Source organism: Clarias gariepinus, chromosome 13, assembly GCF_024256425.1.
Source record: "Clarias gariepinus isolate MV-2021 ecotype Netherlands chromosome 13, CGAR_prim_01v2, whole genome shotgun sequence".
NCBI classification, from domain to species: Eukaryota; Metazoa; Chordata; class Actinopteri; order Siluriformes; family Clariidae; genus Clarias; species Clarias gariepinus.
The window spans coordinates 21,927,290-22,048,959 of record NC_071112.1 but is presented as its reverse complement, the minus strand read 5'-3'; the positions used below and the strand labels follow the sequence as shown (position 1 = coordinate 22,048,959).

General features: G+C 37.8%; 3 protein-coding genes across 13 annotated transcripts; 2 read left to right on the top strand and 1 right to left on the bottom strand.

Annotated features, from left to right (window-relative positions):
• Window positions 1-19,660: 19,660 nt before the first annotated feature.
• Window positions 19,661-67,344, top strand: eml1 (EMAP like 1). Of its 3 annotated transcripts, none has more exons than XM_053509534.1 (23): window positions 19,661-20,099; window positions 35,661-35,843; window positions 37,976-38,105; window positions 44,759-44,893; window positions 45,057-45,085; window positions 47,560-47,586; window positions 50,013-50,142; window positions 51,414-51,563; window positions 54,241-54,310; window positions 59,778-59,888; window positions 59,987-60,082; window positions 60,291-60,425; window positions 60,524-60,623; window positions 60,981-61,132; window positions 61,254-61,379; window positions 62,758-62,889; window positions 63,071-63,138; window positions 63,436-63,524; window positions 63,666-63,763; window positions 65,099-65,186; window positions 65,300-65,395; window positions 65,588-65,718; window positions 65,835-67,344. In XM_053509534.1, the coding sequence occupies exons 1-23, from the start codon at window positions 20,024-20,026 to the stop codon at window positions 65,958-65,960; spliced, it is 2,478 nt and encodes an 825-aa protein (XP_053365509.1). In that variant the 5' UTR covers window positions 19,661-20,023; the 3' UTR covers window positions 65,961-67,344. The 3 variants fall into 3 exon arrangements, with proteins under 3 accessions (XP_053365509.1, XP_053365508.1, XP_053365510.1); XM_053509533.1 differs by lacking the exon at window positions 47,560-47,586 and adding an exon at window positions 40,390-40,440; XM_053509535.1 differs by lacking the exon at window positions 47,560-47,586.
• A 2,892-nt stretch (window positions 67,345-70,236) lies between these two features.
• Window positions 70,237-113,012, top strand: evla (Enah/Vasp-like a). 9 transcript variants are annotated; one of them, XM_053510447.1, is made up of 14 exons: window positions 70,237-70,888; window positions 91,196-91,364; window positions 98,241-98,418; window positions 103,170-103,239; window positions 103,930-103,991; window positions 104,448-105,161; window positions 107,632-107,849; window positions 110,191-110,309; window positions 110,407-110,443; window positions 110,547-110,583; window positions 111,273-111,333; window positions 111,772-111,832; window positions 111,953-112,010; window positions 112,105-113,012. In XM_053510447.1, exons 1-14 carry the CDS (start codon window positions 70,884-70,886, stop codon window positions 112,140-112,142), a joined length of 1,827 nt encoding a protein of 608 aa, XP_053366422.1. In that variant the 5' UTR covers window positions 70,237-70,883; the 3' UTR covers window positions 112,143-113,012. The 9 variants fall into 9 exon arrangements, with proteins under 9 accessions (XP_053366422.1, XP_053366423.1, XP_053366421.1 ...); XM_053510448.1 differs by lacking the exon at window positions 70,237-70,888 and adding an exon at window positions 76,531-76,636; XM_053510446.1 differs by lacking the exon at window positions 70,237-70,888 and adding an exon at window positions 89,648-89,741 and having other exon boundaries at window positions 103,173-103,239.
• A 2,484-nt stretch (window positions 113,013-115,496) lies between these two features.
• degs2 (delta(4)-desaturase, sphingolipid 2) lies at window positions 115,497-121,404 on the bottom strand. The gene is made up of 3 exons (XM_053510116.1): window positions 121,154-121,404; window positions 117,261-118,003; window positions 115,497-116,064 (listed from the first exon to the last, which is right to left on the bottom strand). The coding sequence occupies exons 1-3, from the start codon at window positions 121,233-121,235 to the stop codon at window positions 115,921-115,923; spliced, it is 969 nt and encodes a 322-aa protein (XP_053366091.1). The 5' UTR covers window positions 121,236-121,404; the 3' UTR covers window positions 115,497-115,920.
• Window positions 121,405-121,670: the final 266 nt, after the last annotated feature.

Below are 121,670 nucleotides of genomic sequence, written 5' to 3'. Positions count from 1 at the left end.
TTCTTGTTTGGAGTTCTTTTCTCATGGAGAGGCACGGAAAACAAAAGCGCATTAAGAACAATTAAGGTAAATCTGCCGTTAGCACAAGAATGGTTCAGCCATCTGGCTCTCCATTCAGGAGGGCTATTTTAGATATGCACAGATAAGCAGGGTTGCTCCATGCTGCTGCCCAGGACTAATGTCGAGCTCATTGCTCCCCTCCCCACCCCCTGCTTTCCCTGTCCTGGGGTTTAATGAGCTCTGATAAGATTTCTCGACATTATCTCGAATTATTCAACACATTGAAACTAAGGACTTGAATAGTCAGGAGTGATGAAACTCACCTGAGGGCAAGGATTGCCCATCTGCCCATCTGTCATACCACCCCAAAACAATATTTAAAAATAGATATAAATGTGTCCTGGTAGGCGTTGTTAACATTAAAAAAAAAAGGCACAAAAAGCTACGGTTTTAAAATAGTATGTTATTTAAGGCCTTACCTATAGTACTGTAAGTTATTCTTGGCTTAATGCTTAAAAAGATAACAAAGATCTATTCCAGATTCTGCAGGCTTGATGATATTACAGTATCATGCTATTCATATTAGAGAACGCCTTATAGAAAAAGGACACACAGTACTGTGCAAACTTCTTGAGCCATTCGTCATTCCGTCACATTTAATTAAATTATGTAGATTAAAGAAATGGAAAAAAAAATATTTTCCAGCGAGAGGCTGCAAAGTTATTAGATTTTAGATTAAAGATAAAAAATGGGTTGTTTATGTAACAGCCTCAGCAGCAACCTCATTTCCCCTCTTGTCTGTTCTGACCACTCAGTTGAATTCATTCTTTCTTTGCATATCCCAGTGTAACTGAGGCCAGAGCACAGGGTCAGCCTGATAAATGTTGGCTTGTTTACTCCCTAATTAAACTATTTCATAAGGACATTTCATATTATATATATATATATATATATATATATATATATATATATATATTATAGCTAATCTTTCCCATTACATTCTGACAATAGTGTACAAATGAAGAAGACCGAAGTGGAAATAAAAAAAAGCTTAACCTTGTTAGATGGATGAAAAATAAAACAAATTCTTAAAAAAAAAAGTCTAGGCTATTTAAAAAAAAGACGTTCCTTTCTCTTTTGTGCCTTTGTGGGTCACAGTAAGCTTCTGTTCCTCTGGGTTATACCTTCAGTTTGGGACTGGTGAATAGGATTGTTATTGCACCCCACTCCACTTTCCACTCCATGTCTTTAGTTTCATGTTTCAGTTTCCATGATTTTATTCACAATCTCCATCTGGAAATGATACACAAAAACAAGCCAGTGCTGTCGGCTTGGGATTGTGTCAGGGGGTATTAATGCCTTTACATACTACAGGTTCAAGCTGTGCTTGGGTGCCCAATAAGTTATAGAATGATATGGAGCGCAAAAAAATAGGGTCTTTGTTTCTCAGTCTCAGTGCTACTTTAAACCATTTAGATATTCATAAATGCATGTTTATGCATCCAAAGGTCAGAGAATAACGATTACATTTCATAGATACGTCCCCGGCTGCCTGGTGCTTGATGCTGAGTGGGTTCATGTGCTTTAAATGACCCTGAAAAAATTCACATTAGTCCAAGAATCTTAAATGTTCCTCTAGAACATGAGAACATGGTCTCAGATCTGCATTTTCCTTTTTAAACAACCCTCTCTCCTTTCTTCCTCCTTCTCCTTAAACATTCAAGGTGCATTCAGCATTGAATACGATTTCCTTTTTCTCGATTTAAACTTACTACTACTACTTACTTATTAAGCAAAGAATTGCCTAGATTCTTTGAAGAAGAGTATGAATATTCAGAAATAGATTCGAGAAGAATTCATTCTGCTCTGCTTTCTGATGGGTCACAGGGGGCTTTTGTTCCTTTGGATTTACCCATGATCTGGGTACTAAGGTGACGGTGAATGGAATTGTTATTGCACCCCACTCAGTACCCTCTATTTTGTTTCTTTAGCTTCCAGTTTCACTCGAAGTGTTTCCATCATTTTCATTTCTGACCACCATCTGGAAATGATATGGAGGCAAATACAAGCCAGTGCTGTCAGCTTGGGAACACGTCAAGGGGCATTACTGCCTCTGGACACTGTTGTTTTAAGCTGCACTTGGGGCCCCAAATCTAAAGAACTTATAGTTCCTAAAGAGCAAACAGTGGAGTTCTCTGTCTCACTACTGGCTTGAGCATTTTAGATAATTACAGTCTATCCTGCAAGATGTGTTTCACTGCTAAAGCTTCTTTGCTCACACACATACTCCTCAATTTTAGAGCGCAATCATAGCATGTGCTGACAGCTGTGTTCATGATATGTGCCTCCAGGAGTTCTGAACTTTCCGCTGGTAGCCTTCTTCATGTTAAACCTAAGGATTAGTGTGTTTTAAGAGTCCTGCCCCCCCTAAACACACATGAGAGTTTACTCTCAGATCAGCTTTTTGCATTTAAAGGTAACTCTTGCTTTTCTTTGCCCCCTCCTCCTCTTTAAACAATCCAGGCTCATTCATCACAGTGTGTTCCCCAGGACTTCATTCCATTGCCGTGGCCTGACACACAGTTTCTGTAAATCATCTTCTGTCTGGATGGCCGTTCTGCTGCCTGAGGGCCGGGCAGGCAAGGTTTGGGTTCAGAGACGGAGAGATGGGGGGGAAGGGCAGAGAGAACTACATTCTTGCCAAAAAGCTCTCCAAGCCTTTTGTTTCTGAAGATCTGTTAACCTCATGACTGGTTAAAAGTGAGTTTAATGTTGACTATCCTGCAACTGTGAGCTCTCTCTCTCTCTCTCTCTCTCTCTCTTTACATCAACTACTCGTCAGTTTTATTGGTGCGTTTTGTTTTGCTTTGTTCAAATTTAGTTATATACAACTGGGTGTTTAAGAAATTGAATATATATATATACATATATAAAACAAAAGTTTTAGAACACTTTCTAACTCCATGATGGTTCCTGATTTTTATTTCTTTCTACATTGTAAAGGAATGCTGAAGGCGTCCAAAAAATGCATTAATCCCCTTTAGACAGTTGATGGTGAGATGTTTCTGCTACTTATGCTCTGTAAAGACTTCATAACGCCTCTAATCTGAGGTGCTGTTAATTGGTCATTTTTCAGGCTAATAACTCTAAATGAACTTCTCGTCTGCGACAGAGGTAGGTTTTGGTCTCTCCCTCCTGGGATGGCCTTCATGAGAGCCAGTTTCATTATGGTGCTTCTTGCAAGAACTATTACAGAAAGGCTGACCTCTGTGTCTTAAAATAACAACTAACTGTTGTTTTTGTTGTTGTTATGTAATTACCTAATCCCATATGTGTTAATTTATAGTTTTGAAATCCCCAGTATTGTTGTAGAATGTAGAAAATAAATCACTAAACAAAAACAAAGAAATTTGCAAGTGTTCTAAAACTTTTGAACGGTAGTGTATATATATATATATATATATATATATATATATATATATATACACTACCGTTCAAAAGTTTTTACCCATATATATATATATATATGGGTAACAATGGTAGAATCATCCTGCAACATAATATAATTGAAAAAAAAGTATATATATGTATATATGCATTTTTTTTTTATATATTTTGTTGCAGGCTGATTCTACCATTGTTTAAATTCAGTAATTCTTTAATTATCCTATAATGACAAAGTGAAAACAGCATTTAAATATAAACGAATGAGTACTTAGGTACATGCGATATTTCAGGCATTTCCACAATTGTGTTTTCACTTTGCCACGATGGTATTGAGTGTAGTTTAATAAGAAAAAAAATCACATTTAAACAGTTTTAGTATCAGCCTGCTACATACAGTAATAAAATCGAATCAATAAAGGGGATCTGAATACTTTCCAAATGCACTGTATGTATATAATCGTCATCCCACATTCCAACATCAGATGTATGCTTAAAGTCTTTCCCCTTTCTCTTTCACTGTATATGTGCATCGACATGACTAAGAACCGACACCTACACGTGTATTCAATGTAACAAATAATCGCTGAGGAACAGTCTGAACATGGAGGTGTCAAAAGTTAGAAGTGAAGCAGCTCAGACATGGAGCAGTTTCAGCATCAGAGCCGCTGCAAAACATGACATCTCAGCTGTAGCATGGGTGTGAGGCTTCAAAAGGCAATATAAAAGTTTTAGACTTGATGCTTTCTACTACCGGATGCAGTGTGGTTGCTTTCGTGACTGAGGAAACCTAACAAAAATGTAAAGCTCCGGTGAGAAGTGGAGCTTTGGATCCTTTGTAAAAGAAAACCATCCAGAAGAAGAAGATGATGATGTTACAATATAGCAATATGATAGCTGTGTGTGTATTTCTTTACTGAAATAGGGAAATCTATGTTTGGCATCTGGATAAACCGAGACCTGGCATTGTATACGTGTGCTGTGAAATTGCCAAAGTTAACACAGAAATTTGACAGACGCCAAGTTTAAAGTCTATGAAGTAATTAGCAAATTGCCTCAATGGCCATAAAACAGTTAAGGAATCATTGGGGAGGCTGTTAAATTTAGCACCATTAAGACTTCATTACCCTTGATCACTAGAACAGGGCTGGCAATTGCTCTTAAGAATACCAATTAAATGCCAATCATAGATTTAACATGCTGTTACTACTGTGTGCATTAATGATTCATAGTCGAATGTCCAAATTAGATAGTGCTGAAAATTTTAAGTATCCTTGTTCAAATTCAAAATTATGCTTTCTAGTTTAATTTCAGACAGGGTAGAATTTTTTTTTTCTTTAGCTGTAGAGATTGAAACATTAAATGGTAAAAGTAGGTGCACTATTTGTGGTTAAGTGTAGTATTTTTTTCTTTTTTGTGATCTCCTAATGAAAACAGCCTAGCCTGGGAGTGGGGTTACTGCGGGGTTGAAAGAGGTTACGTTTAGAGAAAGCATGTCCTCTGTAAACTTTGCTGCAAACAGGATCAAAGTGGGCTATGGAGGTAGGGGTCCCAGAGGGTCGGAGGTGTTCATGCTGAGCCCGGGAGAAAGCTAAGCTCACGTGATTGACAGAGGTCTAAAAATCACTCAATGCCAAACTCGCACATGGCCAAATTGATTACTCAGGAAAAGTAATCAGTATACAAGCTGGGATTACTAAACAACCAAATAAACACAGGCTGCTACGACCTGATGACCAGGCCTAATGTTTCTTTCTTTCTTTCTTTTTTTTTTTTAATTTACTGCCTGGGAACCAGACAGATATGACCACCGAAATAGCAAGGCTCGTAAGAGACCGAACACCTCTGCATTCCAATCGATCCTAAGTGTGGCAATCACTGCACACAGCAGAAGAAGTAGTCTTGGCTGCACAGCAAATAAATATGAAACTGTTACATTTATTGATAAATCAATAAAAGAATGTAAAAGAAAGCAGAACATTAAATGCAGACGGAGATCTGCACAATGTATCAAAAGAATTGTTACCAGATGTGCTTGAGGCCTAAAGGATTACGCTACGCAATATAAGCAGCCTGCAGTGAGCAAGACCGAATACTTATAGCAACGTTATTTGTTCTCCATTTAGATGCTGCTTGGGTTTAGATGAATTTTAACAAATGCAATAGATTTCTTAAGAGTGAATAATGTCATATATCAGAGAGACTTATGAGCCTGGTAGTGCAGGCTCATTATATTACCCAATCAGAGAACCTATGTAGTGGTTTAGTGTAAGGATTTGTATAGTAAGTATTTTTGCTTGGGAGTTTCCACAGGGTACTTTGTTTTTCTCCCACAGTTCAAATACATACAGTATTGCAGACTATAGCCTGGCTGGTGTTGCGTAATCGCTTACTGTGCATGATGTAATGGGATGTGATAACCCAACGCAGGACAAGTAGTATAGACAAAACATGGATAGATTTTTGGATGAATCGTTAATGTAGTTTTTATATGTCTTCTCTTAAACTGTTGTAATGAAAACATATATACAATCATATAATAACCAAGATGTGTTCAATTTACTGTGACTTTTCACTCTTGTTCTATACCATATGTTAAACCTAACAATTAGAAAAAGGCTTATGCTCCATACACTTGTTAGTCATACATTCCTAAAATACGTTTATGAAATACACATAAAAATGCACACAGTTTTATGAACCTGTTACTAAAAAATGTATTAATCCATGTTGTATTTTTAAATCAATTGGTTTATATGTTCTTCAAATTCAGATCTCTGAAGGTGTGATGTGGTTTTGGCACCAGGATATTAGCAGATCCTTTAAGTGCTGTATGTTGCAAGTTAGAGCCACAATGGATCAGATATGTTTTTCTAGCACATCCCATGGACGCTTGATCAAATTAAGATCCTGGGTAATTTGAAAGCCAGATCAACAATGATGAACTGCCTGCTAAGCCACATACACATGGAGCTGTGATGCACTGTGTGTTTTGATACCTATCTGTCATGACCAGCATTATATTAAAACATTAACACATTCACATTGATTATCAATTACAGTATGTACTCATAAACTGCTGACAGGATCATGGATACCCAAAGCTCATCTGTGCCTGTGGCGCTTGAAGGCTCGCCAGCCTGATTCCGGTCTGCTTCCGCAGAAAAGCCAATGCAGCAGCACAAATTGCTGAAAAAGGTCAACGCTGCCTATAATTGAAAGGGACCAAAACACCCAGTGGTACTGGGACCCAGTAGGCCAAGAGCCTGAGGCCACTGACCCACCCACTGGACAGTCTGATCCAAGGAGGCCCCACCCAGTCCACAGCGCCCAAAGGATCTGTTGAGATTATCATGGTGCCAGACACTACAGCACACCCCAGAGGTCTTGTGAAATGTATCCCCAGGGAGCCGGAGCTGCCCATGTGGCACAAAGGGAACATATGCAATACTAAACAAAACCAATGTTATGTTGTGGCTGTACAACACAAACCTTGTCTCACTCTGGTGAAGCAGGTTTCATTAAGAATGTCTGGAAAATTTGTTTTCAGGAAGAAGTTTTCCAACAGCGCCATCTCGTGGCTATTCATCAAATCAGATAAACAACTGGGTTTTCTGGGTCCTGCATCTATTATTATTATTATTATTATTATTATTATTATTATTATTATTATTATTATATGATCAGATATGATCCTCCAAATAAATCATGAGGAATGTAAAACTATGTTGTACAAACCCATACCAGCACTTCCCTTCTATGGGATGTATGGTTGATTCCTCAACAGAAATCATACCCCAAACAGGAATATCAGACCAGCTTTTTAAGTCTTCAGGAATACTTTTCTGCTGGTGAATAATCTCCAAAAACCAGTCACTCTGTTGTAGCTTCACAGAACACTGAGTGCTCTAATGGGTATTAAAATAGGAGCGATTGCACTCATACTCTGGCACAGTGCCTACCTGGTGTAAAGGCCCAGTCAGATTAAATGGACTGAGTAAGGGAAAGGGAGGGGTGTAAACATATTTATCGTCCAATAGCAGAACGTCCACCAATGCTGGCTGTGCATTCTTAGCATCCCGTGGTCATCGCCCGACTGAAGAGGGCAGGAGCAGTGTTGATGGTGTCCACAGTCTGTGTGTGCTCTTTGTGTGCTTTGCTGCAGGTATCAGTATCTTGCCTGGGAGACTTGCTAATCAACAACCTGCCTGTGAGAAATTTCCATTACTGTTCGTGATGTCAGACTGCGAAGGACTTGCAATGGGTGAGTTTGAAGTGTCAGAGTAACTTTGGGCTTTGTTTTTTTTGTTTTTTTCACTTTGCCTTTTGGATGCTGTCCATGGGGTCAGCTCATCCTGCAAAAATTCTCTCCCTCAGATTCTCAGCTCAGATGTTTCTGCCTTATATGACTAGTTTTATTTACTGGTCAATATCATAGAACCAGGACATATTTTATAGGTCTACAATTTGTATGTGTGGTTCACATTGAAGTTCGAGAGATGTATACAGTAATTAGCTCTGGGCATGTATTGAATGTCTGGGCATTTCAATTAGTCACTAAAGGCTACATTTGGTGTATCAGCTATACGCTCTGGTGTCATGGGTGTCTATTGACTTCATGCTTATAGGTTCAATAAGCACTCATCCAGCAGACAAATTTTGCTTTTGCTTTGTAGGTCAGTGCAGATCTTTTGCTAATAAATATTTTACCTGCTAATGTGCTGCAGTTGGGTAGTGACCCAAGCAACTTCAGTAGAAATCCAATATCAAGAATACATGCAGAGAAAAATCAGCATCCAAAGATTTTTTGTAAAGGAATGCATATTGTAATAATAATAATAATAATAATAATTATTATTATTATTATTATTATTACTACTACAGGAAGTATTATGTGTGGTGGATATTAACTGTCTGTAGTTTCACTCATGCCTGACATGAGTTTCTGTTTTGGCTTGTTGTGCCTGAATGCACTCATATGATCATCTAAGGGCATCTTTGTCTTCGTCACGGGTTTTACCCTATCTGTTTAAGTTTCATAGCCAGAGACTTTATGTTTTGAAAATACAGTGCAATCAACTATCAAAGTCCATTTTGCATCATTGCTGTATGAGTGAGTGAGCCATGAAAGGAAGTATTCATTTTTGCTGGCACAAAGCATCTGATTGACTTCATTTATATAACGTTTTAGTGGAACGCATGTAAAAAAATAGTTTTGTGCTGGCTTATGCTTCCTGCAAGAAAAGCATGGCTATTAAGTTTTTTGCTTAGGCTTAGTTTATGCAGTTTGTAATCCACAGCCTGTGTATTGCAGAGGTACATGATGTGGCCATGTTTCTGAAGTCTTAGTTAATACTCTGAATAAAGTCTTTGTTTAATAAAGTGCTGTTTAAACATAATAAATAACATAACAAGAAAACTATTATGTCAAAATTATACTATACTATTATGATAATATCTGAGTATCTTATATAGAAATACAGGTTTTAGAAGAAAAACTCAAGGAGTATTAAGATCTTTGCAGCACCTTTCTCAACAAAAGTTTGAAGGAGACAAATTAAGACAAAACTTAACTGTTTAAGATATAATCATGATATTTATTATTATTAATATTATTGTTATTATTATTATTAGATTAGATTCAACTTTATTGTTGCTGCACATGTTTCGTACAAGGCAATAAAATACAGTTATTATTGTTGTTGTTCTTGTTGTTATTTTAATACCTGCTCCAAAATATTGGAGTTAACTTATTTAGGATGAAGGCGGCCCGTTGGCTTAGTGGTTAGTTTGGCGTAGTAGCACTGTTGCCTTGTACCTTCAGGGTCCGGCTGGAGTTTGCATGTTCTCCCTGTGCTTGATGGGTTTCCTCCATGCACTCCGGTTTCCTCCCACAGTCCAAAGACATGCTGATTAGGCCTACCGGTGTTCCCAAATTGCCCATAGTATGTGAATGAGGATGTGAGTGTGTGTATTTGGGAGTTTGCCCTGTGATGGATTGGCAGCCCATCCAGGGTGTACCATGCCTCGTACCTTAAGTCTCCAGAGTCTCGTTAGCCATCACAATCACGTCGGACAAAACAAGACTGACCTATTGATTTGTGAAAACAAAAATAATGTCAAGCAGAAACAGAGCAGCCTCTACATTGTTTTCCATGCATGCATTTTTTTTTTTTAAACTCTGAGGTTTTGCCGCTGTTTAAGCACCTTATAATTTTCCTCACTAGGCTTTTTCTTTGGCCTTCTTCAAAATGCGTGGAGTCCAGTATATTAAAATATTCCACATTTATCATTGCTCCTGCATCTATTGCCCCTTCTCTCCTGCATCTATTGCCCCGTCTCTCCTACATCCATCAGGCCTTCTCACCTGCTTCCCCCTGTCATGTGCCTGAGGATGAATGCCCCATGTTGCTGACTGGATAGAATAGTGTTTCGTGGCAGAGCTTGCGCCACTTTTGTTTGCTTACTGTTTACAGTATCAGGGCTGGATATGAACACACAGAATGAACAGGAGGGGATCATATGCAGATATTTGAGAATTTTGACAAACATGCATTGGGTTTGAATCCCTTGCTCCCCCTTTTAAATTTTCCATTAAATGCATTTGGAAGGATGTATCTTTTATGAACCACTGGGTGTCGCTGTTTAGCTATATTATTAGAGAAAGTAGGGCTACAGATTCTGTAAATGGAAGAACTCAGGACTGTTTTACCCCATAAAACTTGGACAGAAATAACTTTATTAAGATATAGCATGTATGTTTCCTTCAATTGTAATTTCAATTGTCTAATTGTAGTAGTAGTAGTAGTGGTACTAATACAGTCGGATAATTTAAATTGCCCTATTATATATAATCTAATGATTTAAAATCTATTATTTTTAAATTGTAATATATATATATATATATATATATATATATATATATATATATATATATATTGGTTAGCACTGTGGCCTCGCACCTCCAGGGTCAAGGACTTTATTCCCTAAATAGGATAATACAGTAGCTATAGAGAATGAGTGATAAAGTAGTAGTCATAATACCACCAATAATAATAGGCACCTCTAGGGTCAAAGGTTCAATTCCCGCCTTCCTCTGTGTGCATGGAGTTTGCTCTTCATGCTTGTTGGTGTCCTCTGGGTATTCTGGCTTCCACCCAAAGTCCAAAGACATGCAGATTAGGTTAATTGGTGGTCCCAAATTGCCCACAGTGTGTGTGTGTGTCCTGCAGGGACTGGCCCCTGTCCAGGGTGTATACTGCCTCGTGCTTTAAGTCTCCTGGGAAAGGCTCCAGGCTTCCTGTGATCCTGTACAGGATAAGTGGCATAGAAAATGAATGATTAAATAGATAATAATAATAATAACAATAAAACAAAGCCCTTATGATAAGTATCATATTTGACTATATAACTTCTTGCATTATCTATTTTTTAAAAAGCTTTTTTTCCCCCAAAGTTTTTAAAGCTGGCCGGCAATAATCATCTTCTGTACTGCTCTCTTGTGTTCCATTTCCTTCATCTTTATTTTTTGGCTGGGTGACTCCTCCTTCTCTACTATCCTCCCTGGAAATATAAATGAGATATATTTTCCCCATGATAAGACATGACAGCTCTACATTTGTAGCAAGCAGCTACCAGCATTCATTTATTTCAGCCAAAAAGGATCATGCTTTAGTGATGTACTGGGCCACCCTGAAACATATCAGCCAGAATATTGTAAAACCCTAAAAATCTGTCAAGATACAGAACAATTTAAAGGTAAATATATGCTTAATTATATTAGATTTAATATATCAAATTTGATTTGGGTAGTCAAATATAATCAGTGCCTTCATGTAATTCATTACCTGTCAAGACAGTAGTATGAACGCTGATTTACAGTCTCCAGATGTCATCTCTCCTGAGATTTTAGCTGCAATTTGATTGGAAGTGGAAGTCACAGACTTCCTCTTCCTTGCCGATAAGAAGTTGATCTCTAAACTGAGTTGCTATAAAAGGCATGTTGCATAGAAGGTGGTCTACGGACAGACAGACAGACAGACAGAGTTCCTGTCTGAGACTGGTAATGTGACTTGAGTGCCAGATTTGAAGTGATATGTCTACCACCCTGTGAGGAGAATCAGCCTATTTATATTTCTCATTAAGAGATTAATACTGTATAAGAATAGGATCAAGAGCATGTCCGCAAGACCTAATACATTTAAAGATGAATAGATTGCAGAAGTACTGTAAATAAAATCATAGGAGGTCTTTACCATTAAAACAATACAATCATAATTTAATTCATGACAGTCTGTTTGGATGTTTCAGATAGTAAAGAAGTTTGCTAGTGTAACCTTGTATATACAGTAAGTAAGTACAAACCAGAACTTCAAATAAATGTCATGGAGAATTATTATGGAACTGGGATAAAGGAGAAGTTTGAAAAGTTGCCTGGAGGTTTGGGTAGGTTCTGCTTTGTCCGAGACAGCCAGCCCACCCACCGACGTGTCTTGGGCTAGGAATTTTTGTTACAAATAGAAAAAAGAAGATATGGTTATTTATAGCAAAATAAATAGGAAGAAGGTGGAGCTTCACATAGAATTTCAACCAAACTTGATTTATTTATATAATTTCCTTTTACTGTATCTGTGTGTATATGTTTCTATGCAGGAAATGGGAAGAGTGACTTTATATTAACACAGTGGTCAAATCCAGATGTAATGTCACAGCAAAAACAAAGCTGAAATATTGAAATACTAATATGCAGAACAGAGATCTGGAGAATGATAGTGTGCAATGAAGTTCTGATGAATTAATTGCAAAATTGTTCTGTCTTTATCAGATTTCTGTCTTTAATTACATGAGCCAGGGTTTGTGGTGCTTTGTATGTGCATGATACTTTGTCCAGCTGGCGTTAGAATAATAAGTAACATCATGAGTAATTTGCTTTTAAATTCAACCCTGTCCCTCATACAGCTTTATATTGTAAAAGTGATTTATGTGAGTGAAATGTCTTGGACAGCTCATATAATTGAGCTTTTTGTTATTGTTATGACAAAGCATGGAAATTGTGTCATAACTGGCTTAGCTTGAAGAAGTTGCTATGAGCTTACTAGAGCTTATCCAGACTGTAATGACATCAACATGTAAGTATGGATGAAGAGCAAGAGAGAGGACAGAGAGTGCATTATGATGAGGTAGTGAACAGTCTATGTCTGCATTTAGCACACTGAAGCTTCTTGGGAACAACAGATGTTACAGTGGTGAAACTACACAGGCTTTGGGGAAAAAATCTAATGGATATGTTGTGAGTGTGTATGTGTGTCTCCCAACAGCTGGATGAGAGAAGATGGTAATGTAGATGGTAGTATAGGGAAATACTGTGCATGTGGGACTTGGAGTTTCCTGTTGTGGTATATACTGTAATATAATTTATACATATATATATATATATATATATATATATATATATATATATATATATATATATATATATATAAACAGTATATAATATAATATAATATAATATAATATAATATTCCAGAACATAAGGTGTGTCCATACCTTTGACCGGTTGCATGTATATACAGTAGCTGTTATCTCTTTCACCATGCACCTTCACCAACCATTTAAATGGTCATTTATTTCATCTGTGACGTTGAAGGTTCAACACCATTTTTTCAGACTTTAATAAAGCATTCTTGTATGGTTCTTAAGACAGCTTCAGTACTTTTTTAGTAGATTTTAGCTATCTTATTTACTGTAGCTATCTAATTTGCTTTGTGCTGACCTTTCTGAAACTGTGACATTTGTTGGGCTAGGCATTGTATAATAAATGAAAATGATTAGTTTTGATGTTTGCCACATAATAAGGTTCAGCATCTGTGATTATCAGTGGTCATGAGGAAGTTTGCTTTTTCCAGATGGTCAGAGAGCTGTTATTAACTGTCTGTTTTGAATTGCCCCTCTAGAGGTTTCCAAAGGAAAAATAGAGAAAAACAATGGAATAGTTCAACATTTCAAGCTGTGCATAGTATTTATTGAATCTGCATACACCAGATATGCGTCCACAAATATCAAGATCATACATCATACTACCTGATGAAAAAAAAACTTTGATCTTTTATTTCAAATGAAGGACATCACTTATTTTGAGGCTATATTTGTATATGAAATAGCAAGTGTATACAATTAGACATAAACAATATGATTTATATACATTGATTATTTAGTGATTATTTAGTATAAGTGTCTAGGCTGTGACACATTATAAATGAAGATGTGACTGGCAGGCTGTCTATATTAAACTTTTTTTTAATTAGCTTAGTGGTTAGCACTGTCACCTTGCACCTCCAGGTTCTGAGTTTGATTCCCAGTCAGGTTCGATTCCCACCACTTTGTGCATTAAGTTTGCATGTTCTCCCCATGCTTGGTGGGTTTCCTCCAGGTTCTCCGGTTTTCTCTCACCGACCAAAAACATGCAGATTAGGCTAATTGGCATTCCACAAAATTGCATGTGTGTGCCCTGAGATGGATTGTCACTGCGTCCAGGGTATACACCACCTCGTGCTGTAAGTTTCCTGGGATAGGCTCCAGGCCCAGGCCCACACGATCCTGTATACAGAATAAAGTGGTGATGCAATACTCTGATGTCATAAAATTTTTAGTCAACTGTTTCTCTTGATCCTTGTCTTCAAAACTTAACTTAACTAAGGTCTAAAATAAAGCATCAATCTAAGACACGCTTTTGTACTGCAGAACCAAATACCTTGCTTTTTATACATATCTGAGGAGATCAAGGCAATGGATAAAATGCTTCAAACAGCTTGAGTCTTTCTTTAGAATTAAAATGTGCACCATTAAGGTCTTTTCAGCTTTCATTTTCAGGTTAGCTGCCTCATCTCTTGTTATGTAAATTAGAAATTGTAAGCAGACTTTGAAAAAAGAAAAAAAAAAAAGCTTTGTGATCCACCCAAACACTGTATGCTTGGATGCTTGGGGTTTTATATTCTCCTTGTGGAACTGACTATAAAGGAACACTGTGAAAGAATATTTCATGAGTTTTTCATGCACAGCTGCTGTTGCTAGGTAGAGAAGTGTTCACACTAAACATGCCTGGCTTAGATTGACTAAATACATTATTATATACATTATATTATTATTATTATTATTATTATTATTATTATTATTATTATTATTATTATTTTAATTATTATTAATAATAATAATAATAATAATAACAACAACAACAACAATACATCTGGTTTCCTTCTTTCACACTTCATGCAAAGCATTATTGAACACTATTTTGGAATCTGCTCTGAATAAGGCATTAGCACATGATTAGCACACTCCATATGTGCAATGTTCCACTCCACCTCACCTCCTCCCCCCCTCACACTCACAAACACACAAAGATGCTTGCACCCCATCCACACCTGAATGTTATTATGTGAAGCAATGGCTCTATGTAATTCTCATTAGTTTTCCTCAGTAGGAAGCAGCAGAGCAAAGAACTCTACAGCTGGAGTCCCACTCTAAACCACAGACAGTGTCATGGTCTGCTGCCCCTTGATTATCCTCATAACCTCTTGACATTCATTCTAACGCACCAGGAAATCCATTGCTGAAAACTGTTTATGGAGAATCATAATCATGCACAGGTCTTTTAGCTGATATCAAGTAGTATAGTGAGTGTGTTGTGAATACAGGTGAGCTCCGGTATTATAGAATTCACAATAAAAAAAATACAACCAGCGGTTGGTTTAATCGATGTAGGATTAATCATACATCATTTTTTATTAGTATGGTCCTTACTATTAGAGCAGTAAATGTTGCTATATAGCTTAACTAGCATCAGCAGCCCTGCTGTCTTTAAGAGACAGCCCTTATTGACTCCTAAATGTATGTCTTTGCTTGTGTATATACTGTAGGAGGGCATGGATGCCTAGTCTCTCACAGCCTCTCTCCCCCTTTTCTCTTTTCATTTCTTCCTCCCTCTCCTGTTCCAGAGCAGGAGGGGACACACCGCTCTCTAATCTCTAATCACCAATAAGCCCTGCCTCCCTTCTGAGCACTCCAAGGCTTGATTATCATGCAGACAACTAAGGCACTAAAAATTAAAAGCCCTAACACGTGATTCTCAGTCATACAATAGGTGAGAAATTAGAAGACACAAAAAAGTAGGAACAATATGCATCATATGTTACCATGAGGTTTACAAATAAAATATATATTATCAATTTATAGATTTATAGAACACTTTTATAGATAGATAGATAGATAGATAGATAGATAGATAGATAGATAGATAGATAGAAACTTTATTAATCATAAAAGAAATTCCAGAATTAAACATAATAATACATTTAGAACGCTATATTATTCTCAAAGGGATCTGGATGTTCAGTGGTGGGTTTCTTACCTGCTATGAAAAAGCCCCGGGTTCAGTTCCCACCAAATGCCCAAACCCCAGCCACTGAATGCAGTGCCAGTCCCAAGCCCTGATAAAATGGGAGGGTTGCGTCAGGAAGGGCATCCGGCGTAAAACTTGCATGCAGATCAGATGACAGAAGCAGCTGAAAGACTAACAACAACAACTTTGTATTTCCCAGAAGGAAATTCATAGATTACAAAACAGATTACAACAGCAATCCAAAAAGTAGAGTGTGCACATATTTTGAAAACAATTAAAAGAAAACAGGAATGGACCTATACATAATATTATAATATACATTATATTAAATACTATAATTTATATATGTACTATTTCTTATATATTCAATATCTCCATTGGGAAATAATGAAGCATATGCATTAACTTCCTCTGAAACTCTTAGATTATATATAGATAGATATTAACAATGGTAATAGTTAAGCTTCAATATTAATATCATGACTTGCAGTATTAATGAAGAGCATTTACATTATAAGGGGTGTAAATATAAACAATGTAGGTCAGTATAAATTTTATAACGTACCTTTTTATAATTTTTTCTCATAACTGAACGCTAATATGGAATACTGTATTTACTCATTGGCCATATTAATACCCAATAGCCAATGAACTCTTTCACATTCATACAGCTATCCATATACTCATCACAACTCATTCATTATTCAGGCAGTAAACGTTTGGAAAACTTTCACCTTTTACCAATTTTGCTGTGTCTGTGCTCACTGTAGCATCAGATTCATGTTAATGGGTGACAAATGTGGAATTTAATGTGGTCTTCGGCTAATGTAGGCCATTCGTCTCAAATGTCCTCCGAGTAGATTTTCTGCTCATCACCATATTTCAGCTCAAACCGGTTTGGTTGATTTTGATCTGCCCTTATTAAGCATTTTTTTTCTATCCATATATAACATCCACTAACTAGATGTTCTAGTAATATTTACAACTCTAAATATGCTTGTGCATAAAAGTCCAAGGAGATCAGCAGTTTCTGAGGTACTCAAACTGGCCCATCTGGCACAACCACCCATGCCCTGGTCAAAATTCACTGCGATCACATTTTCCCCAATTATAATGTTTGATATAAGAAGTAACTGAAACTGTAAACCTATATTTGTGTGAATGTATGCACATTAGGTTATTGTACAATTATCCAGGTGTACATACTTTTCTAATAACGTATACTTTAAATCGTGATAAAAATAAATTATGCATATTTTTATATTATGCATATTGTTTTATCTCCGTTATGAAACACCAAGTTTTATAATATAGTGTTCTAAAATCATCTCTAAGTTAGGCTTTAGGGACTACTAATTTTAGCTCACATCCCTGTCTTTATCCTATGCTTAAATGAATCATACTGTTATAACATGGAGCCAATAAATTGGAATGATTTTTATAATGTTGCCTCAAAAAAACTTCTTAATGGTGCTTTCCTTGAACTGAGAGTTGTCTTGTTTGTAGCGGGTTTGTACTGTTACCTAAAATTTACTCTAATTATATTAATTAGAGTTAAAAAATATTTCTAGTCATCTATTGGCATTATTGGCTACATCGGCTATGCATACATGGTATATATATATATACTGTATAATACACAATATGGCCAAAAGTAAGTAAACACATGACGATCAGAAACCTGGGAATAAATATGATCTTTTCTTTGCTGCTATAGCAGGCTCCTGTCTTCAGGACAGGATTTCCACTCAATATTGGGAAGAGGCTTTGGGTATTTTCTCAGTCAGGCATAAGAGCATTATTGAGCTTAAGCTTGGGTGCTGATGTGAGGTGAGAAGACCTGGCATGTAGTCAATGTTCCAGTTAATCCCAAAGGTGTTCGGTGGGGATGAGGTCAGGGCTCTATTCAGTTTACTAACCTTGGGAAGCCATGTCTTCATGAACATCACTTTGTGCACTGGGGGACTGTTATGCACATATTCGTGTTTGGCCCTATAGTTTTGGTTAAAGAAAATCTTTCAGTTAAAGCATACAGATATTTTAGAACATTGTTTGTTTCCAACTTTGTGACAACAGTCTTGGTAAGAGCCTCATATGGGTGGGATATATTTTTGGCCATGTAGTGTATATGCTTTACAATTTCCTGATGCATGATATAATTAGTGCATTTAATTCATCATTAGTAACATACTGTATTAGTTAAATACTGGTATACTGTTTATTTAAAGTATTGCCCCAATAAATATTTTGATTTTTTAGATAGTAATGATTTACTGTGATACCTCTCCTAGCATTTTATGGACTTTGTAAGCATTTGATCTTGAGTTAGTAGGGTCTGTGTCTAAGCTTTAATCCAGCCTATAGACTATATGCCATAAGCAGAATTTGATTTTCATTCATTGTCAAGAGAATCTGTAGTAAAATGACACAATATAACAGTGAGTGACAACGAAATAGACAATGAGAAAGAGAAAGTCTCTTGCTTTTCAAACGGATTAGTATTGTAGGGTTTGAGGTGCCAGCCAAGGCCAAATCACGAGCACACAGACATGATTCTCCACTTCAGCTTCTCATTGCCGCTGTAAGGCATGCGATAAGCTTCAAAAGGACTTCTTATTGCTGCCTTTTTTTCCTTTTTAAGCAGGGTGGGTTTTGTTTAAAGAGCTGCAAAATTAGGCCATGCAATCATCTCTTAATGCCTATGCATCTGCGCTTGGCTTACTGAATGATCTATTTCTTTTTAGCATGATGTCTACTGTAGGCCACTACCCGAACCTGCTTCCCTCTGTGCATCTTTCTAATGATATATCAATCCAAGTCATCCAAGTAAAAAGTATTTTCCCCACTTCTTGATTTTTTTTGTTTTGCAAATTTGTCACATTTAATAAATTCAGATTATCAAACAAATTGTAATATTGCAGAAAAATAACTTAAATAAATACAAAATGTATGATGTATCAATTGGATTCAAGTCCGAACTTTGACTAGGCTACTCCAAAACCTTCATTAATTTTTCTTTGAGCTCTTTAGAGGTGGAGTTGCTTGTGTGTTTCACATCATTGTCCTGCTGCATAACCCAAGTACACTTGAGTATGAGGTCATGAACCTTGGTAGAGGTTTGGATAGGCTTTTTTTTTCTCCAGACAAAATGAAATCATGAATTTAAAACTACATTTGTATTTACTCCGGTTATCTTTGTGTAATGTAAAATGTTGTTTGAAGATCCCAATCATTTAAGTGTGACCAAAAAAAAAACAAAAATCCAGCAAGGGGGCACATACTTTTTCACAACTCTGTAAAAGGTTGAAATGTAAACGCTTCTTTCCCCATTTCCACTTCATTGGTGTTTTTTTCTTTAACGCCTAGGAATGTCATTATAATACTCTCTAGTGTGTAATGTAATTTTAGTAGAACCTTATATCTAAATTGGTTGGTGTTAGGCGTGGACAGTTATTTTGTTTTCATAAATACGGTGTAAGGGCTATTCACGCCACCCACACCTAGACTGCAGCAGTCACATATTGTTTCACTTAAGGGAAAGTTCTATTTAGTCTTGCCATAAAAGCTAAGTCATGGCGAAGTCATTCCCTTTAGTTCCTTTTGCTGTTTCATATCTCTCTCTCTCTCTCTCTCTCTCTCTCTCTCTCTCAGCTGAAGGGTGGGGTAAGTCGAGAGAAAGCCCACCCACATAATCTGATTGGACATTCCAAACCAGGCTGAGGGAGAAATCCCAGGCAGCTCAGTGGTGTGTCCACGACAATATACAAACACACTATAACAGACACAGAGAGAGAGAGAGAGAGAGAGAGAGGCAGAGAGAAAGAGAGAGAGACAGAAAGCAGCTCTTCTTCCTAGGCTGTCTTAAACTGTTTCTCTTGTGGATGTTTTCACAGCTCACATCTGCTCTGAAGAAGATCATAAAGCAGAGAGAAAAAGACGAATAGGAAAATTTAAAAGCCATATATGTTCTTCTCCTGTTTGTTTTTTTGGAGCACTTGCAAGCCTGTTCTGGAGAGTAAGTAAGATTTGGACTGAGTTGGCTTGACAGCCACCCTAGAGGGGACAGGTTGTCATGGTAACTGACCACGGTGGACTGACCCTAGCATGCTGGATGGTGACCGGAGATAGACTCAGCGTATCGAGGCAGTGAAAGTGACAGTGAAGAAGGAGGCAGGAGAGCTCATGGAGAGGATGGAGGACGGCTTTTCCAGCTATAGCTCTCTCTATGACACCTCCTCACTGCTGCAGTTCTGTAATGGTAAACTTGATCCTGCACACTCACTCTCATTGCTTGGCATCCTGCCTTGTGCCTCTCCCTTTGCTACAGGAGTTTTAGCAAAGCTCTGAAATATAGGGGTGTTTGCAGATGTCTTACAGTGGACGGAGAGAAAGTTTCTCTTAGATTCTGTAGACAGGTTAAAAGGGAGTATCACTAGATCTTGATTGACTTGGATTGAAGAACATGTTTCTACCTATGAGTGGAGATGTTTCAGTGTAGGTGCCTTAGCTTCTTAACAATAAGAATCTTATGGAATATAAAGCAGGATTTTTACAGATCATTGTAGCGGGTCAGCACGGATGACAACTCATACTATACATAGGTCACCAAGCAAAACAAGACGGTTTTTATGGTATCAAGTCCAGAAATAGACTGAAACACACTCCGTTATACATTTTCAGTCAAGAAATTCCGTTTAATACTATGTTCTTCCCTTTTTTATTATAGGAAACCATGTCAGTTGCAATCCATGGTTGTATATGTTGCTGCCTGGAGTGGCTGTCAGGAGCTTGGGGGGAGGGAGAAGATTAGAGGAAAGCAATGAGAGGGGATGAGGAATAAGGCTTTTTTCTCAGTACGGGATGAGTAAAGGGGCATGTTGCCGGGTCATCGTCAATCTTTCTTTAAAGGGCATTGTGTGACACCTTAGGTTCAAATATAACACTCTTAAATCCTTCCTCCCTGCTCCCTGCCTCAGTTGTATTCACCTGTTTTAACATTGTTATTGGTTTGAATTTATTTAGTCTCTTGTGTTAAGTGCTATGAAGGACACCTTACGTATAAACTCGTGTTTCCTGTAAAACTGGTGCCGTTGCTTAATGTGAGCTGCCATGACTTATCAAGAATGCATTTTCCCTCATGGATCTAGCTTGACCTACATTTCTTCTCTCCTATTTTGCATATACTTTGTAATGTTTCTCTCTCTGGCTGAGGATAGTTGTTTATGTAAAGCTGTGAAAAAATAACTGCAGGTTATGTTGGAAAATGAAAAGCATTCATTATTATGTGAGTAGACAGCCTTCACAAGGGAAGACAAATGTGTGTGTGTTTGTGTGTGCAGGATGCAGAGATGGGTTTAGGAAAAAGTTGCACTTGAGTCATATGTTGATGTTGACTGACTCATACCTTAAAGGCGAGTCAGAAAAACAGGTAACCTTGGTTACGGAAGATCATCCTGTTTACACTGTAAATCTGACTTGCTCACATTACTTAAAAGTTTATTAGAAACTCAAAACTAGCCTGAATTGGACACTGTTTGTATTGTGTCTTTGTGCATTTGGAAACTACAAAAAAACTTGGGATTTGGGATTTTCATAAGGGAAATTCAGACTCTCTGATGCATGTGGGTAGTGAAGGCTGAACCGTGTAGTCCGATCCAGTGAAAGAGCTACTGTGGGCCAAACTGATGAAACATTACTGTTTTGCTGGCAACAGGCGGGACATTCTCAATATAATGCGGGTGTATATAGATGTATTGTGATAATGATAAGCAGTTAAGATTATTACCCCGAGACATACCAAAAAATGTGACCAATAGAAGAACCTACTAGTCCTAATGCAGTCAGATTTTACTAGCACAATAATAAACTTATATTTGCATCATTGTTAAATCTATTGAAGAACACATTTCATTGTTCATTACACATAATATATTTGTTTGATGGCTGCATTCAGTTGCGCTCTCACACAGAAGTTGTCTTGAGCCTGGATTAGGTTGAGGAAACAGCAGGTCCCCTGACATGACAAACAGGCCTGGATGGAAAAAAAGCTGTTGGTTGGTTTGTACCTAGCAAATAATTTTCTAAAGACCATTCTGTTTGGATTCATTTAGGTTCTGAATAGTTACTTTAGATGCTTTGTGATGGTATTGAAATGCAAATACAAGTCTTCGATGTTTTATGCTTTTATTGCATCTTGTACTGCTTTAAACAACCAACAATGTGCTGGATATACAGTAACTGCAGTGCTGTGTGCGATTAATTCATCCAAATACAGGACAGTCCAAATTTAAAAGATCTATTATAACACATTCAGAAATATTGGTTCTATTCTATAGAATTTCATTAGACTTTTTGCTCAGTTCTATAGAACACTGTCGATCTGCAATAGGGCTCTATAGTAACTTTTGCTATGGCATTGTTGTTCAGATCTCCAGGGAATGTCCGAGTAGAGAGGAATCCTCTATTGAACCTTTTTTTTTTGTTTATGGAGTGTTTCCTGTTTATAATGTTTAATTAGCTAGAATTTCTTCACTGCCATAAAATATCCACAAGTTACATAAATGGTCTAAAACTAGTACTGTGAAAGGTGAATAAAGGTACATGTGAATTCTTTCACACAGATTCTGATCCTTACAAGCTGCGTGGTTTACATTCTGCTTGTTATCACATGATTTTGTTGACATTGTTTCAGAAGAGGTGGGGATTGTGGAGACAAAGTATTTCATATCCAGTAAAAGTCCATAGCCATTTTCATGCTGTGGATTGGGACAGTTGGTACTGGGTTTCATGGTGGGCTAGAGGTTAGTGCTTGATGCTTTCATTACTGCGACCTGTGTTTGATTCCTGGGCAGAGAATCAAGCCCAGCTACTTGCGATTGCATAAGCCAGTGCATTCTTAGAGCCAGCACAAGTCCAGATAAATCAGCATGATTGAGTCAGAAAGCGAAACTGGCATAAAACCTTAACCCTAACCTGACACCAAACCATTTCTATAGAACCCTTTTTTCCCTATAGAGCTTGGATAAAAAATTTCTAATGAATGTTTTTTTTTGTCTTTTTCTTTACCTAACAAAATAACTTATGATACAGTTGTTTTTCAGTACATATGCTCTTTCCTATTTTATTGCATGCAGTGTGTATAGTTTCTGAAATTTAATAGAACCATCCCCTACCCCGTTTGTGGTGCTTTCTCCAGAAATAAACTCATCAGTGCAATAAAGTGACTAGAGTTTAGGATTTAAGCGTTAAGCACAGGTTGTGACTAAAGCTTAGAGACTTAACATGCTCTAAAAGCTTACAGATGAAATGAGACTTTATACTGTGATTTTTCCATATTGATTGTTCTCTAGTAGATTTACCAGTTGCTAGGACAGACATGAGAGTAATGATCTGTCTTTGCAGCATTACAGCTAATTGCTTGTATGTGCCGGGATGGGACACGGTAAAGCCACTATGCATTATACTGGTATAATAACTTTTTGAATGATTGATGAGTCACTATGATAATGGAAAATGCAGGGCAGTTTCATCAGGTGCAGGGCTGTACAAACTTAAGCAACATCATTAAAATACAAAGAGGCATGCATGACAGTGTCCAGGGTTCTTGATATCCAATTATCTCATCAAATATCCTCAACCAGATATGATGGTACAAGGTTATCTAAAGTGGAAATGCTTTTCTGTCTCCAATCCAGCTACCTAGTGCAAATATAACATATGCTGCATGTATTGCAATTGTTGTAGGACAAGGAAGCGCTATTAGCGAGGAACTAATTACAAGGAATTAATTACTTGGAAGTGGCACTGCAGCCTCACAGCTCCAGGGCACTAAGATTGATCATGAGCATGGGATGCTGTCTGTGAAGAGTTTGAAATGGTGTTCCCAGGTCCATTTACACTATATGGACAAAATTTGGCCAAACCTCTTGAATATTGAATTCAGGTGTTTCAATCAGGCCTCTTTTTCCCAGTAAAGGGCAATCTTAACACTTCAGCATACCAAGACATCTTGGACACTGCTATTCTTCCAAGTTTGTGGCAACAGTTTGGGAAAGGCCCTTTTCTATTCTAGCATGATTGTGCCTCAGTGCACAAAGCAAGAACTATAAAGACACAGTTGGATCCGTATGGTGTGGAAGAGCTTGACTGGCCCTAACACAGAGCCCTGACCTCAACCCCATTAAGCATCCTGATGAACTGAAATGGTGATTGGTGAGCCAGGCCTTCTTGTCCAACATCAGTGCCTGACCTCATACTGTAAATGCTCTACAGAATAAATGAGCATGAATTCCTACAGAAACACTCAGAAAATCTTGTGGACAGCCTTCCAAAGAGAGTGGAAGCTGTTATAGCTGCAAAAGGGGAACCAACTCCATATCGTAGTATATTTATTTATGTAAAATGTCATTGCGGTTTTGGCCAAATACTTTTTTCCATATAGTGTATGTTTCCTCAACACTTTAAATTTTCTTTTCTTTTCAGTAAGTTGTGCTGCTTTGAGATTTATAGTGACAGGTAAACATAGCTATTCCTGCATGCTACAGTAGCTTGTGTGTAATTGCTCTCTTTCTGTCATCTCTTTCTGTTGCTCTTTTATGTGCTATACCAGTTCATATCCTTCCAAGACGATGAACTCAAAATGTACAGTATGTTTCTCTTACGTTTATTCCCGAAACCACTAGTTGTTTTTAACTGGAAACAGAAATGTGGGAAGGAAAAAGGCCTCCCAAGAATATGCATATAAATAAAATAAGGTAGAAAAAGAGGGCAAACAAGCACAGTTACCCTTTGAGCTACACTTATTCCTCTTTTTACTCCAGCTTCCCAGTCGACTCTCCCTTAAGTCTTTCCATTTTAGTTGACACTGTGTTTTATAATAGAGGAAAGGTAAGGTATTTTTCGTTATTTTTCGTAAGATACTTTCAAAGATAAAAAAAAAATAAAATCTGTCAAAATCTGTCCCATATAGTCCTGATTTTATGACAGATTTATAACAGATTATATAAATGAACAAACAGGAACAAATGACATTATGACTAAGATAAATAGAAATAAATGCTGTACACAGTGAAAAAAACAGAGGTAGTTAAAGGACCAGCTGATACCATATTATCACATTATAATATATACATTATTATAACGATGTTATAAATCTCGATAATATATTATTATTATTAATTTATTAATAATTTATTATTATTATTTATAACTATTATTATTATTATTATTATTATTATTATTATTATTATTATTTTAAGCTTCTAAACCATAATTTCTAAAAGTTGTAACAAACACATTTACAGCACATCTTCCTTTCATAGGATTTTCATGAAACAATGCTATTAGGAAAATAATAACTCACATGCTGCTGATTAATTTTAAGGCACACCTTGATTTACTCGTTCCTTCTGCACTGTCATTGATCGTGCTGCACACCAGTGAAGATAACATGTTGCCTTTTACTCTCGAATGGCTCCCACTGTACTTTACTGATAATAGTTTTAAACAAATGTTTTATTCAAGAACACCACACACACATATACACACACACTAATGGCCTTCTTCGTCAAGCGATCTTTTTCTCCCTGTCTCTCTATCTCTCTCTCTGTCTCTCTGTCCTGGCTGCATTGTCCACTTACTATTGCTATCCTTCATCCAGTTTGTACATCGCTGATTCAATTCTCTGACATTTATGAAGATAAACAAGATGACCTACTTTTAAAAAAATAAAATAAAATCACACATTTATACACACACACAGATACACAGTCAAGCATAGTATAAGTACAAGCTGCAGACAAAGGACTGTGTTTTGCTTATTATGAATTGTGTTAAGAAAGGGTGAGCTTTTTGTTGTGGTTGTTGTTCCACCTAATAGGTTGTGTTGTTGGTGATTTCTCGTGGAAACATTCTCCTCCCTCATTCGACTGTAAGTTTTGCCTGAACAAAGCATTCTCTTTTGAGACCGTCAGGCAGACAGTATAATCCACGTAGTTTTAACTGTATTTTCACCATGACTTTCAACAAAAGGACTCGTGTCATACAGATTAGATTGCAACGATCAAATCTGCCTTTCTTCCCCCCGCATGTCTCATTGTTGTATTGTTTCCGGAGAGTAGAGAAAGGATTTGCTTGTCGGAGCTTAAATTGCTGGGAATGATACAGAATCAGCATGGCTTGGTTAAACAAAACAAAAACTTATATTGGCCAAACCTTCCCATGTCTAGTTTGTCTAGTGTTAGACTTGTGCGGTTACAGTAGAATATAATCGGGATGTCTCTATAGGCTTTTGTGTCGGCTGTACTTAAAGGCCAAAGTTACAGTACTATTGCCATAAATGAAGGAATATGTTATGAATTATTCCACCAACACCAAAAATCGTGTTGGTGTTGTGACCATTTTTAATAAATTTCCAAACAGGTGTGAAATTAGTTTTAAATACTAACTGGTACTACATTGCCCAGAGGTGAGGAGAATAAAAAAAGAAAAACTGGCAGCACTGTCACCTTGCACCTCCAGGATCTGGGTTCGATTCCCATCTCTGTGTGCATGGAGTTTGCATGTTCTCCCTGTGCTTGATGGGTTTCCTTTAGGTACTCCAGTTTTCTCCCACAGTCATGCAGATTAGGTTAATTGGTGTTCCGAAACAGAACAGTCAGAACAGTACCATGTAGTATAATAAGGGCGACTGAGATGAAAAAAGAGCAAAGTGAATAGTGACATATTGCAAGTCCTTCGTAACATCCAGCCTCCTTCCTCTTCTTCCTCTTTGCACCTCCTTTATATCACTCCTAGAACAACACGATTATTTGTTATACACCACGCACCCACTCATTGTACTGTGCCGTGAAGCCAGCTGTTTGTACTCCGTGACCTTCTCTGAGCGAATCTGAAGTCTTACCCTTTCACTTTAGCTGAAAAGAGCTTTGTGTCTGAGAAAGCAGACCGAGCCATTAGTAATGCTATGATCCATGTTTCCTTTTCCGAGTGCTCTGTATTTTGCTCCAACAAACTGACCTCATTTTCTCACCTCATGTGTTTGGCATCTTGTTTGTTACCATCGTTCTCCAGGAGAGTGTGAGCTAGCCTTGGTCCTCTACCCCGGTGTGTCGCTGCCAGGTCTGTTTCTCCGCCTCAGTTCTATGGGAAGAGGTTAAATCAGACTGTTGAATGTGAACTTTCAAGAGATAAGTTGACTATTAATATATTATAATGTTATACTGTGGGAAAGAAAACAGGATTTTTCTGGCTGTTCTTTGGGGATCACAATGGAAGCAAGATGCTTGGTCAATTTGATGTTTGACCCATGATGCATGTTTGCATCAAATTTCTAAATATACATATTTTTGTTGTCAAATGTTGACAGATTATTTTATATGATACTCTTATTACAAGGTATGATGTAATATCTACATATTTGTCCATTCACCAAGGCTCTACATGTACTTAAATTTACTTGTTCAGTCAGACAAGTTCTTCGAATTTCCCCTTGCCCTGGCCAATATTCGCTTTGTCCAAATATAACATGACTTTTTTTTAATCTATGCATAATAGCAAAACATTTTAATGACATATGACCATCGTAACATAACCACTCAGACGTTTTGGTAAACACTCCTGTTTTCTTTTTAATTCAGGTTTCTGTTTTCTATCTTTACTACCTTTGGGCGTTTTCAGTCTTCTCTTTATCGTCTTTTTCTTTGTAAAGCCAAACTTGAAAAGCAACCTTTTTTTCCATGGCGAGATAAAGCAGGAAACTTTGCAAAACAAGAAACCACCAAGTGATCACGCGTCGTAAAAACGCAAATGGGTTCCTGTTAATAAAACATATTTACTTAACGGTTATTATATGATATATAATATAATTAAAACATCAATCAGGGGCAGATTAAAGATAAAAAAATTGAATATTCTGAAAACAAGAGTGACAATACTAGCATTCTAAAAATAAACAGTAAAATTAAATTTGCACATGCGCATTATATTTACAGCATTTAACAGACGCCCTAGATTGTACATCTAAGCAGTTGAGGGTTAAGTGCCTTGCTCAAGAGCCCAAAAGTGGCAACCTAGTGGTGCGGTTAGAACGTGGGTCCTTCTGATCAGTAGTCCAACCACTGAGCTACTCCTGTCCCTAGCATTGCAATTTTTCATTTTTATAATGCTGTACTTGATTTTGTGCGATACATATGCATTATGTGTGACTGAAAATGTATGTTGAATAGTTATTATTGTGAGATGCGGAATACGCTGGAGCTGAAACCGATACACATTATACTCACAAGCAATTACAACCTTCCCAGGCACAATTAATAAGGCGGTGCAGCTTATGTTATTATTTTGGCCGACTTACTTTCACCTTATAAAAGTGCCCTTCATGTGGCAGTGTTACAAAAGTAATGAACATCAAATATTGGGGGATCATTGCACTGTAAACCCAAATAAGTTGGCAAAACTCAAAAAATTTGAGGTAATCAGTTACATCAATTTTTTTAAGTAATGATGTTTCCAGTTTTAAGTAAATGGAACTATGAGTTTTTGAGTTTGTTGTACTAATTTTTTTAGTTGTTGCAAATCAAATAAATTGTTGTTGGTCTTTCGGCTGCTCCTGGCAATGGGTCACTACAGCAGACAATCCGTCCCGCACACAAGTTTGGCACAGATTTTATGCCAGATGCCCTTCCTGACGTTACCCTTCCATTTTATTTGGTCTTGGGACAGGCGCTTCATCCAGTTGTTGGGAATCGAACCCGGGCCTTTCACATGGCGGGTGAAACACCTACCACTGAGCCACCAGTGCCGCATTGCCCTGATGACGTCAGACACAAAATCGCTAGTCTGAAAGATTTTAAGTTGGTGGAACTTTAAGGTGACAGTTACTGTTACTTAAGTACTTAAAAGATACATAAAATAAAATTTGTTCAGCTAACTTAAAATGTGTAATTTCTACAAACTCATAAATACCAAAAAGTTCTAAATACTCACAAAGGTTAATTAATTTGAACTAGTTGTAATTATTTAAGTTAACAGTACTCAATATGTTTAATTACTTTGAGCATTAGGGTTTACAGTGTGGGGCAGTGGTGGCTCAGTGTGTTCGGGCTCTGAGTTACTCATTGAAAGGTCAGGATTAAAGGTCAGCAGTTCGAGCCCTAGCTCCCCCAGGTTGCTGTTGCTGGGCCCTTGAGCAACGCCCTTAACCCTGTCTGTCTAATGTACTGTACTGTATGTGTGACGAATAAAGGCTGCACTTAAATATCATCATATTTGAACTTGCCCAATCAAATCTACTTATGAAATAAACTTGTCTGGACCCATTTTGTGGTTTTTGTAGAATTTTAAACTATATCCTTCAAATAAGGTGTATATGTTATGCGTGCCTATAGCCATTTTCCTCAGTTTTGTTTTCTGCTTTTACTTTAGTGAATTCAGTAGCGAATTGCTTCATCGCTTCTTTGAACATCATACTGTGTAGATTCTAAACAACCCATTCAGCCCCTGACAACAGCCCTTACATGGCCACACATCAGAGAGAGCAAAATCAACACTAGGAGCTTAAGGACAACCAGCGAGTGGGATTGGCTGAGTTTCCCATTAATCGTCTTAGAGCTCCTCCATCTCCTGTATGAGAGGACAAAGAAGCTTCACAGCACTCCTGTGCTATTAATCTAAGAGTATGGCGATGACCTGGTTCCACCTAGTAGCACCAAACCATTTTTAGTGTTTAATACTAAAAAACGTATTAAAAGCTAAACTAGGATAACTCAATGGAGGCCAAGGAGGGGGTGCCACCTTAAATTTGCTTACGGCTGAGGCATGTTGCTCATCTTAGGTTGTTTGAGGACATGTTCCTGTCTCTTGGAGCAGTTTGTCCCATCTTCATCATCTTTTTTATTCTTTCTCCCCTCCTCCCTTCCTCCTCTTAATTTTTTTTTTTTAATATGCTCCATTACATAACTACAGTAATAACACCTGAATCATTGGCACCCCATGACACTTTCATCTGATGGCACAGCTTCAAGACAAGCACTGACCTTGTATCTGTGACCCTGAGCTGTGAAAACAAGAAGATGTAGGGGGAAAACAAGCTGTTGTAATCCATTTACCGAACATAGACCTCTGCTCTACCCTCCACTCCCTCTCTCTGCATGTAGGGTTCATGAGCAAGTGTCGGCTTATTGTTTAAAGAAAGCACTGATTCGAAAAAAGAAAAAGAAAAGGATTTTCATTATTCTGAACAAAAGAGTTACTTTACTTTGCATTTTAATTAGTATTTTTATATTATGATGGATGTTCGAGTCATACTAGAACTTTTCATCATGAGGACAGAATGGAGTGTTGGCTTGATGTTTAAATATGTATTATAGCTCATGTAATATATGCACTCTGCTATGACGAATAAATGACAAAACCTACTTTATTATGCAGCGTGTTGCATGTATTGTTTAAAACACAAACACTGTATATTTAATATTTGAATCATACTATTGACCTGTATAAAACATGGTCCATATGCAGTATTTATATAAGCAACAACAAAAAGTTAATAATAGAAGTAAAATAAACTATGCATAAATAATTGAATGATGAAATAACATACAATATAAAGGGATGTTCATGTCAACCGGGACTTTTGACTGTGCAGAATGACATGATATCAGGTTTGAGAGAACTGGATTCATTCCTTTGTATAATCTCCTGTTACACTAATGTACTTATCCCAGAGTTTCCCTAGTGCTTGGATACCATCAAGGTAGAAAGTCAAACCAGGCCATTTTTCCCATTAAGGGAGTTCCTAGGAGACCAGCATTTCAGCCGTGAAGCAGGAAGTCTGCTCAATGCTACAGTGTTCTGAACTTTCTATCACAGCTCACGTAATATAAGCAGTCTGTTATGACAAATAAATGCATGAATTGTTTGATACACATGTATATGTATATTGAATTGAGAGACTTGTTGTATATCCATATAGATAGAGCAACAACATAGATGTATAATAGGTGTATAAAGAGTAATGTATATGAAATATTATGAAATGGAATAAACTATGCATACAATAACACAATATACAAGAGACGTTCAAGTCAAATCAGGATTTTTGACTGTGCAGAATGACAGAACATGGGTATGAGAGTAAAAACTACCTTTATTTCTCTGTATAATCCCTTGCTATACTAATGTATAGTGCTTGGATACCATCAAGGTAGAATGTCAAACCAGGGCAATTTTCCCATTAAAGGAAATGACCATTAAAGGAGTTCCTGGGAGGCCAACATTTTAGCCATGAAGCAAGCAGTCTGCTCTAGGCTCTGGCATACTGAACTGTCTATAAAATTTCTGTCTTGATGGTATAAACTGTGTTCTGTTATCAAAGTCCCGGATTGGCTTGAACACCCTGTGCTAAAAGCTATTTTAGCATTTTAATTATTTATTTATAGTTTATTATAAGTCACATGTTCTTTACACACTTGTGTTTCTCGTCTATGTATAAGGACATACTGCATATGTAACATTTTTATACAAGGCTCTTAATTCAGTTTATCTGTGTATCCAACAAACATTGCGTAATAAAGTTTGTTTTGTCATTTATATTGGACAAGCTTATATCACATGAGCAGTGATACTTATTTAAACTTAATCATGCCCATGCTTCCTAAGCATGCTGTATTTTATGAGCCAATAAGCTAGCATACAGGACAATTGCATTAGTGCTGGGAAAGCGACGTTGTTGAGTCCCATCTGTAAAAGTTAACCACGTTTCATTTTTATTATATAATTTAATGCACGAATGTCATTATATTCTGCCACTCATTTTCATGTCATTATTATATTTCAGTTATTGCACTTTTATTATGCTCAATATTTGAGTCAGAATGGCTGTGTATTTCACCATCAGCATACAGTATCATGTCAATTTTAAATTGTTGCCTATTGTTACACTGATATTTTCTCCCTGTCTGTCTAATTCCTTGGCAAGTAAGGACAGGAGAGCACTGGCCTAGTAACGTTGGATTTTACCTTGTAAGAGCAGAAAAAGCTTTAAGTCTTAGAATTATGAAGACACTTGCTGTTCTAATCCTTTCAAATCTCCTCATCAGGCTGCTGTTGAGCGATTTTTGCATCGGGAGCTCAGAGTGTCGGGATTGTGGCAGGGAGGACAGCCGGTCTCTGCTAACCGAGACTAAAGATGTTTTATTAATGAGTTCAGGCAATAAGAGCGAGACTATAAAGGGATTCATTTTGCTTTGATAATCCACCGACATTTTTGTGCACCCCTTCCTTTGAGCTGTCTGCACACTGATGCGGTATATAGTAGAAATCAGTGGTAATCACATGCACAGTGCATGTATAAAGTCAAGAAAGAGAGAGACAGAGAGATGAAGAGCAGTCTGTACATTCAGTCAACTCATTACCTTGAGTTATTTAAAATGAATGCAAAATATGACACAATAAAACACTGAATAAAACACTGCATTCAAATGCTGTGTATCAATGCATAAGGGTTAATGTTTTAGTTCTTACCCTGACTGTTTCTTCAATGACTGTGTGAATAGTTAGTATAAGTTATAATAAAAATTAAAGGAAAGAGTCAAAGAAATAACGCAAAGGTCTTTCCATGGGATGTGGACTTTTTTTTAAAGTTATCACCCCCTTATGTTTTGAATGCAGTCACGTAGGCTTCCTAATTAATTCTGGTCGTCATTAATGGTTAAGATCGTTTTATGCAAAGCATTTGTGTTTTATGAAGGATATCATTAAGTATGGGTTTAATTGTGCATCCCTTTCTTTTCACATAAAATTGAAATGCATTTGTGGAGAGCTTCCAGAGAAAGTGCACAGAAAGAGTGGAGCAGTGATATTCAGGAATACAATCAGCATTTTCCATGGAAACAAAAGTAAAACAAAAAGCAAATTATCCAACAACATACAGTGAATTTGGAGACATTTTATATTGCATTTAATTTTTCTCTGATTCGAAAATTTTACTTTAATTCTTTGGTCTTCTCCTTGTTTGTGGTTCCCCACATTAATATGCATTAATATTTCATTAATCCTAGACCCCTTTTCTTAGAATTAAATACTTTTGACATTAAATAATTTTGACATGTCCTTAGAATAGTTTTTTTGTAATTTTTTTGTTGTTTCTTTTACAAAAGACGCAATTAAAAAAAAAAATCCACTAAATTAAGCAAATTCACCAACAACCACTATATATAGAAAAATCACTGCAGTCATAATTGATACAAAACATATTGTTCTCACATCAAGATTTGTTTATCTTTCTCTTTTATCATATCAGTATAATCATAGGTACTTTATGTTGTCTGATTGACAACAGACAGCACATTTTCTGCAATCTTGATAACAAGGCATGAACACATAGTATTGTTCCAGTCACCAAAGATTGAGCCTGAAAATCAATTTTCAATTTTCTTTTTAATAAAAGTCTTTTTAAAGATAATGTGGCGAATATTAAAAACAATCCACAATATTTGTTTTGACTTTGTCTAAGATTATGGACGTTTTTGTAGAAAATGTTCTGTTACATTGTCTAAAAGGATGAAGCACAGCTTTTGTAAGGAAGTAAACATAAATCATTATTGCACAATAATCACTAATTGTTAATGTAGCGACGGCAGCTGAATTTCTAAGTGAAGTGGCTGGAGGCCATTAAATGGGATTTGTGTGAGTGTGTGTGTGTGTGTGTGTGTGTGTGTGTTGGGGGATTCAAGTTTATAAATATGTAGATGAATTGGGATAGGATGTTTGATCACTATGCACTGTTTTTATTTGTGAAATATACTTAATTTAGTTAATGGAATAGGATTGCTAGAAATTTTTTTAACCATATACAGATATTATTTTAAGCTAGATCTATTCCATTAATTATTATCATCATTACAATCATGTACATTTTTATTTTTAAAAACCCAGACGTTTATATTAGTACTAGGTCATAATCTTACTCAGTTCTCTCACCATCACCATAAACCAATGTTCATAACAATGCATTGTTTTAAACTATTATTTTTACGACCTTAGCAGCTGCTTCCTCCTTTTGCATAATTAATGAAAACATTATTGTCTCACAGAAAGCTGGTGTTTATTAATGTTTCATGATGCTTTTGCGCTTATATGTGCGTGTGAGACAGCGAGACAGACAAACAGAGAGAGACTGAGAGATGGAGAGAAAGAGAGAGAGAGAGATGAGAAAGACAAACAGATGAAGAGAGAGAGAGAGAGAGAGAGAGAGAGAGAGTATACAGTAATAGCACGCAGCCAGGGATTATTGTGGAATAAGCAGAAGGCATCTCAAAACATCTCCAGCTGGTTCTTTTTGCTGTTTGCGTGTCGGCACATGGTTTTCATCAGAACGATCTAGAGTACTAAACAAAGCAAGCATTTCTCTTTTGGCTATTTCTCTTAAGAAAAATCACATTATACATGAGATCATAAGTTACCTATCACACGGAAAACCGGGTCAATTTACATTTTAACATCGTCCTCAAGGAAATAAGAAAATAAATAAATGAAACAGTTGTGGAAAAATAAAGCATGTAAGCATAATGTCTTTAAAACATGTACAGTATTACACAAGCCCTATGCTACACGTACAGATATAGGTATAAATATGCTAGGAGTATATATGTGGATAGATAGATATCTGTTAATTTGTCTGAGTCACACCCCAACATTCATATTTCTTCCTAACATAATCTTGAATGAATGAATAAATGAATCATATGGAAAATGACAACAGAAAAATGAAAACACTGAAATGCAATGTTCACTACATGTGACAGATGTGTACGATCATGTGAACAAATTTGTGTAATTTTCTCTAATGGTTGTGAGGCATTTGCGACAAATGGAGTTGCAAAGTAATCATATTATGGCTGCGGCCTTCACTTTTCTGCATAGATAAATAGATAAAGTGCTTTTAGGGAAATTGCGTCGGCACAGCAACAGACATTACAATATAGACACCAAATCCTAGTAAAGTGGAGTAAAGTAAATAAAGTTTATATGGTGTCTGGAGTAAAGTGCCAAGTTAGATCAATTGGCCAGATAACAAATTTATAATATTAATAACTAGTGTAAGTACCCATTGTTGATGGGAAAAGAGTTTTTAGAAATAGTTAAAAGGTTAAAAATAAAAAAATGTAATCAGTAATATTATTATTTCAGGTTGAAGCCCATCTACAGTACAGTACGTGTCTGCCTGTCTATCTGTACAGCAGAACTCTTTGCCTAACTTAATAATACAAAGAAATCAAGATTGTAAGGTTGAATATCTCACACCATGTTTATCAGTGAGTGTATCACAGATGAGAAATCGTAAAATTAGGTCGGATGAAAATTAAGTTTTGTTTCCAAACGACTCCAGTGCGTTAAAATCCACTTATACCACTTCAGTGTTGTTATCTCAGTTATAAAAATATTAAGTAATCCCAGTAAAAATATCAAGATTTAGTTTAGATTTTATGATTAATATGTGTTGGTGCAGATGTTTGTTTATATTGTAGTGTTTGTATGGGCTCCAGATAGACCTGATGTGTAGCACTGAGATGCATACAAATGGTAATGTACAGTAGAGCCCTAGGACTAGTATCAAGGTCTGCTGGGGAACAGTAATAAATAAAACCTAAAACATACGGATACATTAATAGTAATACAATATACAAAATGTTTTTACATTTCTCCAAGAAAAAAATCCTTTAATTTCTAATTTATTCACCATTAATATGTAATTAATAAACTATACAGTATATTATTTAAACATAAACTTTTTATTTGTTTGTGTGTTTGTGTGGGGCAGATGACAGTGCGTCGGCGACAAGCAGCATGGAGGTGACGGACCGACTCGCGTCTCTGGAGCAGCGTGTTCAGATGCAGGAGGACGAGATTCAGCTGCTTAAGTCAGCTTTAGCCGACGTGGTGAGGAGACTCAACATCTCAGAGGAGCAGCAGGCCATGCTGAGTAGAAAGGGACCAACCAAAGGTAACACACACTGTTATGTCGACTAATCAAAAGAATGACTGCATCAAATATATAATATGCTTTAAGACACATGTGAGTATACATCGGTTATTCCCGCTCTATTGACTACTATATGGCTGCAGAATAAATACTGCGGAATTTGTTTTAGATTTATGTTAAAATTATGTGATTCCCTCTAAAAACCCTTCATACAGTATGTTTTTCTACTGCATGAATCTCAAACAGCTTAAACATTTCATATTCACTGAACTGAGCTCTACTTGCTTTTACACTGTTGTTTATAATAATAATAATAATAATAATAATAATAATAATAATAATGTACTTGTTTGCATGTTCTCCCTATGCTTGCTGGGTTTACTTCAGTTGTCTCTCACAGTCCAAATACATGAGTTGCTGATTGGTGACTGGGTGTGTGCGCCTGAGTGTCTAGGGTGTCCACGCCTTGTGCTCTCAGTTCCCTGGGATACGGTCCAGAACCACCATGACCCTCCACAGGATAAGAGGCATAGATGATGGATGTTCGGTTCATTCATCTTCTATACTGCGTATCCTGTGTACAGGGTCGTGGGAAACCTGGAGCCTATCCCAGGAGAGGTAGGGCAAGATGTGGGGTACACCCCACACATATATATATACATATACAATTAAATTATAAAATAAACATAAAAATTACAAGTAAATCATATAGACATAAAATTCTAAAATACTTATAAAATAAAGAAAGAAAGACAAAAAAAAAAAGAAATGATGGTGTTTCTAGTTTGAAAACAACTTCCAGGATGTCACTGAACAGTAGACCGGTAAGCGTCTTGGTAAAAGAGATTCTCTTATTTAAACTCATCTTCTAAGCATTAGTCCAAAGCCCTTTAAAATTTGTACTGCTACCTTTAGATTTCACTCTCCTTTTTCATTTTAAAATGAACTAGGGATGAGTAAATCTCCCTCGGCAGAGCAGTGAAGCCAAATCAAGCATGCAGACAGTTGCAGGTTGTGTTATTTATTATACAGAACACATGGCTTTCAAATCACTGCAAGTCAAAACTGCACAGGACAGCAGTGTGCATGTCCTCTGAAAATGATGGTTAATTTTAAAACTTATATTTACACAAACGATCTGAAAATTATATATATTTAAGTATAAATAACATTTTAAAACAATTATTATTGATGCACCGTATTATTTGCTGTGTGCAATAATCCTGAGCATGCATACTATTTGATTGCAGAAATAAAATGTACAGTAGTAGGTGACTCATCATCATCAATAGCTTGGATCAGTAATGATGTGCTGACTTTGTATATCTACTGACACATGTCTTCTGCACAGCAGATAATTGGTGTAACTTCAGATTGAAGTCAAACATATTTTCACATCAGACACTTTAAGACCCGCTATAAGAGCTGGCAGTCCCAACTTTCAGTCTGAGCAAAACAACTTCCCTCATCATGTACTGAGACAGACACGCTTCTATTTTAGCCGTTGTGGCTTGAGGCACCTACATCTCCTCCGTTCCCTTTGTGCCTGTGCGAAGTGTTCATGAAGCCAGGCGCGTCTGCCTACCTCCATGTTTATTTTTAAGGTTTTTCTTCGGGTTTGATTTGGCTTTTCTGTTTCTCCTTTTTTCTTTTCCCCGCCTGTCTCTTTCTCTTGGTGTCTCTTTCATGTCTTTCTGCAGCGTCTCTCCCAAACGTGCTGCTCATACGCTTGGCAGCCAAGCGAGGAACATGAAAAGATTTCAGCAAATCTGGAGAGATGAATTTTTAATAGGGCTGGTTCATAGGGTAATATAAATAAAGATTCCTCTCTCTTGATCTCTTCTGTCAGCAGTTACACTGTAGAAGTAACTCCAGTGACACTATACTCTAACAGAGGTATACTCGGTCTAGGACATCTGAACTGACACGTGGTTTATGATAAATTATTAATACATTTTCCTGGTAAGAATTACCAGCAGGTCATGTGTTCATTTATTATTTATTTTTAATACTGATTACTAGAAAGCTTATCAATCCCAAATTTTTATTTTGTTTTTTGTGTGGTGTAAGAATTTCACAGGTTTATAAATTTCTCTGACTAGGCTGAAGGAAAATCTAACATCGTCCATACTGTCTCTCTTTTCGTCTCACAGCCAGGCCGATGATTGCAGCACTGCCACTGAAGCCTACAGTCCACAACGGCAATATCTTACCAAAGAAAAGCGCCATGCTGGTGTCACCCTCAGGTTCCAAGAAAGACAACATCACACCAGCGACCAAAAGGTGAGAGTCTGTGACCTTTATTTCATTTTGAGAATGCAGGTCAGCAGGTTAGGGGTCAGGAGTAGCTCAGTGGTTAAGGCATTGGACTACAGTTTGGAAGGTTCCAGGTTCAAATCCCACGACCATCAGCCTGTTAGGCCCTTGTGCAAGACCCTTAACTTTCAACTGCTCAGATGTATATTGAAATAAAAATGTAAGTCGCTCTGGATAAGGCCATTTGCTAAATGTAATGTAAACAAAAGTTTTTGTAATTTGGACCTTATAGACAATATATAATTTTTGAAGTGCTATAACAGTATTAACGTAATGTAGCTATGGCTCAATAATATTGGGCCAAATACAAATGTAACTCTTTTCTTTTTGTTCGAATACGATGTAATAAACTTAACAAAGCTATTTGGGACACTGCAGTGTAAGCGCTCAGGTTAGGCAGAGAAATAACGTTACAAAACTTATACGCGAGTGATTTGTGTACAAGAGACATGACGTGCACATGCTGAGTTGGCAAGTGTATGTCACGGATAAACTGCGAACATTTATTTTTTATCATAACACTCAATTTAGCATTTAGTATTTTCTTGATCTGTGTTAAATATATTTTAACACTGTCACCTCACACCTCCAGGTTCCGGGTTCGATTCCCACCTCGGGGTCTGTGTGCATGGAGTTTACATGTCCTCCCCGTGCTCGGTGGGTTTCCTTCCACAGTTCAAAGACATGCAGATTAGGCAAATGGATCTTCCCAAATTGCCTGTAGAGTGTGAATGAGTGTTTATGTGAGTGTGTGTACCCTGTGATGGATTGGCACCCCATCCAGGGTGTAGCCCGTCTTCGTGCCCTAAGTCTCCTGGGATAGGCTCCAATCCCCCCCCCCCCCCCTCCCCGACCCTGTATACAGGATAAAGCGGTACAGATGATAAATAAAAGTGAGTGTTTTTATTTTTAGTAGGCTTTGAAACTCACCCAGTTGTTTGCTACCTACTGGGTGTGATGGCAAGCTAGCCAAGAATAGTTAGATATTAGTCAATGCACAATGCCAAGAGAACTAAATGGCCAAATTAATAATCTCTTGTCTCACTGTTTGTGGGCCCAAACCCTGTCTACATGAGGTTCTGGTTATGTTAAAAGGGTTAAGTTTGGCTAAATTTGGTTTGATTTGCCTTAAACATCTTAACCAAAGGCTCCTAAAGATGTATATTTGTATGGGGTCCTGCTTGTACTATAATAAGGTGTTGCAGCCAACTACCAGGATGAACCTAAAACCTGTAGAGGAAGTTGAGTTTACTATGTTAAACTAAAGTTTTAGTATAGCTTATAACATTTCTCAGGATTTTAAATAATCTTGTAATTTTTATCTTTTTTTTTTGTTCAACAAATTTACAGCCACTACATTCTATTTGAGTTTGAAGTTTGGAAAAATCTGTGTAATTCCCCTTTAAAAGCCTGTGTTATCAGGAAGTGAGTGCTCTTCTCAGTCAGACCATCAAGGGACTAGCTGTCAGCATAAACAATAAAATGATCCTACCACCGTCATTCCCATTTGAATATTTCCGTTTCTGCATCTCTTGTCCCCATCGGATCCATTTTAGAAATGTCACAGGAGCCTGATAATATAATCTCTTCGTGACACACATGCCCACAGTGACTAAAACTGACATTTCTCATGAGTAGCAGAGTAACAGCTGCTACAGCCATTGTGCTGATGTCAGCCTCAGTGCACACTGATGCTCTGGCTGAAAGAATAACAGAGAAGAATAAGTCTGAGTAGCGGCGATCCGTCTTTTTCCTGTCACACACACAATAAATATGCACTTCCTGAGATGTTGGATGGTTCGGCACTCTGTTATAATTTATAGGACTGATGGATGACTTGGGCGATGACTGTCTGAATGGAGTGTACTAGCCTTATATAAATGGGGGTGTGGAAGAAAAGGCATGCATGCATGTAAATGTTCAGAACACTGGTGTCTGCCCATAGAGACCAGTAATACATAAACTAATGCTAATACAAAAACATATCTGATATTTTATCCGCTTAGCATAGTATCGCATTATTATTTCGAAGTATAAATACATTATGTTTTAACATTTTTACTGTATGTGTATATGTATCTTGGAATGGGACAATCCTTGCGGCGTGACAAACTTTATCTCATAAAACTACATACTTTCCTTGTGTCATATTACCTTCACATTCCCTTCAAACATCTTCATGCCATCTGTCTTGCTGTATATCTTACCATTAGACTATTCTCTGTTCCTATGTTGCATGCTCTGTGTACAGTGTGTCCAGTCTGTTCAGCTCATCCAAGTTTCCTCTCAGACCACCCTACAGGTGAGAGTATGTAATGTTTTCTCTAACGTTTCCTTTCCATGAGTGCTATACATTACTTTAAAAAAAAATTTAAACAACACACAATCTTTGTATGAGTTCTGGTTATTTAGAAGGTTGAAGGTATCTATCTATCTATCTATCTATCTATCTATCTATCTATCTATCTGTCTGTCTGTCTGTCAATTAATTAAACATTTTAATCTAGTTAATCACAGTCATAGTCTGTGATTGATTATGATTAATCACAAAAAAAAATTCTTAGATTTAATTGTATTATAAATGTACAATGTTGAAAAGAAATGCATGACAAACTGGTTAGAAAAAACTGATTATGCAGTTTTCTACCATCTCAAACATTAACATTTAACAAATGTTAAATTATAATCTTTAAACCGAACCAGCCCTATGTGCAGTGGCTGGGTAGTATGGGGTGTGGCAACCCACTGACGAACCCAGATCCTCAGATCCAAAAATCAGCAATTTGGAGCCTGAGCCACCACTCTTACATCTTATGTTTAATGTATTCTTGTGAAAATAGATCCCCTTGAAGATAGCTCAAGCACACAACTTTGGTTTTATCCAAACTTTAATTTGATTTTAATTTAAAATTAAATTTGCCGTTCAGCACATCTGGTGATGTTTTTATATATACATATATATTATAAACTTTCTCCTTCTACAAACATCTTTCTCACATGAAAGCATAGATGTTTTAAAATCACACAGGATGTAATGGGCCCAATTTCAGGTCTTAAACATTCTTTGGCCTCATCAAAAAACTCCATAGTTTCCATTGTCATTAGTCTCTCTTTAAGGTTCCACTTCAACCCACTATTTCTCTGATGACTGAAAGCTGTGTAGTTTCTTGATTAACGGTGTGCGCTCCAATTCAGTGCCCTGGAGCTTCATTCTTAACAAAAGCACCTCTTCAAGCTTAAACATCCAGCAGCTCCCTTCACAGAGGATAACATCACCAGCCAGTGACCGACCTGAAAGAGCTTTGCAACTGCAGCCTGGATTAGGCTTGCCAACCAATAAGCTGCTGATAGAGCCTTTTTCTTTGTTTGAGCGTTTTGAAAGGGCAGTCATTCTCTGTCCAGGCCTCTCTGTCCATGCTAAGCCATTACAAACCAGGTGACGAGTGTGTCATGGGAAAGCAAATAAAACATGCCTGCCCAGCAATATCCAGCAAGTGTCTCGTGTTTGTGTTTAGTCATTGAGAAAACTGGATATTTGGTATAACAGACTGGTCAGTGACGGACTGCGTCCGGCGTTATCTCCCCAGCACCATTTCCTCTTTTCTGAGTAAATGTTTATGCTCATGCACAGGGCCAGTTCCTGAGCCTGATATGTTAAAAATAATACAGTACAGAACAGTACTGTAGCTTTGGAAAAATTTAAAATATGTTTTTTTTTCTTTGTGATAATTGTCTGATTTGGTAAGTTCAGAAGCAGAATCTAAGGTTATGGAGTTGGACCTTTGGAGCAGGGTGGATATGGACTGGTCAGATCATATGACCTTTTTAAGCACTATCCTTCAAGGTCTTAATAATGTGTTGGACAGTTCTTAATCTAAAAACACCAGTAACTAAAATTCTCCTTAGTCGTTTTCTTTGCTTGATGCAGGCCAATAATATGACACTTTTGAAACTTGACTTTTTTAGAGGCCACATTGTGTATTAGCTTATCAGCCTTTTCCTAAATGAATGGAGAATTAATAGAGATCAGTGTGCCAGCAGGGGCATGGTCAAGTCTCTTCTGCAGATTGAAAGAGCTGGGTAAAGAAAGCAATATGTGATACCTGCGAATTATCCAGCCTCTCTCCATCTGCAGGCGATGCTAAACCATGCCTGCACTGCCACATTCAGTTAGGATATTGCTAGTACAAGCAACTAGAATAAGCAGTTTAGGGATTTAACTGCTAACTTTCATTCATAGATGCCTGGTAAAAAATCAGGTTTACATACTTGCACCAAGGATGTGGCCCATTTGCTGTAAGGCTTGAGCTTGAGCAGATCCTAGACAATATTTTCATAATCATGAATATGAGGGGATATGGAAACAGTGACTAAGCAGAATATTATACAGTACTGCGCAGCACAGAAACTGTAATAACCCTAATGCTAGAATCAGTCCACATTTACAAACTTAGACACTATCCAAACACAAAAAAGACACTATCGAGACACAAATAATTCAGTTAAACGTGAAGAGAAATTGCAACATAAATCTTACCCAAAGCCTGCCTTTTACTTGATGAAACAAACATTATGTGCTTCAACACCAGCGACATCATCAGGAAAGAATAAAAACTATCCAACCTTGTGCCTCCCAGTGATTTTAGTTCGCTCTTATTTTCCATAATCCTTATTAATACACAAAAAACCTTACCATGCTTTTGAGTTAAATTAAGTTAGCATTATTGAGAAGATATTGTTTGAACAGTAGCTCTGACTGTATTCCCAGCTGTAATTCAAATAGGAAGTTTTGTTTAAGTTTTATTTAACCTTCATGAAAGGAGCCTTATGTATCTGTGCTTTATAATACAGTGGAACCTTGGATTACGAGCCAGGATTATGTCCAGGAAGTGGGCTCATATTTCAAAACACTCGTAAACCAAATCTAACTTTCCCATAAGAAATAATAGAAACTCAAATTATTCGTTCCACAGTCCCCAAAAATAAATACATAAAATAAATAACACAAAATATAACGTAAAAACAAAACAAATTAACCTGCATTTTACCTTAAAAAAAAGGAAAAAAGAAAACCAGACAGATAAGTGTTTCCGTTTGTGCGCGCCGCTGGTCTGTGTAAAGCTAAATTAAGGAGTCCCTCCCCCTCTTCTCCTTCCCGTCTTACACAGTCACCCTTCCTCCACTCTTTTCACACACACACGCGCACACAACAGAAGCATTTTTTATCGGAAAAATAAACTGATGACACCAGCAATTAACACAACGGACTCACTGCTGTAAAGTAAAAATAATATAAATTAACCTGCACCTTACCTTTGAAAAGAATCAGGCCAGAGCAGTGTTTCTGGTTAGAGCAGAGAGAAAGAGTGTGTGTGTCTGTGAAGGCGAAAGTAAGGGGGGTCTGTGTGTGTGTGTGTGTGTGTGTGTGGCACGGGGTCAAATGACGCAAGAGTACTTGGTACTCGATACTCAGTACTCAAATCTGAGCTTTGAGCAAAGAGAGAAAATAGATCTTTAACCTCTCTAATGAGACTTGCTTTTGCTCTACACGCGCGCTGTACACACACACACATACATACGCATACAGTACAGACACAAAATATAAAATGTTTTAGGCGCACACACGTGGTCACAGTATTATAGTAAACAGTACACGCGTGCACGGATGTGGATTATACCAGTGAGAGACGCGCACTAAGACCCAGCAGGGGAGACCCATAATTCGGCAGCGCAAGAGAGAGGAAAAACATTCACTCAGGTGTAATTACATGACGCTCTGCATCAAAACAAGAAGCGCATGCGTGATACATGATACTCGCTACTCGTAAACCAAGACTTGCTCGTTTTCCAAGTCAAAATTTATTAAAAATCTTTGCTTGTCTTGCGGGACACTCGCAAACTGCGTTATTGACAACCCAAGGTTTCACTGTAGTCAGTAATTTCCATCATCAAAAAAAGAATTATGTAAGGTTTTTGCGTGACAGCTGTTTTAGGTCACTGAAAACCTCCTTTCAGGCTAAAGATATTCCAGATTTTTTGGCTTTTAAGAGAACATCCAACATACACATACTTTTTTCAGGCTCCTGATTAGCCAATATACCTTTACAATTAGGATTATATCTGTTGAGTTGACATTGGCATTTTTGTATTTTCATGTCTTTTTTTAAATAAGGAAAAGTTTTTTTCTTTTTTTTTTAATACCCATGTATGTATGTGCCTGCTGTTGCATATATGAAAAGCTGTGTTTTATTTTCAAGAGAGAAATAAGACAGTGCACTGTCAGTATTCTTTTTGCAAAAAATGGCTTAATTAACCTTGTTTGTTCACATCATGTCTTTGTTCCAGTGAAGGACAATCGTAATCCTTCAGCATATAAATACGTTTGTTTCTTTCCGAATTTTGGCACCATTTAGGCCTCCATAGGGGTGTGATGGTCAAGTGTGATGGTCAAGTAGCTGCTGTAACATAAGCAATATCAGGCAGTAATGTCCAACAGTACATTTTTAAATCACCACTTTTTAAGAGAAATCAAACGTATTGAGACATAGTGTTATTGGAAAATAATCAACTGCTGGGTGACAGCCTGTTGGAGCTTTAATTTGGTCGATGTGTTTCCTCAGCACTGTGAAAAGAACAAGCTCATCAGAGCAAGTGGGTCCTAGCAGTAGGAAAGATGGTGGAGGTGAAGTCAAGAGTAACCGCATACGCACTGCCTCAACTGGAAGCAACCCAAGCAGCAAGAGAGCCAGTGAGAGGTACACTAGAATTTTTTTTCCAGATTTTTTTTCCATATAGGCAAGCCTTTTATTTAGAAAAAACAATTACAACTGCTTAAATAAAGTAAAGTACTGCTTTTAATTTCATTAATACATGAATACATTTTATTAATACTTTTTTTTTTCGACTCACACTTGGTAGCAAACAGAGGGAGCCTGTCTTCAGTGCTGGTAAGTGACACATGATTTAGTGTTGTTCGTTCTCATGCAAAGTTTTTAAATTATGAGCTACGACTGGAAAAGTCAGAGGTACATGATAATCCCTGTACAGTCCTTTGAGTACTACGGGCTATGTCGGGAAATTCAAGGTACACGAAGGCTTAATTTTACAATTAAAGTCCAATTAAAAAAGAAAAAAAAAACTAAAACTAATATACTGTATATTAATGTGTATGTACGGGCAATGAGTCATCTCTTCCAGGGATTTAATGCAATGCCATTATCTGAATGTACCTGTCTGTTTAGTCATCATGCATTCAATCAATCAATCAATCAATCAATCAATCAATTACTCTATCTATCTATCTATCTATCTATCTGTCTATCTATCTATCTATCTATCTATCTATCTATTCTGATTTAACGCATCAGTCAAAAGTCTGGACCAGTCAAAAGTCTGGATACACCTTTTAATTCCAATCTTTCCTAAATTTTTTATTCTTTTTACATTATAAAACAAAGCTGAAGGCATCCAAAATATGCAATATCTTCATTGAACAGTTAATTTTGAGATGTGTCTGCTACTTATGTTCTGTAAAGCCTTCATAACGGTTCTAATCTAAGGTGCTGTTAATTGGTGAAAAGTAATGAATTTACTTGCATTACTGTAATTGTGTAGATTTTTTGTGTACTTCTATTTTTTAAAGTTTTGTTAAAAGTATCGTACTTCACTACATTTTAAATCATATTTGCCACTAAGTAAAAAAAATAAATGAATGAAAATAAAAAATAATACAAATAACACAACAGGGAAGGAAAATAATTGCACCCCGGAAACCACTGCACTGATTGATTGATGGGCGTGGAGAACAAATGCGCTAAATTCACAAGAACAATGTAGATGGACAAATCAGATGCCAGTGATGCAGACACAGCTGAGTGAAATGCCAACAAATTCTTATAAAGCAAACCCCGGGTCATATTTAAGTGACCTCTTTGATTTTAAGCACAACAAAGGGAACAGATTTATTATGCAAGGGTGTTCTATCCCTAACCCCACCTCTGCTATTTAAAAAAAAGTAACTTTTACTCTGAGTAAATTTTTAATGAGCTACTTTTTACTTTTACTTGAGTATATTTTTATAAGGGTAACTTTACTTGTACTTCAGTAAAAGTTCACTAAAGTAACAATACTTTTATCTAAGTAAAAATTTTTATTACTCTTTCCACCTTTGGTGATTTTTAAGGCTGGTAACTCTAAATGAACTTCTCCTTTGTAGCCGAGGTATGTTTTGGTCTTGTTTTCCTGGTATGGTCTTCCTGAGAGCCAGTTTCATCATGGTGCTTGATGGGTTTTGCAAATGCACTTGACAATACTGTTATTGCAAGAACTATTGAAGAACAACTGACCTTCATGTCTTAAAATGACATCTGACTGTTGATGTTGTTGTTACTTAATTACACAACTCCATATGTGCCATTTCATAGTTTTTAAATCCCTAGTATTGTTTTAGAATGTAGGAAAAAAATCAAAAACACTGAAATAGAAGGTGTGTCCAAACTTTTCACTGTTACTGTACAAATTTGGCCCTATGCACTCCTGTAGCCTGAAAGTAATAGAATTTGTCATATTTGTTTGTTATAAACAACATACGTGGTTAGGGTATACACCTAATCTCTTTTATTATAAAATAAGGAAAAGGAATTATTTTAAATGCATGAGCTTGCCTTCTCTGGTTTCATCTCATAAAACTCCCAGTGACAGTTTGATTCAGTGTGTGTTGGAGGATGACGCATTTCATCCAATCAGCTTATCACAACCACATCTATCATCAGTAACACATTTCACCCATCGTTTAACTACTGTACACTTTCTCTTTGTGTTGCTAACGTGATTGTGCTTTTGTTTACTTTGTTTTGTTGCTCTTAATTTACTTAAAGCAGAAAGTCAATAGTTATCTACCTTTGACCAGCAATAGTGTAACTAATACAAATACAGTATAAGGCATGTACATTACAGTACAAGTGTGAATCATGTAGTGTTTAATTCATAGGAAAACAAAAACACATAAGGCACGTGATATATAAAGTGTGATCATCGCAATCTAATTTAATGGCAGAAAATATGAATTACACCTACCACACTTTCCCATCCAATCTACTTTACATTATACTGAACAAGACTGGGGCTGCACATAGCATGCATTTTACGTTTGACCATGTTGGTTAATCCCTGATTAAATGAAGTCATCCCACCAACCCCTCCAGATGTTATAAGAATTAACAAAACAGCAAATTACCATAAGCAATTTGTTATCTAGAGCACAGGTCCAGAGAGATGTCTCCCCAGAGGGCCTTGTTGAGTAATTAAGAACAGTCTGGGATCCGATGTGTCAGGATCTCTCTCTCTCTCTCTCTCTCTCTCTCTCTCTTTGTAAAGAGCCTTCTCACACAGTCTCTGTCTCTGTCTGTGTACACTCACTAAGGGATGCGGCGGGTGACGCACTGCAAAGGTAGGCCCTGACCATCAACCCTCACTTACCCAAATGGCTCTGTGGGCATTGTGTCATACTTAAGCTGGAAGGCCTCTATTATGGACTCCTGCTCTGAGTACACTCTAAGAATAAAAGGGTATGATACTGCACCCTTTTGTGTTGCTGGGATGGTCTTTTGTACCTTCGATATGTTTTATTCAGTGGGAAAATGATACAGAGGGGCCAAAAAATATACATATTTCAACATGAAAAGTAGTGTATATGGTCACATGATAACATCAATAATCGTGCGACTACTGGCATTTATAGAGAAAACGTAATACTAGGCATTGCTACCATCATTCAGTTCTACTTTTTTTTTTAAAGGGCATAAACAACAACTGTTAAAATGTGTATATATTTTTTCACCTCTGTATATATTTAAATTCATTTAGGAATTACAATAATTGGACTATACAAATTACCAAAGCTTCAAACGTGCACATTTCTAGGCAAAAGAAACATACTAAAGACACAAAGGATGACCTCTTAAGGGTACCATGCCAGTTACAAATAGGAAGATACAGTAAAGTACCCTTTATCTAATAGTGCATAAAAGTGCAATAAAGATATTGCAGGAGTGCATGCTTACATTACAAGAAATCTTGGTCCAGGAATTTGGGCCACTGGCTGGATTTTAATACATTGGGACGATTTGGCAGTCTATATATATATATATATATAATTATTATTATTTTTTTTTTTCAATTATACATTACATGTTCTTTAGCAGACTGTCTCAGAGCTGCCGGGCCTAGCTTAGAATGGCAAAGACTGCACCAGATCCATGTTGGTGTAAAGGCACGGGTTGATCTGATGGATGTGTGTGTAACAGCCCCCCAAAGTGCAATCCTTCCCAATCGACTAATGAGCACTCTCTCTAACATGCATCGAGAGTGTTGACAGCCTGTGGATGATTGCCTGTTAACCTGCTAGAGGCACACTGTGTGTTTGCTCACAGCCCTCAATGCGTTTTTTTCACATGCACCACGGGAACCCACATTCTCCTGCAGTTACCCAGCAGCTCATTCAAAGGCTTGCTGGCGAGCTTTCGCTCCACGCACCTCTAATTGTTCTTCAACCTTTTAGAGGCCTCACTTATTTTTTTTAAACATAAGAAATGCCTCTGAGTTGACTTGGGCAATCTTGAGTGTAGCTTGTGAGTAGCAGATTTGGATGAAGTGAGAGTTTTGTCTACGTTTGTGGATGAGTCAGATGTCAGTGATGTGTCTGCTTGCCCTACTTTACCCTTAACAAGAATCACTCTCAGGTTAAAAACCCAGTCCCCACATGCCTCTTTCCCACACTGGTTTGTGATCCGGTAGTTTGTTTTTGTAGAAGTCCTACTGTGCTGTAAGTATGGTCATGTCACAGGATACAAAAGATAATTTTTGTCATTTTAATTTTTATATTTCATCCGATTTCTCTGCCATTTCCCCACTTTCATCACTTCACCTAGTGACCATGCAGATCTACCTGCACCAGCCAGCTGAAAGGACCACATCCACTGACCTCTGCGAAACAGCTGTGCTCTTGTGCTCTACACACAATTCCCCAGAGGCCAACGTCTCATCCAGCAAGGCAACTCAGTCCAGGGGCAGAATGGTTGCACCCTTTACCCTCCCGCTGAAAAAGTCTCTTTTTCATTCCTCCTACTCTCTATTAGACACACCAAGTTACCGGAGCCCCATTAAATCCCCCAGCCAGTATTTTCAAATCTGCTACTAATCTTAGTTTTAGCACCGATTATGGTAATAGTAATCAGTGGTTATAAAGAACAGCTTAGATTGTTTGTGTTGTTGTGTTTTTATCTATGTTTTATCTTTTTTTCCTGTTTGTTTTTTGGTTTTGTTGAGCTCTTTTGTCTGTCTTTCTGCATGTCTCTTTAACACAATCCTTATGCCAATATTTCATATTGATTAGTTATATTTACATCCTTTTTTTGACCTACTGTACTATATCTGTTTTTCCTCACATGCTTCGCTTGCATATCTGCTTTCTTTTTTGCCTCATTTGTATCTGTCAGATCAGATTAAAATTCAAAATTCTTAATTGTACATTAAACACATAATAAAACATTCCTAATAGAAAAATAATAAAATGAATTGAATTTTTTTTTTTTCAATTTTCTCTAAACTATATTTAGTTTCATTCATTTTAACTTGGCTTCACATTTACACTGGTTGCTGAAACAAATACTTATTTAATAGCTCTACGATTAATTATTTATATCACTTTATAACATTTTGCAGAAATCTCAATCCATATCTTTACATAAATACAGTCTCAGAGAACATTTTGGTGTTAATGTTCACCCTAAGTTAGGAGTGAAGGATAGACAGAACCTTATACAGTAATACAATGTTCGATCATTTGTTGTTCTAAAAACATGTTGATTTTTTTAGACGAAGGGTACGTGAAAATGTATTTAAAAGGAAGACCCATCACCATGTACATGCCAAAGGAGCTGGTGGATACGTACTGTCTTGAAGCAAAAGCCGATCTGCCTGCTAAGAAACTGAAGCTGGACTGGGTGTATCCTTTTGCATCATTAATCTGTTTGGCATCCCACCTGTAACTTGTATGAAACTGTTCGTTCATTCAGATAAGTGGACATATTTTAACTCACTTAAATAATATGACATGATGACAGAATCCAAATGCAAGGGCCTCTGTGCACGGAAAAAAAAATCCCAAGTGTTTATGAGAGTGACTGTATGTGTATGTTTCCATTTCAGGTTGTATTTCCATATAATTGCCATTGTTGTTGAGACAGTCTCCAGATACCCTGTAAACTTGACCTGGATATAACAGATGAATGAATGAATGAATGAATGAATGAATGAGTTAACAAGGCCTAAAATAAAAATGTTTGATTACACCCTCAAAAGAATTAAGTGATATCTCCGGACTGTGTGGAAAGCCAATTCTAAGAGTTCTGCATAGTTTTTGCATTGTGCTGAACACCCATTACAGGATCTTGTATTGGATTAACTCCATTTAATTATGTTAAAATATTTCACATATAAAGTTACCTCTGACATAATGTGAGTTTTGCACTTGTACGTGTTGCAAAAGGAATTGCTATTGTGTCCAAATAAAATATCAATTATTTTCCATAAAAGCTACACACACACTTCTAGGAAACATTGCCAATGACAAGCTTTTGTTATCCAAAAGTATGAGACAGAAAAAGATCCTTTTCCAATGAGTGCATAATTTATTGTGAAATGGATATTTCATTTTTTTGCTGCTTTAATAAATAACAAAAAATGTCATGATGTCTGTAGTATGTCAGTGAAATGAAAGATGTTCAATCACTTTTGCCAAAATATGAAATCTCCATACTGTGCATGCATAATAAATTTTTTGTTTCAGCATGGAGGTCATGGTATGCCTCAAGGGGAAATCAACTTGTGTTATAGGATTACTTGTACATCAAAGGATGAGAAGCAATGATCTTTTAACATGATTTACTATTTCGTGATTTTCTTACTGGTAATATCTACATGGAAGACCAGGTAATCTAGTTTTTCATGCGTGGGTTTTAATCTTCAATGCTGCAGGCTGTCAGGATTGGTTCAGGTCTGTTCTCTTCCTGCTCATGATTCAGGCAATTCATAACATAGTGGATTATGCACTTAAAGAGAAACATCTTTAGAAACTATGAGTTGTAAGATGTAAAGTGATTCTAAGCAAATATTACATTTTTTAAACTAACTGCTTCTCAGCAAAGCCAAATTAGCATTTAACAGATACATTTTTCGTACTGAGCTTTGGTGTATTTGTCCTTAACCTTAAAATAGCTATGGCTACCGGGGCCGTGACTGTCGTTCCAATCTCTACCTGCTCCCCACTGGCGAGACGGTTTATTTCATTGCCTCCGTGGTGGTGTTGTACAATGTTGACGAACAACTGCAGAGACATTACACTGGGCATACTGATGACATCAAATGGTAAGAGCAAAACTTGTACCTCTGCATGTCGTTAGCACAACTTAAGATATGTTACATTTATAGTATGCAAGAATAGTAATAAATATTAAATTTTAAAAAATGAGGGCTTTTCCATATGCTAATGTGCATTGAATTGTCCTAAATAGAAATTGTTGATAGTTCGTGCTGTCTACTTAGTGATGTCATATGCTTTCAATCACCTATGAATTGTCGACAGACTGGTTCGGCTGTGCATTATCTTTGAAATGGAAAACTGTTCTTATAATTATGATTATGATTATGTTCCTAAGAATCCTGATATGAACCATGCCAAACTCAAGCCTGTATATGAACCTAATTTGCTACGAATTGTAAAGACTATTAAAGAACTGCTTTGAAGTCTCATCTGTTAACAGCAACCTGGATACAGGTGTTAAGTTAAATAAAACAAGGGTGATAGGTTGAAATAAAATAGCATATATTAGGGCAGGAAAAAAGTAACATGTTAACTCGTGCAAGAAATGTGAATTAAGATGTTGTTGTTAAATTAAGGTTCTTATTTTGCAAAGATTGCTGTAACAATAGGTAGTCCTGTTGTTGAGCATTTTTCGGGTGTGCATTTGTGTTGGATATGAGTGAGTGGGTGTAACGGGCAGATGCGCAGGCTGCTACCCCGCGGAGTTCTGAACAGGCAGAGGCGCGGCCACGTAGACACGCGGTTGCCAGGCAACGCCGCCGTAAGGCAATCAGCCTGGACACGACACACCTGGCGGCGTGCCTATTTAAGGGTCCTGAGCGCGCGGCACTTCGTGCGATCATTTAGGTAGAACCGGTGAGGTATCAGGGCCGAAACAGGAAGGAAGGAAGAAAGGAAGGAGAGAGAGAGAGAGAGAGTTTTTTTTTTTTAAATTAAAAACAAAGAGAGAAGTCGGGAGGGGGAGAGGCAAAGACCCAGCCTCTGTCTCTAAAACGCCGGCGTGTGTGTGAGAGAGTGAGAGCGACACGCCTTAGTTCAGCGCGCGCTCTTAGTTAAATGCAAAGCACGAATTAATACACTCTCTTTTTCCTATAAATCCTCGGTAAGGGCGAAGCGCCGAGAGGATATAGTGTTTTTATTTTCAGTTTTCAGAGCCCCGTCTGTTCTCGCGTAGACGGCGGAGCTCTGTTTATTTCATTTAAAGTTTCTAATTAATAATCCCACGCCATCTGTAAACGGGACTGTCTTCCCGTGCGTGTCACAGGCACTCTCACAACTCCTGTTTTATTCACCCCGTCTGAAGCCCTGCGTTACATAAACTGCTTTATAAAGATATCAAAACATCTCGTGGTACGGCTCTCCATACTGCACCACGTACCAGTACACATGTTGCATAGATTTGATTAACATGAAATGAGTTTGTATACACAATGTTTTTAAAGAGTAGGCCTACATGTAAAATTAAAGTCTTACATTATAATATAAACCTACCAAACCATAGCATGATATTTAACTTTTAACAGATTTCAACTTATAATGACCCACTTCTGGCCACTTCTACCACGTTCATCTGGTCCACATGCATGGAATGACGGCCCATGAGCAGACCAAATGCCAAAGGCATGTCTGAACAATTATTGCATATTTAACATAGTCAACATTTTTAAGAATTTCTTTTTTTTTGAAACAACAATTAATTAAACACATGATGGTCAACGAAACTTTTGTGGGGAAAACATTTAAAAACAATTCAAAGCAGGCAGTTTTTTTTTAAATCTATGTAGAATGATTACTAATTATTATTACTACTACTAATATTATTATTAATATTATAACTATTATTATTTTACTTGCACCAGAAGTGGGCCAACAGAGCCACATCTTTGCCAGGAGTGGCCCTTATCCAGGTGCTATCTGGATTTATGGTTCCCAGTACGCTTCAGTTGTGTGTGCCTGTGTGAAAGACTAAAACGCTGTGTGTCATATAGCAACAAGTAGACAGAAACTGATTTACTGCAAGCTATGGTCTTGTGTTATTATATATGCATAACACATCACACAGTAATTGGACTGTGGACTGACCTTGAACCACCTAACAAACTGCTTTAACTTGTAATAGCTTATAAACTGCTATGATATCTTTTTCTTTTTTTAGTTTGGTGACATTTAACACTTTTAACAACAGCCAAGGAAAGTCTTTTTCAAATCCACTGAGCAGTTTGTCAAAATTTTGTTACATTGTGTTTAAATTTCATTGTGTGTAAATAAGTATGATAAACAATATTCTCTGCAATTCTGTTGTGTGTGTGTGTGTGTGTGTGTGTGTGTGTGTGTGTGTGTGTGATGGCACACAGTGCTTACTTAAACTGGGTTTCTAATAACAAATACAATATTTTTCCTTAGCTCAACCTACCGGGATATTTTTTTTACATCTTTTTTTGTACCTCAACTCAACAAAAAGCTATCACTGTAGACTAGTGATTATATATTGTGAACAACAGTGTGAAGGTTATTTGTACTGTATCTTTTTTTAAATAAAGATCATCAAACAGAGCCAAAGTTACCATGGCAACCAATACACCACTTTTTATAGGACTAAGATGTTTTATATAAAATACCAAAATAAATGTTATATCTTTATAATCATTCTTCATAATCATATATCATTCCTGTTCAGCACTGTTAACTACTGTCCTTCTGATCTTCCTTTTGTCCCTGAAGCCTAGCTGTCCATCCTGATAAAATCACCATAGCAACAGGACAAGTGGCTGGAACCTCTTCAGATGGCAAAGTAAGAGAGTACATACCATCACTGAACCTGACACTGAGCCACCTTGAAGTGTGTCGACAATGAAATCTGTCAGTAAATGATTTACTCAAGTGCATTTGTGCTAGAGTTACAACACACGAATAGCACTTGATACCCAATTTAGTATAAACCTTCTTTTTTAAATCAAAAAGTAAATAAAAGGCTACAAAGAGATACATTCACCTTCTTCTAATCCACGAAATGCAGAATTTAACTAGTTATACATCATTCAATAAGTTTACTTAACAGGTCTGTATAGCTGTGTAGCAAAATCAAATAGACACACCATTTTTTTAATTACATATTTTTATTCTGAAAATGTTTTTTAGGACTTATTATTCAGTTCATAAACACACAAAGGATTATGCTTGACTTCACAAAGTGTTATGAAATCATTCTCTGCATGGCCTTTAATTTGCATACACAATCTCTCAGTGTTTATAGTGACGGGAAATGAGTATATGTGTATATATTACTTTTTTTTTTTTTAAATATGCAATGCATACATCAGTGTCACATTTGCGCACATATTGTCTTGACATTGTACTTATATATGATCAAACCCATATGTACAGTAGCATATGTAAAACTTCCTCAACCTGTTGAAATTGCCTAAACAGCCTCAATCTGGAATGACATTATGTATGAGAGTGTTGGGGTCAGATGACAACAAGCTTTTGGTGGTGAAATTTTCATGCAACAGAAAGCAACTATTCCAGGCAATTTAAAAAAAAGTTCTCATAAACACCAACGCTGTAACGGTAAACAGACCAAAGAACTTAAACACCTCTACCAATGTAATTGGCTTGATAATTGGTTTGTCCAGGTAAAATGTTCACTGAGCCACAACTAATGGTCCCCAGTCATGTGTGGCACACAGTGATATGGAAGTTAAGACACGATTCATTTTAAAAGTGTTGCAGGGGAACCTAATTATCATCTGGATCTGCTGCTCTGCCAATGGTACTGCAGCATTACACGTTATTAGAGAACCATGAATAGGGTGACATATGGAACAGACTACATGAGAATTTAATCTCAAAAAAGAAACTGAATTTGAGGTGAAAATGGTCATTTTAATGACTCCTAACATACAGCCAAATAAGGATAAAAATTAAGTAGGCTTAGACAATCTGCTGAGTTGAATGAATCCCAGTCTCACTTTATACTGGAGTATAAAATTGTGAGTCTATTCCAGGGACCCTCATACCCTTGGAGAATTGAAAAAAAAGTTTGCCAAGAGGAATGAGGCAAATTTCAGCACCACTGCTGCATAAACCTAATTACATCCTACTGTAGAAATGTCTATGCCTGTAATTGCCAATGGTAATGTTTTTGTTTACTTTTATTTACTTTTAATACTTTCATTTTCTATTAATTTTTAAAAGAATGTCATTGTTTATGCTTATTACTAAGATACATACTTTTTAAAACAAAGCGCTACATCTAAAGATGTAAATTTGGAGTGCATATACAGTCATGTCTCTAAGTGTTTGGACAAAGACAAATATTTGGACAAATTAAAGAAAATGAGAGAGAGAGAGAGAGAGAGATCAGTTTAAAAAGTATGTAAAATGGTTGAGATTTCAAAATTTCCACATATTTCCCATTTTGATTTGCTTATAATACTGAGTAGGTTTGTCATGGAACATTTCCTTAAATGTCTGTTTGCATAAAACACACATATATATAAACCCAAATATTTTATTATGTTCATTACTTTACTCCTCCACGAGCCTCTGATATCCAAACCTGATATTCACATTTTCCACAACTGGTAATGTTTAGTGCACACAATGTCTTTTTTTTTTTCTTTTTTTTTTACTTTACTTATTGTTTCACCTCCCCTGCTGTGTGCACACAATTATTCTTTGAAAATCATTTCCATCAATGTCACTTCAGCTCCACTGCACCCAATCTAACCAAAAGAGCATGAGTAAAAAACAGCTTTTTATCATGATTATGGGACACTAAGAATGTATGGTAATGCTTTAAGGGCAATAGCTAATGCACCATTCATTTTTCAGGAATTTATTAATGATGTGCTGTGTGATTTACTGAACACATGGCTATGTTTGCAGATGATGTTCATCCATCCAAAGAATCTGAAAGACCAAATTAAATATTAAAGGTTCATCTGTTTTTAAGATCTGGCTTGCAAAAAATTAGCTTTGAACTTAGAAATGCCCTTTTCTCTAGAATGATATCTCTATTCTTACATACTGTAGGTATGTGTAAACAATCAAGGGCAAAATGGTTTCTGTGTTGACCTTAATGCAAACAATGAGTGTTATCAGTTCAGTTTTATCACTGGGATAATGAACATAACAGCCTAGTAGCCAGTGATCTTTCTCATTGCTGAAAAACGGGCCACCTTAGCTGAATATACAATGAGAAACAGTAGCTGTGCTGTACAATCAAGACATTCACTTCCATCTTGTTTCTGTATCTAAACATCAATGAGAAAGAGAAACCACAGCCACCAAGGTGATACAAACGCAAATAAGTTTTTTTTTGTTTGTTTTTTTGCCAAAACTCCACCTCCAATTGTGTCTGTTATTTATTATGCTATTTAGTTTTAACAATACAGTATGTTGATTGAGTTTTAAAAAAAATCTCTTTTTATTTTTAATTACAAAGATGTTGAAGATCACAAAAAACATTATAAGCAATACCTTCACTTTACAGCATCATCAGCTTCCTCCTCTATTAGTTTTCACACTGGTCACATTGATACTTTACAACAACTCGCTATCATAATACTGTACAAGTATACAGTACATTGTATCCCCTCTGGTTTATAATATTTGAGTAGTAGCAGACAGGACCAGACGAAGACAAAAAATTAAACAACTGTACATATTTTAAATTGTGTAACCTTATTGTGTAACCTTAAATTGTATAACATGATGTTTGAACAACATCCAAATTACATAGCTCCCTATTTCACATGCATTGCGGATGTCAAGCGTCACATACCTGTAATTCATTACTCCTGAATTAGTGGCTGCAGCAGTGGTAAAGGAATGTAAATGTCCTTTTCTTGCCTTCACCACTCCCCCAAAACCCTTTAAACACATTTAAACCACTTACATCAGCAGAAAGTATGTTTGTTAATTTCTTTATATATATATATATATCAATATAACAATCTGAGTATGGACAATCTGAGTATGGACAAAGGATTGAGTGGTTTCGTGTGCTGTGCCAGTGTTTCGGTCTGTAATGTTTTAGTAGTTCTGATCTTTTAGATGCAATAAAGTTACAATTGTTGCATAGCCCAATACTAATCAAAAGTTTGGTCATACTAAAAAGCTCAGTTAATTACCAAACTGTACCGCAGTGAGGGCTGAAGACAACAACTACTTGTCTTTTCTGTTTCCCTCCCAACTGCTCTGTAGCAAAGATGATACAGCTGACAGGATCCACATAATAAATATATTCTGCAATATAGAAAACATAAAAAGAAGTAATTAGTTATCTGCAAAATACCATTTACAAATACATTTAAAATACTTTCACTCATCTGATGATGAAACAAACAAGGCTAAACATAAGAATGTGTGTGTTTTACATAGTTTAGATATTTAGAGTTCCTGAATAAAACGGCAATCACTACAGATGATTTTCTTTGGCAACACCATAACGGCCATTTGCTGCCCACTAACTTCCAGTAGACGATCACAAGGAATCAATAATAGAGCAGATTATTTCTGATAAGCAAAATAAATGAGTAAATTACTTTAGTGTAAACTTAACTTTAGGCCAGGCGTGTAACCTTGACAACGGGTGTGTTCAGATCCGACGCACTATCATCTACACCAGACACGAGCAGATGAAACATAGAACTGATTAATTATATAAAACAAAAGATATCAGATGTAGTAAATCAAAAATTACATAAAATTCATCAGATTATACAATTTAGGAAATGTGTCACTAATGTCCAATACAGTAACCTTGGCCAGATCTGTGCCTTGCCCCAATTCTGTCTTTGAGCTCTTCAGGCAGTTCCTTTGACCTCATGATTCTTATTTGCTCTGACATGCATTGTGAGCTTAAATAGAAGCAGAAATGGACAGCACCTGAGTTAAATATATGAATGTTACAGCAAAGGGTCTGAATACTTTGGACCATGTGATATTTCAGTTTTTCTTTTTAAATAAATCTGCAAAAATGTCAACAATTCAGTGTTTTTCTGTCAATATGGGGTGCTGTGTGTACATTAATAGGGAAAAAAATTAACTTAAATGATTTAGCAAATGGCTGCAATATAACAGAGTGGAAAGTTTAAGGGGGTCTAAATACTTTCCGTACCCAGTGTGTGTGTGTGTGTGTGTGTACACGTATGTATGGTTCAGTCTGTCAGCATTGCATAATGATATAGGGCGAATAGTTGTGAAGGCAAGACATTCTCATTTTTCTCCATGCTTACTTCGAAGTGGTGTTTCGCTTTGCGTTTGACCATATAACCAAGTTTTTAAACAATGTTAATATTAGTCCATTAAAAATTATATACATGAAATAATAAGGAAAAAGTCGTTTTTCTCAACATATTGCATGCAAATCTTAATGATGTCTGTTTTTCGCGCATAAGCGGATAACCTAGAGTCAGCTTAAATTCGATTTGATTTTCTAAAGTTACATAAGTACTCTTTTAATTCGTTTAGATTTCTCCAAGAATCATAAGTAACTTTTACTTGACTGTTGAATGTTTATTGTTTGCAAGTCTAAAGTATAAGTATACTTAAGTGTGTGTGTGTATATATATATATATATATATATATATATATAATTATACTTAAATTTTTACTTTAACAAAATTATTATTTGTAAAAAAAAATACACTTTTTTTGTTTAATTTACATAACCTTACAATCATTTTTTTACAGTGCAGTTCCAATTTCCCATTTCAGCATGCAGAGAGCTTTCCTGGAGAATCATTGAGCCATACTATACACAATCCAAAGGCCAAATATAACACACTAAAAAGGAAGTCAGGATGTTTTTGAGGACTTTTTGACACAGCTGTAAAAGCACTGGGGATTGTAGAATGTTTATTCTTTAAAATTGTATTTGGTGCCTCAGCATTTATGACGGTGTTTAGAATAGACTATATACTGTATAATGCTCGTCTTGCCATACCCTTGAATGGGATGTTCTTGGCATATTATTTTTGCAAAGCATTGCCTTTAGTAAAGTATTACTGTGACCCTGAGCATCTTGTTACTGACCACTTAATTTTTTGTCTGCTTTAAAATCTTAAAATAATTTCACTCCAAATGTATTTTTTTAAACACAATTTTATTAAATGTTGTGAAACACCTTTACCTAGCATCAATGAAATGCCGGGTTTTTAGAATCAGTTTAAACTTTATTCTGTGGTTAAATTTTTAATGTGTAGTCCATTATTTTCCTAATCCTAATAATAGCAGTATTTCTTTTGCAGCAGTTAGCTCCTCATGTCCGTGTTTGGGACTCTGTGAGTCTAAACACTTTGCACGTTCTTGGGGCTGGCTTTTTCGACAGGGCTCTTGTGTGCCTCGCCTTCTCTAAGTCGGTAAGAGACATTTTTTACATATTATATATCAGAATGGCTTAAGGGATTTCATGAGGGGGCATGGTACTAATCATGTTTTCTATATTTAAACTCTTTAGAATGGGGGCAGCTGGTTGTGTGTAGTAGACGATTCCAACGACCACGTCCTCTCAGTATGGGACTGGCAGCGAGAAGAGAGACTTGCTGATGTTAAGGTTTGTGTCATTTTGGGACACGTCAGCATTCTAAATAACCTCATGGAACAACTTCAAATCCAACCTTTAGTCATGTATGAAGCATTGGGGCCAAAGTGTAGTAAGATGAGTCAGTCTCCTGTAACAAATGTTATGATTTTTAGAAAAGGAATGTTTTTAATCTAGCTCAAGTCAAATGTTAATGACTGTTTTTTTTTTCTTATTACAGTGTTCCAATGAGTCAATCTTTGCTGCTGATTTCCATCCAACGGATGCAAACATAATTGTAACGTGTGGGAAGTCCCATCTTTGCTTTTGGTCACTAGAAAAGGGCTCCCTTCTAAAGAAACAGGGGCTGTTTGAGGTATATTTACAGGTTACAGTATATCTATTTTTGAGGGGTTAGCCTGTGTTAACAATTATTATTGTAATTAATACCAAGCATGTTTATGTTTCTTGCAGAAACAAGAGAAGCCCAAGTTTGTCTTGTGTGTGACTTTTTCTGAAAATGGTGACACCATCACTGGTGACTCCAGTGGAAATATACTTGTATGGGGCAAAGGTAAAGAATTGTGGCAATACATGCAATTGTTTGTGGAAATGTTTAATAAATCACTGATTTAAAAGTCTGGATGAAAATAAGATCATGCATGATGCATTCAGTATCCATTCCATGTACACATGTTGAATATTTCATTAACATGTTTATGATAGCTGTACATCCTCAGCATTGTGAGCTTCGCAAACCGTAACAGTGTAACAGCTGCAGGCACAAAATTTGATTACCGATTTCTGGGAAGGATTTTCAATCAGTGCTGCTTAGCTGAACAGATTCCTCCTACGCTCATTGTTTCTGACCTTCCAGAGAGCGGGGTTAATGTTTGCTAATGTGGTTCACTGCTCTGTGTCTGTCTCGAAGGCTCTAATCGCATTACTTTGCCCATTCTGGGTGCACACGAAAGCAGCGTCTTCGCACTGTGCATGCTGAGAGATGGCACATTGGTTTCGGGTGGAAAAGACCGTAAGCTGACTTCCTGGGATGGAAACTTCCAGAAGATTCATATGGTGGAGGTGAGACACAGTTATGTCACCTCAGTGAATAGAATAAAATTATGATTATTTCATATTTAATGTTAAACTAGACTAATGACTAATAATTAGTTGTTCATCAATGTATGTTTTTTTTTTTTAGGTTCCTGAAGTGTATGGGCCTATTCGCACAATTGCTGAAGGAAAAGGAGAAACGATTCTCATTGGAACAACCAAAAACTACATCCTGCTGGGAAATCTGAATGGGGATTTCACCCCTATTACACAGGTGAGTCCAGAACTATCTTAAGGCTATATAGAAAGCTTTCACTTAAAAACAAAGTTTTTTCTTAGTTCACTTTATATCTGATTGTCTTGTAGAAATAATTCAGTAATAAGCCATAGGTGAAAAATCTGATCTGAATTTTACATAATTTAATTAATAGCTTTCCTAAAAGTAATTATTGTAAACACAACTCAACTATTTCTTTATTTTCTACATTTTAGTCTATATTTAAGCTTAATATAATTTTTTTTTTATTATATTTTTATTAAGAAGCAGTTTTACTGAAATCAGAAGGGAGATGTAGAACAATATATATAAAACAATGTTTTGAGCCACCGGTCATTAAAAAATTTGAACATGTTTTACTGTAAAAGCCTGCAAAGTGCCCAAAGATACAATTTTAAAATCGGTTGTTTACTGCACACAACAACCTCAGCAGCCACCTTATTTCCCTTCTCATCTGTTTTAACCACCCAGGGTTTAGCATCATCAGTATATTAATCATAGGCTTGATCATCTGTCATCATCGGCACCTGTTTCTCACTGGTTCATGCCTTAAGTTTTTAGTTTTCTTAATTTTATGTTTAAATAATTTAATAAGTGATCGGGGTTTGATTCCGGCCAGGTTCAATTCCCGCTTTCGTGTGCATGGAGTTTGCATGTTCTCTCCATGGTTGGTGGCTTTCCTCCCACAGTCCAAAGGCATGCAGATTAGGCTAATTGGTGTTCCCCAAATCGCCCGTAGCGTGTGTGTGTGCCCTGCGATGGATTGGCGCCCTGTCCAGGGTGTACCCTGCCTTGTGCCCTAAGTCTCCTGGGATAGGCTTTTGTACACAGGACAAAGCGGTGTGAATGATGAGTGCATAAATAAGTGATTTAATTGGTCACTGTGTGGCTTAACAAACAAACAAAAAAAAAATTCTCTGAAACTGATTAGGTACGGGGATTGAATGGAAGGAGAGCAAAAAACAAAAAGCTTCATGTCTGGAGAACTATTCCTTAAGACTACATAAAAAAATGTAAGAATGTCAAGGCTCTTAGAAAAATATAAGACATGAGGGAAAGATCTAGACTTCTGCACAGTACTGTAGATTATGAATGAACGTGGCTAGGAAATTCTTCTCCGGGCAAGATGAGGAGGATGAAAAGGAATGGCATTCAAAAGGAAACCCTAATCCTCTGGGCACAGTAGTGGCATTTTAAAGCATTACTTATCTACAACTATATACTATAAAATCAAACAGTACTCTGTTCAAGAGATGTACAGTGTGAGCATAATTTTGCTTGATTATTAGGGAGGCAGTTCTACAGTATCCAAGTAAACCAAGGTGTGAAACATTGCTATTCTTTAAAAAAAATATATATATATGGTTGTTTTCAGGGACATACTGATGAGTTATGGGGCTTAGCTGTGCACCCACTGAAGCTGCAGTTCCTCACCTGTGGTCATGATAAACTGGTCAGTTTGTGGGACTCTGAATCCCATCAGCCACTCTGGACCAAGACACTGGAGGTGATCAGAAACCACAGCATGCACCACATATTTTAAAATATATTGTACTCGTCTCAGTGAAGAAATTGTATTGACTTTATGAGCTCCTGGAATATTATCAGGATGCAGTGTCCAAGTCTAGGTTGAACTTTGTGTGATTGGTAGCTATGATTGAGGTCTGTGATTGTGTTTATGTGGACAGGATGCTGCACAGTCTGCAGGCTTCCATCCTTCTGGAGCAATCGTTGCCATAGGAACACAGACTGGCAGGTGAGAGAGGCTGTCCCTTCACAGCAATGAGGTCTCTGACATGTCATTATTGTTCTGGCAAATTTCTAATAGTCTATTACATGGGAGACCCTAAACGCATCATCATTATGCAAATGTAATACACAGAGACAGGACTAGTCCGGGTTCATTGTCCAGATATCCTTTAAAATGATTAATATTCATGAAACAGTCATCAACATATCAAACGAAACAAGACTAATAACAATTGAAGTGTTTAAAAATGCTCCAAGCAGAGTTTTTATATGGTCCTTTATGCTGTTCTAATTGTATGGACAGGTGGCTTGTTCTGGATACCGAAACTAAGGATCTAGTCACAGTTCATACAGATGGAAATGAACAGCTCTCAGTTATGCGTTTTTCTCCAGGTAAGGATTTGTCTGACAGCCACTACAGATATTTTCCCACTCCATCATTTTTTTTTAAAAAGTAATGAATCCAGGAAAATTTGCTGAATGTCAGTGCACATGACCCTCACATTAAACTGCATTGAACATTTTGTCTTTCAGATGGTAATTTCCTTGCCATTGGGTCACATGACAATTACATCTACATTTATGCGGTGGCTGAGAATGGCAAGAAGTACAGTCGAGTGGGAAAATGCTCAGTATGTTTCGTAACATTTTAAAAATATTATCATCCATGTCAACTGTTGTCTTTCAAATGATTATGTTTTAATGTCTTTTATGTCCCTTCAAATGACCACAATTGACAATTGTTTGTTTTTTTATTTTTACCAAAAAAAAACTGTATTTGTGCAAAAATATGCATTACACACTAATGTAATGTGACAGTTTTAAATAATAAGGTTATAAACTAAGAAGATTTGGAACATTACTGGAATTGGGTTAAGAACTGTCCAACATTTTATTAAAACTTTGAAGGATAAAGGTGAATCATCAACTCTGTGGGAGAATTGTAGTCGGGAAAGAATCGCGAATAGAGATCATTCAAACACTTGCGTCATAAAAAAATCATCAGTCAAACCACAGCTATGTTTATTATTGAATGTAAGAACATTTCCACAATATAATGTGACAAAAACCACAGGATTGGTACCAGCTGTGTGGCCATATGAAAACCACTTGTTAATGAGACTAATAAGAAACAAAGCTGCAGTTTGCTAGGAAGCATAAAGACAGGAATTGGAGTAATGGAAAAAGAGTCATGTGGTCTAATGTATTTAGATGACCTTTATACCAGATCGATGGGCATGTCAGAATAAGAATGGGAGTGAATGAAGTTATACACGCATTAGATATAGTGGCCACTGTACAAGCCTTTAAAGGCAGTGTTATTATCTGCGATTGCTTCGGGTGATTGGGCCCAGAATCAACAATGTTATTCGGCAATAAAATAATTCAGCTGACTACCTGAATGTACTAAATGACCAAGGAATCCCATCAATGGATTTTTTTACTTCCCTAATGACACTGGCATATTCCAAAACTCAGATTATGAAAAAATGGTTCTGGGAGCATAATGAATCATTTTCATAAATAAATTGGCCACCACGTTTTTTTTTAAACCCAGACAGTGTACATGCATGTTTATATTGAAATATTTCGATTAGTAGCAGTGATGTTAATTTGTTGGTTGGTGTTTAATTTATAGTGTTACGGCAATATTTGTTTGAACATTAAACCTTTGGAAAGTGTTTGCTGCTCTGCTGCTCCATTAGCTAGAGATAAATTCCAGCTGGCACTATTATCAGTAGTCGCAAAGTTGACTCAAAACAAACTATAACAATGAACACCTCTAAACAAGAGTCAAGTCAAAATTTCGTTACAAAATAAATTTTAGATTCCACTGACAATCACATATCAATTATAAATACTGATACGTATGCAGGTTGTTCCGCGTGGATTTGTTCCGGATTTCCCTGTAAATTGTAATTTACAAAGCAGGTTAGTATTGTTAGTTTTGTTGTGGTCTTTTGCAGGGTCACTCCAGCTTCATAACTCATTTAGACTGGTCAACAGACTCTCAGTATCTGGTATCCAACTCTGGAGACTATGAGATACTTTACTGTGAGTACAGCTGCATTTCATATTAACCAGTTCTATTAAACAGGTCAAAGCATTATGCATCTGTTAGATAAGAGCTTTTGAGCGTTCATTGGATAATGTGCTTGTTTGTCCAGGGATCCCTTCTGTGTGTAAGCAAGTAGTAAGTGTGGAAACTACCCGAGATATCCCATGGGCTACCTTTACCTGCACGCTGAGCTTTCATGTGTTTGGTGAGTTTCAGGCAGTAATGTGTAATTATAAGATTGGTCAAAGACCCATGAAATAGGTTTCATTGAAAACGATAATAAAAGTGCTTAATGTGTTCATTAAAATGTCTACACTGGTTCATTGTATATGGATTAGTATGGATTACAATTTTTGAACGTTAGTTCCCGGGTGATTTAATTTATCCTCTCCCTCAGGCTTGTGGCCAGATGGTTCTGATGGGACAGACATTAATGCCGTGTGCACTTCCAGTGAGAAAAAGCTTCTCGCCACTGGGGACGATTTTGGAAAAGTGCACCTTTTCTCATTCCCCTGCTCTCAATCCAGAGTAAGCAACCGGCACATGTTTTTATTATCCTTCATACATTATAATTATACAGTACAAATAAAAAAATTAGGTACCTCACTTGTTCTGCTTTTTTTTTTCTCGCTCTCTTTCCTCAGGCCCCTAGTCATGTCTATGGTGGTCACAGCAGTCACGTCACCAGTGTTAACTTCCTGTTTGATGACAGCCATTTGGTGTCCACCGGCGGCAAGGACATGAGTGTAATGCAGTGGCGTGTAATTTAAAGAACTACTGACAGCATATGTGAAAACCGACTGGGATTATTCGCATTTCTGTTAGATTGGAATGAACTCATTTGAAGGTTTTTCCTGTGTAATGAAGTAAGGCAGGCCAGTTTAAGCTATTGTTTGCAATTTGCTGAAACACAAAGCCAGCGTTCAAACTAAGCTTACTGTCTCATCTGCCATGAAGACGGCATCTGACAAACACAACCCACATTTACCTTGGAGTGATGAATATGAAAAACTTTTCTACACATGATGCATTTTATGTGATGCCAAAGCTGACAAATTTGTCTTGAAACTGTTACAGCAGACAGTGGTGTATGACTCCACCATCTGGCCTCAAGAAGTATTGCAACCATGGCTGTACTAATGAATTTCAGTGAGAAGTCTCCAAAACTTCCTGAACTGTTCGCTCTTCCTTTAAAGAGACATTGTGTATATAAAAGAAGCGAAACAGCAGGAACTTGCAAAACACAACAACGGCACTGTGATTTAACAAAAACAACAACAAAAAACTTTGACAACACAAAAGCTTATACTGTAGCTTTAGGGTACTAAGATCATCATAAATGTGCTCTCTATTAAGAATTAATGAAGTGTCTTAACTCACTGCAGGTTCATGAAAATGGTGAGCTTTCTTAAGTATTTAACCCCACCCTGCCACGCCCCCTTACATTGTGTAGTGTTACAACCTCTGCAAATTGGACTCATTTAGCTCAGTCAGTAGTTGAATTAATTCAGTATTCTTAAATATTATGTGTGTTTTGTGTACATTTACGACATAATTTCAATCAATTCCCTTTCATTTCCAGGTTGTAACACTACAAAAATTGTACAGTTCAAGGGGGTGGTGTCAATAATTATGCAATACACTGTATTTCATTCATTTCTGAAGGTCTCACAGAGCAAACTGTCATCATGTGGATTAGATAAAACACTACTAACAATAATTTTTAAATCGGTTAATGTATTATAGTTATTTTAAACTACTCTATGCTGAACTGTCTCTCCACTGCCTGATGGCAATAACCATGCTTCATTTCTTTTGCACTGAAAAAAAAAAACGGAGAAACTCATCAGGGTTTTTAATGACTGTAGTTAGTATATCAATTCTGTCTTAGCATGCACAGGTTTGGGTGTATTTTTTAAGACTTTTCCATTCAGACTTTCATTTGCGTATTGATTTTCATGTAGCAACGATGTAAAGATTTTGTTTTAAAAAATATGAGTGTTACAATTTTTTAAACATTGATGAGTAGGCTGAACTTGAACGTTACATATGAATGAATCAGTAGCTACAGTATGATGGTATTAGGCATGTTACTGGCAATTTACAGTAAGTAGATGATTGTTGCAGAATGCATAATAAAATGTCAAACAAAAATCTGGTCTCATCCTAATCATTAACAACTTTGATACTTCATTCAAACCTAGAAATCTGGATGTATGTGGTATTTTATTTATACACATTTTGACACAATAATTGTAATATTCTATATATAGAGAAAAATATCTTTGTGTCACCTCATTTTTAAAACAAGGCTACCTCATGGCCTTATGTGACATGTATTTTAAATCCATTACCAAGATTAAGCAAGCTTAGTTTACACTGCTGGAAACAAAGAGCTTAGACCAACATAACTGATAGGCATAAGAAACATCATAAAACATGCAATCATTTTACCCTATCCAGCACTGATGGCTCAGTGATAGGTTTCTCGCCTGTCATGTGGAAGGCCCTGTTCAAACCCCAGCCACTGGATGCAGTGCCAGTCCCAAGCCCTGACAAAATGGGAGGGGTGCGCCAAGAAGGGCATCTGGTGTGAAACCTGTGCCAAGCTTGTGTGTGGACTGGGTGGTCCACTGTGGTGACCCCTTGCTGGGAGCAGTTGAAATAGTTAAAATACAGCAATTCAAAGGTTCCTTTAGTAGCAGCTTTGAGCGTGTATTGTTGGGTCGGGTGTTTCCATCTTTCTCTTGACAATACCCCACAGAAAATCAGGTCTGGTGAGTTAACCACAGTAATATGTCATGGTCAGCAAACCAGTTAGTGGTAGTTTTGGCACTGTAAGCAGGTGCTAAGTCCTGCTGTAATAGGAAATCGGCATCTCCATAAAGCTCCATTATAAATATATAAACATAAAGAAGCCCATATATGGCATTCATATATATAGTATTCAAAGAGCTGAGAGGCTGATGGTCGTGGACATCTGCTTTGCAGTCTACACTCCAGACCTTCCCATTAAGATTCAATTATGCTTAAATCTGGTGATTAAGGCCATAGAATAAGCATGCTCATCAACCTTTAAATATTTACAGCAGTACATCACCAGGAAAGAGTATTGGGTGCACCTGGTCCTGGAAAATGGCCTCATGTTTGTTGGCAGGTATACAACTATGAAAAGTATAACTGAACCTAATGATTCCCATTCGATGGCTGCGTATACCATCGTGGATCCCTGACTGTATCATTGTCTGTGTACAGTAGGTTTACAGCAGACAGTGTTGAAGGGATCCTTTGGGTACTTTCAACAAAATGGAATATGATTTCAAATAAATAGACTAATCTGACTGAAATTGGTGTTTCATTTTCATTCAATTCATTTAAATGTGATTTGTTGTACAGTACAATTGTAATTTTTGGGCTTTAGTGCCAGACTATTCCTGTCGGTGAACTTTGTTCCTCTTTGCTGATGCTGCTTGTCCAGTTCTGAAATGCTGCCATGACTTTTGAAATATTTCTCTTTAAACATTAATAATTTCCAGATTTTTGCAATTGGTGCACATGCTATTCAAGCTTCCCCTGTTGAAATTTTTGTCTCATGATGTTCTAAATCTTACATTTCAAAAAGCTAATCATCATACCTCTTCTATAGCTGGGTTGCATGCTGATATTTTGCAATCAGTCTAATATAACTCATCTGTGCATCTGTATTTATAATTGTATGTGCACTGTTTCATTCCACTGTTACTGATATTTTGTTCAGCCACACAGAATGCCTTCTTCACAGACAGAAGCTATATAAAGGTGGACTGATAATAACATCTTTTTATGGGCCAGTTTAAATCGGGCCACGGATATATCTCTGCTCAGTTGGTTCTCACTGAGTATTTTTAGAGGTCTTAGTGCTAACCCTGCTAAACATCCAGCATAGTCTGACCAGCAACCAGCTGCCATCTCATAAGACAAGCTGGTCAAACTGGTACTGAAGTGCTGAACAAAACAGTTTCTAATTTACAGCTACTGAAGCTACAATATAGACGTTTTACCTATATAAATTTGCACTATAGTACGGAATTTTTTTTTTTATCTAAAAAATAAAAATTGTACCATCTAATCTACTGTACATCCATCCATTTTCCATAAACGGTTTCTCGAGTACGATCACATAGGGCTGGAGTCTACACCAGCAAGAAACTTATTATTATTATTATAATTATTATTAATATTATTATATTGTTACTAAGGGGCGGCAGTGGTAAAGTGGCGTAGTGGTTGGCACTGTCACCTTGCACCTCCAGGGTCCAGATTTGATTCCTGCCTTGGGTCTGTGTGCATGGAGTTTGTATGTTCTCCTCATGCTTGGTGGGTTTCCTCTAGTGCCCCGATTTCTTCCCACAGTCCAAAAACATGCAAATTAGGCTAACTGACATTCCAAAATTGCCCACAGTGTATGAATAAGCATGTGTATGTATGTGTGTGCCCTGTGATGGATTGGCACACCGTCCAGGGTGTACTTTACCTCATGCCTTAAGTCTCCTGAGATAGGCTCCAGGCTCCCTATACGACCCTGTACAGCAGTATGGACAGTGAGTGATTATTAATAAAGGGCCACTCTGGATGAGATCCTTAAACCCGCACACACTTACACACTCACACACTACCAGCAAATGCCAACCTGCTTGCAACATGCCCAGTGGAAACTCCACATGCACAAAGCACATAGGCAAGATTTAAACCCCCAACCTTGCAGGCGTGAAGTGACAGTACTAAACATAATCCACAGTGCCACCTATGTGTTCTGCATTATATTTAATAATATATAGTCTAGTTATAACTGAGCCTCCTGATTATTACAATTCTTCCTCCGTGTACATATGTATTAATTAATTAGTTAATAAGTGCAGTCCCTGAGATATGAACGCACATTACAGAATACAGTACTGCTTTATTGTACAGTACTAATAATCCAACAAAGAGGGCACCGCCTACTCCGCGTGACGGCTCCTTAAACTGTCGCGCATGCGCGTTGCAAGACAAAAAAAGAAAGTCGGCTGTTTCTTAGCTGACTGGATCACTTAAAATAGATGGCGAAAGGACGAAAAACCACAGAGAGATTTAGTGTAATGAAATAAAAGCAGTTGGTAATGTGAAGAAGTTATTGAACCTAAGAAGAATAACCGCCACACCTTACAACACAGACGTTGCAGTAACTCGTACTTACCAGTAGGGGCCAGCGTTTCCCGGTTCTTTACCTTCGCTGCCTTCAAACCGGCTTGCCTAAATTCAGGAGGGAGTTAAAACGGCATCTCCGGAGCGCACGAGCCACTCGGCGATGTTATATGGGCGCGACCGTTGTCTGATCATGGAATTGGTTTTAGATATATATGGTATATAAATAAGAAGAAATTTAATGCCTTATAATGCAGACAGAGGCTGCTGACTTGGCTGAGCTGTTAAGAGGGCTGTGTCGCCCATCACTGACGGAGCGCTGTTATCATCACCTCGTCTGAGAGCCATTATTACCAAAAGAAAAAAAAAGAAAAGAAAAAAATCTCAACGCTTTCATCTTATACGACTGATCCGCGCGTCTGACCCGGGGCTTATACGCGATCTCAATGCGCCGGTGATTGTGCGGGGACACAGACCGCGTTTAGATTTACCTCTTTATTGTCTGATAGCCCGTGGAGAACGCCGATAAAATGAGGTAAGTCATTACATCTTTTGGCGTTATTTGTTGCCAGCGTGTGCGGCAGATCCGAGCGACATTTAAAAACGTGAATGAAAAATAATAACAATACAAATAACGACAGAATGAGATTTGCGGGAATGTGTTTTTAAATCCGCGTCTCATCTAACTGCAGATGTCTGTGCTGCCTAATGCACAACACAGAGGGCCTGTGAAATCACCTGTCCTGCTGTTGTGCTGACAGAAATCAGGGTGTGTAATGGTCCACTCAACGCCCCAAGATCATCATCATCATCATCATCATCATCAATTATCCATAATATTCATGTCATATCCTATGCATTCAATGCTTTGTGATCGAGACGCGCTCGTGTATAGGCGATGCTAACCCTATTATTATTATTATTAAGAAATAATTGTAGACACTGCAAATACCGTCATACAATCTGCTGCCTTTAACAGGATGATCAATGTGCACTAAATGTAACACATTGTATCAAAATGATGTCATTGTAGTGACAGTCAGGCGACGCGATAAGTCTTGATGACGTCACGACTCGGATGTTGAGTAGGGATGCTGGATTCTTAAAAGAAGAAACGCACAAACACATCCAGGATTTTTTTTTTCCTCCACAAATTTTGGAATGTCTATAAACAAACTCACTCACTCATCTTCTATACCGCTTTATCCTGAACACAGGGGGCCTGGAGCACATCGCAGGACACTTAGGGGTAAGTGAGGCGGGTACAGACTGGACGGGGTGCCAATCCATCACAGGGCACAGACACACAATTTTGGTTAAGCGGTAGCCAATTAGCCTAATTGTATGTCTTTGGACTGTGAGAGGAAACAAAGGAACATGCAAACTCCATGCACACAGACCCGAGTCAGGTCTCGAACCCTCGACCCTGGAGGTGCAAGGCGACTTTATTGTCTGATAATAAAGTCACCTATAAACAAGCACGTTTGGGAATAATAGTTCTGTTCATTAATTCATTGTCCCTAAAGACTTTCAGTTCATTGCCACTAAAGACATTGTCTATTTTGAAAAGCTTCATCAGATTCCATTGTCAGATTCCTGCTTCACTGAAATCTTGATGTAGATTTAGATTTAAAACAAGCAACGCATTGTGCACAGAGCAGACAGTGGCAAGGAAATGAAATAAACTCAGACTCAGTAGGAAATGTTCATTCATATTCCAATCATATTCTGGTTATTATCGGATAGTGGGATTATTACGATCATTAATTCTTTACTATAAAGTCGAACAGAACTGAGTATGTTGAAAGGTTGTTCAGTATGATCATCGGGTTCTTTATAAATACATCAGACATTTCTATGTACAAGTCTATGGTATCCAAGGCTGGGTTATTCTTGAAATAGGGTCTCTCACCTTAGTATGTTCAAGAGGAGAGAAAGAAACATGGAAGGTAAAGTAGCAGTGAATTCAAAGCGTATTCCAGGAAGACTTGACACACACATACATATTCATACATTTAGTTACCTGGTGGCAATTTAAAGTGCCAGTACACCTGCTGGAATGCTGAAAAAAACCAGATGAATCATGGAAGAAATCACTTTCGCTTAAAATCGGGCTGGGGACCCTGAAGCTGTGGGGGGGGGCAATACCACCCGCTGTAACACTGTAACATCTAAAAGTAATTTTGTTTGGTAAAAGCAAAACAAACTTTAACACCAATACATTAAAGTCGTTAATGTAACTTTTTTTTTGCCATAAATATATTTCAAGCAAATAGATAAACTATTGCCAGTGATTGAATTATTTATACACATTTTCATTCCATGTAAACCACCAGCTAAAACCTGTGCTGATCATACTGTCTCATATCCAAGTTTCCTTTCTCTTTATAGCCTTCCTTTTTTAATTGTTGACAGGATTAAATAGCACGCAATACCAGCTCATGACCTCTGTAGGGACGTTCAAGGCAAACAGGGGCTCGTGATGAATTTCTCGTAAACAAAGGCATGAAACTGACTTACATTTACAAAAGACTTCAGCAACAGAACGTTCATGAGGATCCTATACGGTGGCCGTGAAGTGCAAAACAAATTAACAAAACTGAAAACAAAATAACAAAACCCAAAACAAAATAACAAATTCAGAACCAAATTAACAAAACGGAAAACAAAATAACTAATATCTGACTGGCCGGAAGTGCAATACAAATTAACAAAACGGAAAACAAATTAAAAACCAAATAACCAAACCCCAAAAAAATATTTTTGGAGGGGGGGTTTGTTGTTTTGTTTTTGGTTTTGTTATTTTGTTTTCGGATTTGTTGATTTGGTTTTTCAATTTGTTAATTTGTTTTCGGATTTGTTAAGTTGTATTGCACTTCTCGGCCTTTCAGATATAAACCGGAAAAGGTAGGTATAGTTTGCGAATGAAATGCTTACCGCTGATTGGACGAGACATCTGTCACTCGAGAAATACAGAAAGTAGGAACATGTTTCTTTATCTTTGTTTCTTATGTGTTCTGCTTCACTTTAAACTATGATGGCCGTGAAGTGCAAAAAAATTAACAAAACTGACTTCAGGGCCACCGTAAGAACGCCATATTTGAAACCACAATAATGTTTGCACATTCAAACACACACAAATCTACCGCTACTACAGTACTTCCTGTATATCTCGAGTGACAGATGTCTTGTTCAATTAGCGTTAAGCATTTCATTCACAAACTATACCTACCTTTTCCGGTTTGTATCTGACTGGCCGAGAAGTGCAATACAAATTAACAAAACGGAAAACAAATTAAAAAATTCAAAACCAAATTAACAAATCCAAAAACAAAATAACAAAAACAAACAACAAAACAACAAAACTCCCCCCCTCCAAAAAAATAGTTTTGGGTTTTGTTATTTGGTTTTTAATTTGTTTTCCGTTTTGTTAATTTGGTTTTGAATTTTTAAATTTGTTTTGCACTTCACGGCCACCATAATCCTAACTGCAGTGAAACATTTAAAAGGTGTAAATGTTTTACAAAACTCCATACATCTGTAAATGACGATCCCGGCCGAGGTGGCTTGAGGCCCACTGCAGTCGTTCCCGTGAATATTCAGCGAGTGGAGAACACCTGATTCTTGAAAATTGACGTAACTTATTGACAACTAATGGAAGAGACGAATCTCTATGTGAACAGAACGCATAATCATTCTCAAACACCACTCACACGTTACAGGGACTCAGCTGGCAGTTATTGCCTCATCCCTCATACAGTCCTAACCACGCTTCAGGCCATTTCTACATGTTTGGGTTATTAGAGGAGTTCCCGGGAGGCCAGTGTTTCTGGCGTGAAGCAGGCAGACTGATCATGGTTCTAGTTTACTGAGAAAACGTTCTCTCTTAATGGTATCCAAGCACTTGGATAGGTGCATTAGTGTAGAAGGGGATTATGTAGAAATTTAAAGGTAGTTCTTTTACTCTTATAACTGTGTTCTGTTATTCTGCAAAGTCGATAGACCTGGTTTGCCTTGTTACCGCCCTACTATATACTGTACACATATACATCTTTCTGATGTGGGTTATTTTTAGATTTTGAGGTCATGCTCCATCGTTGTAAGATGAATCTGCATTCTTTCCCCTATCTGCCATATGCGCATAGTGGGAATATAAAAAATGTTCAGAAGAGCTATTTTTGTAGACTGACTGTGAGAGCGTTTGCTCGAGTGACTCATAAAGGGCCTGTGTTATGTGTCTATGTGCGTAGTCTGTTCATGTGTGTTTGGTGATATTTTCAGACGCCACAGGTGTAGTAGTGAAGGGTCTCTAGAGGCAGAAAAATCATCAGAGGCTATGTCTCGAAGGTCTTTACCACATGCCAATAAACACATGTGAAAATGATAACACTGTTGTCATGATCATTTTCTCCTTATTTTTATACTTGCTTATGATGTTGATCTCAAAATTACAAGTCATGCATTCTTCAATGTAATGAAAACCTTAAGCACCTTTAACTATGTCCTTCAAAAATGAAGCTACTTGGACATCCTTTCAAGTTTTTGGCCTGTCTTTTTTCCTGTTAAGATGTGGACTTCCTGTTAGGATTATTTTCATCCGTTCCATCGTTTGCTTCGCATCGCTTGTACATCAGAATGACATACTGTAGTTTGACGACTCGTTTTGTATCACGACAATGTCACAAAAGCAAGGTTTGCTAATTAGAAAGTCAGCACAGTGTTGCTTTTATAATCGGTCATCCTTCAGGATACTGTGCGGTTCAGATTCTGCTTGTGTTCACCTTATGCAAGTTCCTCCTTTTCACTTATTATTTATTTCGGCATTTTGGTCCATCCACATGCCCTTCATGCACCAGATACTCCCCAGTCTGTAGATATATTTGTAGTTTCTTTGGCAGTAACTTAAGGGGTTGGGATAGACGCTCTATTCTCATTCACAATTTTGGCAATTTATCTGCATGTCTCTGGACTGTGGGAGAAAACCCACCAAGCAAGGAAAGAAGATGCAACCTCATGCCACACAGGACCCTGGAGGTCCAAGGCGACAGTGCTAACCACTAAGCCTCCGTGCCGCCTGTTAAAGATCCATACTCGAAGACCAATGACTACTATAAAGAATAGTTACAAAAAATATTCCAATTTATCTAAATTGATATAAAGCAGTTACTCATACCCTCACTCACTCAGTCTCTATACCACTTAATCTGTACAGGGTTGTGGAAAGACATGGATCCTCAGGGGCACGAGGAATGTGCACACTCACATTATGGGCAGTTTGGAAACGCCGATTTGGACCGTGGGAGGAAACCAGAATGCCTGGAGGAAACCCACCAACCACTAACATATGTGTGGTCCAAAGCATAATTCCAGCAAGCGATTTACGTAATTTAAGTAACATTGTTGTGATGTAATTTGTTGTGCCCATGTTGGTATGTGTGTGTTGCCCGGGGTACAGTCTTACATAATCGAAAATACGTTTTAGATCACATAACACGAGTTTGTTTTCCAGTTAAGCGGTCTTTTCGATTCCAGAAATCACTACTTTGTGTGTTGTACAGTGCGTGTGTGTGTGTAGTTGCAGTATTTAGAAGGATCATGTGGTTGTTCAGCATAAGCAATATTCCAGCCTCCTCCTCCTCCACCCTTCATTCCTGTGGATAGGAAGGAGAAAGCTACTGGTTTGTAGCCGTCACATGCTTATCTTCCTCTCCTTCTTTCTCTCCATTCCTCCTTTGCATACTATTGCTCTCCTGTGCAGGGTCTCTTGGCTGTCCTCCTTACATTTTTTTTCCTTTTCCTCAGGCCTACCAAAACACACACACACATGCATGCGCACAGGAACCCATGCACACACAAACACAAACACACACACACACACACTCAGCAATTGTGGTAGCCAGGAACACTGATTTGTCTCGCCAGATGTTCTTTCAGAAGAATTAGCTGATTAGTTTTCTCACCCTGAGCCATAACACAAACAGAACTCTCACGTTCTTGAGAGCTTTAAAGCCATGGACATGTAGTTGAAGTGACAACAGCTGTGCAGTGGATAGAAGCCAAAGAGCAGCTGTCAAATAATAGCTTTCATTACTTCATGTGCCTCCCACATTTCACTGCTGCCTCATTATATGTGAAGAATGACATATATAGAACATTAAATTGTACGCTATGAACACATACACACATAGCGAGCGTTAGAAAAAATTTTCTGGACTTTCAGAAGAGAAGAGCTGCTGGGCAGAAAAATAGAGACAGCACACACTTGGGAACCTTTTCAGGAAGTGTAAGTATGTTGTTGGAAAGGCCAGATTTGGAAAAGTTTCCATGAGCGTCTGTGCCAGCTCCAGCTGTGAGTCTCTACCTCTTTCTGGGTTACCATTTAAAGGTGCGTTGGGAAGAATTTTCTCTTTTACGATGTGTACTATAAATACACCGCAACGATATAATTTTACTCTTTGAGCTATCTTAACAAGAGAACGCAACAGACGGCTACGATTTCAGGGACAGCGACAAGCAGCTAGGTGACGTTAGTTGGTTAGGTATAATGAGGTGTAGTGATTGAATTTAAATAATTTGGATGGTTCCTTGGACCAATCGTGTGGCACGTGTTCTGTGATCCTTTTCAGTTTTCTATTTAAAACTTGCTCAGCTTGATCCCATTTCTCATTTCGTCTTTATAAAGACGGCTAAATACTTTAATATTTATGGTTTCACAATGAACCAAAAAGCTTAGAAGGCAGAAGCAGAAAAAGTTCTTGCCTTTTCTTGCTTTGCGAAACTGCTAACATGAGCATTTTTCCCCCCTAAGTCGATCGGGCAAAGGTTTAAAGAAAGGATTCTTTTTTCTTTTTTTTTTTGACGTAACCTTTCAATCACTTTAGCTGTCGCTTTTCTAGCCAGTTATTCCTGCTTTCTTCTCTGAATACAGTCAAATCAGCGCCAAGGCTTGTTCTGCGTCCACCACAGTCGGCCTGGTTAAAAACACCTGGATAGTTCTTATGCACTGTTGTATTAAGTGTCTTTTTTTCAAACTTTACACACCACAGTGGATTGTTTATAGGTTCTGAGAAGGCATGACTTACATATGTACAGTACATGCTACAATTTGCAGGAGAAGCAAGTTAGCGGTGTTCATGGCTAACGTTACCTCATCTTAGAGCAACTCGATCATGTCTTTAAAAGAAAGAACAATCATGGACCATTACGGGAGCCAGTAAAATGAAGCACCTGTTAAAGAAAATATGGAAAAATGAGAATACCAAAACACATGTACAACACTGTCAAGCTAGCCAACTGAAGATCGAACATCGCTATACAGCTGGATAGCAGTCACAGGAATGCACTAAGGAAGCACAATAATGAGGCTGATGAAACAGACACATTTAATCCAAGATAATAGATTGTGTTAAGTTTGTGGAAGATCTTCATTCTGATCCAGTTTTTGGAAGATGTTTATTATGATTCTGATGTGGGAGTGGTGGCTTAAGTGGCTAAGGCTCTATGTTGCTGATTTGTGCACCTGAGGATCCGGGTTTAAGCCTCCCCGTTGGTGGGTTGCCATGCCCCATTCTACCCAGCCACTGCATGCAGTGCCAGTCTCGAGCCCAGTTAGAAAAATAGGAGGGTTGGTTTAGGAAGGGCATCCGGCATAAAACCCGTGCCAAGTTGTGTGCGGATCGGATGGTCCACTGTGGCGACCCCTTGAAGAAGGCAGCTGAAAGCAAGTTATGATACTGTTGACTGCTCCGATGAAAAATTATGAGTGTACCACTGTGCAAAACAAAACTTGCAATTAAGTTACGTTGGTTTGATTACATTCTGCATACTTGTATGTGAACTCGAATTACTAGTTTCCGAGTTCATGTGTAGCATCGTTGCCTCTATTTTGGATGTGTTCCATATCATTTGGGAAAGGTTGTACATTCATTCATTCATTCATTCATTCATTCCTGGAGCCTATCCCAGGAGACTTTGGGGTACACCCATGAAAGGTTGCCAATCCATCGAAGGGCACATACACACTATGGGCAGTTTGGGAACACATGTGTTTGGACTGTGGGAGGAAACTGGAATACCCAGAGGAAACCCACCAAGCACGGGGAAGCAAATTGTAAACTCTATATACACAAACCCCGGGGCAGAAATCTAACCCTTCACCTTGGAGGTGCAAGGCCATATTGTTAAGCATTACATCACCGTGCTGCCGGGAAAGGTTGTACAAGGAAATGTAAACGGTTTCCGTAAACATTTAAAAATAGTTATGCCTTACCGTTTTGTCCTTTGTTTACAATTTTACAAAATTCATAATACATTTTGACGAACATAATACTGCCATTGTGTAAATTACTGACATGCTAAGTAACTTGCTGTGGTTTCTGATCCAAGCCATAACAATAACTTAATGCTTGAATTCATTTTTGTGTTGTCTCCCATATAAGGCAATTTTTATATTTTTTAATAATAGCCCGGATTTATCAGTGCACTTTAAAATGACATCACCGAACATGATTCGCATTCATCGTACTATTAACGATGAGGAAAGAGCATGTAAGAAAAACGAAGTTTTTATAACCCTGGTGCTTTGACTGGCTCTGACCTGGAAAAGCTTTGCTGAATCTGAACGTTCTTTAAGCAATATCTCTGTTCAGACTGTTCAAGCAACATGCTTTTTGCTAGCAGAGACCTCAGGCTGTATGTATAAGGATTTATGAATGAATGACTAGCAGCTGCTATTCGTTCTAGCCTCAGTGGGGAAGGAGATTGCCATGTGTCCACTTTCATCATGACTGCGGAAACAGCTTCCTAGCTCACCTCCTGCATGGCATGCTCTCATTCCTCATTACAGAGCAGCTTAACACTGTGGCGCTTTTTTTTTCAGGATAAAGAACAATTGTGGCTTTATCGTTGCTTTAGGGCTGTAGGGGGGGTTGGGAAAGTTATCAACAGGAATAAGACGTTGGTAGATTATGTAATAATTGCTTATATCATATGGGTGGGGGGAGCAGATTTTAAAAATTTTATTTTAATGAGGAGATCTTAGCCCACAGCAAGATTTGTTCATGAGTGTGTGTGTGTGCTGTACTTGCATCTTGAGCAGGGGCTGTTAAACTGTCTCTCATCATGTCATTACAGTTCTGTACGATTGTTTAGTTTGGACACACTGTAAAAAAAAAGGCTGTAGATTTGACAGTAAAACTGACGATTAGGGTGAAAAAGTACGGGCTGTAAAAATTCAGTTTGCCAAGGATACACTGTGCTGTTGTTTTAAAGTAGCATTAAGTCAGTTATTAATAATGTTAATGCACTGTACTGTGTGTACCGAGTCACATCAGCATAGTGAAAAAGAAAACATTTGGAAATGCATTACTATCAAACACTTTACCAGTTCATGCAACTGATTTGATAGCTTAGCTTCGAAATTAGCTTCCCTTTACACTTCACTCATACTTCTGTTATCAATGTATCCTAAGTAACAGATAAACCTTGGACCTGGGGTTCCCCCAAAACTATTATGTAAATTATGCATACATATTATACTATTATACAGTATATGCATAATACTATTATGCATTGTACAAACCCCCCTCAGAGTGAGGTTCTTTATGAATATAATTCGCTAATTTAAATATTAAGCCCATTATTCAAATGTGTTCAGTAATATTCAGGCCATTTTTTTAAGCCATAGATCTTTTATTTGTGAATTTCCACCAACAAAACCAGTTTATGTTATTTGTTTTTTAAATTATTGTTTTTTTTTCCCCGTTAAATCCGTTCAATTCAAGCAACTAATCAAACCAGGTAACAATTATAGAAACTCAGCGATGACGTAAGGTGTCATCCTATAGCAGGGTTGAGAAAAAAACTTAATGGACCACTTGGTTATGTATCATGGACCCCTAATGTGAACCAGTTAAAGGGGTTGTCTGTCAGAGTTGGGTCCAAGGAACACCAAATTGTTAATGAATTTTAGCTCACCATTACACCACCAGTTCTAATATTCATCACATACAGTAACTGTTAATCTAATGTATATTATTGTATACTGGCTGAACAAAAAAAGGTCATCATTTCAGAAGGGTTAAATCATTGGGCTGCATCAATCAAAGAGATTTATTTATTTATTTATTTATTTATTTTAATTAAGGAGATTAAAATTACTGGGACTGGGTTAAGAAAACTATAATGCATGTAGTAAACCATCAGCACTACATTTTTTTTCTCTGCAAAGAAAAATCATGAATGGAAAACACTTAAACGTGCATGGTAAAACAAGTAAAAACCATAGCTATGTTTAATACTAAAAGTAAGAGCATTTGCATACACACACGGTCTAATGAGAACTCATAGGATTGGGACTAAACAGCTGTGTGGGCATAAGAAACCATTTGCTAGTAAGACTAATCAGAAAAAAATTGACTTTGGACCAATGGAAAAAGGTTATGCGGCTCTCTTGAAGAGTGATAGGCATGTCAGGGTAAGAAAAGATGAGCATGAAGCAATGCACCCATCATGCATAGTGCTTACTGTACAAGCCTCTGGAGGCAGTATTATGATCTGGGGCTGCTTCATTTGGTCAGGTCTAGACACAGCAACGTTATGGCAAGTGGCAATAAAATCAAATAAAGTATTGTAAGCTGATTACCTGAATGTGCTGAATGACCAGGTAATCATATGAATGAAAAGTGTTTTTCTTTTCAGGATGCCAAATTGTAAAAAAGTGGTTCTGGAAGCACAAGGAGTCATTTACACATGAACTGGCCACCATGTTGTCTATAATCATCACTAAAGGAGACTAAATAAAAGCTTAGTGTGTGCACATTTTTTGGCCAGGCAGTGTATTTTACTGCAGCCTTTTCCATGACCATGTTAACAATTATTTTATAGTGCAATTGTAATTATATTGTTAATAACGTACACTATATTGCCAAAAGTTTGTGGACGCCTGACTCACACCCATATGTGGTCCTACTTCAAATTGTTGTTGAATTTTGGTATGTTGTAGTATTGCTGTTTCTTTCAATAGAACTAAGAGGCACAAACCTGTTTCAGCACAAAGTAAGGTCCATAAAGACATGCCAATTTTGGTGTAGAAGAACTGGAATGTCCTGCACAAAGCCCTGACCTCAAACCAATGAAAATCTTTGGGTTAATTTGGAATGCCAACTTTACAACAGATTTACAAATTCCCAGAGCGGGGGTCCAATATTTAATTAGAAAGCCTTTGAGAAGAGTCGAGGTAATCATAATAGCAAAGTGAAACTAAATTTATGAGACCAAACATTAATTTAATGAGAGCCAGTGTTTAGCTCTTACAAAATGTGTTGCGAGACATTAGCACTAGATTCTGTGTGTGTTTGAAGGTAAAATTATAAAAATGCAAAATTTATTCAGATGTGTAGAAGTGTGATTAGCACTGACTGTCATTTTGTTTAGCAGTGTATGATACAAGCATCCACAAAGCCCTAAATATGTCTAGGTTTTGTAAACCTCTTCTTTGCTCAGCTGGGGGTTGGGCGTGTGATGAGGTAATCCCCCTTGGAGTACCACACATGTCCACTATCTACCCAAATCCCTGACAAGTGCAATCCAATCCCAATAGACATCTGTGCTATAGTGTACATCTCTACGCTAGAGCACTTGGCCATCTCTAAGTGTTTTACACAGTTCTTGTACAGGTCGTTCATCAGGAAACATCCCTGCTGACTTTGCAGTCACATATATTGAGAATATGCAACCCTACTGTACAGTACTGTATATCTTCATACATATCTGTTTTCTGAATGAAGTGTCCGGTTATGTGGTATCTAGTGAATCATGGTTTAGTTTCAGCACAGTTTATAGAGGTAGATGAAAAAAACGTGCTACAAAGAAAAACAGCAGTGTTACAGGTGCAGTTGCTCACTTCCCTTTTCTTGACTAAAGAAGATATTTATTTCCATGTTGTTTGCATGTTCACAGTGCTGATTTATTTAGTTGGTTTTGTTACAACGAGTAAACAGTACTCCTGCTAGATGCTTCTCCTTCCCACCTGATATCGACAGCTTTCCACTGCTTTATGACCAGAATAACGTTGGCGTTGATGGAGTCTCAGCCTCAGGTCCTAGTATATGTTATGTCTTGGTTATTAATAGTTTACACATGCCACTAAGTTAGTGTTGTTTACAGACAACTACGTTTTATGTCCTTTTTGCGGTCAATTGTAAAAGCTCTGATGCTTTAATGTCTAATTTAGCTGTTATTGTTCTTGCATAAATTCTGGAAAATTCAAATAACCCTCAGCAACAGAGCACAAGACACACAACTGCTACAGAACAAAAGCCTCATTTTGTAATATCACTCAAAGCTAATAGAAAATACAAGGAAAGCCCTGAAACCCAGAGCCCTTTTTTGCTCTACTGTTTTAATAAATATATACAGTAGTACCTTGGCAAATGAATTGAATCGGTTCCTCAAGGCATAAATTTGTATTGCGAAAAGCATTTTCCCATAGGTAGTAATATAAATGCAGATAATCCGTTCCAGCCACTTATTACCAATATTACCAATTTTCAACAATATGATCATATTTTTGCATGTAAAAACAATCTAAACATTTAGAGTACACATGTAAATCAAGTAAAAATAGTAAATAAATGGACATTAAACCTCACTTAATCTTAATTTATAATTCCTCTTGGCTGTAAAAACGATTCTAAAAGCGGCACCCTTTTCTTCTTGCCACTGTCCTTGCTAACATCCTTGGGACCCATGGTGCTAGGTCTTCACTAAATCTTGCAAAAATGCAAAAAAATTAAAAATAAACTCCCAGCTCGGTTTGTTTGTTTGTATGCTGAAAATGCTTTATATGCGGTAAATTTCTGGGTGTGAGACTGGACGTTCAAATGCTGAGGTCTTACTGCATGGGATTAGGATTATGTAATATAATTATGGAGTGACGTATACTATTTTTTTTAGCACAAACTAGGCAATATGATGAATTGAATTTTATTTCATTTTACTAACTATACAAATAATACTATGCGCAAAATGGGGCACATAGGCAAAGAAATAGCACAAATAAATATGATCATGTGTTTTTATGGTTATTTTAGAATGTTTGAATGAACAAAAATAATAATGAGCATTTGATAAGTTAGAAATTTTTGCATTGTCATCCCTATAATCCTGAATCGGTAAATTTATAAAAATGTACATGTTTTTTTTAAAGTAACGGCAACTTTGGTTCTATCGACATATCCGAAAATCCAATGCTCACTTTAATGTTTGTAACCTCCCTCTAGGTAGCAAATAATGTGCCTATCAATTTGAGAGATTCCAGATCCAGTATATAACAGCCTTGGTCATTAATATAAAAGTATACCCAAGTAAGAATTTAATTAATTATTATTCTCTTTAATTAGTGAATAAATTCATGGTGAAACTGTACATTGTAAAGTATTACTAAAGACCGTTAATACAACTGTAAAAGGTCTGCCAAACTTAAAACATAACAGATCTTTACAGGAAATATTTTGTTAAATACACAACCATGCTATTTGCCAAGAAGGGGTATAAAGGTCAGCAGTGCTGCTGTTTGGCACTAAAGCATTGGAGTTGTATGAATAGCATTAGTAATGGCATGGAAGTGGATTAATTTGAGATTTTATTCATCACTGAATAATGATAATAATACTATAATAATAATAATAATAATAATAATAACAATAATAATAATAATAAGTCATGCAGTGAGGTGTGCTTAGAGGCTGACATACTTCATTGTGATGGTGAAAGGAAGTGTTACTAGTTTGAAAGTATACAACGCTGGCATTTCATTAAGCTCATCCAACCAACCTTTTTTTGCCAGACTCAACTAAGTGAAGTCATATTCAGTTCCCCGTCCTCTGTCAAAACCTTCCTCTAAAGCCTTGTACAGTGGTAAAGTGGGATGAAAAAATTAACAGTAGCAAAGCTTTTGTCCATGTCCAATCCTTCACACCTGCTTTCAGATACATAAACTTAGCAATGGTATAGACTAAACTTGTCCTCGTTGAGCTTGCAGAATGTGATACTAGTTGTGTCCAATCTGCAGTGCATTAACGGTTGCCAGCATAAATGATAACCAAAATATTGCACTTTTGTGTCATCTGGTAATTAGTGTTGAAGTATACACATATTTGTGTGTCATCTGTTCATTAGTGTGAAGTGTACACATTTATTTTAAATAATGTAGTAACACAGTGCTAGATGAAGGAATTTTCGGCTTAAGAACTAAAATTGTGCAAGACATTTGCCTTGGAATATGCGTGCTTGCATATTTTTTGTGGGTTTTTTTTTTTTTTTGCATTGTGGTCAAGATTTTGTATAGACATAGCACCATGGGTCCCAACATCAGCAAGAAGAAAATGGACCCACTATTCGTTTTGTTTTTAAAGCAGCTGGTGCCAAAAGAAATTCTGAATTAAGGTTCTGAGAGGTTTAATGTCTATTTATTTTATATTTTACTTAATTTACATGTTTCTAATAGTGTTGGAAATTGGTAATATTGGTAATATTTTTGATTGGCTAGAACAGATTATCTGGATTTACATTATTTTCTATGAGAAAATGTGTTTTGCAATACACCTTAAGAACTCGCCTCCGGAATCGAAAAAACTCGTATGCCAGTGTACCACTGTATCTGATCCTCAATACCAGTATTGGTATTGATGCACCCCTATGTAGAAGTCTTCAAGCAGAATGTAGCCTTCATAAACTGTATTTAAGCAATAAGTTCTCATGACAATACCTAATCACTAAAGGACATCTCATTGTTGGTACATTCAGAACTTTGCAAGCAAAACAAGTTTCAAGCAGCAGCAAAGTAAGCTCAGTGTCCATCTGTCTATGCACTTGACTAATTTACACTTTAAATAAAAATAGTTTTTTGCATAGTTTTTATTTAAGGCAGGTGTTGCAATGGGATGCAGTTTCTTTGGGTTTAAAAAAAAATGATTGCTCTAAATTCTCCTGGTACAGTAAATGGCTGCATTGACTTTGGACTTAATAAAGCACAGTGGGCCAACACCAGCAGAGGACATGGCAGCCCAATTCATCACCAACTGTGAAAACTTCACACTGAACTTCGAGCAATTTGGATTCTGTGCCTCTCCTCTCTTCTTCCAGACACTGGGGCCTTTGCCAAATCAAATGCAAAATTTACTGTCGTCTGAGAGGAGGATTTTGAGAAAGTGTCCAGTTTTTTTTCTCCTTAGCCATGAAAGACACTTCAGATTTTGTTTCTGGTTCAGGAGTGGCTTGATACTAGGAATACAACAGTTGCAGCTGAAGACGTCTGTGCCTGGTGGCACTTTATGTGTATGGAGGAATGTTTTTAGATTTTCACATTTTGAATAACATTTTTACTTTTGATGCACCAGTGCAAAATTAAGCAAAGGGAAAACATGCAACCTCCCCAAATCTGGAGGTGTGAGGTGACAGTGCTTACCACTAAGCCAGTGTACCACCATTAATTAAAATTTACCGCTAATTTAATGTCATTTTAAAAGCTTTTCAAACATGCTTTTAAAGATGCTTAAAAATGTTTAGATGGTATTGTAGTCCAGGGGGTTAGTAAATCAATAAATCAGTGTGATAATGGTTAGCCACTTATAAAGCTTATTTATATTAGGATATCAAATACTACTTGACATCATTCTTCCTTGACCAAGAGGCGCTTGTCCAAACCATAATAATATGTTTGTATTATTTAAAAATATTCCTTTATGTCCCGTATTATAAAAGCTTTTAATTAAGTGGTACGTGTGCATGTGTGTGTTCAGTTGCTGGAAAGCTGCTTAGGCCTTGCATTATTTAAAATGCGAACTGGAAGGAGTTAATGATCTTTCAGGAAATGCAATCCATCTTCTTACTGAGCTTCGTATTCTTCCCTGACAGAAGACCAGCGATTCAGCTCCCCTCCCCAGATAATTACTGGCAAGCTAAAAAATCACTCCCATTCCCTAATATAATCCAACCATAAACCTTCTGATTCCCTGCAGCCTAATAACAAGGAACTTGTTTGTTTTATTATTTTTTTTATTTTCTGTTGATTTTTACTGAAATTCAACAGAATCTTTTTTTTTTATTTTTTTATTACATTTCATAAAGGTTCCCTACAGTATTTTTCAGCTTTCGTCAAAACTTAAAACGTTCCAATAATCCTTTTATTTAAAATCATTTTGAACATAAACTGAATAATGTGGTCTAATGTTTGCATTTCTCTGGGATGCAGTTGTGCTGAGCTGTTTATAGGAAGTATATGTATACACTGTATCTGTCTTATCATAACATTCATGCATGGAGTTTAACATTGTACTGTATTTATATTTATATATAAATATATAAATATAAATGGTGCATTTAATTAGGATTTGAATGTCCGTTCAGTAGGTTTATTCATCCACGTAAAAACAAACGACAATCCCAAGCCATGCAAGTTTGCTAATAATTCAGATGTAATTTCGTGTAGGCTGGATTATTTTCAACATGCTCCATATGTTCCACTGACCTGCCACCGTCATGCACCACTTTTACACCCGGAAATAAACTAAAAACAGTTCTTTTCATGGGGTAACCTAGCAATGCTACCAGCTCTGCCATAACTAACACAATCCAACCACTTAGTCTCAGATTCTTTCCTTCTAACTTCCTTTATCAAAGCAGCACCCCCTAAAGCAGAAATTCTTGTTGATAAGAACAGGATGAAATAACTGCATACAGGCAAGACTCCACCCTACCTGTACACATCAGCGAGCACTTAGCTAATGCAGAGATGACTGAAAGGACTGAGTAAAGGGAGTCATGTGGAACCATAAGAAGTGGGAGCATTAATGCAGAGCTGCAGGGCTTCATAAGATTCAGACTGTTGACTTTGTAATCACAAAGCTTCCTTTCTGCTCTTTACCCATCAGGCATTTTTAACCTTCTTGTGTACTTAAGTTTATATCTTTTGCAGTAGATGAAAGTATTGGTTAGTACTAAATATAAAAAGGTCAAAGATTTATTTTAAATCAGTTAAAATAGGACAGAGATAATGAATGAGATTTTTTTTGTTGTTGCTTTTTAAAGTCAGCTCCATAATTGCTGGGGAAAATAAGTAGAAAACATTATGAACAGATAACAGAATGAACAGAATAAACAGTATGACAAAAATCTACTACTATCAATATATAGGTATTTTTTTTAATGAAGTGTCACAGTACTTATCATCCCTACATTTAGTATTTTGTGAAACACTTTTTTTTTATAAAAAAAATATACTGTGGAATCTTGGATTACAAGCATAATTCATTCTGGAAGCGGGCTTGTATTTCAAAACACTTGTAAACCAAATCAATTTTCCCATAAGAAATAATGGAAACTCAAATTATTCGTTTCACAGCCCCCCCAAAAATTAAAATAATTAACACAAAATATAAAAATAAAACAAATTACCCTGCAGTTTACCTTTAAAAAAGTACAACTAAATCCCGACGGATAAGTGTTTCCATTTGTGCGTGCTGGCGCTGTAAATGAATGTGTGTGTGTGTGTGTGTGTGTGTGTGTGTGTGAAGCTAAAGTAAGGAGCCCCTCCCCTCTTACCCTTCTCGTCTTACAGTTAACCTTTCTCCACTTTTTTCACACACACGCACGCACACAACGGAAGCACTGTTTTATCAGGAAAATAAACAAGAAATCTCTCTAATGACACTCGATTAAGCGACACACTAACGGAATCACTGCTTTAAAGTTAAAATAAAACAAATTAACCTGCACTTTACCTTTAAAAAGAATCACGACAGCAGTGTTTTTATGTAGAGCAGAGAGAAAAGAGTGTGTGTGTGTGTGTGTGTGTCTATGAGGGTGAAAGTAGGAGGGATCTGTGTGTGTGGGGTGGGGGGGCACGGTGTCCAATAACACGCACGCACACAGACACAAAGAGCAGGCTGATACAGAGAGTGAAAATGGATTTTTAACGTGTCTAATGAGACTAGCTTTTGCTTTACACGCATGCTGTACACACACGCATACAGACACAAAATAAAATATGTTTGCACACACGTGGTCACAGTGTTATAGTAAACAGAGAACGCATGCACGGATGTTGATTATGCCAGTAAGACACAGCAGGGGAGATGATTACATCTGCATTTTGGTAGGACCAGCTTGGAAACTGGTGCCTATGAAATGTACAAGGTTTTGGTGAAAGTGGGAAAATACTACGGTGCAGGCATCACTAAATGGTGGTCCACTGTCCGGATCAGAACCAAGTGACAGTTCTATCCAGACCCTGATGCTTCTCTGGTAAATGAGAATAATTAACAAAAAAGTGGGCCCGGCTATACGTGTCATTCAACAAAGCGAATCAACGCAATAGTTTACCATGTATACACAGAGAGTGCGGAAGAAACAGACGATAAAGCCTGACAGAGCATGGCTTACTCCAAGAAAAGGGAAGTGAACTGTGAAACTGAACCTGCTGAATGGACAGCTTAATATATATTTATTCGTCTTGCAGAAAGTTTAAAACCAGTTTGTCTCATATGTTCCGAAACCGTGGCGCTATAGAGATCTGAATGGGCTTGGAGATATTTGGCTTGAAGAATATTTTATGGACGGGACCTTCTTAAATTTTAATGAATTACCCATGTTATAGTCGGAAGATGCTATATTTTGGTATCAATATTGTATTTTGTAGCTGAGTTGAAACTCAGAGCTTATTCTATAAATGGATGAAACTTTAAGCCAAGGAGGCTGAAGAATATCAGAATGAAACACGGAAAGTTTTAATTCATGGTTGATGTTCCAGAAACATAAATTGTACTGAACAAATACACTATATTTCTTTTGAACATTTAAGAGAGTATGGTGGTTTAAAGTTGTTGCTTTGTTTCTTAGATCCACACTTTGGCTGTTGACATTATTGGCTGTTTGGAGTTTTACATATTTGCACCGTGTATTTTTTTTAGTCCCTCATTTAAAAAATATGGACCACAAAATATTGGACCAGAATTTGGACCAGACGTCGATTAACTACTCCCTCGCTGTAAATGAGAGTATAAATGTGTATGAGCAAAGTGTATCCCCACCTTCTTCCCTGTAGACTCTGTGACTCTAAGATGAATGAAGGGACAAATATAATTTAAAAATCATACTTTATTTTCCTTTGCTATGCAATCTTAAAATTGCATTCCTTTTTCAAACTGACAAGTTAACACATTCACACTCAACCTGTTTCCTGTGCACTTCCATGCACTTCTTGTTTCTATAATTAGGAATTCTTTTCACAATACATCAGCCTCTGTTCACTCATTAGTCTGTCAGAAATAGTTGTTCTTGTAGGCTGTACAGCAGTAGAATTTAGACATTAATGGCATGCCTATTACGCAGTAAGTCTGTATTATTATTCTTTTTAACCAATGCAATAGTGATGGAGGTTCATATACAGTAGGTTTCCAACAAGGTTTTGGTATAAGTGCAGCATGTATCATCATTTTTACTCTGTTGTACATATTAAGCCATGAAGTTAGTGACTGTAAAAGACATGGCTAGTTCAGATGGCGATGGGTGTGGTAGTGGTGGGAAAGGCAGGGTGGAAATTTGCTTAAGTTACAGAGACCAGCTCGAGATAATAAGAACTACTTTCATCTTTATCCTCTCAATGGACATCTAAAAATAATCAGACTTCAGATGTAACGTAAAATACTGGTAGTCTATACTGTATATTTACTGGTTTTAGATTTTTACTGTTATTTATGGTATAGCCTGTAAACACAGTTTTGAAATTAAGGTTTTATCCCAGAAAGTGTTGACTATAACATTTAGTTTTGTGATGAAATCTATTCATGATGTCTTTAATATTACAACTTATGAACATAAGATGTCTCTGGAAAGGCAAGTTTAACATTAAATCGCCTTCATTCTTTTCATCCCTCTTTAATTCCCTTTCCCTTTCCTACTATTTAAAATATTACCTAGAGAAAAAAAGTTTAACGAAAGAAAAAATATGGGAAAAAAAAAAAAAAAGGGGAAATGAACATAAGTCAGGACTAAGATCTTGATTGTCCAAGTAAATCCCCCAAGTTCTGGTTTTAATCTTTTCGAAGACATCAGCAGTTCAGCTTTAATGATTCTACAATCTTCTTATGTGTCAAAGTTGGATTGAAGTCCTCAGTTTAAACATAGATAAATTCCAAACTGAATTAAAAACTCATTCAGGAGACCATGTGTTAAACACTTTAATGTTTTTTTTTTGTTGTTGCTAATTGAGTGCCTCATCAACATATGGACAAAAGAGCGCTATTTAAAGCATCTAAGAAACTCATGGCTTTAATTTAACCGTGGCCGCTTATCAACCCATCAACACAGCTGCTGCAGTTCTCATCTGCTTCATGGTTTTGCCTGTTTCATGTCCTGCTGTATAATTAGCAAAGATAACTGGCACACCCCTCACACAGTGTCATTCAGTGGTGTAATTACATTACCACTACATTGGCATAGTAGAGGTGGGACTGTTTTTTCAGGGCTTGTCATGCATTCATGGCTCGTATGCTTGTTGATGTTACTTAGTGTAACTATTCCTTCCTCAGGGCGACTGAAGAAAACGAAACGTCTGACTTTTAAAAAGCTCATGTCGAGACAATGTCTTTATACTGAGATGTGTCATGATGTTCTTTGAAAATGACTTACTATAAAATAAAGCAAATAGATGTCATGTCAGTCTGGGCACATTTTCATTTCCCAGGTCTAGTTCCGGAAAAAGTCATGATATGACCTTAAAAGCCATGTCCAGTGTATAGTAATTACCTTTAAATCATTCAGTATTTCTTTTTTCTCCCAACAGTGAACAGAGTATTTGCCAGGCCCGGGCCTCTGTGATGATCTACGATGACACCAGCAAGAAGTGGGTGCCCATCAAGCCAGGCCAGCAGGGCTTTAGCCGCATCAACATCTACCACAACACTGCTAACAACACCTTCCGTGTGGTGGGGGTCAAACTGCAGGACCAGCAGGTGAGTGCGGAGATAAATAACTGACAAATAAATGTGATTACTGTTGTTGTTGTTGTTGTTGTTTAACCACAAAGAGTATCCCATTGCATAGTTTAGCATATTCCCGTTTAAGTTCTTCTTCTTTTGGGTTATCTAGTTATGGGGTCGCCATAGCAGTCTATCCGATCCGCACATACAAATTGATATAGGTTTTACACTGAATGCCCTTTTCTGATGCAGCCCTTCCATTCTATCCGGTCTTGGATATTAAGGATGCTCCACATCCAGAGGCTGGATTTGGGCATTGGCTGGGAATCCAACCCTATTCTTCTGCATGGCAGGCGATAAATTTACAGAGGAAGAGGTTAGCTAAGTGGGACACTGAGAGGACTAAAGGTAGTCGACAGGGAGATGCCACATAAGGCGAAGGTAGAGGTGGCAAAGGCCAAACAAAGATCATATGAGGACTTGTATGCTAGGCTGGACTGTAAGGAGGGAGAGATGGATCTGTACAGGTTGGCGAGGCAGAGAGATAGAGGTGGGAAGGATGTGCACCAGGTTAGAGTGATTAAAGATAGAGATGGAAATGTACTGAGAGATGTCAGGAGGGTGATGGGAAGATGGAAGGAGTACTTTATGGAGTTGATGAATGAGGAAAATGAAAGAGAACAAGGAGTAGAAGAGGTGACTGTTGTGGAGCAGGAAGTAGGTGAGGAGGGCGTTAAAGGGGATGAGTGGAAAGGCAGTTGGTCTTGATGACACACCTGTGGAGGTATGGAAGTGCTTAGGAGAGGTTGCAGTAGAGTTTCTGGCTAGTCTGTTTGACAAGATTTCAGAGGGTGAGACATTCCTAGAGGAATGGTGGAGAAGCTTATTAGTGCTGATCTTCAAGAACAAGGGGGATGTGCAGAGCTGTGGCAACTACAGAGGAATAAAGTTGATAAGCCATATAAGGAAGCTTTGGGAAAGAGTTGTGGAAGCTAGGTTAAGGGCTAGGTTAAGTGACATTGTGCTTTGTAGCGAGAGCAGAGAACAGGTGTAGGAAAATTTGGAGAGGTGAAGGTATGCTCTGGAAAGCAGAGGAATGAAGTTTAGCCGCAGCAAGACGGTATACATGTGTGTAAATGAGAGGGACCTAAGTGGAACTGCTCCACTGCTCCTAAGAGGCTACAGGGAGCAGAGGTAAAGATGGTGCAGGACTTTAAGTACTTTTAAGTTCACTTTAAGCTCAACGGTCCAGAGCAACAGATAGTGTGGAAAGGAGGTGAAGACGCAGGTACAGGCAGGTTGGAATGGATGGAGAAAAGTGTCAGGTGTGTTATGTGACAGAGTATCAGCAAGAATGAAAGGAAAGGTGTTTAAGACAGTGGTGAGACCAGCAATGCTCTACGGCTTAGAGATAGTGGCACTGAAGAAAAGACAGGAGGCAGAGTTGGAGATAGCAGAGATGAAGATGTTGAGGTTCTTCTTGAGAGTGACAAGGATGAATAGAATCAAGAATGAGTTCATCAGAGGGACAACCCATGTTAATGTTTTGGGGATAAAGTCAAAGAGAGGCCAGATTGAGATGGTTTGGACATGTTCAGATGAGAGATTGTGAATACAGTGGAACCTCAGATTACGAGCATAATTCATTCCGGAAGTGGGCTCGTATTCCAAAACACTTGTAAACCAAATTTAATTTTTCCATAAGAAATAATAGAAACTTAAATTATTCATTCTACAGCCCCAAAAAATAAATACATAAAAATAATTAGTACAAAACATTAAGTAAAAATAAAACAAATTAACCTTTCAAAAAAGTAAAAAATAAATCCCGGCAGATAAGTGTTTCCCTTTGTGCACGCAGGCGCTGTGTATGTGTGTGCGTGTGTGTGTGTGTGGCTAAGTAAGTGAGTAAGTGGAGACTCTTGCTTTCAGCCCCTCCTGTCTCCCCCTTCTCATCTTACACATTAAAACTTTCTCCTCTTGTTTAAACACACTCACATACACATTAACGGAAATACTGTTGTTCTCCTCTAAATTATTAAAGCTTCTCCGCTTTTTTTATGTTGCTGGTGACAGCTTAACAGTAAAAGAGTTCTTCTCGCCTTAATTTCTGTGCACGTGTGTATGTGTTTGTGGATGGGGGTTTCACACACACACAGACACACACACACACCGCGATGAGGAAGAAAATAGATTTTTTACCTCTGTATTGAGAATTTCTTTTGCTTTACTCGCGCACACACGTGTGTTATAAGAAACAGTACACGCGCTATACACACACACTTCCGAACACAAAATAAAATATGTTTTACACACACGGGGTCACAGTGCTATAGTAAACAGTACACGCGTGCACGGATGTTGATTATACCAGTAAGAGACGAGCACTAAGACCCAGCAGGGGAGACGATTCCGCAGCTCAAGAGAGAAAAACCGTTGGCTCAGTTGTGAGCATGTGACGCTCAGCGTCAAAACAAGAATGCGTGAAACATGATACCCGGTGCTCGTAAACCAAGACAATGCTCGTTTTTCAGGGCAAAATTTATTTAAAATCTTTGCTCGTCTTGCGGAATACTCGTAAACCAAGTTACTCGTAATCCAAGGCTCCACTGTATATCGGTAGAAGGATGCTGAGGTAAACCACAGAATATAAAATTTTACTTCTGCCGCTTAATGTCTGTCCGCACATCATCAGACCACATATACATCTGTGTTTTCTTAAGTGTATACAAGAGGTTGGAAATCCTGACTAGATAACCGTACAAACACATCAGATTCCCACACACACACTGCATGTATCTCATGTGTCTTAAACACTAAGCATTTGGCTTGTCTTGAGTGTTGTATTATTAGCTCTCTGTTTAGTTTTCGTCTGAAAATATTATGGAGGAGCGCATCATGGCTCCTAAACGCTGCAGAACCAGTGTTTATGATTGATGCAGCAAGAGGCAGAGGAGGAGTATCGAGTTGGTAGTAAAACAAAATGTTGTTGAATAATACAAAGGTGGAAAAATCTGTGATTTCCAATTTAGTAATTTAGACATGTACCACTCTTAGACTATACCGCAGTATCCCATATCGCATCCCTAAGTATCTGCAGTGCTATGCTGTAATGTGGTGTCTGAACAACATTAAAAACTACATTATATCAGTTTCTTAGGATGAACCTCAGACATTCCTTTTTTTGTCTTTTTTTTTTTTACATTTTGGATGCTTCTCGATTTAACATTTTGGTTCAATTGTCCTGATTTTTAGATTTGAATGAGTTAGATGTGGCACTCGTTTGACGAAGCAATTAATGTGCATTTCCAGCATCAGCAGCAGGCTTTTGGTAGACCAGTGGATAGCACTTAGTGCCTCCAGAGTTGAGATCATGGTTCAAGGTCTGCTCAGGTCATTGAATTAATCATCAAAAGGAGAAAAAAAAACTCCCACCAGCATCATTCATGGATGTATTTTATTTGGGAGATATAAATAAATATTTGTTTATTGTTTTAAGATCACGTTTGCAGGCAGCACAGAGGCCTAGTGGTTAGCCCTGTCGCCTTGCACCTCCAGGGTCTAGGTTCAATTCTCGCCTCAGGTCGATATGCATAGAATACAAGTTCTTTCCCTGCTCTCTGGGTGCTCTGGTTCAAAAACATGCAAATTAGGCTAAGTGGCGTTCCCATAGTGAGTGAATTAACATGTGTACAGTATGTGTGCCCTGCGTTGGATTGGCACCATATCCAGGGTATACCCCGCCTCAGGTACTGTCTCCTGGGATAGGCCCAGGATAAAGCGGTGTGGACGATGAGATGTCATATTTGCGAAACTGTCATTTGTTTAATGTTTTCATACAGTTGACACGATGCTGACGCTGTTTTATCAAAGTAGTTGCCACAATGTGTTTTATATTATGGCAGACAGCCTTATCTCATTATACAGCTAAGGGGTTAAGGGCCTTGCTCAAGGACCCAATAAGGACAACTTGGTGGTTGTGGGATTTAAACCTGGGACCTTCCATATGATAGTCCAATGCTTTAACCACTGAGGTACCCCTGACTCCCTATGTTTGTGTCTAATTTAAAGCAAAACTGTCTGACACCGTTGTGACTTTCCATAACTGTTGGTTCTACTAAAATAATATACTTTATGACCTATATAATGTATTGTGTGTGTTTATTTGTCTTGAGCCCTTAATAGTCTAATACATTTGTACAATCTCTGAATCACGAATCTTCATAGTTTACATTACATACAGTACATAAACTATATTGCCAGAAGTATTTTCTTACCCACCTTCACATGCATATGAACTTGAGTAAGGAATTTCATATGCATGTGAAGCCAGGTGGGCAAATATTTTTTTGCAATATATTTTAGGTTACATACAGTGTAAAGAGTACACATGCATATTTTGCCTGGTTTCTGTAACTGATTTTTTTTTCTTATCATTGCCAAAGCAAAAACTAGAGACAGCATTCCTCAGACTCAGTCCTCTGGGAGGTCTTTGTGGACGATTTTTGGAATCTGTTGTCTCAAGCTGTCTGTAATAAAATCGGGCTATGAATGAACACAGGGTGTGTTAGTTTCCAGCAGCTTTTACTCAGAAATTATTGTCACACACATGGTAATATTGGTAATATCATGAGTTCGAATCCCGAGAAGCCTCTCGCAGCTGATTGGCTGACCTCTCTCAGAGGCGAAGTGCTTTTACATCAATCATGGCTTTACAACCAGTCACAGGCTCACGAAATAGAAAGAACTGAAAGTGCTGTCCTCCGAGTGGGTTACACCGCACCCAACTGTGAGTGAGCGAGCAGTTTGAAAAGATGTAGTTGTTGATGTCATATGGCTTGGAGGGAGCATGTGATGGCCTTTATCCTCCCTGGTTGGTAGTTGTAGCCCTGATGCAGGGTGGGATTTGGCTACAACTAAATTAGGGAGAAAATGGGGATAAACAGAAGAAAGACTTTTGTTGGGTTTTCACAGAATGGGTCATACTTAGTCTGCAGATTGACCATCTTCAGTGCTGTTGTGGTGTTGTTTGTACCCACTGTTCCGGCCATTTGTCAGCACACAGACAAGCAGAGTGCTAAAAACAGTAAAATGTACCAATGCTGTCTTATCAAATATCCAGTAAGTGGACAGTTACTGTTTAGGCACTATGTATTTAGATGCTGATGTGCTTTAAATGACTATACATAAAAGATGCACTACTTTAAAAATGCATACATCCTCAGTAGTTACTTTCCAATTTTACTAAAGGATATGGGTAATACAGTTGGGTAAAAAAGTATATAGTCAGTCACCAATTGTGCAAGTTCTCCAATTTAAAAAGATAAGAAGGGCCTGTAATTTTCATCATAGGTATACCTCAACTATGAGAGACAAAATAAGAAAATAAAATCCAGAAAAACATTGTAGAATTGTTAAAAAATGTATTTGCAATTTATGGAAAATAAGTATTTGGTCAATAACAAAATTTCATCTCAATACTTTGTTAAAAAGTCTTCACAAGGTTTTCACTGTTGCTGGTATTTTGGCCTATTCTTGTTTATGTTTTGGGGCTGTTGCTGGGCAACACGGACCTTCAACTCCCTCCAAAGATTTTCTATGGGGTTGAGATATGGAGACTGGCTAGGCCACTTTAGGACCTTGAAATGCTTCTTACGAAGCCACTACTTTGTTTCCCAGGCGGTGTGTTTGGGATCATTGTCACGCTGAAAGACCCAGCCACGTTTCATTTTTAATGAATCTCAGGATACATGGCCTCATTTTATTCTTTCCTTTAGACGGATCAGTCGTCCTCGTCCCTTTGCAGGAAAAAAGGCCCAAAGCATGATGTTTCCACCCCCATGCTTCACAGTAGGTATGGTGTTCTTTGGATGCAACCCAGCATTCTTTCTCCTCCAAACACAAAGTTTATTTTGGTTTCATCTAACCATATGACATTCTCCCAATTCTCTTCTGGATCATCCAAATGCTCTCTAGCAAACTTCAGACAGGCCTCGACATGTACTGGCTTAAGCAGGGGACACGTCTGGCACTGCAGGATTTGAGTCCCTGGCGGCGCAGTGTGTTACTGATGGTAGCCTTTGTTACTTTAGTCGCAGCTCTCTGCGGGTCATTTACTCGGTCCCGCTGTGTGGTTCTGGGATTTTTGCTCACAGTTCTTGTGATCTTTTTGACCCCACGGGGTGAGATCTTGCGTGGAGCCCTAGATCGAGGGGATCGATATTATCAGTGGTCTTGTATGTCTTTCATTTTCCAATAATTGCTCCCACAGTTGATTTTCCCACAGGTGCTTACCTATTGCAGATTCAGTCTTCTCAGCCTGGTGTAGGTCTACAATTTTGTTTATGGTGCCCTTTGACAGCTCTTTGGTCTTGGCCCTAGTGGATTTTGAAGTGTGACTGTTTGAGGTTGTGTACAGGTGTCTTTTATAATTATAATAAATGCCATTAATACGGGTAACGAGTGGAAGACAGAGGAGCCTCTTGAAGAAGAAGTTACAGGTCTGCGAGAGCCAGAAATCTTACTTGTTTGTAGGTGACCAAATACTTATTTTCCACCATAATTTGCAAATAAAATCTTTAAAAATCCTACAAAGTGATTTTATGGATTTTTTCTTATTTTGTCTCTCGTAGTTGATGTATACCTATGATAAAACATTACAGGCCTCTCTCATCTTTTTAAGTGGATGAACTTGCACAATTGGTGGCTGACTAAATACTTTATTTGCCCTACTGTAGCTAGACAAGTTTTAGATGCAGAATATGATGAGACTCTGCATTGTTAATATTTTTTGTCAAAGAGTTAAAGATCTCATCACTGATTTTTCCATTAGTTAAACAAATTTGGATTGTCGGTGCAATACTTTGATGCAGGATTGTAACCTAAAACATAACTTCTTTTTTTTGACAGGTTGTGATAAACTACTCTATAGTGAAGGGTCTGAAATATAACCAGGCCACCCCGACGTTCCACCAGTGGCGTGATGCCAGACAAGTCTACGGACTCAACTTTGCCAGCAAGGAGGAGGCCACCACTTTTTCCACGGCCATGCTTTTTGCCCTCAATGTGCTCAGCTCACAAGATGCAGGTAGGATTAAGTTTTGGCTCGGCTTCCAGGTATTCAAATACTATTATTAACTTAATATAATTAGAGCCCTGGATAACCTTCGCTTATGTGAGGTATCTTCCAGGCCTGAATTGTAGTTTGATAGAATACAGTGATGGATTTCTGTAATAAAGCCAGGAGGTTTGTGATATTTTATATTTTATCCTAAATACTCTATCACAAACCTTGCGCTTCCATGAGGACCACTGAAATGTTAGACTGGACTTAATGTGGACTATAAAGCTCTTTGGCACTAGTGCATAACCAGAATAGTATTTATATAGTCATATAAAGATCTTAATATTTTAATTAGGTAAGATTAAACAGTCATTAAAAATAATCTGCATTGAGGGAGGTCTAATGCCACTTTACAGTTTTAGAGCTGCTGTTTACTCCCGAAGCTGTTGTGATGCTGCAGTCTAGTATGTTAATTTCTTTCTTTACATGTAGTCACTTACTTAAGGACAGCACATGAGCTTCTTGGGTTTCAGGTTGCTGCTACTTAAAGCATATGGGTTTGGGGGGGTAAGTAACAACGTTTTCTCATTGGTGCCTAGCTTGGCTAAAATATCCGTGGAGCCAAGTTGTCGCGGAACCAATCTTACATGTTCTCGTGCTTTTTTTGGGGAGGGAACTGGAGATGAGTTTGCTAGAAGCACCTCACCATGCACAGCATAGAGAAGGCTGCATATACACTCAAATGTGTCGTTAGAATAATAACCCTACCTCTAGGCCCAGGTTAAATATATTGTTTATACTGATTTCCTACAGAAGAAGTATTAGCCGGGGCACTATGCCAGGACCATCGTTTTCACCTGGGCCAGGGCGGAGGGTGAGCTCTGCCGTTATAAGACTAAGTAGTAAGTATTACTGACAGGTGTATTGGCTAATGGTGTTACCTCGTTAATGCAAGTGAATAGCCTGTTCAGCATGATGTTGACTGTGTATTGCAATAGCTGTGAAGCGCCGTTGTGGTGTCCTCAGTGGAGGTTCCGAAACAAGTCTGGCTCAGCGCCTGTCTGAGGCTCGTCATGAGTGCGGATGTGTTTGTTGTGTCTATTTCTGACCAGAAAGCATCAATCAGTATCTCTTTCCACCTTGATTGGAACGTCACATGATGTCAACACAAACGATGATGATGGTGTTTGGATATGAAACATTTGCGGGAATAATTTTAAAGGAGAACTCCACCCTGAAACATGTTAAGTTGTGCGATTCTGATGCATTTTTGTTGGCTAGAGCTGTTTTTCTTTACTCGCGTGAGAAGTAAACACTTGTTCCAGATGATCATGTTAATTTTGACATTATCATTAATATATTATATATTAGCTAGAAATACAGTGTAGAATTAGAGAATAGTATATGCTCTGGCTGCCAGACTGCAGTCCAGTATAGTTGCACGAAACTTTATGGCTAGTTAGTGACTTATGCAATGACAAGCACTAAGGCTTAAAAAGCAGGACTTTGCATGAGAGATTTGTTTGAGCGAAGTGTACAGATGAGGTGAGAGAGCTGGAGAGAGAGTAAAGGGCTAAAGCACTAAAGCTGCGTCATTCTTGCCAGTTTTCTCTGTCTCAGTTCAGCATTTTATAAATCCAGCAATGTAGTATCTGATTTTATTTTTTTTTCTTAAACCATAAGAAGTGACTTGATTCTGTCGCAGTTTCTATATGTTATGTATTTGTTTTGTAAAAGCGTTAATGTGGCCTTATTAAAAGACCTGTTTCCATTTGGAAACTTAACCTTTCCCAACTAATCACAAAACAGAACAATGGGAATTTATTTATTATTTATTCACTGGTAGTTTTTTGTTTAGAAAAGCTTGGATTTAATATTGAAATGAAATTTTTTTTTTTTTTTTTTTTGTATTGTGGACCTTTTGGGGAAAAAAACATTATTTTTTCGGGAAAAGCATACTCACCTTTTTTAATGTTGATGCCCTTGTGGTAACGATGTTAGTCTTGGCCGTGTACTGCGACAGACTTAGCCCAAGATCATCTGGAAATCATTTGGTTATTTGATATGAAACGGTTAATTGTTACTTGTGACATGTATATGCTGTTCGCGTTGCCATTTCAGTTTATAGATTGATGTATGTATGCATGAGCCAGAAGATGTATGAGCAGATAATGTGGGATCGTCTTGCCCTGTCACGAACACCGAGTAGAAAATGAGTCATCTGCCCAAACCAAACACACACACATACTCTGTGTCACTGTGTAATGAGTGTATTTTCTGAATTTTGAGAGCTGATGTCAGTATTCAGTTATGGAACCAAAATATTAATCATCTGTGGTTTCTGTGGTGCTAATAAGAACAGCCACTGAGTCACATGTCTACATTTGGATTAAGCTATTTTTATCATTTGCTGTTGTTTACATAGTAGAGTCATGAATTCTAGTTCAGCTGTGCAAATGCATTTTTTACATTTGTGCATAGTGTTTTAAGGTGTTCAAGGTGGAGTACACCAGCAAATATATATATTTTTCAAATAAAATACCAATACAGCACATATAAGGTTATATAGCTGACTTGTCTGTGACAGGGTTTTTTTGTGTGGCATGTGATCTATGTAGCAGTGGCTGGGTGCTTAAGGTGTTGGACTGCTGACCAGGAGGTCGCCACTGTGGGTCCCTTAAACAAAGGTCCTTTACCCACAAGTGCTCAGATAAACGTAGATGGACGCACATGATCTATGTGGTATCAATAAATATAACAAAAATAAAAGCAGGGTTTTTTTTACAAGATAAAATGCTAGGTTGAAAAAATATCAATTTTGCCTAAACAATGATCCAGAATTTCAGATGTGTTCTGGCTTTTTTTTACTCTGGTGTATCTGATGTGTATGACTTTATGGTTAATTTGTCTGTGGAAAAAAAAAACAGTCCTTATTGAGCTAGACCCAGGTGGATATCAGTCACAATCAGATCTAACTGATTAAGAGATTATTGAAAGTGCTTACACTGTCTTTGCGAGATTGGGAAGAAGACCAGGCAAATGTAACACTCAGCAGTGGACACTTGCCTGACTGCTGAATAATGACTTGTACTTATTCTCACAGCTTATCTATTGATCTGAAAGTATTGCACTGATTTATTTTAGCATTAACTGTGTTCTTTTAAATTTAACATTTCTATCTGTTAGATGGAAATTCTTGCATTCAAAGGTCTGGGTAACAGAATAGTGACCTTTTAATGTTTTAACAATAATGTATGTTTTATGGCCAAATATATATGTACTGTATATATATATATATATATATATATATATATATATAAGAAAAATAAATTTAAAGTGGTTTCACTTAGACTTTGTACAGATGAGATTTGAACAGATGTTTTAATTGTGAATCATTGAATATAAGCATATTTCTCTTTCCAGTTGTCCATTTGTCTTGAAATATTATTTTTTCAGTGACTTTTTTAACAAGCCATATCATGATTTGTTTAAGCAGAAATCTATGAACAAATTTTAGGAAACTTGGTAAAAATGTTTCCCTTTTTTAGTACAAGCTGCCCGCAGCCGAATAATTGACTGAAATATATATATATATGAATAACAACATCAAACCACAACAGAACATCTGATACAGAAGCAGACATGGTTCAAAAACTCGTTCAGATTTTGGTTAAAAGTGTTTGGTTAAAACTGTTGACATTTGCCTGGTCTCCATCTGGACCAAGTTGACAACTGTGACATGTTTCAGACTTATTTCAGAAGGAATGTGTTATGTGGTAATAACAGAGGCAGCAATCTGGGATTCAAAGCAAACCATTTTTCATGGGGTGTTCAAGTCAAACCAGGACTTTTGATTGTGCATAAAACTGGTACTTTTATTTCTCTATATAATCCTCTGCTGCACTAATGCACTTATCGTAGTGTTTCACTACCATCAAAGAAGAAACTTTTACCAGTATGCCGGAGCCATAATCCGATCATCTGCATCATGTCTGAAACACTAGCCTACCAGGAACTCCTATAAGAGCTCAAACATGTGAAAATGACTTGTGGGAATAACTCCCAGACAATATCTGTAATGTGCAAGTGGTGTTTATGAGTGATTTTATGGACAGTTCCCATAGACAGATGCTTTTTTTCTATTAATTGATGGCAAGTTATTCACTGATTTTCAAGGATTAGACGTTCCACTTATTAAATGTTCACGGGAACGACTGCAGTGGGTTTACATGGACATATGGCCTTTTTTTCTGTTGCACTGTTTCTCTAAGTCCAGTCCTTGAGGGGAAAAAATTACTAAACTCATTTTTAATGTAGCATAAAAAAACTTAAACAGCCTCTTCACACTTTTCTTACTTTTCAAGTTCTCATAACTTTGACCTAAGAGCCATTTATTTCTCACTAACTGTATTACGCTGTATCACATAGATAAGCAGGCAGATATCAGCAACACTACTCCACATCTCTAGCATCCGGACATCCGATATCCATGTTTTTACTTCTAAGCAGCTTTCTGTCTCAGTCCATGCATCAGATAAAAGAGTGGTGTTGGAGATGGGATGGGAAGTAATGACGATACAGTTCCAAGAAGGCCCTAATAGGCATACTAATGGTTATAGACATCGGCCTCTTTCCTTTATGTCGTCCATTTTGTCAATTATATATTTAAAACCGAAATGGGTAAAACGATGGGAATATTATTACGGTGCACTGCAGGCTATATATTCATCTGTCTAATTGAATTAATGTCTGGATCGTTGCAATGTCTTTTCCAGCAGGTCCAGCAGGTCCAGCTGGTCAGCGGCAGAACGGACCATCAACAGATGACACAGAAGCACAGAGGAGGTGACTAGAGATTTTATTATCACTTGTGATAATCATAGCCATTTTTAACACAGATACAGCTGAGAGTCAGACAGGACGTCATCACCAATGTGAAAAAGAGAGTCCGGATTAACAGTGCCATGTGTTAAGCCTGGTTTATCTGTAAGGCTTAGGTCACATACCTCCTTCTAACTACAATAAACATGTGACTTCTAAGTGTCAGACTTAGATGAGACCTTTCCTGGTTATAAAGAAAGTGAAAATGATTCAAAATTTAAACTATAACACCACAGTTTATAAGCTGGATCGACTGATTTATAAAGCGCCTGACGGGGTTAAACATCCCGGGATTAAGGCTAATTTGGTTGATTAATAGAATTTAGAATCCTTGATTGAAGTTAAGATGAGTTGAAACATCACCTCTAGGATCTTTTCTCCATCCTCACAAACATAAACCTTTTCCAGTGGTCTACAGATCACTTTTTGCCCTCTTGTGGTTAAACGAATGTATTGCATTAACACACTATTGAGGCTGGTGATATATGAGCATTACTGAAAATAGTGCATGGAAAACAACACACACACACACACACACAAACACTGTGTGAGCTCAAATATCAGTGGTCAGAGTGGTTGCATGTTTTAAAGTCAACTATTTTAAGAGAGAATGTTGCTTCATCCTGTAATATTTCTTACTTTAATTGTCTGTAGGCAGATGATGGAGCAGCATCAGATGCAGATTGAAAGGGAGCGACGGACATCTGGCTCGGCAGGTAAAGAGTCTACACACCACAAGGGGCCCCTTAAAAAAAGTTACAATAAAAGGCGCACTTTCTGCCAAGGTTTTGGTAGATACTTCACAGCGCAGAAACACAATTCACTTCCCTGGCCTGACAATTTCCAGATCCTGTATTGCTAAAAGACATATTTAGGTTATGCTTTATCTCTTACTGTCAGTTCATGCTTTCTACTCATGTTTGCTCATGTATCAGTCCAGCTCAGACCATAATGATTCATAACTCCATACACATAATCATCAGGTATGGGTCTGATATCTGAGACGTAATACATGTTTTAAACAGCATGAGCCACTTGTTTTGCTCATTATTCTGCTTATACTTGTACATTATTTCTGTTTAAAGCTAAATTTTGAGTTTGCCTTTTTTTGATTTTCATCACTGTCACTTTTCTCTCCTTCTGTTTGTCACATGTTTCCATTCCTGTCTCAGTTTCCACCCTGCAGTTTAAAGTGTCTGCCTCTCAGTCCAACATCTCCCCACCAGAATACAGGCAGTTTCGTGCCAACACACTCCCCTCCCACACCCGCCTTGCACCCTCCCCGCCTTCCTCCTCCTGCTCCTCCTCTTCCTCACAGGAGCGAGAGAGCATCTCTCACATGAAGGACCCGTCCCAGAAAAAGGCTCAGCAGTTTTCACAGCTCTCCACCTCCTTGGCCTCTGCCTTCTCTCCTGTGCAGCCAGGGGGCACTCTGCCTTCTCGAAACGTGCGTCAGATCCCTCTCTCCCCCCCTACTAGCCGCCAGTCCAACCCCAAAGACGCCACCTGGACCACTGGTCACAACTATAGCCCAAAAAGCTCCTCACCCCAGCTGGCCATACCTCTTAACCAACTTGTTTATCCTGCTACCTCTACCCAGTTCGATGCTAACAGCCAGTTAGAGCACTACTACCCTTTCTCCAAGTCTGCCGCTGGACCTCCTCCTCCTCTCCCACAGTACTGTAATCCTGAGCACTCCTACCCTTCCCACTGCAAGGAGATTCCCCTTTCAACTCCCAGTGGCCAGCGTATCCATGCCCACCAGCCAGAGTTTGCAGCCCCTTTCAGACCTCAGCCCCCCAGTGAAAACACGACTTTCTCTTGTAGCTCTGTGTCACTCAAGACCACACCCCCTGCTGTTTCTCAGGCTGCCACGGCACCCAGCAGTAAGTAACTCAGATCACCATCCAGCTGGCTGTGGAGTGTGCTTGGGGTCTTCAGCATGGCTCTCACACACACTGCACACAGCTGTTGTACAAAGCAGGACTGATGATATACAGTACACACCTCTTTTATACTTCTTGATGAAAAAGTACCGGCGCTGTAAAGGTGTGTAGCTGGAAATACTGGTACATTCGCATTGCGCACAGTTAATCAGACTCCTGGATCTTCAGCCATGTGTCATACACACAGTCACAGCACTCGGTTCATTTTCAGTTCAGATCTTGTGTTTATGTTAATTTACGTAACCTTAAACATATTATATAATTACCACAAGCTACTACAGGTCTATATACTGTACATGTTATGTTGACAAATTTAAAGGAGCTTTCCATTATGTTGTTAAAATGACTTATTTATGTCCATAATGAAAGCAAGACAAAAGAAATAATAAATTATAATAATTAATACTAGCAATTCATTCAATAGCATTCTTTAATGTTTCTGTCAGGATTGTGTTTTTGCCACTTATGGAGCCTCGTGTAACTAAATGTAAAACATAATATTTATCTAGTATGAATATCACCACACACACACACACACACACACACACAACCATATGTATATACTATATATGTATATACTGTATATATATATATATATATATATATATATATATATATATATATATATACTTTGAGTATATTAATCTTCATACTGTGTACACACATCCACAGTCATGCAAAAGTAAGTACCCTCTTTTAGTATTAAGTAAATACAACCTCATATAAACAACCCATAACGTTTTTTACCAGGCCATTATTTATTTAACAAAAAATAAACCACAAGCTTGTAGATCCACCTTTAGTGGCAATAACTTGAGGTCATCTTTTCTTGTATGACTTCACATCAGTGTGGAGGGATTTTGTCCCATTCTTTTATAAAACATCGCTTCAGTTCATTGAGGTTTTTGGACATTCGCTTATGCACAGCTCTCCCAGTCTTGCCACAGCATTTCGATTTGGTTGAGGTCTGGACTTCAACTAAACCATTCCAAAACCTTGGTTCTTTTATTTTTCAGCCATACTTATGTTGATTTACTGGTGTTGTCCTGATCATTGTCCTGTTTCATGACCCAGTTTCAACCAGCTTTATTTGTTGGACAGATGGTCTCACGTTTGTCTCTAGAATAGTCTGGTATACAGAGGAGTTCATGGTCGCCTCAATGACTGCAAGGTGCCCAGGTCCTGTGGCTGCAAAACAAACCCTAATCATCACTGGGCCTTGAGGACAAACAACTCCACTTTGGTCTCATCTTTCCATGGGACATTGTTCCATCCAAAAGTCTGATGGTTTGTTCAGATGCAGTTTTGCAAACCTCAATCATGCTTCCATGTTCTTTTTAGACAAAAAAGGCTTACTCCTGGCAACCCTTCTAAAAGAATGTGGTTGTTCAGTCTTCTTCTAATTGTGCTGTCATCGACTTTAATATTCAATTAAGGTTCTTGTGTTTCTCTGAGCATTGCACGGTCTGACCGTGGGGCGAATGTTCTGGGACGTCCACTCTGTGACAGTCTACAAGGTGCCTAAAGTGAATGCCCACTCAGCATTCAGCATCACAAGTATACTAATCACTTGCCTATTCATCTGTCATCATCTGCACCTGTTTCTCACTGGTTTATGCCTTACGTTAGATGTTTTTTATGCTTGAATGATTCATAGGTCACTGTGTGGCTTAATAAACGAAACTGCTCAGGTGCAGGGATTGGACTGAAAATGAAAGCCAAAGACTTGGGACAACTATTCCTTAGGAAGCAAAATATAACGAAATGAGAGTGGTTTAAGACTTTTGCACAGTACAGTATGTGTAAATACATGCGCACACACATACGAGGGGTGTTCAAGTCAAACAGGGACCAACTGAAATTTACAGAAGGCTTCAAGCTCAGTACGGTGATGAGACACATCCATGAATGACCAATGTGGGTGACTTTGGCTAGGAGTTATTGCCACATCTCCCATACATTCCTATCCTCGCCATTTCCACATGTTTCTGCCATGAAAATTTTTTTGATGATGACAATGTAGTGGAAAATCTTTATACCTTGAGGGTATATCAGCATTAGGGAAACACTAAGATAAGTGCATGTTGCAGGGGATTACATAATAAAATAAAGGGTAGTCTCTAGTTCTCTCAACTGTGTTCCGTCCCTTGTATATAAGCATTATCTGACAGAAATGTTTGGGTTGTTTCTTTTTCATATGCACAGAGACAATTTTATTTAAAAATAATCTAATTTTAGCGTGTTACTCTCAAGTCGACATTTTCGAAGAAACATGTTGAATGAGATGTTTTTAGTTTTGTTTCAACTGAAAGTGGCTCATTTATCCCTAAAGCACAAAATATACCGTTATCAAATGTACCTAATTGAGGCATTTATATTCCTGTTCATTTATCTGTCTTTTATTCTTCAGCAGGTCCTCCCATCCCTCCGGGACATCCCTCCATGCTGTCCTCCACTCCCCCCGTGCAACCCCCTGCTCCTGCTCCTATGGTGGGTCCTCCAGCTCCTCCACCACCTCCTGGACCTCCTCCCCCAGCTGCTGCACCTCCTCCTAATCCTCCTCCTCTCCCAGCGCCATCAGGCTTGGCTGCAGCTTTGGCTGGAGCCAAATTGCGCAAAGTGCAACGAGTAAGTGGCCAGTGTTTACTAGGTACAGCTACATAAGAGTGCATTTATAAATGTGGTTTGCCTAGTAATAATTCAATTATCAGCCTATTTAATGGGACCACATGTAAGCCTGTACATTCATAGTCATCAGCCATTTGTGTGGCAGCATTTCCAGACAGGGTGTTGAAAAGATCCCAAAAGTACAAAAAATAAAGAAATACAGTATGATGAATAAGAAACCCAATAAGTGCCAGTCTATGGGTAGAACATACAGTATTGTTTATTTGAAAGTTCAGAGGAAAATGGCTAGACAGGTAATTCAAGCTGACCAGAAGGGGGATGAAAACTTAAACCACCACTGTTCCCAACAATGCTGAGCGAAAAAGTATCTCAGAATGCACAACATACTGAATTTTTGGTGGATGGGACAACTGCAGAAACTCACAATAAGTCCCTTTCCTGCTATGCAAAAAAAGAACTTGAGACTGAAGTGGCCACAGAAGTACCTTATTGTACATCTGACAACTGGAAAAAGACCAGATGTTATTTATGCTTTTATATTAAAACATTAAAAATGATGCATTCAGTTTTCAACTGAGGGTGGCATAGTGGTGTAGTGGTTAGCACTGTCGCCTTTGCACCTCCAGGGTCTGGGTTTGAGTCCCGGCCAGGTCTGATTTTTTTCTCTGTTTGCATGTTCTCCCCGTTCTTGGTGGGTTTCCTCTGGGTACACCGGTTTCTTCCCCAGTCCAAAGACCTGCAGATAAGGCTAATTGGCGTTCCCTAAATTGCATGTAGTGTGTATATGTGTGTGCCCTGCGATGGATTGGCACCCTGTCCAGGGTGTACCCCGTCTCGTGCCCTAAGTTTCCTGGGATAGGCAATACAGGATAAAGCGGTATAGACAATGAGTGAGTTTCCAAGTGAACAAGCATGCATTTTTTTTCTTCCCACATTTTACATGTTCTTCCTAAATGTCCCCTTTAACTGCATCTAATATACTGTACGCATGACCATGATTTGTGCAGGTTGACAAGGTTTTTTATTACAGGTTGACCTCTGTAATAAAAAAGTATGAGTATTAAGTAACAGTATGACTTTAGCACATACACACTGACAGAGAACTTTATTAGGATCACCAGTGCACCAACTCCTCCATGCAAATAGATAAACAGCCAATCCTGTCACAGCAGTGCAGTGTACAGTATAAAATGATACAGATACCAGACAGCAGCTTTGTTCAGTATAAACAACTTTCCTGTTATACTGAAATTCCAGCCTCTTAACTGCAAATCAATCCATGCTATCTGTTAACACCCAAATGAGGATGGATTCCCTGTTGAGTTGAGTCTGCTTCCTCTCAAGGTTTCTTCCTATTGCTATTTAGGGAGTTTTTCCTTTCTGGCTTGCTCATCAGGGACGATCTAATCAGTTTAATTGATACATATTTCATCAAAAGTTTTAATCTAATTTTCAAAATATTTGTTTGATTCTGTAAAGCTGCTTTTCAACAATGACAGTCGTTAAAAGCATCATAAATAAAACTGAATAGGTGAATAGGTGTAGGTATCTTCTTTTAAATGTCAGTAGACAATCATCGTCACACAGTAAGGCCATTCATACGTAAATGTATGGCACATCATGGGGTGTTACCTTCTCTCAATTGGATAAATATGCAAGAGATCAGGATTACATGTAGTACCCTGGTATTGGAGGGTGGGGGGGTAAGGGTGGGAATAGTGTGGGAATAGTATTGCCTATGAATGACAGAATGCTAAATTGTTTCTGTGTTGACTCCGGGAAAAGGGTCATTCTCACATCGTTAAACTTTTTTTTTTTACTATGAATCAGATCAAGACGAATCCCTCAGTTAACACTGAGGGAGTAGAACACCCGATTTCACCAAAAGTGGATAGGCTACAACAGCAGAGCCATCATGGCGTGTCTCACTTCTGTCAGCCAATAACAGAAAGCTGAGGCTCAAATGGGCAAAAAATACTGCACAGACTGAAAACACTGAAAACACAGGGTCAGAAATCACATCAACAGAATCACTCCAGTTTGCCCTGTGTCAACCGCCATGCCTGGTGGAGGTGGTCTAATGGTGTGAGGAATATTTTCTTGAAACACTTTGGGCCCATTAATACCAATGATACACTGTGTATTTGAATATGACCACATATTTCTAATTAGACAATTTTTTTATTGGAGCAAAAGTATTTTCAAATCCTTTGAGTGGAAAACTTGAATTATGGATAATACACTAAGTTGTAAACCAGTAAACTGGTGTTAATACTCTGTTGTTCAATGTAATACTTATCTGCGCTGGACACTGCTGATGTCTTCTGTTTAAACCTGGCAGCCTGAGGAGGGCTCAGCAGGGCTGGGCAGTGCCAAGAATGACGCCAGCCGCTCCAGTGGAGGCAGCGGAGGAGGTGGAGAGGGCCTCATGCAAGAAATGAATGCCCTCCTGGCACGAAGGTCAGTCTGAGTCAGTGCCTTAGCTTTGATTAACTGATTTACAGCTGATTTAGATGCTGATTTGATTTAACCATAAGTTCATGTCGTTTCCCTTCAGGAGGAAAGCTTCTGAAAAACCTGAAGACAGTCAAAATGTTTGTGCATCCTTTTTTATGCCATTTATATAAAAAAAATTCTTACTCTTTGTAAAACTTCCGTATTTATTTATTTTTTATGAAATGTGTTTGTTTCTTGCAGGAAGAGGCCAACGGCTCCCCAGCCTCACGTGGCTCAGGTCAGCAGAAAACTGAGAACATACACTCGCTTACATTGCATGCATTCATGCAGTTATCTAATGGGCCAATCATGGGTCAGTAGCACAATGCTACAATAAACCCACGCAGATACACATCAAGAGCACAGGTCACACCAAACATCAGCCTAAAGGAACGTGTGATCTCTGCGACACTGATCGTGGCACGGATGTTCGTCCCAGATGAGTTAGCTTGAGTATTTCGGAAACTGCTGTTCTCTTGGGAATTTTACACAGAACGTTAACTGAAGCTCTTGACGTGTATCTGCATGATGTTACTTGATGACATTTCTGGACAGATCTGATAAAGCTAAACTGGCTTGTTGTGCAAGTCTTTTTAACCTTTACACAGGTGTAAAATCACATAGTCTTCAACCTGTTTAACATAACTCCTACTATTTAATTCTACTCATATTATGTAGAGTATCTTTAAGTAAACCAAGAATAATTTGTGCATGACTAGATGCTCATATAATGCTCCTAGACAATGGATACCATGTGGAAAGACCACATTTTAAGCAACTGAAATTAGTTATTGATTGAGGTTTACTGATGAAAAAAGGGGGGGAAATATCCTAAACCAAAGTTGTGCATTATTTTAATATCAGTGCAAATCCTTTTTACGTGAACATCTGTCAGGTGTTCAAAACTGTCTGAATTTTGATTTCCAGATGCTGTGAAAAAGCCATGGGAGCGAGCGAACTCTTCAGACAAATCCTCTGCTGGATCGAGGTCAGTATCATATGAATTTGATTCGATCACGTTCTTTTTTCCTTACTCAGCAGAAGGATACCAATCCTCCCAGTTCAAACGACAACGAAACATCTGATTGAGTTTTTGTTCATTGCATTAGCCTCAGGTTTATACGGGTCAATGGGCACATGATATGGCAAGCCACATAATAGCTGAGGTAAATGCCTTGGTAACTATTGTGGGTCTCACCAGAACACATCTTCCTAAGATGAAACATATTTAACAGGATCCTGGAAGCGGTTATGTCTAAACAGACTGAGAACCTTATCTCAGGTGCTCTGGTAATGATACATTTTTAAAAAAGCTGTCTGTTGATGCAGAAGCATTAGTATTGGCAACCTGATAGAGCATTCATGTATGAGCTTTACTTTGAACATTTCCAACAGTTTTATTATAAATGTTTCGTTTACTATGCAGGTTGAGAGCTGTCGGCAGCACCGCTGATGGCGAATCAGGAGACTTTGACCGAATGAAACAGGTATCTAACCAGACAGAGGACACAATTTACAACACTTGCCACAAGAGGCTGCTCATCAGCTGAACACTGACAACATCTGAAATGAGACTTTTTTCCTTTATTTTTTTTTAATTCAAAAAGGAAATCTTGGAGGAGGTTGTGCGTGAACTGCATAAAGTCAAAGATGAGATAATAGACGGTGAGAGTACAAATATTTTCTAACTTTGCATATATCCTGCACCATATTTTGCAACACCACTAGCATTGTGTGTGTATTTCCCTTTTTTCTTCAGCCATTAGAAGAGAACTTACTAGGATGGGCGCTACATAGTGTTTAGAAGCATGATGATACCACCAGAAGGCTCTTGAGAAAGTATGGAAAGGATCCTTTGGCGATTTGGAGGGAGGAACGGTCTTGCAACATAGCTGCAACGGCATGAAGAAAAGTTGGTGTTGCAGGAATGTTGCATCAACAAGGAGCATTAAAGAAAGGAGCAAGTGAAAAGGAGAAATGGAACGAGTGAGAGCGAGTGCTTGTGTGCATGTGCGAGTGGATGGATGGATGGATGGATGGATGGACCTTCACACTGAATTTTCTATTTCCTCCTGTATAAACATTAAAAGACTAAGCCCACTGTGCAGTTTGCTGCTCCCAGTCGTTCAAGTCTTAAAAGAGAAATTTGACTAGGTGGACCTTGATGAAGATATTTGTGTTTTATACTGTTTTATTGTTCCATTACTGTTATTGTAAAAGTAACTTTATTATCAGTGGTATCAGCCAGAGAAATAGAAACACAAAATGAAATGTTCACTTTTTGTGTCAGCGTTTTATATTTTACCTTCATACCTTTGGTTTTCGATAAGCACATTCAGCACACTTTTGCGCTGGTCTGTCACCATCCTGCATTAGTTTTCACCCCTTTTTCCTGCCGATACAGATGTTCACTGGATTATTCTTTTTTTTTTTTAGCCTGAATTCGAACTGGTAGTGTGAAGTTATTGATGATGGTCTTATGAGAGATGTATCTGTAGCTATAGCCCTGTGAAACGGCGGTTTGTGGACTTTACTCATTTGGTTTGAACGAGAATTGGTTCATAATATTGGGTCCTAAATTATTAAAATGATTAGCCTAGCCTATCAGGTTAATCCTCTTAAAAGTTAACATTAAAATGACCTTTGAATAAAACACTGAATCTATAACTTGTGAATTTGTCATCTTTTGAAACGTCTCACAAAACACGGTAAGCAGGATACATGTTTTTCTTAAACAATATGTCTATGAAAATTGAAAATTTAAACTGTATAAAGAACTTGAGGAATATTTGTCATGAATTGTCATAAATTATTATTATTGTTATTATTATTATTAGTAGTAGTAGTAGTGGTAGAATTTAAACTCTTCAGATTGGTTGATATTTATCAAAAGTTGCATATGGTCAAATCTGATCATAAAATAAACAAATTCTATTTAAATAAACCGTTCATTCATTCTACACCGCTTATCCTGTACAGGGTCATGGGAGTCCCGGAGCCTATCCCAGGCAACTTTGGGCATAATCGATCTCAGGACACAACGGGTATTTTTGGAACACCAACTAACCTGATCTGCATGTCTTTGGATTGTGGGAAGAAAACCCACCGAGCCCGGAGAGAACACAAACTCGAGGCAGGGAGCCAGGGTGCCGTCTCAACCAACTGTTTTTTAAAATTCGAATAACATTTAAAACAACCTGTAGTTAAATTATTAAAAACAAAGACCAGTATTGTAAAGTAGAGCAAGTACGCTTCTGTAAGAAGAGCTGCTAAAGTCATAATTGCCTAGAGACAGTATACTGTAAGGGTAAAAGTGAACCAGTCGTCTGCATGGAAACAAACTCCAACCCTCCATTTATATATGCTATGCATTATGCACACCAAAATTTACAAAACACATCCTAATTTATATAGTTATTGTAGTAATGGGCCATGTCACTTAATTCAATTCAATTCAATTCAATTTTATTTGTATAGCGCTTTTAGCAATTTTCATTGCCGCAAAGCAGCTTTACATAGTCAAAAGAATTATTTAGGTTTGTATGAAATGTGAATTTGTATGAAACAAAATGGTCAGTTTGTCCCTGGTGAGCAAGCCGAGGGCGACAGTGGCAAGGAAAAACTCCCTGAGATGGTAAGAGGAAGAAACCTTGAGAGGAACCAGACTCAACAGGGAACCCATCCTCATTTGGGTGAAACAAAAAGCAGTAAATGATCTGCATTTATACAGTGTGTAGGGTGGGAGGCAGTTCAGCTATAATAGCTGATGTTAATTGAAATATAGAGTTAGATTGCTTTTGTATGGGTTTGTTGCAAATGAAATGCCTTAGAAGCAGTTTTAAATGTGCTTTGTAGAAAGGGCCATTTCCCTGTTTGCAGATAGTTTTTTTTTTTTTTTTTTACCTAAAAGGACAAATGTAAGCTTTATTTATAATTAAGCTTCAAGTGAGCCACGTTTCTGTGTTTACAAGATGGCATAAAATGCAAATCAAGTAAGAAATAAAAATCAGACTACCAAAATGATCAAGACATTTGTTAAGGTAAAATAATGTCATAACCTCAAACTTCACTATACCCATGGTAGTGTCCTTTACGTGAACCTGGCATTAACTGAACCCCATTATCTACTGTACATTTTAAGCAAAAAAAAAAAAAAGATGCGTTCTGTTCAGAGAATACGAGGTAAGAGGGGACATAGAGAAGGTAGAGTGAGTGGAAGTGCCGGATATAATAAGCAGACGTAGAGTTCGAGACACAGGACAAGACAAGATGAGAAAAGGAAATGGTAATTTCTTTTTCTTTTAAAGAAAGGCTGGACTGGAAAATCGACTTTAGGGGCCGAGAGGATGGGGAAGACCGAGCCCTACAGTTACCTGTAATGCAAGTTTCGGGATTCCAACCGAAATCCAACCACAGTTACACTAGGAAGGAAAGTGCTGTTGTGTTGAATACCAGCAGGGCCGTAATCTGGTTATAGGCATGACAGTGCAGCCAGGGGTTTATGGGTTGAATCCAAAATGAAGGTAAATAGAAAGCTAGTGCACTAGAATGTACAATTCCTTGTTCCGCACACCAAGTAGTGCACTTGATTAGGGGTTAGAGAGAGAAAGATTTGCGATTCCACCTTGTGTTAAACGCCAGTTAGCTTTCTAGCTCTTGTTAGCCATAAACAAAACAACAGACGGATTAGAGGCAATTCAGAACAACTTGAAAGCAGTTACAAATGAAGCAAGGTGTTATTTAAGATAACCCAACACAGCAGTCCCAACTCTGGTCTTGGAGGATGCCATGCCCTGCATTTAAGTGTTTTTCTTGCTCTACCAAACACACACTTCTATAGAGTAAAGGCTGTTAATTGGCAAGGTACACTGTCTGTACTGGGAGCTAAAAAAATGTATAGAGTAGAGGGTCCTCCATAACTCATATTATATTATATTATCAGATTTATTTCCTTCCTGAATGTAGGTTTTGGCAGGTAGTTGCTTTCATCCATGCTGCTTTCATCAATGCCTCTTGTCCTAACATATTGTCCTGAGTTTTAACTAACTATATTTACATTACAATAGTTAACATTACCCAGCTCCGGTCCCAGCTTACATATATATATATATATATTACATACGTGAAGAAAAACACATTATACATTTATGCTTCAACTTAATAAATGCTTGTTTTAATTTAGCAATTATCGTACTGTAAAGTATGCAGGTTGATTTACAGTTCATGACTCATCAGCCTATTATTTAAATTAGTGATTAATCACAGATTACAACACCTTTTCATTGACTGCCTGGTCTAATACATACAGCATGTCTCAAGGACTGTTCGAACTTTTTCTGATGAAAAAGACATTTTAGTGGTTCATTAGCACAAACACATTTCATGTCAGCATCTATTTCTTCTATCCAACACTTGGCTTTCCATCCAGTTCATATGTACTCTAAACTTGTTTTCCCGCTGGAGGTGTAAGTGAAAAAAGTTTTAAACACACGTTTCGGTTCAGCAGGCCCGTCCAGCTTTTCTTCTTTTCTCTTTAAATAGTGGCTCAGGAGGAATAATGCACCCACAGTACAACTTATTCCTGTTTGGCCAGTTTGTATTCTCTTTTGATTCTTGCATAGGGACCAATGCTGTCATTGAACACAAAGTCCCAGAGCACTCGTATCCAAGAGGTGTGCTGCGGCAGTGAATCATAATACTCCGCTGCTATTTTCTTCACCTGGTATTGAAAAGAGAAAAGATTTTAGTAGTAGTAGGAGAATAAGAATGTTCAATTTTATATATACTGTACATACATACACACACTGTAAAATCATTCACACCATGCATGTCTACACAGGTTTTTTGCACACCGGTTCAGCTGCATGTTGACACAACTATTTAATCAGCCAATCAAATGGCAGCAACTCCATGCATTTAGGCATGTACAGTACATATGATTAAGATGATCTGGAAGGTATCAGAATGGGGAAAATAGGAGGTTTAAGTGACTTTGAAAGTCGCATGGCGGTTGGTGCCAGGCAGGTTGGTGTGAGCATTTCCAAAACCAACTAACTACTGGGATTTTCACCATTTCACGCAGTTCAGAGAATGGTCTGGAAAAAAATTACTAAATAAAAAATACAGTGAGTGAAAATGCTTTGTTGATGCCAGAGGTCAGAGCAGAATAGCCTGAATGCTTTCAGCTGATACAACGGCAACAGTAACTCAAACAGAGGTGTGCTGTAGAGCATCCCTAAACAGACAATATGTTAAGCCTTGAAACAGCTAAGGAAGGAGAAGACCATACCGGGTGCCACTCTTGTCAGCTAAGAACGGGAAACTGAGGAAAAATTGGACAATAGAAGATTGGATAAATGTTGCTGGGACTGATAAGTCTCGATTTCTGCTGCAACATTTGGATGGTAGGTTAACAACATGATGAAAGCCCAGATCCATCGTGTCCTGTATTACCAGTTTAGCCTGCTGCTGATGGTGTAATAGTGTGGGGGATTTACTTGGCACACCTTGGGCCCCTTAGTATCAATTGAGCATTGTTTAAATGTTGCACTGTATATTGTTGTCCATCAGAATAAGATGCCTTAAGGAGTTCAAACCCAGTACTAGCAAGATGTACGTAATGAAGTGGCTGATAAATGTACGTGTGTGTCAGATAAGACTTCTAGGGGAAGCATTCAATTTAATTGCAGTTAAGACCTAAAATGTTCAGTCTGGTTTTAAAATACCATCTTTACATGTTTCTGTTCATGTTTAAAGTCAAGCCACAAGTGCATTGTGCCCATTTAATTTACATACAAACACACATGCACACACACACGCCCACTTGCACTCACATGCGTGCATGCACAAACACACACAGAGAAATGTCAACCAGGCACTCAGTGTCAGCAACAGCGCATATAAACGGACACTCACCTCAGGTAACTTACTACCAGGGATGCTGGGGAAGTCATGATGCTCCATATGATATCCCACATTGAAAGTGATCAAGTTCAGGGGCCCATAGTATGAGTAGGTCTCATGACCCTTGAGGAACATGTAATGTTCAGCAATGAAGTGTCCAGAGATGGGATGCAGGCCCATGCACAATATGGACCCTGAGATAAGGTACACGATTGGTTTGAGTCCCCAGATATAGTAAATAATAATGTCTATTGCAAACTGTATGGATGCATTCATCATCTCCATTCTGGTCACAGGTTTTGGGTTTACCACCAGAGGCCGCAAGGCATAGAATAAGGGCTGGAGAAAAAGCCAGAGCACCTTCCTTGCAGGTGTGCAGAAGAACCAGCCTTCAAGGTCGGTAGGGATGTCCACGTCCAGGCCATCTCCTCCAAGGTAGCGGTGGTGGTCGATATGGTATTTCTTGAAGGAGACTGAGTAAGGAAGGCCGATGGGCAGATTGGCGAACATGGCGAACCAGCGGTTCCAGCGCACTTGCTTGTTCCCGAATGCGATGTTATGCGAGATGTCATGGATGGCCAGGGTCAAGGAGTGGTTTATACAGCCACCAAAGGCATATGCCCAAAAAAACACCCACTTCCATGACAAGTCATGAATCAGGTAACATGCTACTAGTTGAGTGAATACCATCCCAGACACAACCCACTTCAGCTGAGGGTCAGGACCCATCAAAGTCTTGATTTGTGGATACTTCGCTAGAAAAAGAAAAAAAGAACAGAAAGTCAAAATCATTTACTTTTATCCTGCTTTCATATTTTTAGCAGGTGTGGGTAACCTGGAAGCTACATGGAAATGCTACAAGGTATGCTGGAAGTCATGCAGTAATTAATGCTTTCCCTGTGGGACAGGAAGGCCTCCTGGTGTTGTGCATTTATTTTAATTAGCACACTTGTTGCCCCTGTGCCTTTTTAAATAAACACACTTGTACCTACTTTTTTTTTTTTTAAAGGCACAAGAGCAATAATTTTTAAATAACCTCACTTGTCCCAAATTGTGCTGTTGTTGGCACTAGTTGTAGATGTTACAAACACACTCGATTATTCTGGTCTAGGACCTAAAACACACAATTCTGCTTCTAGAAAACCAAGCCTTACACGTACTGTATCCTAACACCACTTGCACTAACACTCACCATTTGCATGCTGTCTGTATGCAAACTCAAGATTTCAGTTTACTTTCTGTACCATGAATGTGCTTACAATTCAACTGAGCGCACTCAATTTTCATTTCACATTTCCATTCTGAAAGGATAACCATCTTTTTTAAAATAAAATTATTTCCAAAAATACTAATGTATCCCCCGACAGCTTAAAGACAGACAAAACAAACAACAAAAAGCAGTACAGTCTGAGATAGAGTTATCCTATTTGAATAAATTCCAAATCCCTTGGCGAGCTTTATGTCACTTTTAGCCAAACTATCATTATTTGAATGAACTACTTTGTTAAAAGTATGTAAAAGTTATATTGTACATTTCCTGCAAGAACGAAAGTGGTTCGTTATCTAAACACTGGATATCTGGGTTCTTTTGTTTTTAATCGCAAGAAAAACGCTGATACATTAAAATTTAGTTTTGGCAACAGTTCACAGTCCACAACTTGATCCAGTTTAGACAAAGCATTACTTTGCACAATAGTTGGAATCATTTAACTCATCTAAATCATTAAGGCATAAATATGATACTTGTTGGCAGATAGAATTTATAAGATGTCACTGTAATTGTTAGTGCCCTATACTGTAAATACTTTGGTTACCTCACACTGACATTTTCAAAGAACAGAAAATGTGTTTCCAGGTATTTTGATTCACCTTGATCAATTTATAACTGCTGTGATTCTCATACGATTTGTGTTCAGATGTGGCCAGAAATATAGGTTTCGAATTCACAATACTGCATAATCTAACATAGCAACTCCTTATATCAATTTAGGGGACATGGACTGCACATGTCCTGTATACACTGATTGGTCACTCTATAACATCCTTTTTATATACAATACAGAGAAAAACAAGTAAAATAAATAAATAAAATAATAAGAGTTCAGGAAATCATTGTTTTTATATATTTATATAATGATTCAATCTGTGCCATGAATTACATCCTGATGCGCTTTTACTGAGCATGTGAAAAATTAACAGGGCTATATTTTAGTCACATGATAAGTCAGCACTGTTTTTATTATAATTCCTGAATGACTAAAGTACCTCATGAGTACTCCTATGATCAGTAAAGAAAAAAAAAATCCCATATTGCTTGATGATAAAACTGCATGACTTTAAACAATTATTTGGTGGGAAATCATTTCCCCTTAAAATGGCCCTTAGCATAGTGCAGACTCTTAATGACCTTCAGGCACCATGAATCAGCTGCATAAGCACTAGAGTCTTCAGCTAGAGTGTAAAAAGCATTGTGGTGGAAACATTTCTCCCACACCTTCCACACCCTGATTACCACTGAAAAACATTAGCCATTTTGACTCCTTGGATCTCATTCAGTGTGCAAAGGGATGATAAAATACAAAGGTATAAATATTTGAACAGCCTCAGGTGTCGGGTCACAACAGAGGTTTAATGAAGCCCAAAAAAAAGGGAACCCACTGTGAGTGTAAACAAAAAAATATGTTTGTTTCAGCATACACAAAAGATATCCAATCCTGCATAACACTTAGAATGCACATTATATATTTTTATAATTACAAATATCAGCCAGAGCGGACTTTATCTAGATATATTACACACATGATAAACTGGCAAGTCATTATATACATATTTATATATCCACAGACTGATAACTAATAAACTGGCAACTCGTGGCATTTTACAAATCTCGAAGGATTGACCTTCAAACATTAACACCAAAAAGGTGTGTGTATGTGTTTTTGTCGACCACCACAGTATTTGAATGTATTCTGTTTCCAAGCAAAGCCTAACAACCACCAGACACACCTGGGCAACTTGGTGATTGTTCCACTTGTCAAAGTGTAATTTGTCTGGAGTCGGTTTACAGAAAATAAATCAGCCCGGTCATACACACTGCATCTCTCTGTTTAACAGAGACAGGGTAAAGAGGGGATTAGACTGGAGGGCAGGTGAACTGGAAATAAAAGACAAAAAAAAAAAGCCAGAATAGTGAATGTTACTGTTTAACCGTTTATGATATTTATCTAAGGGGAGCAGAATGACTGAGTGAGCAAATGTGAATCTTGTGCTTTGCAAATCCAGGACTACAGTCCTTGGCTACAAAAGTCAATCCAATCTCAGGTGATTTTATTTCCCTTTTATTATTGATCTAGATTTAATGGATCAATAATAAAAAAAACTTTATTGATCCATTGATCAATTTTGCATTTAACATCCTCAGAATAGAAGAACAGGTGAACGGTTAAGAATGATTAGGAATTATGTAGTAAACAGAATGTGACACAAAAACAAGGTGCAGCCATTTCGGAAAAGAACAAACTAAATCCAACACACTGATCCACCCCTTCGGCTACAAGGAAGTTCATCGAGTGAGTATGTACTGTAGACAACACTGTTTGTTTTCTGTGTAGTTTCCTAAACACGGAATTCAGGATCTATGCGGTAAAGTTTGAGCACCTGTGTGAGCGGAAGTAACTGTGTGTCTAGTGGCTTTGCGGTTGCGGCCGCAGGTCCGTATTCATCGAGAGCAAATGACCAGCCGGTCCACATGATCTGATATTAAACCGCAAATAACACCTGCTCTAGCCTCTAATTCCCTATTTATTTGTTTATTTATTTATTAATTTGAGAATAAAGAACAGAAATGTTAAGAAGTCAGAAACAGTAATATTTCTTTCTTTCTTTCTTTTTTAAAGTGGACCTACCTAAAATTTCCTTTCTCCTCCATGTGTGCGGCTGCTCGTCGTAAACCCATTCAAAGTCCCCACGTTCACCTGCTTTCCCCATCTTCCTCCTCCCGTAGTGGCGCACTGAGCTCAGGTGGTTCCTGTCAGAGTGCGCTCGTTAGGGACACGCCCTCGCTGATAAGGCTGGAAAGGTGTGCCAAAGTGACTTCACAAGCTAAATAATAATGCTCTTTGCTTTGTTACACACACACACACACACACACACACACGGCCGATAAAAGTTGTTCAGGGCGTTTAAACACTCCACACGACCTGCTGAAATGACGATAAACAAAAGCTTCAGGGGTAAAAGACATCCCGTCCTGTATTTCGTCATGACAAGCCTGCGTCACCCCAAAGATCGCGTTTATTTTATCCGTACTTTCAGACTGACTGCGAAAGCATTTCTGATTACAACCACTCGATGGCGCCATAATACATTCGTGTGAAGTCAAGCGAAAGGCGCCTGAAATTTTTACAGGAGAAATATATATAT

Coding starts and splice junctions, on each gene's coding strand:
- degs2 (XM_053510116.1), bottom strand. CDS start 121,235: ATGGGGAAAGCAGGTGAACGTGGGGACTTTGAATGGGTTTACGACGAG. Junction 118,004..121,153: donor GAGGAGAAAGGAAATTTTAG/GTAGGTCCACTT, acceptor TTCTTTTTCTAG/CGAAGTATCCACAAATCAAG. Junction 116,065..117,260: donor CTGGTAGTAAGTTACCTGAG/GTGAGTGTCCGT, acceptor TTTCAATACCAG/GTGAAGAAAATAGCAGCGGA.
- evla (XM_053510444.1), top strand. Junction 107,850..110,190: donor AATTGCGCAAAGTGCAACGA/GTAAGTGGCCAG, acceptor TAAACCTGGCAG/CCTGAGGAGGGCTCAGCAGG. Junction 110,584..111,272: donor CCCAGCCTCACGTGGCTCAG/GTCAGCAGAAAA, acceptor TTTGATTTCCAG/ATGCTGTGAAAAAGCCATGG.
- eml1 (XM_053509533.1), top strand. CDS start 20,024: ATGGAGAGGATGGAGGACGGCTTTTCCAGCTATAGCTCTCTCTATGAC. Junction 20,100..35,660: donor ACTGCTGCAGTTCTGTAATG/GTAAACTTGATC, acceptor TGTGTGGGGCAG/ATGACAGTGCGTCGGCGACA. Junction 59,889..59,986: donor GCCTCGCCTTCTCTAAGTCG/GTAAGAGACATT, acceptor TAAACTCTTTAG/AATGGGGGCAGCTGGTTGTG.